Source organism: Mixophyes fleayi, chromosome 3, assembly GCF_038048845.1.
Source record: "Mixophyes fleayi isolate aMixFle1 chromosome 3, aMixFle1.hap1, whole genome shotgun sequence".
Lineage (NCBI taxonomy): Eukaryota > Metazoa > Chordata > Amphibia > Anura > Limnodynastidae > Mixophyes > Mixophyes fleayi.
Window position 1 is genome coordinate 340,763,017 of NC_134404.1, and position 115,159 is coordinate 340,878,175.

General features: G+C 42.5%; 1 protein-coding gene across 2 annotated transcripts; it reads right to left on the reverse strand.

The window, feature by feature from the left end:
* Positions 1 to 2,523: 2,523 nt before the first annotated feature.
* Positions 2,524 to 104,839, reverse strand: LOC142145000 (kinesin-like protein KIF6). Of its 2 annotated transcripts, none has more exons than XM_075204420.1 (16): positions 104,637 to 104,839; positions 102,883 to 103,026; positions 102,265 to 102,351; positions 99,795 to 99,898; positions 92,759 to 92,864; positions 90,259 to 90,400; positions 88,635 to 88,853; positions 70,218 to 70,320; positions 64,940 to 64,995; positions 23,999 to 24,049; positions 19,855 to 19,939; positions 17,911 to 18,046; positions 17,769 to 17,827; positions 9,012 to 9,077; positions 8,565 to 8,671; positions 2,524 to 3,961 (listed from the first exon to the last, which is right to left on the reverse strand). In XM_075204420.1, the coding sequence occupies exons 1-16, from the start codon at positions 104,835 to 104,837 to the stop codon at positions 3,945 to 3,947; spliced, it is 1,683 nt and encodes a 560-aa protein (XP_075060521.1). In that variant the 5' UTR covers positions 104,838 to 104,839; the 3' UTR covers positions 2,524 to 3,944. The 2 variants fall into 2 exon arrangements, with proteins under 2 accessions (XP_075060521.1, XP_075060520.1); XM_075204419.1 differs by lacking the exon at positions 2,524 to 3,961 and adding an exon at positions 7,505 to 8,319.
* Positions 104,840 to 115,159: the final 10,320 nt, after the last annotated feature.

Here is a 115,159-nt window from a genome sequence, read left to right on the forward strand (position 1 = left end):
AGACAGAGAGCGAGAGAGACTAGGGTCAATTTTGATAGCAGCCAATTAACCTACTATTATGTTTTTGGAGTGTGGGAGGAAACCGGAGCACCCGGTGGAAACACACGCAATCACGGGGAGAACATACAAACTCCACACAGATAAAGCCATGTTCGGGAATTGAACTCATGACCCCAGCGCTGTGAGGCAGAAGTGCTAACCACTTAGTCACCGTGCTGCCCATTATCATTTAGTTTATTATTTATGGAGTATAGAAAGGTTCTTCCAATTGGTAACTCTCCTTTTCCATAAAAGCCTCTCTTATCTCCAGATGGTGTTATCTAGGCTTTCAGAGCTTGATACAATTGCCCACACCGCAGTCACCACTAAGTATTATGAGGACTGCGTTTTGACACTGTACTTTGCCTAATGCAGGAGATATCAGCGATATTCCCTTTTCTTAAATTAACATTGTTTCCTGCACCAAACACCTCCCTCTTACTGTAATGATTGTCTTGCATTGATGGACTGTTTCATTCCATCACAGAAGAAGCACAGTTGGCGGGAGAACAATGCAGTCAGCAACTAATATGGTGCTTTGAGATCCCGCAGAGGAGTTCAATAAGCAAATTGATTCTATGGTCTTTGAAGCTAAAAGTAGAATTGATTGATAAAAATGTTGCAGAATATTAATAGTGGAACAGAGAAATGGAGTCAACGCTACAAGTCAGGTGTGAGTAGGAACAGAAGCAAGATGCAGATTAGTTTCAGTATGGAGAATGATCATTATCCGGGATATCTGCACTGCCAGAGGTATGGTAGGACATCAAAAGTCAATTAGATTGAATGGTGAAAGTATTGCCAAATTGAAAAACAGAAAATAATATTTTTCTTCAATTTGGCTACTATTTAATACCACAAAATAGAGGAAAAAATATATAAATCAGACTTTGCACCACTTACACTCACAGTATTGTTGGCTTGAGAATTCCGACTATACAGCTGCTGGATTTATACAATCTGACACCAGCAGCTGCATAGTTCTAATTTCAGGTCTGCTGTGTGTGATGGGTTTATTATTTTGTGGTGATAAATAGATTTTCCTTTTATTTTTTTAATGCTGCAATCAATCCTTTTTAAGGCTGTAACACAAGATCAGTTACTACCCCACAAGCTCGCTGCCTGGGTGTAATCCTTGACTCAGAACTATCCTTATTCTTCACATTGACTCCATATCTAAATCATGTTACAAACATCTAAAGAACATTTCCAGAATATGCTCATATCTTACACAAGACACTGCTAAAACTTAAATTCATGCACTCCCCTCATCTCCCGCATCAACTATTGCAATTCCATCCTTACTGGTCTTTCCAGAATCAGACTCTCAACCTTACAATCTATTTTGCATGCAGTGGCCAGATTGATTTTCCTTGCAAATCATTATTCCTCTGCTGAGTCACTCTGTCAGTCTCTACATTGGTTGCCTGTTTTTTTTTTATGGAATCCAACATAAAATTCTTCTACTAACATACAAGGCCATCAACAAAACTGCACCGAAATACATCTCCTACTTGTCTCAAAATATCTCCCAACTCGACACCTCCGTTCTGCACAAGATCTATGTCTCTCCTTCACTCTCATCACATCCTCCCATTCCCGGTTCCAGGACTTTTTTCAGGCTGCACCCACTTTGTGGAATTCCCTCCCTTGCACAATAAGACTTTAAATCTAGTCTTCAAACCTTCAAGCGTTCTCTGAAAACCCACCTCTTCAGACAAGCTTATAATATTCCTCTACCACCCTAGGGTACCCTATTGCCTCCCTTTACAGAGTTCGCACAAGATAACAACCGTCTGAACAACATTGCTGTGTGACTGGATCATATAGCATGCTAAGCACTTTTTACCTTTGCAATCTGGCTGGACCAATATGTAGCACTTCACCTCATGTATCCAACTCCCATTGTCCTATAGATTGTCTGCTTGCGAGCAGGACCCTCTTACCTCTGTCTCTCTGTATTACTCAGTATTGTTTTATTACTGTGTTTGTTCCCAATTGTAAAGTGTTACATAATATTATGGCGCTATATTAATACATGTTGATGTTGATGATGGAGATGATGATCAGTTGCACCACCTAGTGGTGAGGACGTGTATAGCTAGAGTGAAGATGCACTGATGTGAGAGAATACTGTCAGTGTGATATGCTCTGAGGCAGAGATAACACCATACAACAGGAGCTGTACCTGGAATCAATTAATGGAAACCTAGCTCAGCAAGCACATTTACCACGGCTGGAGATAAGTCACAGTGACAGTGCAGATAAGATTTTTTTCTTTTGAAAAAAAGGTAAAACAGAAAAATCAATGAATTGTTCTGATAGAGCCGAGCAAATCAGCCAAAGAGCTTCCGCTGCACCTCATCCGACGGAGGGTGATAAGACCAGACACTGTCACAGTGTATAAATATCTCTCTGCTCCAACTTAGGTGGAAAATTACAGCGATAGTCAACGAAACAAAATTCACTTTCAACAGATTTTATTAAAAGGTTTTATTAACAATAAATAACGTATCCAACAAAATAAGCAACATACAATATACATGATACAAACAGTGCAAAACAGTACACAGAGATCGGCATTGAAGGTAAGGAGCCCCCAAACTATTCCTGAGATGCAGCCCCCCATAGGTGTATCCTACAATTATACTACACAGGGGCACAGCAGATCAGTTCCCCTTTCACAGATTCTAAGTTATACAAATATAGACTAAAAATAACTATTTACAATCTCCACTCAATAGTCTTGGTGTGATTAATAAGATCTGGAAGTGACCAGACTTATCTAGGGAATGTGCTTTAATGTTTCAGCTGACCGAATATTCCGCCTATCGCGTCTCAAAGATCGATTGTCATGAATATTGATTTAGCTGACAAAATACCTGCATCCTCTATGAACAGACCTTACGGAAGCGACGTAACAGGTATAATACATTCATACAAATGCCTTTATTAAGAGATTAAGCGACATTCACAAACTGACAAACAGGGAAGCTGCAGAGCTATCGGTATGTGACGGATTTGCAGGAAAGATGACGGCGTCTGCTGGGCGCAGGAGTTTGCACCACAGATGGGAGAATTTGGTTGATCGAGGTATGGATTAGGCGGGTGAATGAGCCTACTTTTCCACCCACAAGTAAATACAAGATTTTCTTTGTGAGATGAGATGTTTTCAATGTAACAGCTGTGAAGAATGAGCAGGTACATGGGGGAGACCAGGGAACGCACAGACGCCAAACGCCTGGAGGTCAGGTCTCCTTCTATATTAGCGCATTCTAGACTCGCCTCCACCAATGTACTAAAAAACTTCACACAGTGTAAGCAACAAGACACAGTCCCAATGTCCCCTCACTCTCATGTTAAATTTAGTTTATGAACCGTAGTGGGCCGACCCCAGAGTGCAAGTAGGCGGGACTTCAATGTTATGATGTCACGTTTCCATCATGTGACCATGAAACGAGGCGTAGACTGATCTTACTGAGGGGTTTCCAAAAATCCATGAGTGGGTGGCACCTTGAAACTAGAGGACAAGTAGCGCACAGAGAAACATTGTGCATCGTGCTTCTATGGTTTTTAAGCGGCCCTTAATGCTACGATTGTTATACACTGATCTTCTAGATGGAATTCATAGCAAATATTAACACAAAATATACAATGTTTTATTCTTCTGTCAGAGTTCACTGTGTCTTCATGTGCAAAACATGATTATATATTATAAAAAGAACATTACATTTAGTCTTTGTCTGTATAATAGACCACACCTCAAACCAATCACTCTTCCAGCGCCCCCATCACGTCCCCCCCGAATCGTCCCTCACAGGTCTGAGAAATCTCACTGGTGATATAATGTGCGGCTGGTGCGGTGCTGGCAGTCAGGGTGCATCTATCAGGGTACATAATGGCAGTCACTGATACCCGGAGCCTGCGGGACAGAAAACACATCTGTCACAGAGGGATCAGAGGATGGTACCAAGGACACATTGTGCAGATCAGGTCTTACAAGGACACATTGTGCAGATCAGATCTTACAAGGACACACTGTGCAGATCAGATCTTACAAGGACACACTGTGCAGATCAGATCTTACAAGGACACACTGTGCAGATCAGATCTTACAAGGACACACTGTGCAGATCAGATCTTACAAGGACACATTGTGCAGATCAGATCTTACAGATCCCGTACAACGGTTATATCCACAAACACACTCTCCCAGACAACAGCACTTTTATTCATGCTGGGTGATACTGCCAACATGTGGATCTTCAGATGTTTGGGGACAGAGGATTGTTATACTAAATAGAAATATTGTAATTCAATGTAAAGGAGTTTTTGGCAACACCAAGTGAGCACTGAAGTATTATATTATAATACTTGGGGTATTACATGACATACTAGAGGGAAGGACTGGCATACACAGCCCAATGGCTCACATTCATATCCACCCATTGGCATCACTGCTGAGTGACGACTGAATGCAGAACACCCACCGGGGAGGAGGACTGAGCCCAGATCCCTAATACTCTCAGACACACCAATAGGGATTCAGAGGGGCTGACCCAGAGAGGGCGTGGAGTACAGGGCATGATTTCTATGGTATGTGGAGGAAGTGTTTAGGTAGATCAGAAGTTATTTTGTCCTATTTCTGATGTTCTCCACGTTGGGAGGTATAATACTGGCTATTTCCAGAGTTGTCAGCCCGGATCTGCTCCCAATCCTATTACTAATAGAAGTACACACATCATTTCTCTGGGTAAATGAAATGAAGCTTTGTGTTCAGCTGGCCATACATTGGCTGATCTGCTACTCAGCCCGACCAATGGGCTGCCGGATCTCTGTCTTTCACACGTATGTAGACGTGTGTGAAAGAGGCGGATGTAGGGCTCTCTGGCAGAATGACCATTTCTGACATTGGCCGGATAATGACCAGATACCCATTCAGGTGCATTCATCGTCTGAACGCATCTAAAATTTGTTCCATTATTTTATTTCCTGGACAAATGTAACGTTACCATATGGATCTACACTGACCTCATCTGCAAACAGCATCGCTTCACTTACAGTCCATTATTGCCCAGTAATATATACTGCAGCCAAACATCCAAATAACTGTCGTGTGTATTACTAACCCTCTCACTCCCCTGTTAAGGAAGGTGGAGCGTCTCAAACTTGCATTACTAAGAGATGGAGAATTAGAGAAGGGATATTCCACAAGATGACCGAGCACACGGCTGCCCAACTAACAGCCCCCCTGAGCCTTCTTGTGCTCCTCAGGTGTCTAGACAGCCGCACAGGCTCTGTAAGGTGCCCTCTTTTACTTATTAACAGTATTCACAATGCAAAAATAAAAGATACAATAAAAATCCAAAGCTCTTTATAAAAAACGTAGGTAACGTAAACGCTGTTTACAGATTGGTAGCAGCATGTACAACTACTGAATAACTGCGAATACTCCCCTTCACTGTATCAGCTACAGCAGAGTTACCGACGTCCTTCATTTTCAGGGATTGATTCATGTTTCTAAGATTTATTACTCTGCTAAATACAATCCTTCTTATTCTGTATAATGAATGCAATTTCCCCTATCTAGTCTTACTCTTTAGCCTTTCTAAGTTAATATTTATCGAGTCTATAAAATGCAGAAAGTGACATTATAACCACGATCAGTAAACATAGCGTGATAACGATTGCAGTACACAAAGGTCTATGTAGACAGTGCTGCGCACCGCTTCCTCAGACCCACAGTGTTCCTGGGAATTATTTTAAAACATCAGGAGCTTTGTATCTGGCCCAGCTCAATTTAACCACTTATTCCGGCTTTGGGTGTTTGATGAAAGACACAGCGGGGTTGAACAATGAAGTTTAATTTTCTGATAACTAAACATCAGTGGGTTTAGTTTTCCTTTACATGTGCCCTGTAGGTATTGCTGTATCTAGCTGCACAGTGATAAATGTCCTATAATAGTGTGGATGTGATGAGTCAGGGGCAGCGAGATCAGAGTAATGGGCTAGAAACACACATTTATAGAGTAATATTAATTACAAGGTGTCACACTGCCGACTCCTGTGCAAGATATCCCAACATATCAATTACAGCAATGGAAAAACTGAGGCAGTCGATCTACTTCTGTTATCTAGAAGCTGTTGTTAGCTTTAAAGAGCAATTTATTTACTCAATGCAAATTAGCTGTAGACACTGTCTTCCAAAGACAGATCATTAACAGGTAGCTAAACCCAAGACATGGAAAAAGTCTATGGGCCTGATTCATTAAGGCAGCAAAACGAACGCAGTTTGTGTTTTGTTATTTAGAAAAGTGCGCAAATCGGACGTACGCCCGTCCGTATTCAACTAGAAGTGGAAGAAACGTCTCTTGTTAGGGTCCAGGTAGCTCTACTTTGACACCCAATACATATTCACTTATTGTCACCTGTTAATAACATAGCAATTAATGAAAAATCATTATAAAAAAAGCATGTGTACACAGCCTCCACCACTAGTAATCAGCACTTACACCTGACCTGTAGCTGGTGCCAGTGATACGAGAGAAAATAGTTTACACCAGAGAGATGCGCAGAGCTTGAATCAGATGCTGCTGTGTGCGCTCCAGCCTGGCACACCCTTACTGTACACTGACTACGGGCATACGCCCAGTCCCCTCCCGTTACATACGCCCAGCCCCCTTACCTTACACCCATGAGATTGTAGCCTGTCAAAAATGTCCTTTGCGCACGATGAATTGCATGTACTGACATTCACTTGTGCATAGTTCATTGCAAAGCATTCGCAGAGCAATTTTAACTCAAAATACGCAGAGCAATGTAACAGGATTTACATTCCTTAATGAATCGGGCCCAATGTATCGATATGTGAGAAGTGCTTTCTGGTGATTTTCCATCAGAAGAGGGTACATAGTATAAGTTAGACCACGTGTTTGTTATCTGTACAGAAAGGCTCTAGGTAATCACGCTATGAGAGTCGAGCATAAGTAACATTTATACTATCCTGGAATAGCACTGTACCATTATTCAACATAACTTGGCCACTGGGGGGGGGGCACCGTTCAATAGAATCTATCAATTGGGGAAGCATGGTGGCTCAGTGGTTAGCACTTCTGTCTCACAGCACTGGGGTCATGAGTTCAAGTCCTGACCATGGTCTTATCTGTGTGGAGTTTGTATGTTCTCCCCGTGTCTGCGTGGGTTTCCTCCGGGTGCTCCGGTTTTCTCCCACACTCCTGCAACATACTGGTAGGTTAATTGGCTGGTAATAAATTGACCTAAGTGTCTGTGTGTGTGTATGTTAGGGGATTTAGACTGTAAGCTCCAATGAGGCAGGGACTGATGTGAGTGAGTTCTCTGTACAGCGCTGCGGAATTAGTGGCGCTATATAAATAAATGGTGATGATCAATAATATTTCCTTATACTTCATGGCTGCTCCAGATACAAGCTCAGTGTTAGAGACCCGGCAGAACATGAACAGAGCTGGGTTCAGTGAGGCTATTATTAGCCCCTGTCTTACATGGTGCTGTGGAACCATTAGGGTGATTACAGGCCTGTTTACCTTGGCTGTGTCTGTGTGTTTACATGCAGATAAGACAGTGCCTCTTAGGACAGCAGTTACGCCATATGCTGCGGCCGCTCATGGCTGATGATTAGGGCAGAAATAAAGAGACTGATAGTTTTATTTGAAGCTGTTTGATAGCTCAGTGTGTATTGTGTGAGGCCAAGACAGGTTCTTTCTAATGTAATATAATAATGTGTAAGAGAGTTTCCCCGCAGCACAGTCACAACAAATGTTCTGTATTCAGCGACTGTATAAGGGGAAGGTTCCATCGGCTCCAGGTGTATCCGGAACATCTGCGGTGTCACCTCGCTCCCATGCTGTGGCTGGAATTGCGCTAATTTTTCTAGCACCTCTATGGGGTATAAATATGAGCGGAGCACCACATCACCGCCAACTGAATCTCCCCCTATGGTAGAAATCTAGACGGTTCTTACAGTCGAGCCGTCACCTACACTCAGGCAGACATTCTTGGAGGTTGCACCAGTATTCATTCTATTAATTCACTGGTAACTCGGCATGAGGTGTTCTGTGTCTCATGCCTCAAAGATGTTACTGGTTCCTACTGTATTGATAGGACATAGCCTCATAAATATTGGATAAGCAGACACAAAATGGCCTTAGCCCTCTATAGATTCCGCCAGCCTCCGCCTGGCTCCTGCGCGGTTTGTGGCCGGCGTTACGTCCTCTGATATCGCTGTCAGTGTAGAGGATACACCTATAATACATCACAGCTGCTGTCATTATTAATCCATAATATACCCACCCCACAACATCCCTGACTGGAAAATCAGGACAATTTGGGCCATGTCGCCGATCTCCTCAAACCATGGCCAGATCAGCACATACCACACCCATTTCCATCCACATCCTGTTCTACTCTAAAAATCAGGACTGTCCCTTAAAAATCAGGACCTTCTGGGAGGTATGTCCACAAGAGACACAGTCCTGACAGCTGATTACCTTTTCTGTGCAGGAGGTTCTGTCGCGCTCTCACAAACGCCAGGATGTCGGCGTCAGTCTGGCTGTCTCCCGTGAGCGGGATCGGAGTGTCAGCTGTGCGAGAAGCCCTGCAATACAGTGTTGATGTCATGTGCAGCTCGCAATATAATAAACGTATTTATTTACATCCGTATGAACGTATTACTAAATATGTGTATTTAATCACATCATTCTCTGCCACACAGGAGCTTACAATCTAAATGGCCCTTTCAAGGGTAATGTACGATTCTCATGGGTGTATCTGGTACCATTATGATGTACGTAATACTGTAAGAGCTGCCAGTCTGTATATATACATTATGTACTGTACAGTCCGGTATCACTGTGACACCACACAGACCGGATGTGCTCTGGCCGCCAGGTTACATAGACAGATATATATAGATAGAGGGTGCAGGATAATGTTACCTTGACGTTGGATGCTGCAGGCTGCTCCTGTTGCTGCCGGTTACAGAATCCACATGGTTGTAAACACTGCAGAATAAATGCATATAACACACAAATGAGTTTTATAGATGTATAAACTCTCGTAAACAATATCTGTATTAACAGTGACCTCTTATAATGAGCGAGTTCTGATGTCATCACTTCAGGACAACTAGTCTATAATAAGGAATATTGCACCTCCTACTGAAAATCAATATGGATACTATGCAAGTATTTTTCTCCTGGGAAATCAGTGCTGGACGGGATGTTATATGTAAAAAGAAATTAAAAGAAAACAATTTGTTATTTCTCACCCAGGAGTCCTTGGGTGCTGGAGTCTATACTGGGGGCATTTATGTCTTCGCTAGTCTAGCTACAGAGAAGTGGCGATCCTGGGATACTTGGTTATCATTTCACTGGGTGACTGCTAGGTCCAGACACCCACGGGTAAATGTATCAAGTTGAGAGTTTTCTGGCAGGTTTGAAACATGGAGATGTTGCCCATAGCAACCAATCAGATTCTAGCTGTCATTTTGTAGAATGTACAAAATAAATGATAGCTAGAATCTGATTGGTTTGTCAAACCCGCTGAAAAACTCTCAGCTTGATACATTTTCTACCTGGTGTCCTTTGTGTGGGTGAACTTCTACTATTTGTAGAATGAGGTCCAATGAAATCTTGAAAGACAGTAACCGTACGCGTTTCACTGCTAAACTGCAGCCTCCTCAGTAGGTGAAGGGGTTTGGGCAGGGTAAACCTCTTATTTTTATACCCTCTGGCTTTTTCTTCCCAACCAGAAGACATCATGACGTGTTTCTTCCGATTTCAGGATTGTAGTCTGCTTGGGTTCTGCGTGGTGGTGATGGACCACGTGGTAGCTTTTTCTTCTGGCTCCTCTGCCTTACAGTTAGTAGATCTATTCCATTGTTTAGTCCACTGCTGCTCAGTGTTTTTAGTCTGTGGATCCATCATATTCAAGTGTTGTGAAGAGTTTCTACATTTCATCATTTCTTCTCAGTTCTTCTAGAATGTCAGTTGCCGTGAAGTTGATGCCATCTATCTGGATGTTGATGCCATCTATCTGGATGTTGATGACATCTATCTGGCTGTTGATGACATCTATCTGGGGAACGTCGACCAGGTTCTTTGTGTAATTATTCTTCTGTATCTAGTATGTCTAGCTGATCTTCCTATATATTGTTATCCAAAGAGGTACATGTCACATATATTACATTGTATGGTTTTCTCGAATGTGATTCCTTCTACTGTTGGTGATTTGATTTTTTACAGTTTTGTGTTTTGCCTTTACATATTTTGCAGTTCATGCAGTTGTAGTATGATTCCAAGCAGCTTGCACTAGGGTTTCTATGCATTCATCTATCTTCAATATGTTTCAATAATGTTTGATCTCTTTCTTTACTTTGTTACTAAACCAAACTGTATCTTCTTTATGTTTAATAATCTTGCCCTCTGATTTTGTAGTATGTTGTCAGTTGTTTCTACTCTATAATGTGCTTCCATCAAGGATTTTTCATTACATTCTCCATTTTCGAATCTGTGTCATCATTTCTACCTGTTCTGTGAAGATCGTGAGGTCTCTGCAGTGATTCCCCTTAGCTATTTGTATGTATATATGTATGTATGTTCTTTAGCCAGATGATGATATCATGAATATATCTTTAAAAATGTGATGTTGTTGTTGGGTTGCTCTGTAGTATGGGTTGATACATGATGTTTGCTTCCTATAAGCTCATGTACAGATCTGTATAGCTTTAAGCAAATTTTGTTCCCATCGCAGTTCCTTAGGATTGAAAAAAATACGTCTCTTGGAATAGGATAGTTGTGTTGAAATTAGATGTTAAACTGATCCCTATCCATCTTCATGATATAGATTTGTGGAAACCTGTCTACATATTCTGAATTATAGGAATATCTGTTGAGTTCACTGTGATTTGTGAATCTTGGGCAGAAAGTAGAAGGTGGTTATTTGTGGGTGTTTATATTATAGGAAGAAGTAATCAATATTATTCAGTGGGGGTGAGTCTTTACAGACTTCTAAAAATGTGTCCAGTCCAATGTTGAATGTGGATGCAGGATCTGTTTTGAGCTCTATGTATGTTGTGGTATGATAGTGGGTGTTATGATTTTTCTGCACGTCTGTCCGTAATCTCAATTCCTCCTCCTAGGACTGCTGGTATCATTTTTTTTAGTTCTTTTATTCTTTTCTAGTGTTTTAAAATATCTTCCCTTTCCTCTGCCGACCTTCTCCAGACATTTTTAATTCGTTTTTGAGATTAAAAATTCCTGCCATGTTTTCTTTTACATATAGTCCTCGTGGTCCAATTTTTCTTTTCTCCCTCTCGAGCTTCTTTGTTTCCTTCTGGTTCTATTTTTCTTTTCTGTGGTTCTGACTTTTAAGGTTATGACGTTTTCTCACAGGATTTCATTTAGTCTCATTCAGAATCTAAAAAATTCTTATGATCATTTTGGTCTTATTTACTTTGGGATATTCAGTTGTTTTCACTTAGATTTGCCTCAATCACAATGATAGTTTTTGGTATTTTGGCTAGCATGTTTTTCTTCTTTGCCCTTCTTTAGGTCTAATTCTACTGTTGACTGGTCTCTATTCTTCGTGTAGAAAGGTACGTGAAAGTATCTCGAATGTTGGTTCTTATAGTGATAGGGTCTTCTTGAAGGTGTCCAATATTTTGGTGGTCTATGCCTCCCATGTTCCTGTTATTCTTATTTGATATCCCTGTGTTTGGAATTGGTATGGTTTACAATGTTCTCTTTTGGTCCTTGTGGTAGTCCATCTTGTACCTGTGTTTAGTTCTGTTCCATCTGCCAATCTAGTATTGGCTCAGAATTCTTCTGTGCTCTCCTCTCCGATAGTCCTTAATATCCTCCTTAGTTTCCAGGATACTTTTCTTAAGCTGATGGTTTCTTCTCTGTATGTTGGTCATCTCTCTAGTGTCTGTTCTTTTAATTTTAAATTGTTGTCTTTTATCTTAACTTTCTCTGTAAATCCAATAAGTGGTGCTTTTCTGTTTCTCCACTATTAGCTTCTTTATAGTGAAGAAGATGTTTTCGAGTTCTTTGAACATGTCACCCAAGAATTCTTTGTCACTGGTGTATAAGGTGGGTATTTTCTGTAGACTAAGCCTCTGGACATCACTTTGGTCTCAATGATCTTTCTGACAGTCTTCATGTTGCACCATTTGCAAACCTAAGACCTAAACTATTGTACCAGGATCATGTCTGTGTAGCTGCTCTACTTGAATTTATCCACTTGGTGGCAGAAGAACCACATTCTCCTCCATTATACAATAAAATCATTTTCTCCGTACAGCTATTTATAAAAACTAGAAAATACTCCTGGCAGCATTTACTGTAGGAACAGACAAAACATTAACAGTGATAGGACATTCTAAATGCAACACAGATATTACACACACATACTGTATATTATTAAATATACATAGGAGAAGAAAAACGAAATTCTCAATTGGTCTTAAATACTGCTCGGTGTAGCTTCATTCATGTCTCAAATTATTCACGAGAGTGGGGGGACACCGGGACCCTATTTATCATGTATCACTATCGCAAAAGTGACTTTTCCTTGTATCATGCGAGTGGCAGGTACAGAAGGCATCTCATTAAAAGTACCCCACCTCTGGGGATGGGTAAGCTGCTGCTGGGGGGATAACAAGGCTTTGTGGGCATGCCCCAGTAAATCTGCATTCTCGCCCCCTGAATTTAATTTCAATATCTTGTTCTTAAATTCTGAGGCACACAGGTGCACCTACGCAATGAGCACTCAACCTATTCAGCTCCTCCCAAGGTGCAACGCTGACTTCCAAGCGGGAGCAGTTGTGCACAGACTCATGGCGCCACAAACCGCCATATGCGCTGCGCAGGTGCATTCTTGCAGGTTTGTAAATGATCCTTGCTGTGTTGTGGTACAAAGACGCCAAGCTGTGAGCGTCTGCCGCCTCTTTATAACGTCCCTTGTGTGCACAGGGAAGGTTGGGTTCTGGAGCGTGAGCGCGGGAGGGTGGAGGCATCATCCCCCAGCTTGTACTAGGTATAGGAGCACATATACATGACAATAATGATACAACATTTTTGTGCTTTTCCTGAAGGAACCTGTATGAAATCAAATCCAGACACAAGAGGCAGAGGATTGGTATACAATAGGAGGACGCTGGTCGGTTATAATCTGATGGATTAGTAGGATAAAGCGCAAGAACCGTATAAAATGTCAGCTAATTAACACCCCAGCAGAGAGCGAGGAGTGAGCCGTTCCTGCTGCTCCCTCGTGCTCCTGGTGGCTCATTATACTGATGCGGCTTCAGTTACACATCTGGTAAGTGCATTTGCCGTTGTAGTGCTGGGGAAGGAGACTTTACAGTGGATCAGTGAGCTGGGTCTCGCCTTTCAGATCCGCTGACCTAGTGTGAACAGACACGTTACAGTGGACGCCGTAATGGAACTAACAGATTAGTAATTCATTTAACGAACGCGCTCTTTAGTGTGGGAAGTACATGAGATAGAGGAAATGTTACAAGTAAATCTGGCCTCTCGCTGGCAGACAGCTGCCGACCATGAGACCGGCTCCCCACAGTCTGCATTTCTCTCAGTGCAGAGGAGGGAAAATCTGCAGGTCTAGTTAAAGGGATTTTCCATAATTTGGGATGGGGTTGAGTAAGGGGACGGGGCCGGGGCCGGGGCCGGGGCCGGTGACTGTACCTTATTGTACACTGATGGGGGTCTCCACTGTTGGCATCACCACCTTTTGTCTCATGTACTTACTAGTGACCCCTGCTGGAGAACTTCAGAAGCGCAGTTGGAAAGCCATGAGAGAGCAGGGAACCAGGAGCATAGTTATAATGGACAGGTACTGCACCATCCAATCAGGAGCCGCCTGTCATTAAGCCAGTGTGTTGGATCCATCTTTCGCGGCTCTGTGACAGAGCTCCTGAGGTTCTCCAGCAAGGGGGCCTCATCAGAGCCGTAACTTAGAATTCTAGCGCCTGGAGCGAGAAAGACAAATGAAGCTCCCCTAGCCCTCAATTTTAGCCAAATGAACCTAAAACATTCCTAAACTGCACCCCCATTTAGCGTTGCGCCCAAGGCGGTCGTCCATATCGCACAGCCCTAGTTACGGCCCTGGGCCTCATTACAAGCACAGGGGAACAGAGACATTGCAGAAATGGTCCTCTTAGACCACCACAAATGTACAATTCTGGCTGTATGTAGGGAAGGGTGTCTATATATGTTATAGTCTGGGGGGAGGGTATATACACCAATCAGCCACAACATTAAAACCACTGACAAGTGAAATGAATAAAATTGATTATCTCGATACAATGGCACCAGTCAAGGGGTGGGATATATTAGGCACAGAAGGGTGTCAGAACATACAATGTATTGTAGCTTGCTGCAGCCTAGTCAGAGTGCCCAGGCTGACCCCTGTCCACCACGAAAGCGCCTACAAACGGGCACACGAGTGTCAGAACTGAACCATGGAGCAATGGAAGAAGGTGGCCTGGTCTGATAAGTCATGTTTTCTTTTACATCATGAGGACGGCCGGGTGCGTGTGCGTTGTTTACCTGGGTAGGAGATGGCACCAGGATGCACTATGGGAAGAAGGCAGCTGGCGGAGGCTGTGTGATGCTCTGGGCAATGTTCTGCTGGGAAACCTTGGATCCTGGCATTCATGTGGATGTTACTGACATGTACCACCTACCTAAACATTGTTACAGACCAAGTACACCCCTTCATAACAACGGTATTCCCTGATGACAGTGGCCTCTTTCAGCAGGATAATGCGCCCTGCTACACTGCAACAATTGTTCAGGAATGGTTTTAGGAACATGACAGAGATCAAGGTGTTGATGTGGCCTCCAAATTCCCCAGACCTCAAACTCGATCGAGCATCTGTGTGATGTGCTGGAAAAACAAGTCCGAGCCATGGAGGCCCCACCTCACAACTTACAGGACTTAAAGGATCTGCTGCTAATGTCTTGGCGCCAAATACTACAGGACACCTTCAGAGCTGGAGTCCATGCCTCAACGGGTCAGAGCTGTTTTAGCAGCACAATGGGGACCTCCACAATACTAGGCAGGTGGTTTAAATGTTTTGTCTGATTAGTGTATGTATTATACTCTACGGGAGAGGGAATGTGTATGTGTCACAATGAATTCCGATCTTTAAAAGTTTATTTGTACCATGGACATATAACTCTTGTCCCATGTTCCTGCTGTCACAATATTGACATATTTCATTATCCACACTTTCTACACTAGTTAGATCACAAAGTGATTGTTATGTGATATCTGTATGGAGGACAAATATAAAGTGAACGGAGATTTGGGGATCCCTAATGGTATATGGATTACTAGTATGAACTCTATATTATATATCAGCCAAGATAATGCCTTATGTATCATGTATTGGTAACAAGGATTCTCTCTATAGCGCAATTCTAGTGTACAGGGGTTATTAGAATGCTCTCTGCATTATGTAGCAGCCACTTTCATACTTTCTATATAGTACAGTAATTACTAGCGTACTCTCTAGATTGTACAGTGATGACTAGAAAGTTATCAGTATTATGCAGCAGCCACTAGAATGTTCTCTGTATTGTAAAGTGATTACTTGAATGTTCTCTGTGTTTTACAGTGATTATTAGAATACTCTCTGTTTTGTACAGTGACTACAATGTTCGCTAAATTGTACAATGATTACTAGAATGTTCTCTATATTGTAGAGTGATTACTAGAATGCTCTCTGTATTGTAGAGTGATTACTAGAATGCTCTCTTTATTGTACTGTGACTACTAGAATGTTCTCTGTATTGTACAGTGATGAACAGAATATGGATGATGTATAGTACATTAGCATGGCTATCAACACATGCACGTGAGTCCACAGAACATGACACACGTGTAACATTATCCTGGGACACAAAGCACCTGCACGTAAGTCCACAGAACATGACACACGTGTAACATTATCCTGGGACACAAAGCACCTGCACGTGAGTCCACAGAACATGACACACGTGTAACATTATCCTGGGACACAAAGCACCTGCACGTGAGTCCACAGAACATGACACACATGTAACATTATCCTGGGACACAAAGCACCTGCACGTGAGTCCACAGAACATGATACACATGTAACATTATCCTGGGACACAAAGCACCTGCATGTGAGTCCACAGAACATGATACACATGTACCATTATCCTGGGACACAAACCACGGATGCAGCTTTGTGAAAATCTGATCATGAGACATTTGAGAGGCTTTTCCAGGCTCCCATCTATACAACATATCACATGGATGTACCGGCACCAGGACAAGCTGCCCCAGCTTCCACTGGAGGAGTTGGGACAATCCCTGTAAGTAAGATTACGTGCCAACATCAGCTGTATCAGGAGAAGTCTACACAGGCCAGACACGTCCGGGAACACGTGGAAACATCCTGTGGGACTGCTGCCTGCAACACTAACCGGGCGATACAATTACTGCTCAGAATATACCATAACCCACTGATTAATATGGACCAGGCCCCCGGGGGTAATAAAACTGATTCAGTGATTTGTTTTGTCACCATCAGGAAAGGTGAAGTCTGATTCTGCTGCTTGGGAGTGTAGTGCACCCCAAACACCACCTGAAATATCCCTCTGTCATTCTCAGGCTCCAGAGAACAGCGCAGTAACTGGAAGCCCCTCCGCAGGATGCACATTACCCCCTGTACCCCAGCTTACACACCAAGCTGTCCCAGATAGTTTACATGACACAAACACAAAGCATTAATATGAATGGGCCCATGAAAACGTAGCACATTTACCCCTAGAGAAACGTATTTACAGAATGTCTCATAATATAAGATAGATTACTGTGACCTCCTCCTCTCTGGCCTGGCCATCTTCTGCATGCCCCGTTAGTGTATTCTCAATGCTGCTGCCCGCCTTATATCTCTCTCCCGCGCTCTGTCTCTGCCAGTCTCTGCACTGTATCCCCGTGGCCTACAGAATTAAATTTAAACTTCTCACCCTCACCTTCAAAGCTCTCATCCACTCTTCCAACCTCATCAATACCCCACTCCTCGCTGCCCCCTTTGATCTACCAATGACCACCACTTCAATACCTCTCTGATCACCTCTACCAACTTCCTTCTTGGGGACTGTGCCCTGGCTGTTTCCAGTCTCTCCAAAACTTCAAGCATTCTCTTAAAACTCACTTCTTTAGTCAAACCTATCAGCCCTTCTAACTCCTTTATATCTGCTATGACCTCCACTCCCCCACTCGCTACCATCATATTCGTATCTCCCCCTTCCCTTTAGAATGTAAGCTCTCAGGACCAGACCCTCTTTCCTTGTGTTTTCCTTCTCTGTACCTCTTGGCTGCTTCCCCAGCCCTGTTGTCTTAAGCCTGAGTCTACTTCACGTTGGACTTTATATCACATTCACTCACCATCCTGTAAATAACCTGATCAGCATTATCAAGTTATCTGTGTAATCTGTTAATTAATAGATGTCTGGTCTGTATAATTATGCTTAACTTAATAATGTATTATGTAGTATATTGTGGATCATTGTTGCTGCCTCTATTTTATATACTACCATAAATTTCATGTATGGCACTGTGGACAATTTATGGATAAACAGAAGTATTATAAATATAAGATAATAATATTAGCAGGTCCTCTCTGGGCTGCGTACCTGTGAGAGGGCTGTTGGACAGATGATGAAGAGTCACTCTTGGTCTCTGCTGGACTATTCTGCAGGAAGAAGAAATCACATTATGGTGTAACTCTGGCTTCCTCGTATTCCTGGGGGGGGTCTATAGACGGGTCTATGTTACCTGGAGGGTCAAAGCTTCCTCAGACCACCACTCCTCGAAGTCCTTCTGCAGTCTGACCTTGGCCTTCTCCAGGAGAAGCTGCAAGTGTTCGATCTCAGTCTTCAGACCTTTGAGGCGACTGAAATGTGTCTTATATCTGAGATACAATGAAAAGAGATCATATAATGGATAGAGCCAGTATCGCTATAAGACTTCATAGTAATAGGCATAAATGGCAGTATTGATGGGGCATCCTTTACTGGTGCATCTTAAAAATGACATCATCATGTTCCAGTTTAATGGGGGGTCAATCCACTTCACCCCCTTTCTCTGCACTGTGTGGACCTCAGATGATATCAGGAGAAGGTGCCAGAGTGGCTGCCATTGGCCGCGGGGCTTCCATATGTCATAACATCAGTGCACAAGCGCAATAGGAGGGAACGCAAATTCGCCACGCAGCTAAGCTGCGGCCATTGTGGCTGCCTGGTCCCTCTCTGTGGGTGCCTATAACGGAGAGGAAGGGTGTTTACCCGGGGGAGCCGCTGTCACCAAACTGGAATGCGGCTTTGTAAGAATCAAATATTTACATTACATTTAAGGTTTTGTGGCTCCTTAAAAAAATAACTCCAAACACACCAGTACTTCTGTACATAAAGTGATTTGGCTAGGCCACTAGGTGGGGACACCTGGTCAACAATTAGAGAAAGGATCTCCAAGACCTCTATTTCCTCCCTTGTGAAAGAAAACGCTTATACAATATATTTCTGGTGGTATTTGGTGCCTACTAGCCTGAAAAGGATATACAAAACCACCTCTACTTGTGTTGGGGAACGGGGGTCCTTCCTTCATATCTGTTGGTCCTGCCTAAAAATTGCTCTGTTCTGGGATGTTGTGGCCTCTCTAATCAGTGCACAGCGCTGCGGAATTAGTGGCGCTGTACAAATAGATAATGATGATAATACTCAGGTCCAGATCTCTAAATGTCCCTGGTCTTCTCTCCCGGGTTCTTCGATAGATGTTCTGGACAAGCATTCTGAGAGACTGTCTGTACAGATCCTTAATGCGGCCAGATGCTTAATGGTCAAGAACTAGAAGAACCCGGACCCCCCCCCCCTCCCTTTAGAACTTTTAAATAAGATTTGGTTTCTGGCGTCCATGGAAAAAATATCTGCATATTTGAATAATAAATCCCTTAAATCTTCCCAAATCTGGTTTATTTATAATAGTTCCTCTGCTTCCAATATTTCCAGTGCTCATTCCCAGGATGTCTCGACCCTCTTCATATAAATTCACCCAGTAGAGTGATTTGATTATTGGCTAATATCGATTTCAGTCCCCTTAGAAATAGCCCATTGACTGCCGGGGGTCCCAATGCTATGTCTCAATTATTCCTCCCCCTCCCCTTCCTTTTACAATATAAAAATGTCACACTCCTGCACATCTCATAGTGGTATTGGTCTACCTATTCCTTAATTTGGCCAGCTACCTGAATGTATAACCTGCTCATTTCCTTAAATTGCATATTGCACCATTTCTGGGGGTAAATGTATTAGCTTTCGATTTTTGCAAGTCACCGCTATTTGGAGAGTTTGCAATTTAAAGCGGCAATGGCTTTAAAGGAAAAACAAAGCCTTTAAAGCCATTGCTGCTTTAAATTTTCACTACAAACTCGCTAAATAGCTGCGATTTGCACAAATCGGAGGTGAATACATTTACCCCCTGGGCGTTATATTTTCGCTGTCTGGCCCTCACGGCTCTTACTATGCTTGTGTATATTGTGTGATGGATATTATAAATTAAGTTCTTAACAAAGATAACTCCATTGATACCAAGTAGGGGTTTCATGTGAGGTTGAGTGCTGGGACATAGTCCTACACGAGGGGTTGTGATTATAGGAGCGGAGGCGGATAATCCGCACTCTATACACATATAATTACACCATTTCCCCACAATCCCTGAGCGTACCGCTTCTTCTCCTCTTCCATGTCAGCGCGCAGCTCTTCCTCCGCTGGATCATACTTGTTCAGTTCATCAGGCGAGCTGGAAACACCTAGAGGATGTTTGGAATATGATAAAATGCTTTGGCAGGGACAGGACTCAGCTCCTGGCCGCTCACTCACTAGCAGTATAATATAGTAATGTAACAGTGCAGGGAATCCAGGGAGCGGAAACATCTTGGAGCAGAGTCAGGTGAAACAAAAGAAAAAAGCATTTGGGGTCATTTACGAACAGATGACGCATCCGAAATCAGCGCACCTTGCTCTACATTGTTCTGTCCTGAACACATTTAGATTTACACCCCAATGAGGGTGACGACCACTTATGTATCTTTAAAAATGGCCACATTCGTGCAAAAGTAGGATCTTGGTGCCACAATAAAGTATTATTACTGTTGCACGTTATCAGCCTCATTGTGCTGCATCTGTGCATGGGGAACAGAAGGAGCATAAGACTGAACAGTCCTGATATCTCCTCATGCATTGCTCATTACCCCCTCACTTAGCTGAGATCAGGAAACCTTGGTACAGACCCGTCACCCTTATTATACATTGCAGTGAGCTGTGTAACAGATATATTCTGTGCTGCTATATAAACACCTCCTCCAAGGTAAGGTGAAATCACGTTACTTTCTGCCATGAGGAATGGCTGAGAGTTACCCTGTTACCCTAAGTCTTGCCCTATCTGCACCCCTTCGAGCTGATATAGATGTCCAGCTACTGTCACAGACTCCTGATTATACATAGAGAATACACTGACCAGCTACTCGCTGCCAGTCACACAGGGTAAACATATGTGACTGTGCTGTCCTACCGCACAAAGCCCTACGCGGTGTACAAAATGGGACACAGCAGCGGAACTGTGACCTGTTCCTGTATGAGAGAGGCCATGAGACTGATAGACATGTTCCTGCATGAGAGAGGCCGTGAAACTGATAGACATGTTCCTGCATGAGAAAGGCCGTGAGACTGATAGACATGTTCCTGCATGAGAGAGGCCGTGAGACTGATAGACATGTTCCTGCATGAGAGAGGCTGTGAGACTGATAGACATGTTTCTGCATGAGAGAGGCTGTGAGACTGATAGACATGTTCCTGCATGAGAGAGGCTGTGAGACTGATAGACATGTTCCTGCATGAGAGAGGCTGTGAGACTGATAGACATGTTCCTGCATGAGAGAGGCTGTGAGACTGATAGACATGTTCCTGCATGAGAGAGGCTGTGAGACTGATAGACATGTTCCTGTATGAGAGAGGCCGTGAGACTGATAGACATGTTCCTCTATGAGAGAGGTTACACGGCTGCATAACACAACTGTTTTCTGGACTCGTCACTAGCGCCATTACCTAGCTAGGTGTATTAATACTGTACACAGCCGTAGATTGTGATGTTACCCGGTGTATGTGTTACGATGTTACAAGAGGGAATCGGACATGTGTTGCAGCATCTGACAGCGCCTGTTGTCTGTTCACAAACGCTCTAGTCATCAATACGAATTGATGTCAGAGAAAACACAATGTGTGTCAGTAACATCCTCATATCAGTGGTATTATTGAATAACGGAATTCAGCAAATGTTCTACCTCTCAGGGAAGGAGGAAACTTAGTAACAAAAATCTTATTGATGGGAAAAATGTTGAAGTTTTTTAAAAGTTCTGCAAGTTATTGACAGAAAAAGGGGATGCACCTGAATTTCCCTATGGTACTTCCACCTGACTGCGGTCGATTGGGATATCGGCAGAAGAAGCTTCACCAGTGGCCACAAATATCCACAATTGCCATTGAAATACCTTCCTTCCGATGTTCTAGAGGCAATATCCTGGGATATCTCGATGTATCACAGGTGTGTCTTAGTGAAACAGTCATTCTGCCTGTTAACGCCTGACACTTAATCCAGCAATGTTTGGTAAAATCTAATGGTGTACTAAAAATCATTAACTAAAATGTAAATTAATACATGTGTTAATACATTGATATAAACTGCACACGCATCTAATAAACATACTGCTAGATATAAACCACACACGCATCTAATAAACAGACTGCTAGATATAAACCGCACACGCATCTAATAAACAGACTGCTAGATATAACCCGCACACGCATCTAATAAACAGACTGCTAGATATAACCCGCACACGCATCTAATAAACAGACTGCTAGATATAACCCGCACACGCATCTAATAAACAGACTGCTAGATATAACCCGCACACGCATCTAATAAACATACTGCTAGATATAACCCGCACACGCATCTAATAAACAGACTGCTAGATATAAACCGCACACGCATCTAATAAACATACTGCTAGATATAAACCACACACGCATCTAATAAACAGACTGCTAGATATAAACCGCACACGCATCTAATAAACAGACTGCTAGATATAACCCGCACACGCATCTAATAAACAGACTGCTAGATATAACCCGCACACGCATCTAATAAACAGACTGCTAGATATAACCCGCACACGCATCTAATAAACAGACTGCTAGATATAACCCGCACACGCATCTAATAAACAGACTGCTAGATATAACCCGCACACGCATTTAATAAACAGACTGCTTGATATAACCCGCACACGCATTTAATAAACAGACTGCTACAGCACGGACTGTTCCCCGCTGTAGTCGCATTGATTGTGATCTTCTTACCACCTACACAATATAAAGGAGTGGGGTTAGATCCAGCCAGGATCCCTCCCGGCTACACACAGAATTACAGGAACAAAGAGAGGTCTTCCAGCTAATAGATCTTGTCAGATTATAGGTTTATGCTCTCAATGCCGGATTAAAATACATTTTCCTTGGAACAAAGACTAAAAGCTGATTCTGGACAGAAAGAAGGAAAATTAGGTTACAAAAGAAAAAACAGCAATCAGAGTAAGGAATGGAAAGAGAAAAACAACAACTGTATCTCTATCTCCACTTTATATTAATGCTCATTGCTGCCAAGTCTGAGGTCTATGGTCTCTGATAGCTGGTGAGCCTCCCATAGACAGGATACACAGCAACGTTCAAACAATCAAATATGGGCAGAAATGGATTTAACATTGTGCCAAATATTTTCTTTTAACTAAAGTGCAACGCTTATGTAAAACATTCCGGATTATAACTGTACAGCCCGATTTACTCTATGCAAAGACTGGAGACAATTTATCTACATACCATTTACACAGTGTACCCTGGAAAATCTAAATATTAATTTTTTTCTAGAAAAGGAGCTTAAATGTTAGTAATTATTCAGGTCGAGTGCTCAGTTAGAATGTTCAGTAAGATCGCAGGTTGAGTGCTCAGTTAAAATGTTCAGTAAGATCGCAGGTTGAGTGCTCAGTTAGAATGTCCAGTAAGATCGCAGGTTGAGTGCTCAGTTAGAATGTTCAGTAAGATCGCAGGTTGAGTGCTCAGTTAGAATGTTCAATTCGGTTAGAGTGTTAAGTAAATGTTGAGGTGAAGTGTTCAGTTACAGTGTTCAGTATGTGTTCAGGTCAAGTGCTCAGTTAGAATGTTCAGCAAGATCGCAGGTTGAGTGCACAGTTAGATTGAGCAGCAAGTGTTTAGGTGGAGTGCTCAGTTAGAATGCTCAGAGCCTCTCCCAAAAAGGAACATGTTCAGCTACAAGTTTCATTTAGTACATATAGTGAACATTGTAAATGAATACTGAATCTGGACACATATAGAGGTATCACATGGCAGCACTGCTACAATCTAGAAACGCACAGCTTTCATAAGAGCTCAATTGCTACCATCGTGATATATTGCAGTTACTGGGGAAAACCCCGTCTTACAAGAGCAGTTAACCTTGAAAACATTGCTCCTATCACTTCAATGATAGTGTTTGTGTTGTTATGAATGACGTGCTTTTGGAGATGGAAATTTGCAGCACCTAAGTGTTCAGGTCCAGCATCCATTTAGAATGTGCAGGAAGTGTGCTGTTCGGGCACTCTATTAGAATGTTCAGTATGTAAAGGAATGCATCCTGAGAACATCATGCAGTTGAAATTGCAGCTATAACTGTCATTAGAGATGAAGCCAGCGCTGTACACGACGGGCTATTAAGCTGATAATTACTCTTTTGTCTGCACATCTGTCAGACTTACCTAAGGCCGCCCTCTGCATTCTCTGCTGTTCTACTTCTGCTTTCAGGTGGTCTTTAAGGGATAGAAACAGAAAGATATTTCATTTACAATATTTTACATTTTGCTTCCGTTAGAAATCCTTCACATATGAGTAAAACATCAATCACAGCAATATATTACTATTAACTAACATTGCTGCAACAGTGTTTCTCCGATACATGAACATTGTTACCTACAGCACTGTGTGCAGACAGAAAGCTGTCAAATTCACCCCTGTTCCCATGCAACATTAATACATAATTTGCAATCATCCATCTTCATAAAAAACAAATAAAGGAATCAGGAAACACACGTTACAATGAGGAAAACATTGTGCATGCAATGATACATACATTGTTCCTGGGAAGTGTTGTCATACATGGCTGTGTCCCACACATGTGCACTGTCACAGTGTTGTCAGTATGGATGTGTAATAAGAAATCTATTTTCCAGACAAGCTGGGTCAGCGTCATTAATAGACTTAGTTTGTACAGGTGGAGATAGCCCTCCTGATGATACTGGAAAGTCACAATATGATACTTTCCAGGATACCCCTATTGAGGGCTGTAACAGGGTAATATATTCAGTCCAGCAAACTGAACTGACCTGGAGAGTAAGTGGGACAGCCATGGGCACGTGCGAGCCCCCTGTCAGCTGCCTTCCTTAGGGGGAGGCTGTAATGAAGGGAACATATCACATATACCTGTAGTTGTTTATCTATTAACCATTATTCTGTAACAATGTAATGTATAGATTCTCTGCATATCCCCAGGAGCTCAGGCAGTCATAATATTTGTCTGTAAGAGGCTGGAGTTGTACTGTGGATCAGCTCTGATCATTCTCCCTACACAACACAGTAATAATACCTTCTGCCTCTGTATGATGATTGGGAACTAGAGGAAGAATCACAGACGCGCGGTGGAATGTTACTGTGAGAGGAGGTGGAGCCTTAACCTCAAATTGATTTTATGGGACAATTCCCTTCTCCAACTATCTTTCAACTGTGCCACAGTTATCTCCAAAGTGGCACAGTCACAGTTATCCCCAAAGTGGCGCAGCCACAGTTATCCCCAAAGTGGCACAGTCACAGTCATCCCCAAAGTGGCGCAGCCACAGTTATCCCCAAAGTGGCGCAGCCACAGTTATCCCCAAAGTGGCGCAGCCACAGTTATCCCCAAAGTGGCACAGTCACAGTCATCCCCAAAGTGGCGCAGCCACAGTTATCCCCAAAGTGGCGCAGCCAGTTATCCCCAAAGTGGCACAGCCACAGTTATCCCCAAAGTGGCGCAGCCACAGTTATCCCCAATGTGGCACAGCCACAGTTATCCCCAAAGTGGCACTGTGTATCCCCAAAGTGGCACAGCCACAGTTATCCTCAATGTGGCACAGCCACAGTTATCCCCAAAGTGGCGCAGCCACAGTTATCCCCAAAGTGGCACAGCCACAGTTATCCCCAATGTGCCACAGCCACAACTAAACCCCAAATGTCGCAGCCACAGGTAGAGGCACAGCCAAGCCCCGTTACCCTCTGGCTGCCACGTTACTTGCACTGCAGTCATACAGCTATAACCCGGGTATTTCTGCAACAGTCTTCAAATAAAACAGTAAAGAAAACACAACACAAAACTAAAAAACTGTTACAATCATGTTGTAAAGCACCAAAATAAGTATTTATCACCGACATTCTCCAAAGGGAGAACACATAGTTCTTCTAGTGATCTCTTATACTGGTTTTTGTTTTTTATGTATTTTTAATATAAATCGGGCTAATATAACGGATTCTGAGAACTCCCGGCTACCTCCTGGCTCCCTTCATATAAACACTTCCCCATACCCACTTCTAGTCAATATAAAGATATAATATATGTCCGGCTTCATCACATTTTCCCATTGTGACAAAGAATTCTGTTTGCAATTTAAATCATCCATCATATTTTTATGTTTATGGTTTTCAAACTCACAGATTTCTTTTGTTTGCTTTTCATTTGGAAATCAGAAATACATATTTATTTCTTAATTTACAAAAGCTGAAAAGGCAGATTATATATCGGGAAACAGCTGAGCCCTTTGTGATGTCTAAAACTGTTTTCATTTATACACCCCCCGGCGGTCACTGGGCAATGCCACAACTGTCTCTGTCTAGGATTGTGTTATAGGGAGAAGCAATACAATGAAATAAAATGATAAATTGTGGTACGTAAAATAAAGACATCCCCGATTTTCTTTATTGGATATAAATGAGAATTAAATGAGCAGTATTGAAGAAGAAAAAAAAGGATGATTAATCTATCAGATGACACTGTTACATATACAGACATGTACAAATCTCACACCCACATTCACAAAATGTCACACAAAGCGACATGAAAAAGTAACGCAAGAAAGTGCCCCAATGAATACAAAATAAAAGGTTCCATGCATCGTTATAAAATATCATATGTATAAAGGTTTCTTTCTGATACAATTACATACGACCCCTTAGAGATTATTAAAAAATGATAAGCGTGTTCCTTGTCACTAATTCCATATCAGATCATTAACCATCTATAAATAGCCATTAATAGAGCAGGACTTCTCCTGGCAGAGATCCTGCTGACTTCAGAGATAACACTTCCTAAGATGTGGAGTCATATGTAGCTTGTCTTGGCTAAACTGTCCACTGGGGAAACGCAGAAAGCGTTCAGCGTGCAGCTCGCTGTCAGGAAACCTTGACAGATCTGTTAGTTTTGGCAACGTGTTTGAGACTGAGGCACCAAAGAGGTAGAGAGGAGAAGATCAAGAGATACTTGTGCTTGTTCAATGAATAATGTGACACGGCGCAGGTCTGGAGGAAGAACGCTCTGAACCAACAAAACATTATCTAATCCCTTTTATGTGGCTTGTTCTGGAGCTAAAATATACAGATTATTAGTGTGATTTAATACGTGCACTTGAGGCTTCAGCAGGTGTGTGATGTCACTGTGTGTGGAAGATGTCGGCTGAGACTCACCTGAGACCAAGGAAGAAAGGTAATTTAGGGATAGCCGGCATCCTGGATCCAGTACAAATATGCTGGTGGTTATACCCATGTACCAAAGGGAATGTTTTTTGGTTTCTCACCAAGGGGTAAATTTATCAGGCTGCGGGTTTGAAAAAGTGGAGATGTTGCCTATAGCAACCAATCAGATTCTAGCTGTCATTTTGTAGAGTGTACTAAATAAATGATAACTAGAATCTGATTGGTTGCTATAGGCAACATCTCCACTCTTTCAAACCCATAGCTTGATACATTTACCCTATAGTAGATTACCCAATACAACGACTTTAAGAGGGAGATTAACTTCCCGCGATGAGGTGAGTGGACACAGCGATGTTCGGCTGTGCGCGATGCCAGCATTTACCATAGGAATATCCTTTTACTTTTCCTCGCACCCATATGGTGTTCAAGAAAAAATGAGAGGAGATTCCAGCCATAACATCAACGAGATGCGTCTCCGCGGATGTTCCAGAGACACCTCGAACCGAACTGAATCTCTCCCCTTAAATGTATAGAAGTTGCCAAATATCAATGAATGAAAATGTATTTATAAAAAGGTTGAAAAGACCAAAATCTGTAAAAAACAAAACAAAACGGGGTTTGGCGGATTTAGGGCTTCAACCAATTTTTTTTTCATAATCTGGAAACCCAAGTCCGAGATACCAGTCCCAGTGACTGGCAGATGATAGTGACATTCAGAAGTGTGCAGATGGAAGGGTTCAGGATTTTATGGAGCACCCGAACCAAATAGTACAAACTCTATGGACAGAGGATGTAGGATTCACACACACAGCTGGAGATAGTTGTACTACAATCACCAATCACACTATGCTCGCTGTAAATTAAGACCAAAGAATTCTTAATACGTTCAGAGCTTTGAATAAAGAACATTGCACAGTGCTGCTGGTCAACAGGGAAAAATAGGGACATTTCCAGAGACAAAGCTTGCAAAGTTGGGACAGTTGGCAGATGACCACTTACCACTAGGGCCATATATTGGAAGCTCTGAATGATTATGCTGCGAGCAGCGAGACAACGCTACACAGACATTGCTCTCTATTTCGTCATAATCCCATCCGCTCTATTATAATTTTACCACCTCTTATACTAATATTACTCCATAGTTCTGCTCTCTGCTCTAATCCACGGTTCCTCTCTCTGCAGACATCTATATTAGGCAAATACAATAATGTTGTCATCCTCACATTACCTGTATATAAAGTGTAATCCTCTGCATGCAGACAGCGCTGTGGATGTAATGATCACGCTGAACCAGGGCCAAGCCGAACATCATGAAATATCTCAGCCTCTACATCAACCCCATAACAATATCAGCGTCACTGAGCCAGAACGTATGTCTTAGGCCAGGCAGCTTTTATTAGCAGGATTAAGGTAAGATACGGGCCATTTGGTTCTGTCTGGAGTATACTTAAATCATTGGTGTTTTTGAATAAAACTCTCTCTCTCTAATGGATTATATGAGGGTTGCACTACAGGCTGATTAATAACATATCACAGATGTGATTTTATCTACAGAAAATAAATGACTAACTCAAGATTAAGCAGAGAGGACACTGAGCCATTCCTAGCTAGGAGGATGACACGGAGGGATAAACACACTTAGCTTACCCCACAGGACTGAAAAACCAGTATCTATTCCAAGGGAAACTCTTTCTAGACAGCAGTGATTAGATTTTCACCTTGATTAATATCCAGGAACGCAGAAAATGAGGAACAGTACCGTGGAATGGATCTAATGAAAGGATAGAGGGTTCACTGAATAAATGTTCATATACGAGGAATATATTTTAGGTAGGTAATAATATAAAGTCAATAGATGCAGACATACATTGTGGATACATGACAGATGGTGTGACGATAGCCGGCATTGATACATTCTTATTTGTGGAAGGGAGATACGCACACTTGAGGCCGCAGATATACACGGGACACTTGTAGACATGATCCACCAGATTTACACAATTGGGCAGTCTTCATTTCAACATTGAAGAATTAAGCCAGCACTTGGTTAATACGATATTATACACGGTACCAGCTGCACAGCAACAAAAATGCCCTATATGTATACAAAACAAAAAAGACAATTGTTGTCACCGCTTATCCTTAACACTGCACATCTGTGTGTTAATGAAAACATGAGGTATTGGTTCATATTTTGATCAAAACGTTTAAGCCTGCATCCCAGTGTCAAGGACACCTCATTGAGTTACCCTTGATGCTGGGATGCAGGCTTAAATGTTTTAAGGACAAGTACTGACAACAATTGTCTTTTCATTTCAACAGTGTTGAGTGAACTGTGTGTCCAGAAGCCTTGCACTGTGTTGATAATTAGGGAACACCGTCAAGTTTGCTTCATCCCAACTAGCTGTCTGGCCTTTATATAGCTCAAGTGCGGAGAATATATAACACTTTACCGTTGCCCCAGGAACAAGGCGGAATCTAGCTACACACGCAGAGTATCCAAGTGCGTGCATCATTGGTGTAAAGTCCAAGTATATTGGTACAAATGGAAAACATCTACATCCTTTCCTCAGTTGTAATGAATAGCCCAGTGGGAAAAATCATCCCTGGTATATACAAAATATTTAGTTCAGCATAAAACAAATGATATAAAAGATATATGTGTTATTATACTAATATGTGATACGGATCCGTGTATCAGTTTCAGAGATCCAGTCAGGACCCTATCCACACACTGCCAGGAATACATACCGTTCACTTACAGCCTTTAGGGGTCTATATCTCAATAGGAGAAAATTCAGATGCAGGAGCCTATTTACCAAGGACAGCGGCAGGCTAGCTCACGCATACGCGGAGGATCCCTGCTCTGGTCCGGTGATTGGTAAGTGTACTCTTACCGCTACTGCCCAGTGCCGCCGGGGAGCTTCGCTGCCCTGGAGACAATTTTTTGAAAGAAGATTTTTGATCCGAACGAAAGTCTAGCTTAATAGCAGGTCTTGTAAAATAGGCGCCATTAGTTTTAATTAGCATCACCAATGAGACCGAAAATGTGCCTATGTTTTGGGTAACTCCTGCTAATTCGGGAACCCTGACTCCAAATTATACCAGATAAGCACACTCCCTGTATTCGGTATGCTTCTCTGGCAATCAATGACACATTACTGCTCTTATCCGTCAGCGAGTCCTTAGATACATGGGGGCATATTTAATAAAGCACGATAGTGCTTTTAACGGATAATTAAGGTCCCACAGTGTCCTCCGCAAATTTATTAAGGGGGCATCGCAGCAGATATCATGGATATCTGCTGCTTTGCACTCCTCTTCGTTTTTGGGAGCAGTCACCATTCAACAGAATGGTGACTGCTCCTGGCCGCAATCTAACAAGTCCCGAAAAAACATTTTTTTCGGGAACTTGTCATGTTAATGTACCAGCTGCAGCTGGCGTACATGAGGAAATCTAATGCTGTCAGCTCTGCTCCGGAGAGCAGAGCTGGACAGCGCATGTGTGGAGGGATCACATGATCCCTCTCTGTCACTCACAGCTCTCTCTCTGCAACTATCGTTGCAGAGACAGAGAGGGGATTTGTGTGTGCATGTCCAGTTCTTGGAACTGGACATGCGCAATTGAAGAGTAAGGAGAAGACCCGAAGACAGCGCTTCCGAAGAGGCAGGCAAGTATGATTTTTTTTTCACAGAAACAGCAGATTATCGGGACTGCTGTTTCTGTACTCCGGTTTTGATAAATTTGAGAAATGAATCAATACTTATCCGTCCGATAAGGATTGATAACCATTTCTCTATTTCAACGTTAAATGATAAATGTGCCCCATGGTTTGTGTGAGCTAATTACTTTTGCCCTGTACCTCCAGATTTTTTCGCGTTTATACATGAGCCCCTTTGACTTTTAATTTCCCTGTTCATTACTTCACGTAGAGGAGAAAAGCAATACTGGCATCCTGGGTCATTATTACGCTATTGCTATTTGCTTTTCTGCTTTCAATAACTCTTTGAGTGTAATTTTATAGTAAAACAATATTTGTACAAATGTATTTTCCCTACTGCTGCAGTGTTGAACGGCTGATTGATGGGAGGGTTTGACGGGTCACTGTTAGTCTGAAGGAACGCCTCTGCCAAGCAGCGCACATGCCAGCAAGTTATTACTCGTATATAACTCAGGTTTAATACAGAGCTGGAAGGGAAAAGCTATCAGAGTTATTACTTTCTTTTTCTGCATTTGTAATTCAGCTCTTCAAAACAGATTTGTGTTATATATACAGATCCATATTATATAACAGAAAAATCCAGTGTAAATTAAAAGGATATTACAAAACTGCAAAATGTTCAGTGTATTTATAAATATATATACATATATAGGACAGAGCTTAGGGCAAACAGGGGAAAGAACTTCAACGTGACCTGTTATGCCCTTATTATCTACAGTAGAGGCTAGAATAGTCCTTATACTATACAAGTAATACTAAGTGCTCCCTCAAAACTCCTCATGTTTGCCTACTCCCCCGCAGTCTAAGAAAACTACCTCCTCCAGCCCCACCTGCTCCTTCCACCACCCCCATCGTCTCCGTCTGGTTCTTAGTCCCTCTAGATTGTTAGCTCTCTGGAGCAGTACCCTCCCTACCTCCTGTCTCCTTTCCTCACCTCCTTGTCCTATATAGGTTATAACTTGTGTCTTCTGCTAGTGTTTGTTCTCTTGGTCCAATATTTATTTGTATTATGTTCTGTTTGTATATCGCTGACTGTACCGCGCTGCGGAATCTGTTGCGTCTCATAAATAAAGAATGTAAAGTCTTCTGTAAACAGAGGCTACTGACTGGGGTGTAGCGGCCCCACTCTGTGCAACAGACGCAGTTTCGCCAATGCTATCACATGCACAGTTTAGTCAAAACTGAGACTTCGCTACACATACTCGCCAACTCTTCCGGGATGTCCGGGAGACTCCTGGATTCCGGGTGGGTCTCCCGGACTCCCGGGAGCGTATGTCATCACTTCCTAATGAAGTTGGCAGAATTAGATCAGATTGGCCAAAATGACGCGATTTTCTGAGCCGCACCCTCACACGCCCACTTCCTTCCGCAGCTCTCGGACACCGACTGCCATAATTTGGCAAGTATGCTGTAAGTTAGTAGACATGTCCTTGTATCTCTGTGTAAAAAAGTCTTTATATGGTCAAGAAACATCTGGTTAATGACATTACTGCTAATTATTGCTGATAGAACCATTTCTTCTTAATATAGTTTACATAATATTAATAATAATAATAATTATAAATCCTATACATTAAGCACTTCTACAGATAGGAAACTGAATATATCGGCAGAAGGAGAGAAGATACAGGCAGAAGGAGAGAGGATACAGACAAGGGAGAGGATATAGACAGGAGAGAGGATACCGGCAGAAGGAGAGAGGATACCGGCAGAAGGAGAGAGGATACCGGCAGAAGGAGAGAGGATACCGGCAGAAGGAGAGAGGATATCGGCAGAAGGAGAGAGGATATCGGCAGAAGGAGAGAGGATATTGACAAAAGGGGAAAGGATACAGACAGAAGGGGAGAGGATACAGATAGAAGGAGAGAGGATACCGGCAGAAGGAAAGAGGATATCGGCCGAAGGAGAGAGGATACTGACAAAAGGGGAAAGGATACAGACAGAAGGGGAGAGGATACAGATAGAAGGAGAGAGGATACCGGCAGAAGTAAAGAGGATATCGGCAGAAGGAGAGAGGATACTGACAAAAGGGGAAAGGATACAGATAGAAGGAGAGAGGATACCGGCAGAAGGAAAGAGGATACCGATAGAAGGAGAGAGGATACCGATAGAAGGAGAGAGGATATCGGCAGAAGGAGAGAGGATACAGACAGGAGAGAGGATATCGGCAGAAGGAGAGAGGATACAGACAGGAGAGAGGATATCGGCAGAAGGAGAGAGGATATCGGCAGAAGGAGAGAGGATACTGACAAAAGGAGAGAGGATATCATCAGAAGGAGAGAGGATACTGACAGAAGGGGAGAGGATACAGATAGAAGGAGAGAGGATACCGGCAGAAGGAAAGAGGATACAGACAGAAGGGGAGATGATACAGACAGAAGGAGAGAGGATATAGACAGAAGGAAAGAGGATAGCGGCAGAAGGAGAGAGGATAGCGGCAGAAGGAGAGAGGATAGCGGCAGAAGGAGAGAGGATAGAGGCAGAAGGAGAGAGGATAGCGGCAGAAGGAGAGAGGATAGCGGCGAAGGAGAGGAAACCAACAGAAGGAAAGAAGATATCGGCAAAAAGGAAAGATGGTGCTAGTAGAAGCAGAGAGGATACGCACAGATAAATACCTTTGTGTGTCTATGGTATGTGTGAATTGAATGGCTTTGAATAGAGGCAAAATTTATGAATTAGAAATATCACATCATCTGCATCTCCAAAAATTATAGATTTGATGTAGGGGATGATCAGGAATAACTGAAACATAAACTTCTGCAATCACTTTGCCAACAATAAATACTGCCACTGATATTACATGTGAGCTATATAATACAATGATCGGGTATAGTGGTATAACTACAAGTGTCACCGGGTCAGTGGATCACACCTGTAAGTGACAAATTTCACACTGACCAGGTCACCGATCGGACAAATCACCCGACACACAGATCGATGTCAGAACGTGAAACGCGGAGACACTGCTGACCAAAATAACATCATTACTTCAGGAATACGCTCAACTGGAAATGTTCAGTAGTAAAAGTAACGAGCTGATATAAAAACACCGCACACTCATAAAATGCTTGTGTCGTCGCCAGCACTTTTCCTGGACTTACTGCAGGAATGCAGAGCATTGCCACGGACATTCTCACTATTTACATTGCACAATGTCAGGCATTATCGCAGGAATACCCTGCTAAATCCAGCTCGTTAGTAGGAGAATGTTGCAGAAGGATCAGAGTAACCATGTTCTGTTCAACTGTTTGTTTTTCCACTCTTGTTGACCCTTCTTGGTTGTATCTCTAACCCAAAAATGATTTTATAAATGAATAACAATGTAAAACCAAGCCAGCGAGGGAACGGTCGGGGTGTTGACCACAGTATGGCGTTAACAATAAGATATTCTGATGGTTCTCATAAATACACAACTATTCCAAGTATGGCTTTTCTATGATAATTTAGTTACTATTTCCAGCAGCAGAGTGAAGTAAACAAGAATGTGCCTGGCGGTAGCAGCGGATATTGGTCTCTGATAAGGACATGTTTATCAGGACACAGCATAACCTTTGGAGACGAATACACCTCGGATAGAACCATTTAAATGTGTGGTACAAATATTTATAGAATTAAATATGCTGACTGCCCAAAGAATGGAACCTGCACAACACTTTTACCTTGACTGAGCCTCCAGGAAACCTGGATGTTACAACTCTAGTATATATTGTAACAAACAGACATTTACAGAAAATGTTGCTTGTCAAATAGGAAAAAAATATTTCCAGGTATGGGATCTATTATTCGGAATACTGTGATGAGACAGTGACTGTAGGATGAGACACTTGATAATGTGTATGACATACCTCCTCATTACCTCGTGGAGCAGTGCTCCTCATAGTGACCATATGAGACCCATAGGACCTGAATCATTAAGGAGAGCAAAGCCAAAAAAAATTAGTAACTTTGCACCTTGGAAAAACCAAGTTGCATTGGAGGGGGGAGATAAATTTAAAATGTGGGGGTAGATTTATATTTGAGTAGGGCATGTCCTAGATCAACTTTAAATTTCAGTGTAAAAACAAAGCTAAATTTACTCTTTATTTTGTCTTACTCTTCTTAATGACTCAGGTCCATCATGATTATCTTTGTGTGTATAATATTCTCCTCATTTACTTGTATTGCAGTGCTCCTCATAGTAAATGTAGGAGGAGATATTGCGGATTATGTCTGTGTATGACATACGATACGTCCCCTAGTCGCACAATAGTAAAATGAGGGTGAAATGAGGGTATATTTGAAGGAACAAAAGTTGTATGTAAATCGCGGGATCTAGGCTGTGACCCGGCTTTTGCGTCATTCTTACCAGCCATTTAAACATTTATGTTTTTCTCCCAATACAACGGCTTGTTTCATAAACCTGCTGTCTGTGTCAGACATTTCTATGTACTTCTTCTAACTGGTTTATACATTTACTTGGGGTGAACTTGTAGCTACATGGAGCAATGGACAGTATGAAAGTACTGATGTCTGCCACTTCCACCGTGGCATGGTTTCACGTTATTATATTCCCACCCACCAACAAGAGCATACCTGACATGTCTATCTCTGTTGATCACATGACCATAAATCCCACCCCACAAGCTCGCTGCCTAGGTGTAATCCTTGACTCACGCCTATCCTTTGTTCCCCACATTGACTCTATATCTAAATCATGTTACATACATCTAAAAAACATTTCCAGAATTAGCACATATCTCACACAAGACACTGCAAAAACCTTAATTCATGCACTTATCATCTCCCGCATTGACTATTGCAATTCCCTCCTTACTGGTCTTCCCAAAAACAGACTCAAACCCCTACAATCTATATTGCACGCTGCGGCAAGACTGATTTTCCTTGCAAATCGTTATTCCTCTGTTGAATCACTCTGTATGTCTCTACACTAGTGGCCTGTTTTCTACCGAATCCAATATAAAATACTCTTACTAACCTACAAGGCCATCAACAAAGCTGCACCAACATACACCTCCTCTATTGTCTCAAAATATCTCCCAACTCGGCAACTCCGTTCTACACAAGATCTGCGTCTCTCATCCACCCTCATTACATCCTCCCATTCCCGATTACAGGACTTTTTCCGGGCTGCACCCACTCTATGGAATTCTCTCCCTCGCACAATAAGACTACAAACTTTCAAGCGTTCTCTGAAAACCCACCTCTTCAGACAAGCTTATAATATTCCTCAACCACCCTCTTAACCTCACTACATTACCCTATTACCACCTGTTATACAACTACCCCCTGACCAACATTGTTGTGTTACAGGATCATTTAGCTTATGAGTCACTTTTACCTTTGCAGTCTGGCTGGGCCGACTGCAAATGTAGACTTAACCTCATGTGTCAAACTCCCATTGTCCCATAGATTGTAAGCTTGCGAGCAGCCTTCTCACCTCTTTGTCTGTTTTACCTAGTTTGTTTATTTAGTTTACAATGGTTGTCCCCAATTGTAAAGCGCTACGGAATATGTTGGCGCTATATAAATAAATAATGATGATGATGATGATAATTATACGTGGTGATAGCGCCTCACAGAATCAGGCATCCATCATACATGGTCCGGCTGCAGCCAATCATTTACCTTGTACATATCTTGGTTTATCATCGCACCTATCAAAGAACACTATGACAGTACTGTGCTTACAGAGCCATTATCTGCCCTGTACATTCCTGATGTGCTTAATGTGATTATTAGTGAGCTGTCTGGGTTTTTATAATACATATAATGCAGGGTCTAATATAGTCCCATAGGCAAAGTCCCTTTTTTGTCCACTGATCACAGAATAGACACATTTTAAAAAATGTAGATTTCCTTCTATACATCTCTCGTGTTTGCATCTTAAATGCTTTAGAAGTGAAGGATTTATACCCAATGGTGTTTGATCAATGCAAGTGTAACACCAGTAAACGTATGTATGTGATACCAGAGGGAATGAGGCCTTAATGTAATGCGCAAAATGAGGGGAGGATGGCTGATTATAGGAACCGCACTGGCTCCCAGCCCCGCTAGCTATAGGAACAGACACAGGACTGGTTATAGGCACACTACTAGTTATAGGCACTGGGTATAGACACAGCACTGGTTATAGGCACACTACTAGTTATAGGCACTGGGTATAGGCAGAGCACTGAGTATAATGGTGGCACTGGTTATAGGCCCACCAATCGCTATAGGCCCGGCACTGGTTAATGCTGGAGGCTGAGACCCACACAAAGAGGTGCAGGTGTTTTATTTTCTCACACGCTCACAGTGAGCAGATACGGCTGATGTCAGTGTATAATGAATGTAATCTCAGGGCCTCTGTGGGCAGAATGCAGGTGGTCCATCAAGGGTAATCTGGAGCAGGTTAGACCCTGTGGAGGCAGATGCAGACAGATACAGGCTGGAGGGCAGGGGCAGGCTGGGCTGGGGGGCATCTGCCTCCCCCCAGCCGGTCCCATAATGTGCTACCTAGGGCTGGGTCACTGGGCAACCTGCATTTTTTTCCTTTAAAATTGTCTGCTGAGTCGAGTCTTACCCCCCCGGGCCAAAATGTGCCAGCCCTCCCCTGCTGGAGGGTCTCAAGATAATCTGGGGAGTTAATCTGTTTATGCAGCATTATCTCAGTATAATGGAGATAACCCAGCAATCACTGGTGCTCTATGCGTTGGGCTTTGTATCATTCTTCTGGTATGTTCTGCATCTGCGTCATGTGTTGTGTGTAGAACATGCAGAATGACTGTCTCTGTCTATACCATGAACACAAATAGTACATTAAGTTGTGTACACTGTTACAGTCTTATACGATGCGAAAAGTGTTGATAAAAATCACAATTATAATAATGTATAATTTTGAGTTATAAATATGTAACATTCAGTCTGTGACAATATTCTCCAACATTAGGTTTTGTGAATGTTCCACCCAATATTACAACAATACGGCCTGTCTGATATAGCACGAGAACAATCATTTATTAACTGGACTTTACATACATATCAACATTTATTCTGGACAATCCACACACATTGGCTGCATACAATATTCAAGCAACAGTCAATTACCCCTGGAGTCGCTGGAGTGACACAATTGGGGAAAGTCATCCAACAGATGTATATGTGTAAGTAAAAGTCGTATAGTATAGGTCTAGGATCTACATTACGAGAGTGCCCAAGATCGAGAGCCATTAGACACTGACCCCAAATGATGAACAATGCCGAACTGTGAAGAGATGAACCCCCCAAATTATCAGAGTAGCCAAATCATGGATCCAATGTAGAACCTAAGAAATACAAAGTGTCACATTCATCTATTTTATTGCACGGTTCTATCTCAGCCCATGCGTGTCATTCACAATAATACGCTTTTATTGACAGTCTATGCAACTATTTCAAGAATAGTACACGGCTGTCCAAAACAAACACATCTGAAATCTATTTCCAACATCTGATTGCCAAATTAGCCAGCCAAGGAATTAATGGCAGAGTGGGGAAGAATTTCTTATAGTGAAGAAGCCCAGAATTCAAGGTGTTGGCCCTTTAATGCATCTCTGGTTTATTACAGAACGGGTTTGAAGCCGAACCAGTGGGTCAGATTAGGACCGGTTGGGCTCCTGGGCGGAGGGCCAGAGAGGCTATAAATTCATTGTTGCATGTAAGTTTGTCGATGGCTTGGGGTGAAGAGAGGATAGATGCAGCCTGGCTCTTCTACGTGACAGATTTGTGTTTGCAAAGAAGAAATGCACAACACACACACACAGGATAAACAGGATGTTCTGTTAGCGGATTGAGATCAGGAAAACACGCGTTGTGGGTGATTATCCTATCGTTCCCGCACGCGTATAACACATACACCCCTGTATACGGTAAACACTGTAATATATAACACAGAATTACAGCTTGCCTGAAACATGGTGAATGATAACGTGCTACAAGACCCGATGGGTAATTGGCAGCTTATATATAACCAACTGATTTGTATAGAACAAAATACAAGACTTTCTGTGGTTGCGACACAGTGAATCGGCTGTTGTGTAATTACGTGGCATCTATGTGTGTGATGATGGCGGCTTGGAAGACACGAACGTCGCCTGGACAATGGATATATTAGTGTAGTGTATTCTGCATCCAGCACAGGATCACAAATAGAAATGAGCCTGCTTACAAGTCTGTGCCCTATAACCAGTGTGTTCCAGCGTCCTCAGACCCGTCTGGTGTAAGGTTCGGCATCTAGGACCATGTGCTTTAGTTCCTGCTCCTCTTGGTGTCTTCTTGCTGCAGTATATTCCCAGCAATCTCCAGGTCTAGATAAGGCCCGCTCAATCACTGGAGATTGCTGGAGTATTTTGTGGTTTGTCCCTTGGTCCAGGCCTTCCTGTACCCTGGTCCTGTCTCAGTCCTGTGTATCCTGATGTCCCTGCTCCGGGGTCTGTCCTGACCGGCTGTTGCTGCTGTCCTTTGTGTTCCAGCCCTGGTCTTATTACCTTCTGTTCACAATACCAGGTCATGGGGACATCCTAGTACTGGAGGACAGGCTCAAGGTGAAAGGTGGCTGCTATAGGCACACCAGCAAGCTGTGACCGGGAGCTCAGTTTTCTGGTGATGGTTTGTACGACAGGTCCTTCCCTATACTATGTGTCGCTGTCTTGTCTGTTATATCCAAGTCCTGTCCTCATGTCCATTCTGACTCCTGGTCCTGACCCCAGCCTGTGTGACGACCCTTTTGTTTTCAATCCTCAGTAATATCTGTCATTCAGACGCTATATTCTGGCTTTTTTGACAGTTACCTTTTATTTGCTATGGTTTAATGATAGAGCTAAAGCTTTCCTGGGATACTCCCAACCTACCAATCCTGACAGCATACGCTGATCCCTACTGTGAAAGTCCCTTCACTATTCATTGTTCGCTTTGAACTCTACACAATGATTACATATATGGACTCTTCACAGGGATCACTCATCACTATCTGAGCTACTAGCAGAAGATACAACTTAGAACATATAGAAAACTTTACAAGAGGACGAGGAGGCGAGGACAGAACAGGAGAAGATCCTGCTCCTGAGAGTTCAAATACAGATGGAGAAATGAATGGAATGGGTAGGCGGAATGTGAGGAGGAGGTTGTTTTAGGGCACGAAGAGATGAGTTTTAGGGGTGCTTGAAAAATTGGAGGATGGGGGTAAGTCTGGTCAGACGGGACAAGGAATTCCAAATGTAGAGAGCAGCATGGGCGAAGTCCTGCAGGCGGGAGTGAGAGGAGCTGATAGTAGGTGGAGGAGGGACAGAGGTCATCAGCAGAACAAAGTGGACATGAAGGGGAGTATTTTTTGAGATGTTTGGAAATAAAGAATGTGGAGGCATTACCTGCAGGGGGGACAGACGCCTCTCAGGAAGGCCAGAGAGGAGGACATTGAAACAATCAAGGCATAGATGATAGCCTTGGAGACAACCAGGGTGATTCTTGGCAATGTTGCGCAGATGACGGCCACAGGATTGCTCAAGGGACTGAATATTGGGATAACCTACACTGTACATGTGTGCACCTTTACTGTCAGGCAGACTGCAAGCTATTCAGTGTTTACACTAGAGACTTAAAATACTTCAAAAGGCTCCATACTGTTATCTTCCATGAGTCACAAATTCTTGCCCACAAAGTCCATCCTTATAACAAACAGCACAATTTCTGAAAAGTTCCAGAAATGTTTAATATTTTGTGACTTTTACACGAAGAAAGAGACTGCTTACTCTTAACCGGTAAGGTCTAATTGCAATAACTGCTGAATAATATCCACTATGCCTATTTTATCTCAAGTTGAAATGATTCATTTTATAATCAAAATTGTACGTGTTTCATAGTAATAAAACTGTCACCACTAGAGGGCACCACTGATAAATCTGATCATATTATATAAACTAGCCCTATACAGTCCTTGTCCTGTCTTTATGAACAAAATACAACAAACTGTACACCACAGAATGAAAGCAATTACTATACTTTTATTCCTGATAATATAACTGCGGCTCCTCGTCAGACAAAACATTTTAACAAACAAACTCCCTCAGTGTTGAGGATTCAACATAAATAAAAAAAAGTGAACGGACGAATAGATGAGATGATGGTAGACGCCAGTAGATTACATCTGGGGAACATTTTCCTAAATAATTCTGGCAGGATCACTAAAGGAAGGTTTGTAGACATGGACATTTTGAGAACAACTGATGGGGGCATGCTTGTGATTAGGGGATGTAAATAACGGATTCTTCAACCAAAAAAATGTAAACCTCCGGGGGAACGTTAGGGCAAAACTCTGACTTGGAAAAATGACGAGGGGAGCGAGATCCATCACTTCTGATTGAAGCCAAATTCTAGGAACAAGGCTCTTTTGTGTCTATCAGAAATGTTGTACTCATTTCTCCGAGCTGCAAATGAATATTTTGTAATGGTGACGGTAATATAAGGAGGGCAGGAGAAAGTGGGTCACTGACACCTGTCACCATGTAATCCAAATACTGGAATACAAATAGGACCAAGAAATGGTGCTAGAAACATTGTCAATTAAAGTCAGATTTGAATGAACAGTTGTCCTCTTCTGCTCTCTGAATACTTTCTGTAAACATTCAGGGCCTGAGTCATTAAGGAAAGCAAAAAAAAAAAAGTGAGTAACTTTACACATTGGCAAAACCATGTTGCACTGGAGGGGGAGGTAAATATAAAAAGTGGGGACAGACATAGTCTGGGCAGCACGGTGGCCAAGTGGTTAGCACCTCTGCCTCACAGCACCGGGGTCATGAGTTCAATTCCCAACCATGGCCTTTATCTGTGTGGAGTTTGTATGTTCTCCCCGTGTTTGCGTGGGTTTCCTCCGGGTGCTCTGGTTTCCTCCCACACGCCAAAAACATACTAGTAGGTTAATTGGCTGCTATCAAAAATTGACCCTAGAGGATCTCTCTCTGTCTGTGGGTGTGTATGTGTGTTAGGGTATTTAGACTGTAAGCTCCAATGGGGCAGGGACTGATGTGAGTGAGTTCTCTGTACAGCGCTGCGGAATCAGTGGCGCTATATAAATAAATGGTGATGATGATGATGATGATGATGACATATAGTTGCGATAGGGCATGTCCTAAATCAACTTTATATTTCAGCGTACAAATAAAGCTATCAAGTATGTGTGTGCTACATGAAAAAACAGACAGTATTTATCTAATTTGCAAAATAATAAAGTAATTTGCACCCCTTGCATTGTAACATGGTTTTGTCCAAAAGAAAACATTTTTTGCCTTACTTTCCTTAATGACTCAGGCCCTCTGTCTCTTCATCAACAAATAAACAGGATGGAATTGTTAATATTAACTAATTCTGTAGGTGACAGCTAAAATAACACAATAGAAACAACGTTGGAGTGAGATTACTTGTGTAATCCCTCCGTTTTTCACATTATATCGATACATTTCTTTATTCCTCTCTCTATGTTGCTAATGTTTATATCAATTAGCAGTCCTTTCTTCTGTAATGTAATTTACACTGATCAGCCAAAACATTAAAACCACCTGCATAATATAGTGTCAAAGTAACATCCACATCCCAAGGTTTCCCAGCAGAACATTGCCCAGAGCATCACACTGCCTCCGCCGGCTGCCTTCCTCCCATAGTGCATCCTGGGGCAATCCCTTCCCCAGGTAAACAGCACACACGCACTCGGCCGTCCACATGATGTAAAAGGAAACATGATTCATCAGACCAGGCCACCTTCTTAAATTGCTCCATGGTCCAGTTCTGGCGCTCAGCTGCCCATTGTAGATGCTTTTGGCAGTGGACAGGGGTCAGCATGGGCACTCTCACTGGTCTGTGGCTATGTAGCCCCATACACAGAAAGCTGCGATGCACGTTGTGTTCTGACACTTTCCTATCATATAGAGTAGAGTTTGGATCACCGCACTGACTATAAGATTTTACCCAATAGTAATACACATATCCCTATAAATATCTCCTAAATAGGATCTCTTGATTGGTAATTGGGGTGCAACCTTGAAACTCCAGGTGTAATCTGAACAAAAAGGAGAAAAAAGCAAAGTTTCTGGTATAAGACGCACTAAATCTTCTAATAGATAATATCGATAATTACCATCCTATAAAACATAACTTTTATTAAGTAGTAACTTAAAAGCGAAATATACTAAAATATAGCAATTAAAATCCCATGGATTAGTAATTTTAAAAAGCTGGATACACTCAATATAGTACCTATATAATCCCACTATAAGTTATATGGTACAGAGGTATAATAGTGTGATTAATATGAATAAGTCAGATAATAAATAAATAAAGAAACATACGCCATAATAACCAGTTATGTCTCTAATATAATGTCTGTTAAATAACAGGCTATACAGGCTGGTAATGTCCAGCTAGCAGATAGAGGTTGGAGCAAAATATCCCAATTGCCTCTTATAAATCACAAACGCTGGTATGTAATTCCTTCTGACTAAATCCTGCAAATCAACAATCAGTTGAAATGGAAACTACCCTGCAGCACATTCAGTAGCGTAACATGTAAAGTATAGCAGAAACACTATTTTAGAATTATAGTTGCTAGTATGCAATCCCTTCCAACTAATTCCTGCCAATCTATAATCAGTTGTAGTGCAATCTACCCTGCAGCACACTCAATAGCGCTATATGGTAGATATCCCAGAGGCGCTATCACAAATTGTTAATAGCTGTTATGGGGAGTGTATTGCTAACTGCCTGCTAGGTTTCCCCTCTAACTCTGGGCTTATAGGGGTAGTTAAATAATCAGACTCCTCTTAGTACAAATATCAAGTGTGGCCAGCTGATACGCCGACGCGCGTTTCGCTGTTGCTTAATCAATTAATGCAAGGGGTTAATGCAAATAACAGACAGGTTATGGTCAGGAGTAGAGAAGACAACTGTCCCTATAAACATGCCAGGGTTCAGGGCAGGTATATATATGCAGATCTGTCTAACAAGCTAATAGTCAGGAGTAGAGAAGACAGCAAAATCCTTTAAACAATCTGGGTCACACACTGATAGCATAACAGTTAGGGGTACAAGGAACCCTACATCAAGCAGGAGCTATCACCAGCATTGGTATGAAACCAGAAAGTGGTTTATAAAGGCAGTAGCAGCAAATCACAAACTGCAGGATGATTAGCTGAGTGTGGTAGGTGATTGTACACCTGAGACTGAGAGCTGAATGAAGCCTGTAACTAGTTATTTAGCAATCAGCTGAATCAGTAAACTGCAGGAATGATCCTACACATAGTAGTAGCAGTAAGTGCACAGGTAACAGATCAAACACAAAGGAGAGATCCTTATTTCGTAACACTATGTCACTATAACAAGATAATAAATGCTATTCACTTCACATGTGTGAGGGTTACAGAATAGTCTTTCAATCCACCTTGGTTACTAGTTTATTAATTGCTAGGCTACATTCTCATGATATTAAGCTTAACCTGAGTAATGGCTGCCTCAGCAGTATGTAAGTGGCAACACCATAAAGAGATTTCAGTAATGTGCGAGTTTTCCAATTATTCTTAATATTAAGTTCAATGCAAACAGACACCAATACTGTATATTACCGGCTGGAATGTGGTCTACTTCGATAACTGGGTTCCTGTGCAAAATGTCACGTAAATGGTAACGCCACTCAAAAATTATTTTTAAAATCTTTAAAATAATGATGTTAATTACAGTACTTTGTTTCCATGGAGTTTCATACATTGGAGACGTGATTTCTCAGAGTATGTGGTTTGGGCAGAACAGGGGTAAGTTTGGGCAAACCGGGCAAGGGGGCGTGAGTGTCGACAGATCAAGAGATTTGAGCTGATTTTTTGCCCTGTAATGTTGGAAGGTCGCTCTAACGCCATAAGATTGGTCACAGCCTACACAGAGACGTATCATACAATCACATCTAGCATACATTTTGTGGGCTGAACGCAGCTGGAAACTAATAACATTATTAACGCACTGACAAAATTCACAGAATAACGATTCCTAACGAACTCATTACAGACATCCTCTTGCCCAGCGCACAATATGGCTGTCTCCACGGCGTGTAGGTGACAGACAGGCCTTTAAATGACTTCACGGTTGGTGACAGCGGGATTCTGTCTCCAGCGAGCGTTCCTGCCTCGGTCTATGGACGCACAGTCTGTATATCCTGCCAGGCCACAATGTAAGAGTGTTTGTGAAAAGGAAATATGTGATTTTGCATTTTCCAAACACCAAATGTTTTAAGTAAGCAGAACAGGAATATTAGGTACTTTTTAATACTTCAACATTTGACATAAAAAAGTGAAATAAACAGGGGAGCGATCCAAGAAAAAGCAGTCACGTCACTGAATGTGCTCCAAACAAGGTGTAATTACCAGAAACATTTAGTTAGTGTTGGTGGATGAGCAGGAATGTACCACTTATACACCCAGGGAAACACTTTATGCAAGTGGCTGCTGTCAGAGTGACTGTAAAGTCTATATTAGGCCTGACACTAATGGAACACAGATACTGGATTGCAGATCTTTAATTGGGGGATGTAACAATTGGGAATATGCAACTATCTCAGGTCAATCGCATCCAATCCATAGCCAAGCTGATCACCATATTAATTGCCAGCCAAGGTAGCAATTCACACACAAACACATCATCATCATCATCATTTATTTATATAGCATCACTCATCGCTGTACAAAGAACTCACTCACATCAGTCCCTGCCCCATTGGAGCTTACAATCTAAATTCTCTAATATACACAGACAGACAGACAAGGACAGACAGACAGACACACAGACTAGGGTCAATTTGCTAGCAGCCAATTAACCTACCAGTATGTTTTTGGAGTGTGTGAGGAAACTGGAGCACCCGGAGGAAACCCACGCAAACACGGGGAGAACATACAAACTCCACAGAGATAACTGAATGGTCGGGAATTTAACTCATGACCCCAGTGCTATGAGGCAGAAGTAGCAACCACTGAGCCACTGTGCTGCCCACAAACACACACTGCAACTTCACACTGCACACATGAAATATACAGCAACACACCATCTCCTCCTCCCACTGGAAACACCCGTTGGCACACAATCTATCCACAGCATAAGTTCATGTGTGTTGTGGGTATTTTTTCATGCGTACAGCTATTCTGCCATATTCTCCCGGTTGGAAGAGAAGCTACTTGTGATCCAAGCTTTTCAGTGATTGTCTCTGATGGTTCACTATTCGGATTGCCTGGTGCCAAGGCATTCTTTGTGACCCCCTCGGACTAGTAGCCTTGGCATCCTGCCCTAACTTTGCCCTCTTTACGGTCATCCTTCCACCATGGCCCTTTGACCTCAGCTACCACCACTTGAGTTCCTTCTGGGGCTGTAGTCTTGGGAGACCCACAATGCAGTCTAAGCTGCCTTATGGTGGGTGGGTCCACGAATTCTCACAGGGTGCATGAAACAGTATTAAACATTTGGTACAGTACCAGCCAAATGATGCCTATAAAAAGACAATATTTTATATTGTTTTAAATCGTTGTGCAATTGAACAGCTGCAGTATTATGCATTAGCCATATCAGGCATGCCATGAATAAAACAGATCTAAAATATATTATCCTACATTAAATCCTACTAATGTATAAAGAATATAATTGAGACATTAACCTGCCTAAAAATCCACCTACAGATCATTGGAAACATTCTCAACGGGTCTTGTCCCCGGGGCCCTAAGGGGCTTTGTAATTTGACATACGTACCTTCTGCCTCACTCATGACTCCCCCATCGGTCAGCAGGGCCACTCCCGGCATCAATTACTCAATTATTTGTTTTTTGGAGACAGTACAACGAGCAGCTGTGCATACATAGAAAACATCACATTTTGCTTTTTTTCAGGTTTTGAAATACCAGGGGTCTTGTATTTTACTCTGGAATCATCAGAATGAAAAGTGCAATAAACGTCCCAAGAAAAACAGTGTTTGCTGTGATGTTTTTGGAAAGTACGAAACATTGTGCACATAGCATCACTGACCAAAACATAGGAGTCGCGTGGTTATCTGCCCGCAAGCGGTGTGCTATTTACTGGCTGCTTCCACGTAGCTACCATGGGTAGAATAAAAAGGAGAAAATCTGATAGAAATATTTATTATCAGAGAGAATAATGAGAAGCCGGACATTCCTGAGGGGAATGCTACACATACTTGGAGATACAGCTACACTGGGAGTTATTTAATATTGCTCATGTGCAATCTAGACTAACGTGTGGAATTTTTCAATTATTTTCCTAAACTGACCACTCATTATTTTTGGCCCAGCTGAGGCGGAGAATATTTTTCAAAATCTCTCCTGAATCAGAAGTCCTCTAGGCAGCCCTGTAAACAGATTTAAAGTGGAAGAGTCATAGATAAAAGTGATTTGGAATTTCAAACTACTTACAGAGAGTTACTAAAGAACCAGAAACAATGTGGTAGTTAGTGTTGGTGGATGAGCAGGAAGGTACCACATCAGTAGTAGCGGATTTATCATGCCCAATTGTTCCATTTCTCCAGCTCAGTGCACACACTGGAGCATGTCCCCATTTCTCCATCACAGTGCACACGAGAGAACGTCCCCATTTCTCCAGCACAGTGCACACATCAGAAAATGTCCCCATTTCTCCAGCACAGTGCACACATCAGAGAACGTCCCCATTTCTCCAGCACAGTGCACACATCAGAGAATGTCCCTATTTCTCCAGCACAGTGCACACATCAGAAAATGTCCCCATTTCTCCAGCACAGTGCACACATCAGAGAACGTCCCCATTTCTCCAGCACAGTGCACACATCAGAGAATGTCCCTATTTCTCTAGCACAGTGCACACATCAGAGAATGTCCCCATTTCTCCAGCACAGTGCACACATCAGAGAATGTCCCTATTTCTCCAGCACAGTGCACACATCAGAGAATGTCCCCATTTCTCCAGCACAGTGCACACATCAGAGAATGTCCCCATTTCTCCAGCACAGTGCACACATCGGAGAACGTCCCCATTTCTCCAGCACAGTGCACACATCAGAGAATGTCCCCATTTCTCCAACACAGTGCACACATCAGAGAACGTCCCCATTTCTCCAGCACAGTGCACACATCAGAGAATGTCCCCATTTCTCCAACACAGTGCACACATCAGAGAACGTCCCCATTTCTCCAACACAGTGCACACATCAGAGAACGTCCCTATTTCTCCAGCACAGTGCACACATCAGAGAATGTCCCCATTTCTCCAACACAGTGCACACATCAGAGAACGTCCCCATTTCTCCAGCACAGTGCACACATCAGAGAATGTCCCTATTTCTCCAGCACAGTGCACACATCAGAGAATGTCCCCATTTCTCCAGCACAGTGCACACACCGGAGAACGTCCCCATTTCTCCAGCACAGTGCACACATCAGAGAATGTCCCCATTTCTCCAACACAGTGCACACATCAGAGAACGTCCCCATTTCTCCAGCACAGTGCACACATCAGAGAATGTCCCTATTTCTCCAGCACAGTGCACACATCAGAGAATGTCCCTATTTCTCCAGCACAGTGCACACATCAGAGAATGTCCCCATTTCTCCAGCACAGTGCACACATCAGAGAATGTCCCCATTTCTCCAGCACAGTGCACACATCAGAGAATGTCCCCATTTCTCCAACACAGTGCACACATCAGAGAACGTCCCCATTTCTCCAGCACAGTGCACACATCAGAGAACGTCCCCATTTCTCCAGCACAGTGCACACATCAGAGAATGTCCCCATTTCTCCAACACAGTGCACACATCAGAGAATGTCCCTATTTCTCCAGCACAGTGCACACATCAGAGAATGTCCCCATTTCTCCAGCACAGTGCACGCATCAGAGAATGTCCCTATTTCTCCAGCACAGTGCACACATCAGAGAACGTCCCCATTTCTCCAGCACAGTGCACGCATCAGAGAATGTCCCCATGTCTCCAGCACAGTGCACACATCAGAGAATGTCCCCATTTCTCCAGCACAGTGCACACATCAGAGAATGTCCCTATTTCTCCAGCACAGTGCACACATCAGAGAACGTCCCCATTTCTCCAGCACAGTGCACACATCAGAGAATGTCCCCATTTCTCCAGCACAGTGCACACATCGGAGAACGTCCCCATTTCTCCAGCACAGTGCACACATCAGAGAATGTCCCCATTTCTCCAACACAGTGCACACATCAGAGAATGTCCCTATTTCTCCAGCACAGTGCACACATCAGAGAATGTCCCCATTTCTCCAGCACAGTGCACACATCAGAGAATGTCCCCATTTCTCCAGCACAGTGCACACATCGGAGAACGTCCCCATTTCTCCAGCACAGTGCACACATCAGAGAATGTCCCCATTTCTCCAACACAGTGCACACATCAGAGAACGTCCCCATTTCTCCAGCACAGTGCACACATCAGAGAATGTCCCCATTTCTCCAACACAGTGCACACATCAGAGAACGTCCCCATTTCTCCAACACAGTGCACACATCAGAGAACGTCCCTATTTCTCCAGCACAGTGCACACATCAGAGAATGTCCCCATTTCTCCAACACAGTGCACACATCAGAGAACGTCCCCATTTCTCCAGCACAGTGCACACATCAGAGAATGTCCCTATTTCTCCAGCACAGTGCACACATCAGAGAATGTCCCCATTTCTCCAGCACAGTGCACACACCGGAGAACGTCCCCATTTCTCCAGCACAGTGCACACATCAGAGAATGTCCCCATTTCTCCAACACAGTGCACACATCAGAGAACGTCCCCATTTCTCCAGCACAGTGCACACATCAGAGAATGTCCCTATTTCTCCAGCACAGTGCACACATCAGAGAATGTCCCTATTTCTCCAGCACAGTGCACACATCAGAGAATGTCCCCATTTCTCCAGCACAGTGCACACATCAGAGAATGTCCCCATTTCTCCAGCACAGTGCACACATCAGAGAATGTCCCCATTTCTCCAACACAGTGCACACATCAGAGAACGTCCCCATTTCTCCAGCACAGTGCACACATCAGAGAACGTCCCCATTTCTCCAGCACAGTGCACACATCAGAGAATGTCCCCATTTCTCCAACACAGTGCACACATCAGAGAATGTCCCTATTTCTCCAGCACAGTGCACACATCAGAGAATGTCCCCATTTCTCCAGCACAGTGCACGCATCAGAGAATGTCCCTATTTCTCCAGCACAGTGCACACATCAGAGAACGTCCCCATTTCTCCAGCACAGTGCACGCATCAGAGAATGTCCCCATGTCTCCAGCACAGTGCACACATCAGAGAATGTCCCCATTTCTCCAGCACAGTGCACACATCAGAGAATGTCCCTATTTCTCCAGCACAGTGCACACATCAGAGAACGTCCCCATTTCTCCAGCACAGTGCACACATCAGAGAATGTCCCTATTTCTCCAGCACAGTGCACACATCAGAGAATGTCCCTATTTCTCCAGCACAGTGCACACATCAGTGAACATTCCCATTTCTCCAGCACAGTGCACACATCAGAGAATGTCCCCATGTCTCCAGCACAGTGCACACATCAGAGAACGTCCCCATGTCTCCAGCACAGTGCACACATCGGAGAATGTCCTTATTTCTCCAGCACAGTGCACACATCAGAGAATGTCCCCATTTCTCCAGCACAGTGCACACATCAGAGAATGTCCCCATTTCTCCAGCACAGTGCACACATCGGAGAATGTCCCCATGTCTCCAGCACAGTGCACACATCAGAGAACGTCCCTATGTCTCCAACACAGTGCACACATCAGAGAACGTCCCCATGTCTCCAGCACAGTGCACACATCAGAGAACGTCCCCATGTCTCCAGCACAGTGCACACATCAGAGAATGTCCCCAATTCTCCAGCACAGTGCACACATCAGAGAATGTCCCTATTTCTCCAGCACAGTGCACACATCAGAGAACGTCCCCATTTCTCCAGCACAGTGCACACATCAGAGAATGTCCCCAATTCTCCAGCACAGTGCACACATCAGAGAATGTCCCCATTTCTCCAGCACAGTGCACGCATCAGAGAATGTCCCCATGTCTCCAGCACAGTGCACACATCAGAGAACGTCCCCATGTCTCCAGCACAGTGCACACATCAGAGAATGTCCCCAATTCTCCAGCACAGTGCACACATCAGAGAACGTCCCCATTTCTCCATATTTTAGTCATTTTTAAGGTATCTCCCCAACATACTGTCCATGGTGTTCAAGGGGAACTGAGGGCTGGCAGAACATGTTTGCATGCCCCCCCCAGTGGGATAGGAGGAGAGCACAATGAATAATGCACAGGACACTGCGTTTGCAAAGATCGACCCTGCGCAGTGGTTTGGTTTCTGCAGATTGAAGAATGACGAGAGTCATGCAGTACTAATATAAGTGGGAGGGTACAATATTTTTGTATACCTCAAATCAGTCCTACTGATCTCTCAGAGGTGAAACTCTTGACATTTGTGTGTGTAAACTGATCACTCATTTGACCATTCGCTGACCAAACTGGCTGAACACCAAGAATCAGATTATTGCATGTTTTAGCATTTCTGGGTGCGGAGATCATTGCTGGTGTCAGGGACCTGACTGCAGGGATAAAATTTTGTGGAGGGCATTCCCAAGTGTAAGAATGGGTGGGACAAACACTGGGCATAATCTGGACAACTTGCCCTTCACCTTAGCACATATGCATTTAAAGACTCAAAGAAGTTAAGCAAATAATTTGTCAGACCTGGGTGAGCAGAGCTGAGTCTTCTCTGTTCCACAACACCGCATAGAAACGCACCCACCCTCTGTAAGACTGGGGGTTCATATCCTTTATACAGTGTAATCTAATATCCAATGTGTGCCGTAGTTGGTGAGTCAGGCCTGTACCAGGCTGCTCTGAGTCACATAGTCAGGCCTTTAATTAAAGTGTCATCGGGAATACTTGATGGACAATGTGTGAAGCCTTCCTAAAATTAGGAACTGCACCCTGTGTTTATATGATGGGACATGTAGCTACAATATATATATATTTATTATAAAAGCATAATGGCAACACGTCTGGGCCTGGAACAGAGATTCTATCCTGGTCATAGAGTGGGTTGTATATCTGTATATATAATATGTAGCATTTTGATACAAATTTATTTATTTCAACATTCTGCATTAAATATATGATTGATCTGTGAAGCTAAACTTGAAGAATAAAAAGAAGTATTATTTTATAGATGTCTCCAGATCCCACCATTCTGATAGCAGCTGATACAACAGAAGGAGCACATGGCAGACTCTCTAAAACACTTTTGGGTTTCGCCCCACACGGACTCAGAATTGATATTAGTTCCCAATATACAAAATAGACGTCGTGTGATTCCATCCTGCGCAGCGTCGGGGTACCGGATGATCCTCACACATTTTGGGCCTGATTCATATCTGAACACAAGTCCGTTTGCTCTTTTTTTAACCACAAGTTGAGTTGGGATAAGAATCAGACCCTTTTTTTTATCCATCTGATAATTACTGAGGTCCAGAGACCTGAACCAACAGGACAAAGTCACAGGACATGTTGTGGCTTATACCATCTATCTATATCATTATTCAATATCCTATGGTAGTGTTAGATGGCTGCTCCCCTAACATTCCGAAGGTAAATTATCATGAAGAGCAGAATGCTGTGTTGGATGCACGTCAGTCTACTAATGCGATCTATAGAACTTATACATTTTATTCATTCTTATTAATATTTTATGGGATCTAGATCTCTCATCACGACTAAGTTTAAAATTAAAAGTATCAGTGATGAAAATCTAGATTACATGTGAACAGGAATATTAAAAACCAATGTTCTCAAAGCAACCGCTGCATGGAACAGGAATAAAAATGAAATATCAGTCTCTAATGCTGTATTTTACTCTCTAGGTCACAGCTAACATACAGAGTACATTCACTAAACCAATCCTTAATGACCAGATGTCGCTAATTTTATTATCCTTTCATAGGATATATTTATTGGGATCCTAATGTCATCAATAAATGACTTAAACATTACAGACATGTATCTGTGGTTCTCCGTGTTTCAGATCTTATCCAGTATAAATGTCTATTATATTAATATACAAAGATGCGTATAATTATCATATTTTAACGTTTGATATATCAGCTTATTGCATCTTTGTTCATCCAAAGTGTAGTATGTTATAGTCACCTTATATCATTGTCCCATGGTTTGTAATTGTGGGGTCTTTGTTGGCAGTAAGTTGTTTTATTATATTTATTTAGCATATTTGGTGCATATTGTAGTCATTGTGGTGTACCACTAATATTATACATACAAATACTGCATTATCAATAATCTGCAGAGTCCTTAATTGACAGTATAGTCATTTGTTACATGTATCCCTAATATTCTATATATAAGGTAGAGGACAGTCAGGGATGACAGCAGATTTCTACAATGACTGGCTGCACATAAACACCAGTCACCAACGGTGGCCATATTTTTGGTGGGCAGCACGGTGGCTCAGTGGGTAGCACTTCTGCCTTACAGCGCTGGGGTCATAAGTTTGATTCCTAACCATGGCCTTATCTGCTTTTGTATGTTCTCCCTGTGTTTGCGTGGGCTTCCTGTGGGTGCTCCTGTTTCCTCCCAGACTCCAGAATCATTGTTATAGTACAATGTAAGTGGTCATTTATACAGCTCACTGACCCGCAGACCAGGCAGCGGCAGCATATGAGAATGGCTACCAGATACTTATTGTTCAAGACATAAAATTACTCCTAATAAAATCATTTAAAGGCCGGACTCAACGGATACCCCCACCAAGAGCAGGACATAAGGCTTAGAGGGTCTTATAGAGGACTTGCAGCTAACGCCGTCCCCTTCTCCCTGGACTGCCTATAAGCACAAGACAGCAGTATCATAGTGACTGGCACTGCTGGCTTGCTTAGGACAAGGACAGTAATACCCCTGTGTCATAGTAACAGAGGTGGGCATAATGACATAAGTACTCAGCATATAAAGAGCATTTATACTCTCTAGTGCAGACATGGCCATCCTGCGGCTCTCAAGGTGTTGTGAAACTACAAGCCCCAGCATGCTCCGCCAGCAGATAGCCAGCCGATAGCTAGCAATGTATGCTGGGACTTGTAGTTTCACAACATCTGCAGAGTCACAGTTTGGCCAGGCCTGTTGTAGGTGTTACCTGGAGACAGAGACAGATGCAAGCACACTGCCCCTGCTGGCACTTCAATCCTCTGACACTGATGTCAGCTCAGCAGATACTGGCTGCAAATCCCACCCATGGGCACATGCTACATAAACTATAATGAAGAAACTTGCTAGAAACATTGATACAATTCTATATGTGACCAGCTTTCTCAAGCTCCAGCCAATCAGAAGCAACGCGCTAGTCGGGGACACGCCTCATTCATTACACTGTGACTCCGCTGGGAGCAGGATGTTTAACAGGTTTTTCCCACTGGATTATTCTTAGATTACTTCTGGAAGACTGAAGTGAGCAAAGGATTTAGGAGCACAAAAAAAAAATTGGGAGGGAGAAATTGTGTAAGTACAGTACAAGCGGTGTGTGTTATTTTACTACTACTTACGGGCAGCACGGTGGCTCAGTAGTTAGCATTTCTGCTTTACAGCGCAACTTACTTAGAACAATTTATGCTCATGGCCTTATCTGTGAGGAGTTTGTATGTTCTCCCCGTGTTTGCGTGGGTTTCCTCCGGGTGCTCCGGTTTCCTCCCACACTCCAAAAACATACTGGTAGGTTAATTGGTTGCTATCAAAAATTGACCCTAGTGTGTGTGTGTGTGTGTGTGTGTGTGTGTGTGTGTGTGTGTGTGTGTGTGTGTTAAAGAATTTAGACTGTAAGCCCCAATGGGGCAGGGACTGATGTGAGTGAGTTCTCTGTACAGCGCTATATAAATAAATGGTGATGATGATGATGATACTACTTGTGTGTGTGGGACTAGAGGTACCAGAGAGCCCTGGCATGATGGCTCTTGCATATGTACAACATGCCCTAGCAATTAATGGCTATCAGGGCTTGCTGAACCTTGTAGTTCCTCACGCGTAAGTAATGATTATCTATATGTTAAAGTTTTCCCTGGGGGGAAGGGGGCTGCACATATTTTGCAGGCTCTGGGGTATGCAGTTACGTGCTGACCAATGACAATATCTGACCGGTGCGCAGTAGATTACAGATTACAGGACAATTGTGCTATTTCAGGACAACTCTCACCACACAAATGGCCAAAACACCTACAAAATGAGGCGAATAAATAGACATCTTTGACCCCTGTAACGTGCCAGTTGGCTCCTGAATTGCACATTATTTACACACTGTCTTCTGTTTTACTGTGAGAGCTCTGGTAGGATATTGAGTGATATTTATCCATAGACCATAATAAGCCTATTTGTATGAAATCCCTCCTCTCCCATCATGCCGACGGAGATATTACATAATCGCGGCTCACACTCCAGCTCGTTCTCTAGGGTCTCTATGTGCTGCTCATGTTGATGTAATCTACAGATGTTCTTTGTTTCTCAGATATTTTTATGTACGTTCCATTATTAGACCAGACTATTTACAGTACATAAGATGAGCGTAGTGTTATGGGAGAAGCCGTCAGTATGATTTCTGGACCGTTTTCTTTACTACGACGCACATTTGCTTAATACTATACGCTGAGGTTTCTATCTACTAAACAGAACATATTTTTACACATACAGCCATGGTGCCCCACAGAGCTTACAATCAAATTTTGCAGGTTGCTACAGGAACATATATTCATAAAGACTGGTTGGGGGTAGCACTAGTTGTGTCATTATTAGCACAAGTAATGTCTCTTATTACGACATTAGTATGGCATATGAGTGTGCCCATCCTTCCAATAGGCTGTACGTGGCGTAGTAAGGAAGGTAAATAGATGTTTCTTGTTCTGCAGAGAGAACTGATTGGTTGTCAACCACAGCCAATCAGCTTTCTGCACAAGAGGTGTCGGCAGCTGTGAAATGTTCCCGCTAGCTGTCCCTGAGCCATTGCAGAAGCCCCCATGTGCGGTATCCTCTGCTAGATGGGGGGAGGGAGGTGTATAATTAAATTGCGGGTAGACATATCCTTAAATACTACAACTCTCAATAATGGTTTTTATGAATAACCCCTTTACAAGAAGACCTTGCATTGCGTATTATCGCGTCTCATCTACCGCCACAGCTCTGGCTGATAATCTATCCAAACATTTATATCCACACCCGGACATGCATCAAAACTGTGCCATCTGGGTGCAATTACCACTTATGTGCTTTTACAGGTGTTTATATAAAAAAAAGTGCACTTTCCCTTGAAAAAGGACAAATAACTAGACCGTCAGCTAATTTATGGATGTATAAGAGTACAGGGTGAACAATTACTGTTCAAAATAAATAAGGTTATTTTTAAATCAGTAATGTGTCACCCATAAGACACAACAGAGGAGCCCACAGCTCCATAGATGAGAGGGGTACAGGACTGAGCAGACAGCTGATACAGCACCTGTCTGCAGAGCACACGATCACACTGCAGCACAGATCTGCTTACTCACTGTCTGCAAATGATGAGGGACGAGCACGTCACAGGCTGACCTTACACAAACCCCTCGTGCTCAGACTAATACAACGTTCTTATTAAATTCCTGCATACAGACACTATATACTTGTTATATACTACACTAAACTGCTCGTAAACGAGAAGACCTAGTCGTTCAGCCTGAGTGACGCCCCTCCAACAGCAGAAGCGGCCCCATCTGGATACAGGACATATCTAAGGTCTGTTTTATATACAATAGTGGTCATAAAAGTAAACGTCTGAGTACAGATCCCCTATAAGGAATCATAATATAGCGCATGTGTCCAACACACTAAAGGCCTCACTCATTAAGGAATGCAATCTTAACACAACTTGCGTTTTAAAAGAAATTGCACGCAACATGAACGCATGTCCGCTTGTATTCAAGTACAAGCGCATCTGAAGAAACGTTTCCATTTGAATCTGCGTGTAAGTACACTCTGGGTATAAGTACGCTCTGGGTATAAGTACGCTCTGGGTATAAGTACGCTCTGGGTATAAGTACGCTCTGGGTATAGGTACACTCTGGGTATAAGTACGCTCTGGGTATAAGTACGATCTGGTTATAAGTACGATCTGGGTATAAGTACACTCTAGGTATATGTACTCTTGGGTATAAGTACGCTCTGGGTATAAGTACGCTCTGGGTATAAGTACACTCTAGGTATAAGTACGCTCTGGGTATAAGTACTCTCTGGGTATAAGTACTCTGTGAGTATAAGTACGCTCTGGGTATAAGTACGCTCTGGGTATAAGTACACTCTAGGTATAAGTACGCTCTGGGTATAAGTACGCTCTGGGTATAAGTACGCTCTGGGTATAAGTACGATCTGGTTATAAGTACGATCTGGGTATAAGTACACTCTAGGTATATGTACTCTTGGGTATAAGTACGCTCTGGGTATAAGTACGCTCTGGGTATAAGTACACTCTAGGTATAAGTACTCTCTGGGTATAAGTACTCTCTGGGTATAAGTACTCTCTGGGTATAAGTACGCTCTGGGTATAAGTACGCTCTGGGTATAAGTACGCTCTGGGTATAAGTACACTCTAGGTATAAGTACGCTCTGGGTATAAGTACGCTCTGGGTATAAGTACACTCTAGGTATAAGTATGCTCTGGGTATAAGTACACTCTGGGTATAAGTACACTCTGGGTATAAGTACACTCTGGGTATAAGTACGATCTGGGTATAAGTACACTCTAGGTATAAGTACTCTTGGGTATAAGTACGCTCTGGGTATAAGTACACTCTGGGTATAAGTATGCTCTGGGTATAAGTACGTTCTGGGTATAAGTACTCTTGGGTATAAGTACGCTCTGGGTATAAGTACGCTCTGGGCATAAGTACACTCTGGGTATAAGTACGCTCTGGGTATAAGTACTCTCTGGGTATAAGTACACTCTGGGTATAAGTACGCTCTGAGTATAAGTACACTCTGGGTATAAGTACACTCTGGGTATAAGTACACTCTGGGTATAAGTACGCTCTGGGTAGAAGTACGCTCTGGGTATATGCTACTTGCCAAAAGCAGACAGAACAGACTGCATGATACACACATGTATATGTGCAATACAACGACAGAACATATGGGGGAAAAAATAGATTCACAACAGTTAATACTAATCATTAATTAAAATACAATAAAAAAAAAAAATGTTATACCAAGAAATACATATATCAGGATGTTCTTAATGTGTACTCTACATAAAATGCATTTTTACAGTTTCTCTTACTTACAAGCACATGGTTTGGTGTACATACGTGTAGTCTTCACTATCAGTCGGCACTTACACCTGTCCTGTAGTTGGAGTACGTGATACAGTTATAAAACACGTACCTGAGAGATGCTCGGAGCTTGAATTGGACGGATGTGTGTACACCCTCCCCCGGCACCCTTACTGTACATTGAGTACATTAGTCCTCCCCTTCTGTCCTTCAAATCCTAGGCAGTTAAGTGTCATTTGCGTGCGAACATGAATAGCCTGCAGTTGCGTTCATCAGCACACGCTTCATTTTCGTACATGTGCAGATCTATCTTACACAACATACGGCACATAAATGGGATTATTTTGGATAGATTTGGGTGAAGATGCTGGAACATCACAGCACTAAGTACACACTAGTGTGACCCGATGAGACACAGAGTACACGGAGACACGCACGTATCACACCGTAGATCCCTCACTCTGCTATGGGACAGGTTGGCGGTGGTTTAACCAGAGAAGACTCCTCTAATGACCTCTGTCTACACTAACAAGGCTCATGTTTTCCATTATATACACAGCGAGGCTGACAGTGATTATCCCATATGGCTCATTGTGGTTACACTGTCCTTATGTGGCATGTTAATGAGGAGGGATAAACACACATGGTTTACCTCAAGTAATGAAAGAAGAGCATATTATGGCCCTAGGTCAGGAGAGGTGGGGATAATATCACATTTCCTGGTTGTAGTCGAGGTGCGTTGTAAGATTATTGCTGTCCAATCAATCATGGCGGCTGTTGTGAGCTGTCAGATATTGATATGACCTGGATTTACCATCCATGATTCTCATTCTCTCAACTATCTCTACCGGGTACATTACACTGACAAAACAAGTGTGCTGGGTCTCACATACTATAAAGAGGTGTCACACATGCTGGGATCTGTAGTTCCATCGCGGCTGGACAGCTGCCGGGCGCCTACTGTTGCCTTTACAGACACACACATCTATGTTCACAGACTTTTTAATACAAATGCTCATAAAACACAGACATAAGACAGTGCCCTGTGAGCACGTTTATCTATACTGACAGAGGAAAGGGTCACAGGGGGTTCGGGGATCGGTAGATTAGCAGCTTTACGTTATACGAGCACAAGTTGGAAACACGAAGCTGATGTTATTTAACAAGACTGTTATTAAACTGTATCCGTCGCTTACACTATGCGTTATGTAGGCTCACTCAATGCTAATAATACTGATAAAGAGGCCTTTAATTCAGTAGGAACCAGTGACATCATTGAGGCTTAGTTTAGTTTGGCGGAGTGAAGACGTCTCTAACAAAGTACCGAGTAGACGCTTAATATTTATACAAACTGAATTTATATCTGTAGAGAAACATAATTGAAATGTGAGGGTTGGGAAGAGCACATATTTAGGGATGTTCCTTTACACTCTCAGGATGAATGTTAGCAAAAAATGAGGCTCCACTGAGCAGTATTTAAGGAGAAAATAGACACGTTTAATGTAATGAAAGGGGAGGTAGTAAAGTGGGAGGAGGATGGACTTTAATGGGATTATTTTGTACCTCCGCACACCTCTACGTTTCCTGTAGCTGCGGGTAAGCGCTCACTTTGATGTCCATTGGGCGTTATGGCATAAAAGGCGGTTTTGCTATGTGCATCGGCCGCGCTCCGTAAGTGATCTTCACTGTGTACCTCACAATGGGGCATATTTAACAAATAATGATAGTGCACTATCGTGCACTTACCATTAAAAAAACGTCCCTCTGTGTCCCCCGCATATTTAAGAAGAAGGCATTGCAGCAGATATCTGCTGCTTTGCATTCCTTTTCGTTTTTTGCGAGCAGTCACCATTCTACAGTATAGTGACTGCTCCCAACCGCAATCTAAGAAGTTGTGAAAAAATATATTTTTTTCGGTAACTTGTCAAGCTGGCGTACATTATCATAATTGAAGGATTTCAGTGCTGTCAGCTCTGCTCCGAAGAGCAGAGCTGGACAGCGCATGTGTGGAGGGATCACATGATCCCTCCCTGTCACTCACCACTCTCTATGCAACTATAGTTGCAGAGACAGAGCAGAGATGTTTTTTTGCGCATGTGCAGTTCTTCGAACTGCACATGTGCAATTCCAGATTAAAGAAAAATGAAGAGGACCTGGAGGACATCGCGTTCCAAAGAGGTGGGGTAAGTGTGATTTTTTTTCATCACAGAAACAGTAGTTTATCGTAACTGCTGTTTCTGTGATCCGTTTTTAATAAATTTGAGAAATAGTTCAATCCTTATCCATGCGATAATGATTGATAACTATTTTTCATTTTTGCCGAACATTGATAAATGTGCCCCTATGTAACTTCAATGATGTCACTATTAGCATTGTGAATCGGTAAGTGGCTTCTCATAGATATTCAGCCCACAGGACAGCCCCTTCCGCTGTGTGCAGCCAACCAGTACACTTTCCTAATTCTTTATAATTGAGTCACTGATTGTGTGGTGTGGTTGACAATCATGTCAGCCAGGAGGTCCTGTATGTACATGTAGAAACTGGAGATCTGGCAGAGAACGGTTACATTTTTGAATGGATATTTTATTAGGAAATTGTTCTCTGTCCTGATGTCTATGTGGCTAACCCAGTACTACCCTGTGCATGATAACTACACGCGGGATCACAGCGCCACGCAGCCTGCGGCTCAGCAACACACTTAAACCTTCTGGACTCAATTTTCACTAAATAAATCAACACAATTTAAATAGGGAAAAGAATGTTCAATGCTGGATCTTTTCCTGCTCCAATTGTCTTGTTGATTTTCCCAGCAATATTATTTTATTATTGACATTTGAAGTAGAGGAAAGGAATGGATAACGAGGATCTGGTCATCTGTGCAGACATCTGATTTACATTACTAGAAACAGTGGTCAGGGCTGAGAACGGACTCTGTGAATCACCAGAATAAATTAAGTCAGCACTCGTACATTACACTGTGTGTTGTTATAAACAGAGAAGAGGGTCATGGATACCATGGTGTGCTGGAGGTGATGGTGAGCAAGGGGCCCCCAACATTTGGGGTATACAGCTCTGTAAGACACCAGGGGCTCTGGCTTCTTCAATACAGTGCAAGTCTTCTCAAAACTACATCTGAAGACTTCCAGGGGTTTGTCTCTTCGTGATAAGTCTTGTACGCGGTCTCCTGGTGCTCTGGGTTATTTCAGAGCATTTCAGCCATGTATGTATATCATCCGACACAATGGGACAAGCTGTTTGGCAAAGGTGTGAATCTAAGCAGATACACTCGGCGTCAATACACCCTGCAGCGATATACCCCGCGGCATTACACCCGGCAGCGATACAAACTACAAGTTCCGCTTCTGCGTTGCGATTTCACACCGTAGTTGTACATTACGCATCTAGCGGCATTCACTGATCGTAGGCAGAACTGGGACTATGATGATGTGTCTGGTGGAGATTCTGCAATGAAAACGTAAGGCCAAGTCCTACAATACATCCATCTGAAAGTGTGAATCCCCTTGTTCTCCTCACCCCCTGTTCGCGGTATACATACGACGGGCATGACGGAGCAGCCTATATACAGATGTCGTCAGAACATGGGTCTCAGCGGTGCGGCGGTGGTAGCCTGGGTTCCAGTGATGGGGTCAGGGATTATCTATTGGAAGGTACCACAACTACAGTATGTCAGGGTACAGGATCCATGGAACAGATGCAGATGGCTGTAGGAGAGGTCAGCACCAACACTGCTTACATATGGTTGCAAAATCTGTTTTTGTACAATTGGCTCCATAACAGATGGGAGGGGGGGGGGCTGGTGTATTATCCGCTCTGAATGCCACCAGAGTAATTACATTCTGGGACACGGGATACACATCAGGCCTGGATCTCTGCTCGCACCTCCAGGAGAACCAGGGCCCAATCATTCCACTTTTCTTTCTTTTCTGATTTCTGATTTATATAATTAATGACAGTAATGTGACACTGGAGCTATTTTTATTTCAAGCATGATGATTTCTGAGTCTGACGTCATATTTTTTTTAATTTTATTTATATAATCATCATCATCAGCTATCTATATAGCGCCACTAATTCCGCAGCGCTGTACAGATAACTAACTCATATCAGTCCCTGCCCCATTGGAGCTTACAGTCTAAATTCTCTAACATACACATGTGTTTATAAATTTGCTTTCCCTAAATGATGTTTTTAAACTGAGCAAATGCAAAGTCCTGGGACAGATAATGGCCACCTCCAGGGTTGCGGCAAATTTGTAAATATGTTCTGCTAAACCAGTAACGCATCCAAATACACACAGTCTCCAGCCTCACTAAAGTACCTCAATCTTCATATATGGGCAGAACCATATAGATCCACTGCGGCAAAGCTCCACCGCGGCAAAGCTCCACCTCGACAAAGCTTCACCGCGGCAAAGCTCCACCGCGGCAAAGCTCCACCGTGACCACAGCATTTTATTTCAACAATTCCATTTATACTTAGTTTCTAAAATTGCATCAATAGACAAATCTCCGGCTCCTGTTGTACGGCCCCATCCTAGGAATCTGGGACATAATCCCACAGATTATTGGTGTATTCGGCCACCACATCTGCAGCATTAATGTGACTCTCGGGTCTACTGGAAACCTAACTCACTTGGACGGAGATCTGTCACTGCTGGTGGAACAGAAGACCTCATAGATAGATGTCTATGTAAATACGCCATTATCCCACATTATAACAAATTAGTACAACCAAAGCGAAAGAGAGAAGCAGCGACCAGAAAGTGATAGCTGTACAACACGTCTAATTTATTGAGCTCTAATTGAATAAACAATGTCAGAGCACAATCACTGGCACTAACATGTGTTGAGTAATGTAGACCGTGGCCAGCTGGCTTCACAATAGAACATTCTTCCTTTCATCAGAAGAAAAGACAAGAACTCCCAGCTTTAGCGAAATAATCGTTTCTGTCATGAAAGTAGCAAAATTATCAATCTTGATGAATTTTCCTCTAAAAGATAAATCTGGATTATCCCGTTTAAACCCCACGACTGCATACAGGTGATGCATAGGAGTCTTGCTGGTGTGATATCGGAGAGGGTAGTCACCATATAAGTATTATTCCGTGTCTGTGATGACCATTGTATACTGCAACTGCTAGATACACCCTTAACGAGAGTAGATGTAACAAACAATAAGCGCTCACACATTACAATGTGTCTAGTCAGCATTTCTATGCACTTACTGTATATGATCAGGAATTTGCCCTTGTGAGGCATTTCAGCAGTTGCTCACACTGTAAACATACATCAAATGCTGGAGCCTAAGCGTAAATCGAGTGTAAGGAGTTTAGTCGCGTTTCTTTGACTGAATGAAAATGAAATGCGTTCCAAGCGTTTGTGATGCAATTCATGGTTTTCTCACAACACACAATGAATGATCCTGGCCAAACATATCCCAGAGCTTCCATGGACTACAACGGAAATAAACATGCGCTGAACGGCAGTGAATAGGACAAGCATGAACACAGGACCATCAATACCCCCCCCCCCAACTACAGCATGAACACAGGACCATCAATACCCCCCCCCCCTTCACAGTGTTCCCAATACTGGTTATTGCTAGAGGCAGTGACAGAAAGTCCTCGGTTCCTATAGCTAAAATTTGTACTTTAGACTCAGCAGATTAGTAGCTAGAAATAACTGGGCATTAGGTGGTGGATGATTGGATACAAGACACATGTACATGATACAACCCCTGCAATGCCCCATAGATCGGCCAAGCCGGCTGTATAGAGTCCAGCAGAACATTGCACTCTCCAAAGCTAGTCGAATAAGCACCAACTTACAGCACTGACTCCACTAGACAGAAGTAATCACACACAAAATGTAACTGATCAGACACACAAGGGATCAAGAAGATCAAGATCTGGAGTGGATCAGACGGACAGTAATGGAAAGACATTAATCTGGCTGTACGGCACAATGTAAAGAGATCTGGCATTAAGATGGAAGAACGTGGTGTAAGCAGTAACAGTGACAATGCTCAGGATAGCAGTTATACAAGTTGTTCATCTGTCTTACCAATAGATCCGTAAACACGCGGCTCATTAATCTAACAGGAAGCCCTGAAAACAGAGCGCTCAATTCATTGTTCCTCATATAAATATTCAGGACCAATAGGAGGAAGATATCAGATGAATGGGGCACAAGAAGGAGGCCTCCTGTTGGGGTCCTCTGGAGGCATTAGGTGATCACCAGATTGGAGGATCACACGAGCACAACAAAGTTAAAAAAAGAAAAGAAAATTACGTTTCTAGTGTTGAGTGAAATTACCTGGCAACAGAGAACAATAGCATGCTGTGATTACACCCAACTCCTGTCACTGTATGGAAACTGTTACATATATAGAATATTACTGAATGTTACAAGAGGCCTCTTCATATTGGATCACTATAAGGTCTAGTAACCAATAAAAACCAATATCCCATAACAAAAACACAGTAAATAGGGGCTGAATTGCTTCCATCCACTTATATACAAAGATGTAATGGAGCTGTATTCACAAAATAATCCCCCTCTTCCCACTTACACAATGAAAGCAACAGCAGTGATCACATTCATTCCCAGGGCGGGCCACAGGTTATTATAGTTGCCTGGTGCTCAGAACACCGGGTTCAGATATTGTATTGTAAACAGTGACACACCAATATGTCTGGAGCTGTATAAAGTGTTAAACTATGGGGCGCACACTCTGTACCCCATTATCCACTGATATGCAATGTACTCACTGATTCTGTTCCTCACGTTATTCACTTCTTCTCCCAGAGATTTGGCTTCAGCGAATCTGACAATAAAATATTCCATGTGAGTAAATGAGGTAGGTGAGACCAAAGAAATGTTTCCAATATATCCTGATAGCAATTTGTTTTAGTTTTGAGATTTTCAGGCCTCGGAATAAATTATAATACACTAGGTTGAGATAGATAATTTCAGGAAAACAACATTAATCTATCACTTCTATATGTTGTACATTAATTAAGAGTTAGCTAGTGATCATGGATATTAGTAGGTAATGGATCCGGTGAAGTTTATAATGGGTTAGGATAATTATTGGTACTAGAGGGAAACAAAATATATTTTCGCAAAAAGATAGCACATCTGTGGAAAATTGAAAACGTAAAATAGGATATACAAAATAAAAACACAGCTGTTGTCTGTGCTTGTCCTGCAGATCTGTGTGTATCCAGCAAAATGTAAACATAGGTATTGGTTCATATTTTGATCAAAACTTGTAAGCCTGCATCCCAGCATCAAGGGCACCTCATTATTTTCAGGTCGTACGCAGACCAGTAAAATGCAGCTACAATCAGATGCACTCACCTCCCAGACATAGGGGCTGACATCTAGCAAGGGCTGGCTTGTATGCTACAACAAAAAACGCCTTATATAGGCCTGATAGACAGCTGCTAAGACAACGCAAGGCAATATTTTGAAATAAAACCAGATTAGAAATAAATTAGCATTCGGATAATCCCATATTATACATCGTACCAGCTGTATGGCAATATAAATGCCCTATATGTATATAAAACATAGAGACAGTTGTCGGCTTCTTCGGAAGCCCCGATCTAATGATATTTTTACATATGGATTTGTATTACAAATGAATGGGTTAAGTAAGTGTAAGAGGAAGCGGAGAAGTGCCTGTAAGTGACTGGTATCAGTGGGACACATGAATCATTCTTTCAGAATAACACATCAAAATAAACACTGTGGCTCTCGGTATGACCATCCACTACAATTACTCAAACTACCGTAACCGCAGACAGTATAAGACGCCCCCGCGCTGTCAGGGGATGTTTAATATCACTATAACCGGTTATAGGATGTGCCCTATAGCTCTGGTTCCTGCATATATCTGGGTCCTAGGATGAATGACATTGTGTGTGTGTGAGTGACTGTCAGTTCTCAGCCTCCTTCCACGGTGACCAGTTAATCACGTCTCATATCTGCAACCTGGCAAATTCTCTGCTAGAAATCAGTCGCTCCAGAGCATTAGGATGTAACACATTTACATGGCTCCAGGACTGGTGTAATCTGTAATATCTCCCAAAATATGCCCCCTTCCCTTACTCCTCACCTTTTGTTGTTCAGCGCTAGATGGAGTAGACGTTATTGTACATTCTGTGGCTTAGATAATTTAGGGGCATATTTAATAATTAACAGGGTTTTGCCTTGTTAATTATCATTTGTCATCGCAACAATTACAGATGCTTTTTCAGGCCCATTTAACAAAAAATCCTCCCCAGAGAGCACATCTGATACCTTAAAACTCCTGTTACTATCACAAAGGCGTCTTTGCTCATGCGTGACCTAAGATGAGTATTGTAAAGAAGATGTTCAGTAACGAAATATCTTTGCAGTAATCTTCCTTCTTTTTCCTCTCTAATTCACAGTTACCCCCTAATTATAATCATTTTGCCAAAACACAGATCTGTCAAATTCACCGTCATTCTTCAAAGATATGGCAAAATATTTGTCTTTCCTATCACCAAATTCAAGTTTGAGTCGAATATGTCGTTTCTTTCCGTCAGAATTTACCACAAAATAAACATTTGTTTATATCAGTCTTCAGTGGATTCTGCATTCCCTCTATTTCATATTAAATGTGATCCCATAATTACCCCTACAGAAAGGCAACATGTATTTTTTTGGATAGTTAGATCACAGTGTTGTTTTTAGCTTTCTGACATCTGGTAAGTTAATAAACAGTAATTTATTAAACATTCAGTATAAAATCTTATATAAAATGACGTAATGCTGAACTCTTCAATGGATGAAATGCTCAGCGCTTAAAAATAGATGAAACTCCAGTAATAGACCAAACCTAACAGCTGGGCTAACACTTAGGGGCAAAATAAGTGCAGAATTGGAGGAGAGCTCTGTACTCACACTTATCACAGCTCCATAAGTCCTGGATTCTGGACCCGGACCTGGAGGAGGCTACCGGCAAAACGCTTCTTATTTACTAGACTTTAGAATCCAAACTGGAGGAGGCTACGGGGTAATAAGCTTTGCATTTATTAGACATGTAAGATGACTCATTTTACAATACCAGACTAGGCCCTGGCTAAGCAGTTACTCACCCTGGCCACAGCCCTGGGGTTTTATTAGAATGGGTGAACAAAGAGGTTGTAAAGAAATAAGAATATTGAGGCTTATCCACCAACTGTGGACTCTGGTACTGCAGGGACAGACTTAGCAGATACATGAGCAGTAGGTTCATGAGATGACCAGAATCAATAAATGATGGCCTACCTATAGGCAGTACATAAAGCACTACATCCTTCTACTGCTAATACCCAGACACAAGCAGTGAAGGACTCCGCCAGCTGTACCGGCTTTGCGTGCTGCGCATATAAAACGTGCGGACAGATTTAAATTTGGGAGGTGCGTCCTTGCTCTATTCTAATGTGCAGTGTAACACTAACTCTGCCCAGTATGAGCAGACTACATGTAGAAGCAGACATGTTTTACCTGCATGAAGACACATGTATCCCCCCCTTACATCACAAAATGGTACGTCCAGCTACACGTTTTCACTCTTTAGTTAGATTTGCTCCTAACTGTAAATGAAGCCCTCAATGCTTCATTATTTAATGACTTATCCTGGAATGCTCACAACCGGTCCTAGGTAAATAGTATCAAAATTCTATTTTGGGTAAAAGAAACCTCAGATTGCATTTTGTCCAAGGTGAAGTCATGAGTCACCGGTTTCCCGAGTCACAGTTACCTTCTGCCCCCCCGTAGCCTACCCCGGGGAGCAGCGTGTGGATTTCCTGTGTGGTTCACTCAAGGAATTCTCTTCTGAATAAGCATGGCGACCATGAGTCAACAATTCTCCCATAGCCAGGCCTTTTATGTCCAACCAAGACAGACAAACACAGTACGCCTGAGCTCTGTGTGATCAGCAGACTGAACATTAACCCTTTCATCCATGGGAGGCAGTATCTACGAATATCATGGGACAGAGGAAGGAACTGCTAGGTGGACACATTATCGCAACGCTGCGATTCTTATCGGATGGAACCTGGACATAGCCAGTAGGGGTGTAAAACCTGCAACTAGCCCTTATCCTTGAACAGTATTGCAGAGTAACTTATGGTAGAAAGAGGTAACACAAAGCAACATTGAGCATCAGGGAGCAGTATAACATTGCAGCATCAAAAGGCGATACATCCGAGAGCTCACATAGACAGCACAATGCAAAACTGTGTGAGTGATCTATACATCTGTACAGTCATGGCCACAAGTTTTGAGAATGACACAAGTATTGGTTTTCACACAGTTTGCTGCTTCAGTGTTTTTAGACCTTTTTGTCAGATGTTGCTATGGTATACTGATGTAACATTACAAGCATTTTATAAGTGTCAAAGGTTTTTATTGACAATTACATTAAGTTTATGCAAAGAGTCAATATTTGCAGTGTTGACCCTTCTTGCTGAAGACCTCTGTAATTCGCCCTGGCATGCTGTCAATCAACTTCTGGGCTACATACTGACTGATGGCCGCCCATACTTGTCTAATCAATGCTTGGAGTTTGTCAGAATTTGTGGGTTTTTGTTTGTCCACCCTCCTCTTAAGGATTGACCACTAGTTCTCAATGGGATTAGGGTCTGTGGAGTTTCCTGGCCATGGACCCAAAATTTCAATGTTTTGATCCCTGAGCCACTTAGTTATCATTTTTGCCTTATGGCAAGGTGCTCCATCATGCTGGAAAAGGCATTGTTCATCACCAAACTGTTCTTGGATGGTTGGGAGAAGATGTTCTTGGAGGATGTTTTGGTACCATTCTTTATTCATGGCTGTGTTCTTAGGAAAAATTATGAGTGAGCCCACTCCTTGGCTGAGTAGCACCCCACACATGAATGGTCTCAGGATGCTTTACTGTTGGCATAACACAGGACTGATGTTAGCGCTCACCTTTCCTTCTCTGGACGTTACCCCAGTCCTCAGAAGCCCAATCCCTGTACCTTTTGTAGAATATCAGCCTGTCTCTGATGTACTCAGACCTGCCTGCTGCCATTCCTGAGCAAGCTCTGCACTGCTGGTCCCCTAATTACGCAGCTGAATCAACTTTAGAAAACGGTCCTTGATGGATGTTCTTGGGAGCCCTAAAGCCTTCTTCACAACTATTGAACTTCTCTCCTTGAAGTTCCTGATGATCCAATAAATGGTTGATTTAGGTGCAATCTTACTAGCAGCAATATCCTTGCCTGTGAAGCCCTTTTTGTGCATAGCAATGATGACTGTACATGTTTCATTTCAGGTAACCATGGTTAACAGAAGAAGAACAATGATTTCATGCAATACCCTCCTTTTAAAGCTTCCAGTCTGCTATTCTAAGTCAATCAGCATGACAGAGTGATCTCCAGCCTTGTCCTTGGCAAAACTCTCACCTATGTTAACGAGAGAATTACTAACCTGATGTCAGCTGGTCCTTTTGTGGCAGGGCTGAAATGCAGTGGAAATGCTGCTTTGAGGATAAAGTTCATTATCATGGCAAAAGGGGAATTTTCAAATTAATTGTAATTCATCTGATCACTTCATGACATTCTGGATTATATGCAAATTGTCATCATAAAAACTGAGGCAGCAGACTGAAAAATAATATTTATGTTTCGACTGTAGTCACTAGTTATTAGCATCTAAAGCAAAACTATTCCTAACAATTACATTTATACTGCAAATAGTTACATATGGTCACATATTAGATATTGGAATGATCTTATTACAGGCTCTCCCTTCTCCATGTCCAGGAAGCTGCATGTATCAATGTAAATAAATAGAAATATAATATAAGCAAAGGGAAGAAGAAAAAGAGCAGTGTGCTGATGTACGCGAATATGCTAATTACCCTAATTACATGTCAGACAGTTATTCTGTTCATAAACTGTGACATAAACGTTTAGAAAGAGGCATCTACACATAAATACTCCCTGATAGGTCACTAGCCATTCACATGCATTACCGCAGCCCTGCAGAGTCACAGCTAATGAAACCTACCTCTGTTTAAGCAGGACTTTGTTGTCTTCAATGCTGACTCTGTCCGGATAATCCCGCTTGAAAATTTCAAACGCTTCCTGGCGACCGAGAGACATTTTTTCTCCTATGAAGAGATTCATTAGATGATACTCAGCATTTTATTAAGACTGCAGACACAGACATGTATTTAAGACAGATAAAACAAAATACATACTCCCGACCATGGCCTTATCTGTGTGGAGTTTGTATGTTCTCCCCGTGTATGCGTGGGTTTCCTCCGGGTGCTCCGGTTTCCTCCCACACTCCAAAAACATACTGGTAGGTTAATTGGCTGCTACCAAATTGACCCTAGTGTGTGTGTGTGTGTGTGTGTATGTGTGTGTGTGTGTGTGTGTGTTAGGGAATTTAGACTGTAAGCTCCAATGGGGCAGGGACTGATGTGAGTTCTCTGTACAGCGCTGTGGAATTAGTAGCGCTATATAAATAGCTGTCGATGATGATGATACATACGTACATATAAATGGAAGGTATCCCACAAAGTAAGCTTGATCAATATGTGGTTCGCCAACTGTTGTGGAACTACAAGTCCCAGCATGGCCTATATAGTCGAGCATGCAGTATATGTATGTATCTCTCTCTCTATATCTATGTATATTATACCTGCCTAGCATGTGTATCTGGAGATTATAACCAAATACCAACAAGTATGAAGCCGAAAGATACTGTGATTGTGGGGGGAGCATTTTATTCTAGGTATACCATAGTACCTGTCTAAAAGCCACCAAACATAGCTCTCTAATTACAGAGGACAGTAGGTGATACTCATTCAGATAACAGAGGAGCATAAAAGGTGAAAACACAGTTTGGGTACATTTATATACAAATCTGTGAATTTCTTTCATCAAACATCATTTTGTATTCTATGGTTTGTAGCGGTTTTGCTTAAAAATGTGACATTATGGTGTTGAGAAAGGAAGGTATAGTAATTGAATTTTGGTGAATGTCAGGAGAAGGGTCTACTGAGAGGTTCATGAATTCATTATACGTTCATGATCAGATGACCACCATTCTGCAGAAGTAATAAGAACGCAAGAGGGAGCGTTGGTCGTACCCGATATTCCTCCAACCAGCTGACATTTACAAGGCGTCTGATTTAAGTCAAGGTCCGATATAAACCATATGTGACTGGGAGTGAAAAACACTTATTAGCCATATACAGGTATATCTGGTGACCAATATAGGACTGGATAGGAGAAGCCTCTGTTGTGTGTTGTCATCACCTCTGAGATCGAGCCACGAATCCTGTCCAATAGGTGGCTCACTGCTACAATTCTATATGAGTGGTCCCCCTGTTCAACTCTTTAAAACACAGACTAATGCATTGAACGCAGGGAGGATTGAAGTAGGCTATGTTAAGGTGACTAGGATGCATTATTGTACCATACAACACTGACTAACATTCATCATTTTTCTTGAATGAGGCACAAAAACATAGCCCAGTTGTAAACTATAAGGTAATAGACTGAAAATGCAGAAAATATATACCTTTAGCAGTAGCGCCCATAATGGAGACCAGTATATAAAGCAGAGCCAACTCTGATAACCTGTATAAAACACAGAGCCTGTTCTGGTGACTGGTATAACAAGCAGAGCCAACTCTGATAACCTGTATAAAACACAGAGCCTGTTCTGGTGACTGGTATAACAAGCAGAGCCAACTCCGATGACCAGTATAAAACACAGAGCCTGTTCTGGTGACTGGTATAACAAGCAGAGCCAACTCCGATGACCAGTATAAAACACAGAGCCTGTTCTGGTGACTGGTATAACATGCAGAGCCAACTCCGATGACCAGTATAAAACACAGACCCTGTTCTGGTGTCTTGTACACAAAGCAGAGCCAATTCCGATGACCAGTATAAAACACAGAGCCTGTTCTGGTGTCTGGAATAACAAGCAGAGTCAACTCCGATGACCAGTATAAAACACAGAGCCTGTTCTGGTGTCTGGTATAACAAACAGAGCCAATTCCGATGACCAGTATAAAACACAGAGCCTGTTCTGGTGAATGGTATAACAAGCAGAGTCAACTCCGATGACCAGTATAAAACACAGAGCCTGTTCTGGTGTCTGGTATAACAAACAGAGCCAATTCCGATGACCAGTATAAAACACAGAGCCTGTTCTGGTGAATGGTATAACAAGCAGAGCCAACTCCGATGACCAGTATAAAACACAGAGCCTGTTCTGGTGTCTGGTATAACAAACAGAGCCAATTCCGATGGCCAGTATAAAACACAGAGTCTGTTCTGGTGAATGGTATAACAAGCAGAGCCAACTCCGATGACCAGTATAAAACACAGAGCCTGTTCTGGTGACTGGTATAACAAGCAGAGCCAACTCCGATGACCAGTATAAAACACAGAGCCTGTTCTGGTGTCTTGTACACAAAGCAGAGCCAATTCCGATGACCAGTATAAAACACAGAGCCTGTTCTGGTGTCTGGAATAACAAGCAGAGCCAACTCCGATGACCAGTATAAAACACAGAGCCTGTTCTGGTGTCTGGTATAACAAACAGAGCCAATTCCGATGACCAGTATAAAACACAGAGCCTGTTCTGGTGACTGGTATAACATGCAGAGCCAACTCCGATGACCAGTATAAAACACAGAGCCTGTTCTGGTGAATGGTATAACAAGCAGAGCCAACTCCGATGACCAGTATAAAACACAGAGCCTGTTCTGGTGACTGGTATAACAAGCAGAGCCAACTCCGATGACCAGTATAAAACACAGAGCCTGTTCTGGTGTCTGGTATAACAAGCAGAGCCAACTCCGATGACCAGTATAAAACACAGAGCCTGTTCTGGTGACTGGTATAACAAGCAGAGCCAACTCCGATGACCAGTATAAAACACAGAGCCTGTTCTGGTGACTGGTATAACAAGCAGAGCCAACTCCGATGACCAGTATAAAACACAGAGCCTGTTCTGGTGACTGGTATAACAAGCAGAGCCAACTCCGATGACCAGTATAAAACACAGAGCCTGTTCTGGTGTCTGGTATAACAAGCAGAGCCAACTCCGATGACCAGTATAAAACACAGAGCCTGTTCTGGTGTCTTGTACACAAAGCAGAGCCAACTCCGATGACCAGTATAAAACACAGAGCCTGTTCTGGTGACTGGTATAACAAGCAGAGCCAACTCCGATGACCAGTATAAAACACAGAGCCTGTTCTGATGACTGGTATAACAAGCAGAGCCAACTCCGATGACCAGTATAAAACACAGAGCCTGTCCTGGTGACTGGTATAACAAGCAGAGCCAACTCCGATGACCAGTATAAAACACAGACCCTGTTCTGGTGTCTTGTACACAAAGCAGAGCCAATTCCGATGACCAGTATAAAACACAGAGCCTGTTCTGGTGTCTGGAATAACAAGCAGAGTCAACTCCGATGACCAGTATAAAACACAGAGCCTGTTCTGGTGTCTGGTATAACAAACAGAGCCAATTCCGATGACCAGTATAAAACACAGAGCCTGTTCTGGTGAATGGTATAACAAGCAGAGTCAACTCCGATGACCAGTATAAAACACAGAGCCTGTTCTGGTGTCTGGTATAACAAACAGAGCCAATTCCGATGACCAGTATAAAACACAGAGCCTGTTCTGGTGACTGGTATAACAAGCAGAGCCAACTCCGATGACCAGTATAAAACACAGAGCCTGTTCTGATGACTGGTATAACAAGCAGAGCCAACTCCGATGACCAGTATAAAACACAGAGCCTGTTCTGATGACTGGTATAACAAGCAGAGCCAACTCCGATGACCAGTATAAAACACAGAGCCTGTCCTGGTGACTGGTATAACATGCAGAGCCAACTCTGATGACCAGTATAAAGAAGCAGAAGCCATTCTAAGGACTAGTGTGACAATGTGTAAAGGTGACCTGTATATAAAGTACATGCCATAACAACAGTCAATATACTAAGGAGAACACGCTCTGCTGACCAGTATAACAAACAGAGTTCATTCTGGCGACCAGTATATAAGGCAAACGCATTCTCGTGGCAAGTAACAAAATGTGTCCCTTGACTTCTGGTCACCCCTGGCATGTCCATAGTTCCAGTTCATAAAAAACCCAAAAGACTATTTAGAAATCCAGGATTTATAGGTCATTAATTATGAACTGGTGCAATTATGTAATAGGGAATATATTTATGTAATAGGGTAGTAAAAAGAGGTGCAGAGCCGGGTGGGCGCCCATCACCCGCAGACCTGACGGAACTAGAACTAGAACTAGTAGAACTCATAGAGCCAGCTGCATCCTTCCCATACAAGTGAGGAACACACTGTACGTCCAGGTGATGAAATGAACAGGACTCGGGAGCAGGGTATTCATGGCACAGCGAAGCCCCGGTGATTATATACAGGGCTGTTACCTCAGAGGACCTAGGTGAAGCTTCCAGGAGAAATAAACAGGACGGGTCGCCCCCATCACACAGAGCTGGCATACGGTAATGTACATAGAGAGAGCTGCAGTGACTTGGCTCCAGTCTGATAGGAAACCTGCTCAGTGTCTCTCTGCACACAGCGGCTGCTACGGGATTCCTGTTGTCAAAGCTTCACTTAAGTAGGTTCTCACTCCGCAGAAGGGTTTATTAACCTGCGTCACAAGGAGGGATGTATCCCGGCTCCAATTACCTCATATAGCAGATTGATGCTTTATAAAATGCACACAAAGATATTAATAAGAGGGTTTGTTAAAGGGGAACATGTCTATATCTTATAGGGATGTTCACTGACCCCTGTGCCTTGGCTTTGGTTCTGGTATTGGATCTGTATTAACCTCGTGTTTTGGTTTTTGTTTTGACAAAACCGCACTCACGTGTTCTGGTTTTGGTTCTGTATTTAAAAAAAAATAACAAAATAAAAATTGCTAAAATCACTAAAATTTGGCTCTTTTTATGTTCCTACATTATTATTAACCTCAATAACATTACTTTCCAGTCAATTTTTGCCAAGTGACAAGAATACTGCTACCCCTTCTATTTCTGTATTAACAATGGCACTGAGCAATGTTACCGGAGACTGGAGAGTGACAAGAACACTGCTACCCCTCCTGTTTCTGTGTGAGCAATGGCACTGAGCAATGTCACTGGAGACTGGAGAGTGACAAGAACACTGCTACCCCTGTTTCTGTGTGAGCAATGGCACTGAGCAATGTCACTGGAGACTGGAGAGTGACAAGATCACTGCTACACCTGTTTCTGTATGAGCAATGGCACTGGAGAATGGAGAGTGACAAGAACACTGCTACCCCTCCTGTTTCTGTGTGAGCAATGGCAGTGAGCAATGTCACTGGAGACTGGAGAGTGACAAGAACACTGCTACCCCTGTTTCTGTGTGATTAATGGCACTGAGCAATGTCACTGGAGACTGGAGAGTGACAAGAACACTGCTACCCCTGTTTCTGTGTGAGCAATGGCGCTGAGCAATGTCACTGGAGACTGGAGAGTGACAAGAACACTGCTACCCCTGTTTCTGTGTGAGCAATTGCTCTGGATCTCCTGGGGAGGGAGGTACTTATGGAATCCAAAACCTGCGAGATCCGACAAGGCAACAATGATGTTTTGCCTCGATTCAGTTCCGAGGAAGCAGGAAAGTATTGAACTGGCTCGGCTTGGGGAGGTTCGGTTTTCGGGAAAACCGAGCCTTAGCATTTCTAATATTATATAACTACAGTATATCATCACAGCATAATGCTGCAACCACTGATACAAAGGTTTAATGTAGAGGCAGGCAGCGTCTGGTTCTCTGGCTGTTGTGGAACCATAATTCCCAGAATGTCCTGCCAGCAATGCCGTGCTGGGAATGTAGTCATTCCCAATTACCGAACGATGGTAAAGTTTCAGTGAAGGAGCTGGGAAGCAGGCACTGATAGGTGTGACATACTGAGTTGATATAAATGTGTTGTACTGTGTAAGACTTGCTCTTCGGAGGAGACCTTCTACATAACTTGTGATAGACAAGTGGCCATGAAAATACACCAAGTTTGCACTGGACTTAGGACCGAAAATTATAAAGCAGAGGATAAGAGCAGACTCTTCTACCAGACACGCAGCTTAATCCATCTGTCTGTATTTAGATCAGGGTATAGTCACGGTATTTCCATATCTCCTGGAGAAAGTGAGCATAGCTGTAATAACTGGGTTGACACAGACACAGAGCTCAGCTGAAGCATGGCAGGCTTGGCAAGGACTGCAAGAAATGGATACAAGTCAAAGCCACAAGAGCTTTTACCGACCCACCCAGCGCAGCCACCACACCTAAATAAATAAAGAAGGAGCCATGTCTCGTGGTGCCAGAGATCACACATTCTGCACACTGTAACTCTGGGCAAACAGGACGTAGATCGCAGACCGCATTGCCCTGTTTGCTCCCAGAGATGGACGGGTCACGTGGCACAAGAAGCTTGCTTAAAGGTATAAAGAGAGATGCTGCTCCAGATACGTATAGTTACAGCATGCACATACGATGTTGGCATAGTGTGCTGGTTCCTGGCTGCTGTGCTGGCTTACCACCACAACGGTGACAATCAGAGGCATTTTCCAGCATTCAGGGGAATGAGAGAGAGGGATAAGATTGCTTGGAGCAGGAACGGTACTTTCCTCCTGGCTGATGGGTACAAGTTAATATTACGGATCGCTGGCAGCAGATAATGTACACAGTGACTCTCCTACAGCTACAGGTCCAGCACAGAGATCACAGCCATCCATGCTCCTCAATATCTATGCTGCAGAGCAACTATTCATAATTTGCTTGCACAATCACAATGTTTACTTGTAAACAACACTTGCACACTGATTGCCAGCATAGTTCCATCCTCTATCACATCCTCCCTCTTCAATGTTCCTGCATTGTTTAATATTTCCCTTAATTGCAGTGTGTTATTTTGTTCATGTAGAGGAAACCCACAGTGGGTGGTACTGATGTCTCCCAGTGCAGGAGCCTTGGGATCGGAGGCTACCAGTGTGTACTTTGTATGTGCGTGCCGTGTTCTCGGATGCACAGTCCAGAAACACACGGCTAGCGTATGGCCATGTTAGATGTTAGGGAGTTAGACTGTAACATCCATCAGGGCAGGCATTCATCTGAAGAATAAACAATGGTCTGTAGCATGTTGACGTTATATAAATAAATAACCTGTGCATCTTGACCTGCTGAATGAAACAGACGAGGACGCAGACACACTGCTTCGGCACAATCAGATACAAGAATGAGAGATTTATATCAGAAACAGTAAACAAAACGTACTGTCCTTCAGCAACGGAGAAATCACACACTGCGATGTATAAGCGGCTGATGTATAAAGTATATGAGGCGTAAGTGGACAACGAATAATCAGGTGATGAAAAAGTAAGTGAGCGACATATAAGGGAGTCATGTATGATCAGGTGATACATAAAATGGGTGACAGGGTATTATTAAAGGTTTCTTCAAGTGTCAAGTGTTGCAAACTCTTACTTACAGAATCAGCCCTTTATTGTAGACGGTATTGTGGCTCTAGAGATAGACCACAGGCATCACTTCATGTATTAGTAGAGATGCACAGGCTCAGTTTTTTGAAAACCGAACCAACCCGAACTTTGGGGAACCGAGTAGGCTCGCGAGCCGGCTCTGTACTTTTGCGCGTCCTCGGATATGAAGTGAGGCAAAATGTAATTGTTGCCTTGGCGGAACTCGCGGGTTTTGGATTCCATAAGGACCTCCCTCCCCAGGAAATCCAGCACCATTGCTCACACAGGGGTAGCAGTGTTCTTGGAACTCTCCAGTCTCCAGGGACATTGCTCAGTGCCATTGCTCACACAGAAACAGGGGTAGCAGTGTTCTTGTCACTCTCCAGTCTCCAGTGACATTGCTCAGTGCCATTGCTCACACAGAAACAGGAGGGGTAGCAGTGTTCTTGTCACTCTCCAGTCTCCAGTGACATTGCTCAGTGCCATTGCTCACACAGAAACAGGAGGGGTAGCAGTGTTCTTGTCACTCTCCAGTCTCCGGTGACATTGCTCAGTGCCATTGCTCACACAGAAACAGGGGTAGCAGTGTTCTTGTCATTCTCCAGTCTCCGGTGACATTGCTCAGTGCCATTGCTCACACAGAAACAGGAGGGGTAGCAGTGTTCTTGTCACTCTCCAGTCTCCAGTGACATTGCTCAGTGCCATTGCTCATACAGAAACAGGAGGGGTAGCAGTGTTCTTGTCACTTGACAATAATTTGTCTACAAATGACTGGTAAGTAATGTTATTGAGGTTAATAATAACGTAGGAACAAAAAGAAGAGCCAAATTATGTGATTTTAGCAAAAAAAAAATAGGGATCTAACACCAAAACCAAAACATGCGAGGGCAGTTTTGCCAGAATCAAAGCCAAAACACAAAGTTAATCCAGATCCAAAATCAAAACCAGTCAGTGAACATCTCTATGTATTAGGAGAAAATCACACAACAATTTGATCTATCTCTAGAGACCTTACAGAAATATTTATACACTCACTTCCAATCTGCTCAATAATTTTTACCAATAATTAAAGTTATCTATTTATCAATGTCCACAACAAGTGTCAGTAAAAGATTCATGACAGTTCTCCCTTACTGTAGTCAGGTCACACATATAAGCAGAGGGCGCTCCCCACCCTCACCGTACAGCTCTCCTGCCAATGGGTTGGCACAGACAGCGGCCACAACGGTTATGCCATAACCCACAATAAGGCGTGTGCTCTCTGAGGGAAGCGCTCGGTCCAGGAAAGGGATTAGCTGAAATAGGAATTGGTTTTAAAGTATCACTCAAAATCATAAATAATTTTCATTCTGCTTTTTTGGTGATTCTGAATAATAGAAAGACAAATACATACAGAGATAGATAGATAGATAGATAGATAGATAGATAGATAGATAGATCAGTGGCTCAGTGGTTAGCACTTCTGCCTCACAGCACTGGAGTTATGAGTTCAAATCCCGACCATGGCCTTATCTGTGTTGATTTTGTATGTTCTCCCAGTGTTTGTGTGGGTTTCCTCCGGGTGCTCCGGTTTCCTCCTACACTCCAAAAACATCCCACAGATCGTAAGCTTACAAGCAGGGTTCTCTTACCTCTCTGTCTGTATGTATTACCCAGTATTATTTTATTAATGTTTGTTTTCAATTGTAAAGTGCTGGCGCTATATAAATAAATGTTGATGATGATACTGATAGATTAATTGGCTGCTATTAAATTGCCCTTAGTGTCTCTCGGTCTGTGTGTGTGTGTGTTAGGGGATTTAAATTGTGAGCTCAAATGGGGCAGGGACTGATGTGAATGAGTTCTCTGTACAGCGCTGCGGAATTAGTGGCGCCATATAAATAAATAGATGATGATGATAGATAGATATGAGATATATATTATTATTATTCTTTATTTATATGGCGCCACAAGGATTCTGCAGCGCCAAACAAAATACAAAAACAATACACACAGTAGACTATAAGGAGTACAAAAGTACAGAACAAAATGAGTAAAATCAACACTCCAATAGTTCCAGGCACAGCAAGTACAGTGAGGTTGGAGAAGAAGAGATGGTATAGAGACAGAAGGGAAGAGGACCCTGGTCATAAGAGCTTACATACTAAGGGGAAGGGAAACAGACAGCAGACACAAGAGGAGACAGTGGAGGGGAACAGGCACGAGAGGAGAGCGAGCAGGGAGTATGAGGTGAGGAGAAGAAGGATGGAGAAGGTTAAGTGGATGGCTGGTAGGTTCTGAGGAACAGATGGGTTTTGAGAGCCCGTGTGAAGGTGCTCAGATTAGGGGACAGATGGATGGAGCGAGGGAGGTCGTTCCAGTGGAGGGGAGCAGCACGGGGGAAGTCTTGAATTCTGGCGTGGGATAAGGTGATCAGTGCAGAGGAGAGGTGACGGTCATTGGCTGAGCACAGGGAATGGGCGGGAGTGTGGACGGATAGATAGATAGATAGATACCCATTAGTGAGCTGACAGGCTGATAGATATCTGCCCCCACCCTGCACAGGAAGCAGACAGAGTTATTTATTGCAAACACAACTAAGAAAGGAACCTCTGAGGAGAGACAAGATGGGGGCGATGTGGAGACCAGAGCTTGGCACCCCCTTCCAGATAAATATTCAACCTCTCTGCTAAATTAATTAGATTGGAAGAGAAAGAAAAGAAACGCTTCCAGCTCGGCTTTAGCTCATTTTAATTTCACTTTGGAAGAGCAGAAAAAAACTAAATCTACATTTAAAGTCCAATTATAGATTTTGTGCTGTATTTTTAGAGTCCGGAGCAGGCGGCAGAGGAATGCTCAGCTGTGTAATTTGTGTGTTTACTAGTAAAGGAATTTATAGATGTACAGCCAATCAGAGAGTGTGGCTGGGATACAGATACACTGTGTCAATAAGTGCGGAATAACTTCTGGTTCTATATCTTCAGTAACTAATGACGTCTGGAATAAGAGGTGTATGGTGTTATAAGTCAAATCGATTCTTTGTAAATCCTATGTTATGTTCCTGGACCAGCAGCTACACCAAATAATGCCATAGGATGGTATATGTTACATATTATATAACAATAATAATAATAATCAGTTCTACTGATGACCCACAGGCCAGAGACATCCGTACTGGGCTTTCTTTGTGGTTTCTGCTCTCTGACACCTCTATAGACTGTTCTGTATGACATCACTACCAGCGCTCTCCCCGCCAGCGTTATACCGAATACCCAATAGCCTCTTCATGTAAGGACTGGGACAGCACAATGCAGCAATGAGGGGCAACGTGAAAGGGGGGGCTGCAATGTCTACAAAGGGGCACAGTGCACCCCCCCTCCTTCGGGTACGCCATCTGACCTTCCTGCACGGTGCAGCGGAGGTCACGTGATACGAAAATCGGCTGCCCCGTTATAAAAAGATTGTGAGCAGCTGGCTGGGGGGCCGCGGGTGAAGGCTCAGCGGGCCGTCTGATGCCCACCGCTGTTCTACAGAGTCACGAGAATAATGCTGTATAACCCATGATATAAATATATACAGATTTTTTTAAAACTATTATGCAGATATTACGCAGCTCATTACAGAGAATATATAATCATTCACATCGGTCTCTGCCCCAGTGGAGCTTACAATCTATATTCCCTACCACACAGACACACACACTAGGATCAATTTTGCCACATGCAAATTAACCTACCAGTATGTTTTTGTAGTGTGGGAGGAAACCGGAGCACCCGGAGGAAACCCACGCAAACACGGGGAGAACATTCAAACTCCTCACAGATAAAGCCATGGCCGAAATCGAAACCATGACCCCAGTGCTGTGAGACAGCAATACTAACTACTGTGCTGCCTATAATGGGTTACTTGCACATCTCCTGGCACAGATCTGTAAAATACTCTTTATGCTTTGTTAGAGGACTCATATTCTGATCAGGTCACTATTTTCACCCCTTCTGCTTTAATCTAGTCCGTCCCTCACCCTTACTCTGCAGATACGAGTGTACGCTCCGTGAGTCCAATCTCCCTATGATCATGATACAGAGCAGTAACCGGCTACTGACAACCAGGGAACTTGGATTGTGCCTACAGTTCCCCATTGTAACCTCAGATTCCCTGTATACATCTCTAGAACCTGGCTTCACTATAGATGTGTTTTCCAAACTACCAGAACCAGCCGTTCGCTCTCTCGATCCGTTTGTCTTTGAAAAGCTCTCAAAAAAACTGGCCCCACCCACTTAGTCATGTGTGATAAAAATGATCTGTGATACATTAAAAATATTTCTGAACTAATGCCCGGCTGTCTTAGTGTTTATGTAAAATCAGCTACCAACAGGGTATCAATCACTTCCCCATGGAGCCACTATTCGTGACATTTCATGTTCATCATGACCTGATATTCCAGTGGAAACCCCTTGATGGTACATATCCAAATAGTAAGTCCTCGTGCCGCTACTTTTGGGTATTAGGATACCATGAATAAGGAACATGATCACATGGGAAGAAAAACAACGTCAGAGCATGAATAAGTACGTGAAGTATGATGTAGCGTTAAGCAATCATATGATGTATGATGTAGCGCTGAATAATTACATGACGGTGCACAAGTCTAATTCAGCTGAACCAACAACAAACAGTCACCTCCTGAGGGAGCAGATCCCAATCAGTGCTCATAACACCCAAACAATCTGACTGTGACGATATCTAGACATAATCCTGCTGGAAACACAAACACACGTAACGGACCACAAGGGTTCTTCACAATCCCATTTATACAGGTAAGGAAACGGGGCAAAGCATCAATGTGGTGTAGACTGTGGGGGTGCCACATTGTAGGTGGTTCCTTGCTGATTTCATGTACAAGGAGGAGTAGAGAGTACATTTTAGGGTGTGTTCCAGATTAAGCAGGTGGCCACAGTACCTTTTCCCCCACAACACGACCTGAATCCAGGACCTCATCCAGAGTATTGGCCATGGACTTTTAATGACCTTTCCCAGCACACACTTTATAAAACACATTTTTATGCTCAAATATACAGAACCAAAAATAATAATATTAAAATTCCTAAAGACAGCCCAGAGATCTCATTATTTTCGTGATTAATTAAACAAATAAATGAGGCTCGACAAGCAGAGTTTTAGGAGAAAATGTATAAGTTGAAATGAATCTACTGGCTGCTCCTATAGTGACAGCAGGCGGGACTAGGAAGTAGTGAATGGTTGGGATGACCAAACCCACAACGGTCAGTGGAAGTATCTGCATGTAGACACAAAGCGTGAGAGACTGGGAGCGCACCAGTGCATCCAATGGCTGCAAACTCTATGTACTGCACAAATGTAGCTCTTCAGTTGTTTACATGACCCTTGGGGGTAGATTTATCAATCCTTCTAAAAGGAAAGTGAAGGTGTTGCCCATAGCAACCAGATTCTCACTATCATCTATCCATTACATTCTAGAAAATGATAGCTAGAATCTGATTGGTTGCTATGGGCAACACCTCCACTTTTCCTTTGTAGGTGGTTTGATAAATCTAACCCTTAATGTCTTCTACAAGAAGACCCCTTCGTTCTTACAGAGGAACTAATGAACGTTGCAGGCTGCACATCTGCTATCCCAGAAAAACCTGAACTGGTCTCTGTCTCCTCTCCTGATCTTTGCCAAATTGTTGCGTTTGGATGAAGAGCGATTACAGCAGCTCTGATACATCCAAAGCATCTGCTTCATGAATGATAAACACTGGGCTATAGAGGTGTCATGTGGGACAGTTTAGGGAAACTCACGCTGTACTTTCGGTATAGTAGGTCATTTGTTTGAATTTGGGTGTTCGTGTTGCAAATTACTCTTTTTGAGCAAAAAGCTGCTCTCTATGATGTAACATCAATGGCTCCAAATACAAGGGGCAGTGAGGTAATTGTGTGCGGGCGTCCAAGACAAGTCCCTACACCTGTTTGTGTTGGATGGCACAATAAAGGCCAGAACAGAAACAGTACAGGACTAAACCAATTCAGCTCAGACCTATGGAGAGTCCAACATCTGAAAGCACAAATGGAAGCTGGGGTGGGATGGGGAGGGAGGCCTACCCTATGTATCCTAGTGATCCTAGTGACTGGATAGGCTGCACTCTCAGTGATGTCACTGGTTCCTAGTGAATGGATAGGCTGCATTCTCAGTGATGTCACTGGTTCCTAGTGACTGGATAGGCTGCATTTTCAGTGATGTCACTGGTTCCTAGTGACTGGATAGGCTGCACTCTCAGTGATGTTACTGGTTCCTAGTGACTGGATAGGCTGCACTCTCAGTGATGTTACTGGTTCCTAGTGACTGGATAGGCTGCACTCTCAGTGATGTTACTGGTTCCTAGTGACTGGATAGGCTGCACTCTCAGTGATGTCACTGGTTCCTAGTGACTGGATAGGCTGTACTCTCAGTGATGTCACTGGTTCCTAGTGACTGGATAGGCTGCATTCTCAGTGATGTCACTGGTTCCTATTGACTGGATAGGCTGTACTCTCAGTGATGTCACTGGTTCCTAGTGACTGGATAGGCTGCACTCTCAGTGATGTCACTGGTTCCTATTGACTGGATAGGCTGTACTCTCAGTGATGTCACTGGTTCCTAGTGACTGGATAGGCTGCATTCTCAGTGATGTCACTGGTTCCTAGTGACTGGATAGGCTCCATTCTCAGTGATGTTACTGGTTCCTAGTGAATGGATAGGCTGCATTCCCAGTGATGTCACTGGATCCTAGTGAATGTATAGGCTGCATTCTCAGTGATGTCACTGGTTCCTAGTGAATGTATAGGCTGCATTCTCAGTGATGTCACTGGTTCCTAGTGAATGGATAGGCTGCATTCTCAGTGATGTCACTGGTTTCTAGTGAATGGATAGGCTGCATTCTCAGTGATGTCACTGGATCCTAGTTACCGGATAGGCTGCATTTTCAGTGATGTAACTCTGAATTTGTTCAAATACTTCCATATTTTCTAAAATTACTGCAAAAATCACCAATCATTAAGGTAAAACTATGTTCCCTGTCTAGATAAGGATATTCTGAAAAGTACTCTCCTCTTGAACCTTGCTGAGGCCTGTACCTATAACTATACTAGAACCTATAACTCCAAAAGTCCTGATTTTTTTTCAGTAGTCCAGATATGCAGCATGGGACGGGGACAAGGGCTCAGTCATAGCTGGATGGATCGCCTTGGGTGGGCTTACCGTGGACGTGGCTGCACTGTTGGGAGGTAAGAGACAGTAGTATTCCTCTGTATTATATATCAGAGCACTGAACCTGCATGTACTTAGTCTCATTCTTGTATTTGTTAGTCTGAGTACAATGATGCACTGCCCATCTACATTACTTACACTATGCTTTGGAAAGTGGGATAAACGATCCCATTTATATGTTTGTATTACATGTTGTATTTGCTGCTCTGTAGGATTATGAATGTACAGACTGAGAAGTATTTTGGATATTGTATTTCTGCACAAGGAACAGTATTTGTGTTAGATATACACATCTATACTGACTCACTTGTCTGTACTGTATGTACTTTGTGTGTACGACTGTGGTGAGACAAATAGTAGTGTAAAGAATGTGAATCTCCTCTTTATCCATCCGCTGCCATAAAACTGATCAAATAAAAGCTTGAAACAAATTTATGGGTTTTATCTGTGGAGCCAAATGTTGAAATTGACATTATCAGAATTTTAGTAACAAGGGGAAAAGTTCATTGTGTACATTTCTGACATATCCCGTAAATCTAATCCTATCTGTGCTGCGGTTATCCAGCAAATTAACCTAAGGGTGTTATTTATTGCACATAATTATTAAAGTGTCCGTTTCAGCAAAACCAGAAACTTATATTATAAGAATGTGATAAAACAATGAGGTTCTGGCTCCAGGGACGAGCGGCTGCTCATTACAGACCCTCCAGTTGTATCCTTAAGAGGACTGAAACAATGAAGAGGGTTGGGGAACATTTTAAGATTCTCCCTAGGGTCAAAATCCAAACAATCATCTTCTACTCAGGATATAGGATTTCTATGACATGCCATTTACAATGAAGACCGCTGAGTCAATGCTTTACCCTTGTGGCATACTGTTTCGGTCTTATCAGGGGTCTTTAGTGTAGGCTAGTGGGTTTCTGTGAAAGTTCTTAGAGGCAGTTCCCCAGAAACAATGAAAAGGGCTTAGGGACAGTAATAGAGAAGTGACTTATTTTTGGAATTCAATTTATACAGCATCCCTTTTAGATGAAGAGCAGGAGAAAGACTAGGTCATACCCTGATGAGTATCAAAAAGGGTGAAACAGTCTGTCTGTAGGTGGGATTCTGCCTTGACACTGGCCCATGTCATAATCTGTATAACAAAACATATTAGTTCTCCTGGCGGTGATTATTTGCAAGGCGGTGATTATTTGCAACTAATAGGCGAGCCATAAACATTAAACTATTCCATTTGGGAAACAAACCTGCAATGTATACTTCTGGCTGGCCAGTGAGATAAGCGGTGTTCCGGCATTAATGTACACTGTCCCGGGCTCATCTGATATGCTATGTCCACTGATCGGGTGCCAGGGAAGGAACCCAGCACACACAGATTATAGGAGGTGCAGTAAAACTGATACCAAGGGACAGAAGTATTCAGCCACTACGATCTTCAAGTCTCTCTCTCTTTTGTACATTTTCATTTTAAAATAAAATGTGGGAAATGGGAATTTAAGGGCTTCTTAAAAATTAAATAAAAATGGCATTTAACTATTTCTTGCATATATGACCTGCAGATAAAAAGAGATCTACATCTGAGATCTGTGGCCCATTTCAGCATCATGACATATCTCCCACGTGTCCTAGATAAAGCTCAGAGAGCTGCCGCTTCTAGATAACGTTACTTGTGGAAGTGATGACCTAATTATAGCACAGGGGCGACCAAACAAAAGATCCCAGCGTCATCTTACGTGAGTGTACGATAAATCAATAAAGTAATTGTTTATCACATTATACTGTATAATTTTGTACAAACGACTAATGAGATAACGTTTATATTTTCACAAACATTAATATACTGTGAGGAGTTTGTATGTTCTCCCCGTGTTTGGGTGGGTTCCTCCGAGTGCTCCGGTTTCCTCCCACACTCCAAAAACATACTAGTAGGTTAATTGGCGGCTATCATATTGACCCTTGTCTGTGTGTCTGTCTGTATGTGTGTGTTAGAGGATTCAGACCCCAATGGGGAAGATATTGATGTGAGTGAGTTCTCTGTACAGCGCTGCGGAATTAGCCGCAGCTGATGATGATGATATACTTAACTTGCAACCTACAGAAACTGCTTCCTGGGCCGGCCCCTACCATAGCAAATAGCAGCATAAAATGTCACCTCTAAATGTATTTTGTTCCCCCCCGTACAAGAAGCAAATGCACTTTACATTATAAGTTATTGTAAAATATGTTTTTCAAGAGTTCAGCAAACTTGAATAAAACTCTCCCCTGACTCATAAAACTACTCCAGGAATATAGTGTTAGATATGCTCGTATGTCCGGTAAATGTCAGTAATCGCAGTTTACGAGTGACAAGATTCCCGGAAGCACATTCCTTGTACAAAGCACTTGGCTGGGTGCATCTGTCCTCTCTCTACGCCTTTAAACATCTCGGCCGGAGAAGAGCGACTGAGCGGCTCAAACAGTTAAAGGATGCAGTGAGTCATGGGGGGATTTTAGTGCTGCTGAATGTTTCCAGGTGAGGATTTGGAACACCCATACAACTAACGTGGAGAAAAAGCCTGAGTACGCTGCTATTTTAAAGAGAACAATATGGCCATTTTCTTAGGCTCGGAGTCGAACAAGCAAAGCTTTTCATTATATCGATAAAATAAAAACAGACGGTGGAGAACGAGGTGGGGGGGGGGGTGGGTTGGCTTCAGCAAGTGTTTTTAGGACTGTACAAACTACATAAACTCCCTGGTGAGTCATGAATTTAGTTTCATTTCAAATTACAACAGATTCAGGTGCTAGCCGTATTTTATTATATTTAGGAATCCAAGAAAAGCATCCGACAAGATAGCATCAACGTCAGGCTTCATGGAAAATATAAGCAGCGCAATTGTAGAAATTCTCTCAGCAAATCTCTATTGAACATTTTGAACCTGTGTTTTTATCTTAATTTAGTTCATTTTCCTCTTTCTGAGTTTGAGCCACAATTATTTTTTTTTAAAGCAGATCATTAAAGCTCGTTTGGTGGAATGTTGTCGTCTAAGGAAAAACGTGTGATTTACTCAAGAGCAAAGTGAATTTCATGCTGGGATTAATACAAATGGCGAACCCCTCAGGAATATATAACCGCAACCAAGCATTATAAATAATATAGTAATGTCACGTCTGGGTTCACGAAGAAGAGGCGCTACATGTAAAGTGGTGTAGCTCCCACCATTGCATCCTAAATATGTAACCGTGTTTGTAACATTTTATAACGTAGAATGCCCCCTTTTCCACATGCTAACAAGAGTTCCCAGTACAATAAACTGCTTGGGTAAAAGCATAATGCACAAAGAAAAACGCGTTAAAAGAGCATCACTGAAATGCGTCTACAGTCTGCTATCCATTTTCCCAGCTCCTATATGCGAACAAGTCCTGAAGTACACTTTAAAGATAGATTACTGTCCAAATCTCTCTCTCACCGTGCAGATCCATACTAGATATTGCTGGCAATGACGGCGCATACATCTGGATCCAAGCTCACATATCTTACCGTATATGTAGTTGGCTGCGGCTTTAAGTCTGTTTCCATGGATTGAACAGTGAAATTCTTGAGGAGAAGGTTGTTTTACAGACTTGTATGTCAGGTTTTGCTTTATGGCTGCCATGAGACTACATAGAGAAACGGTTTATCTTACGCACCTGTCTTCCTGTGGGGAACCCTGGACCGGTATTCTGGAGAAGAGCCGTCGCTCAGGAGTTGCACACCAGAAGACGTGGATAACCGAGGCCAGCCCGAGGCTGGGTGTCCTCTCAGGCTCGACGTACTGGAGGACTGAACCTTGGCGCCAGAGACGTTCGTTTCGTACATGGCGTCCTGAGTCCTTTTCTTCTCTTTCTTTAACATACTGACTAATATATCTGAAGGTCGTCAATAGGAAATGAAAAACAAATCTTTTCCAACCAACATAAAAAGAACGAAAAACAAAAAAAAATATTAAATGAGGACCTGTTGCCTAAACACAATGTGTCCAATGTGTTTTAGTCCGACAACTATTTATATATTGGATTTAGCCACCAAAACCCTAAGAAGATCTGCAGCAGAAGAACATAGTTTCAATTAATGATTCTCCGAACACGTCAGACTATTGACACAAATGTGGAACGCAGCTTGTCCGCTCGGCTTCAATGATATCCGTTCTACGCTAACTGGTTACCCTCGTTATAGTGCGTCCGGGTGTAATTCTATATCCATACCAGGAAGGGGGCTCACTGCAAAAATGAAAACATTTTCCCTGGATGTATTAAATATGCCTTTAATTTTGTATACATACTAAGTTTAGCTACAAGTTGTATTGCCAGTTACTAAATATAATCTGTGGCGTTCAGAGAATCAGTCATTGGATGGATTCCAAGGGACTTATAGCGACACTCATTTGTTTATATGTAACAGGATCTGAGCTATCCCAAGCTATATAAAGAGTTTAGTCACAATTACAACATCAACAATGACAGATTAGTCATTACTAATGAACCGTTGCTGTGATTTAATTGTAAGAGGCTGAATGACACTTTATAATATGAGCAGCTATGGAATAGTGCAGCTACATCATTGGTTTCTGAGGCTGGACTTGGATTTCGTCCTGAAGAATTGGGACCTGTCTCCAACACAGTTAAACACAGGGGCCCCCAATCTGCTGTGCGCTTCTCCAGTTGGGTCTGCTCATAATACCAATATTTCTTATATTTCCCAAGATAAGTCATTGTCATCAATCACATGGAGATTTATAATCTCTATCTCTGGGGCTGATTTATGAACTGCAAAACAATGCAGACCGCACTGTCCACTGAGCACTTTCCAAGGTCACTCCCAAGGTCCTTGGAACTGGTCCTGCTAAATCAGCTTTTCGGAGACACCAGACAAATGGCACGGTGGAAAGAACAAAACGTCACTTCAAGGTCATTAGTAGACTGTGACATCACAAAAGAGCGTTTGCCCCTCAGTTTTACACTTAAATAATCCTGAGATTCAGATTTGTTAAATAATTCCACCAGTTTAATGGACATGGTGAGAGTGTGGTTTGGAAAAAGTTTTTAACTGAGCTAAAAAAGTAAAATACAACTCACCCCTCTATTGCCAGTGACATGAAACTGGCGTGAAACCCAAAGGGTAATAAACTATTAGTGAAGATGACAAACGTAGCTGCTTATAGGAGATGTCGTGCATTATTCTTATTTCACATATCTCAGAATAAGTTCTAAGGATGTCCTAAGAGTCTAAAGAACAATTAAACTTGTACATTAGCGTTAGACAGCACAAGGATACTGATTTCGTTGTCTCTTTGCTGTAGAAGATCTCGGAGCCTCTTCATCTCCTCTGAACGAGCAGCTGAAGTCCCAGGTCCTTCAGTGGACATTTCAGGAGATGACATTCTGCTGCCAGATGTCTTCTTGTCATGGAGATGTCTCTGCGAGACAGAAAAGATACAGGCGTCTAGAAAACACACTTTACTGAATTCACAAACGTTCTTCAACAACATTGTGCCAAGAAACAGCTGATTGACAGTAAATTATTGATCGATTCAGCTTCTTCTGCCGTCTAATTGTCCTCTGACCAAGCCACACACTCTCTGCTTATCTCATTATCATTACTACGCTCCGGTGTCAGCCGAGCTGAAGAACCAAATTGTCTTCCAAGTATATCTATTAGGAGAAAGTGAGATGGGAGCTTGTGCCAATGGTAACAAAGTTTTATTTCCAGACGGACCATCTTACAGTCATTAGACGTTTGTTTATATCTCGCCCCGTAGGTGATGAATCACTCTGTTCTGTTCAGTCTACGCTTCATACACGACTGCTCAGATTGAAGAAGACAGCACTGGGAATGGAGGCTCTGATCACATTTCACAACAATTATGTTTGAAACTTACACTATACGAGCAGTACGAGGAAACACTATGGTTTGTGTGAGAAATAGATTACAGGGAGTCTCTTGTGGAGACTGCCGGCTCACAGCAATGTTATAGTAGAGGTAATCTAACGATGGATGGACATTTCCTCCTGGTAAGGAACTGGCGAGTGACACCAAGACGTTGGTAATATTGGGAAACCGCTATTGTTGAGTAACACATTTCCAGCACCTAATTGTACATCCCGTCCTCTTCAATCCTGCTGTAAAGGGGATCGAAACACAACACAAATGTTGATTCACTAGGACAGGGCATTCTGAAACATCTGTGAGCAATTGTGTAAACGTTCCATAACTGCATGTGAGCTCTTGGGCCCGATGCTGAGTTGGACATACGAGCGTGAATTCTGATAATGTGCAGTGCGTGTGCCCACAAGGAGAAGACACACGTATGGGCGAATAGAGTTGATAACTGAAGAGGTGGAGCGGAGGAGGGAAGGGGCGATCTAACGTAGGCAGAGTGCAGTGAGGGCGTGTTCACACAAATACGGCAGAGGCAGACTGGTACGTAGACACATATATGTCTCTTAGGAGCCGAATTTATCACACCATCTAGAGAGAGATGCAAATACACTTTGATAATAATGACGATGGTAGCTAGCACTAGCTAGCCGCTTCTGATTGGTTTATTGAGAATTCACCTCTAAAGCTGATAGGTGCTTTCTGCATTGATGGTGCATACATTATAGACATTTTTGGCTGTATGTTAAAACGGACTGTCAGCTATTGTTATCAGCCATCTCAGGTTCTTAACACACCCTGTAGTGAAATATATATATATAGAACGAAAGTATGGGAAGTATAAAAAATGTGGTTCCCTGTGATTAAAACAATTCTCAAACACCTCCTCTTCTGACTAGTTCCTAAACTTTGTCATATATTATTGTTACTTATATCTTAACATATATTAAACAAAAGAGTGGATGTATGCATGTATGTATGTATGTATGTATGTATGTATGTATGTATGTATGTGTGCATGTATGTATGTGTGCATGTATGTATGTATGTATGTATGTATGTATGTAGGTAGGTATGTATGTCTGAACAGTTTTAACTCACTTCCAGAAGATCTATAAAGGTGAAATTTGGCACATTAGTTGCTTTAAGGTCACAATTGACAGCATAAATCAGATAGACCTGGATTGGAGCCTAGGATTGAGTCTATGGAGTATTGATTGTGTCCCAGTCAGGAAGCCCGTGCTCCCTACATTCATGGTGAAGTGCCGGCTAAGATGTGACTGACTGTACAGTGCCGTTGCGCTGAGGGTGCCGACGTAGATGCAGATGATTCAAGTCCTGTTATTCTTTAAGTACATTTGGTTTCAGCCGTATCGCCAGCTACAGGGCAGATGACTGACACGGCATAGTCTTTGTATTATAAACTACATGTATGTGTGCCACTAGATAGCACAGAACATGACTATAAAAATGCATTGTATGTACAGTATGCATTAGGAACATCTTGATTTATGTATTTAATGTAAAAATACTTTTTTTAAAACTAACCATATTTTTATTAATGATTATACTGTTTAGAGATGTTCATTTATTTTATAATATACATTTTTTGCATATGTTCTGATGGGACTTTATATTGCACATATGTTTGTGCGGATCCTGCAGTGCGTTTAGTCTACATACAGCAACTACTGTTTAGGCAGAGCGCACTGACACTCTGATTCAAACCGAAACGCATCTTGATATCCGCTTGGATTTGTATAAGGATGGAAATACACTCGTGTTTCGTGCTCCTTTTAAACCATAACTTGCACCCAAGTTGCGCTCTAAATTGAATCAGGTATTTAACTGTTGTTTCAACTGCTGGAAACCAGAGAACAATATCAAGTTTTCTTACCTTAAATAAGCTGAAGCAGTACTGAATTTTCCGCATGTCGGCCCCTATGTCTAGGGTTCTTTCTGGATCTCGATCATCAAGAAAATTGTTCAATTGCTCCTCGAGTCTACAAACATAAAGAACACAAATAAATCTGACAATTATCCATCATTCTCTCTTGTATCTCTGTACATTCACCAGCTTTCCTGTATTGGTCTAATGGACTTTAAGTGGATATCTAAATTTATAGCGCTCAAATTGATGGCTCTAAGGATCTTTACCTACGCTCCTCACACCCTCCCTCCAACACAAAACATTTACAGCAAACTTACAACAAATTTAATTACAGCACCAATTACCGAAGCGTCGACCCGGTCAAAGTATTTTCCTTATAATATCAGAGCCATTAAGTCAGATTACTGATTGAAATACCATCCTCATAAAAACATGAAATACTGCATAAAATAGGCTACCGGAGCAGAAATAAGCCGTAGCAAAATTTATGCTACAAGGGACTGCATGAGCCAAAGTCAGCAACACAAGTAACGGCTGCTTATCAGGCCCTCTGGGAGATGGACGTATTGCTGGATGCACAGATAAAGGGGTGCAGCTGCTTGCTGGACTCTGAGCCCAGAGGTGTGGACATATCTATTGATTGATCGTTTGAAAGAGCAGCCCTTTAAAAGACCATGTGGAGATTTTGGATACGGATCCTTCTTTCCGAATGCCAAACTATAAAAAGGGCGCGCTGAGGCCAACAACAGGAATAAAATATGTATTACTAAACAAACTTTTTATGAGCAGAAAAACACATTCTTGCTTTGTGATGTTAAGCATTATACTGCATGTTTTACAGAGTGCTAGTAATTAGGGTGACCTATCTCATATTTATCCTGTCAGACTGACCCAGAAAGGCACAAAACTAAGAAACGCAAAAAAAAGAAGGAGTTGGGGAGAAACATTTAAAGGGTACTTGTCGCCTACATACAGTGATGGCAGCCATTACGTAGGCGGAGCCAATATTCCTCCCGTCAATTCCCCAGCAGTGACATCCCTGAGGTTGCTGCAGTTTACCCCACATGCTCAGCGATGCCTCAGTGATGTCACTTGTTCCAATGCAGTATTTTAATAAACCCGGTGAGGAGTGACAGTCAATCACGGTTCATTGTAGTCTGTTCTATTTGCATTTAATCACAAAGTGATAAAGTCCAAGACATTCAGTTCTCCTGGAGAGGCCGTACAGCAATCTCCTATCAGCACTGGCCTGAAAGGGGAAGAATATTTGTATAAAATAATCATTCCAGGGGGTATATTTATTAAACTGCGGGTTTAAAAAAGCGGAGATGCTGCCTATATCAACCAATCAGATTCTAGTTATCATTTATTTAGTACATTCTACAAAATGACAGCTAGAATCTGATTGGTTGCTATAGGCAACATCTCCACTTTTTCAAATCCACAGTTTAGTAAATATACCCCTAGTGTTCATTGTGACGTTCACTTGAGACAGCGGCCAGCGCCCTCTGATGATGATGAATTTGGACTGTCTGTCTTGAAACTCTCTGCAAGCCAGTCCGACTGCGCAGAGGAGACTGCTCTACCACTCCTATCCGGAAACTGAACTTCAGCTCCAGCATTCTATCTGGTAATGGTTCCTTTAGAAGGATTGCCCATTTAATGAGATTAAGTGGTTATTGTAGAGATCTATCAAATCCTCTTACCTTTTGCAGAGGTTCTTCTACTATAGAATTGTCCTCTTTTCTTTTCTAAAACTGCTTATTTTTATTAGTAGGACTTTTTCAATATTTTTTTGTTCAGTACAGTCCTGTTTTGATTTCCAGAACTGTCCGTACAGTATAACAATCGCCACTAGTAATTGGCTAATATGTAACTGTTGCTGCAATCTACAGGTTTGTGAATTTTTTTAGTTTTTATACAGTTATCCACAATAAATATAGAACTATCAAGAAACTGGATTTCACTTTAATTATAAATCATAGTAAATTATAAATTGTTATTAAGATAAATTATGCTCTATATCATGTGTCTCTGTTCTAAATGAATTTATTGTCTATAAATCTTTTGCATAGAACCAATATGTCTCTGTTTTTCTAATGACCCATTAGATATAAGCTAATTTTGGGGCAAACATAGGGCCCATGACTGTTCCTTAAAGTTGTTTAAAAAAAATGCAATTTTACCTGAAATAATTGTACATATTTGTTACATAAAAGGTACTAGAAATTAGAAGTTTGTTCACTGAAAAGGGTTTTTAATATGAAAACTCAGGACAGCTTGACAACCATGTTTTTTCTTTATATCAGAATGCAGGAATGTGACATCGAAGGTACACAGAAAACATCCTTCTTCCCATTTGATCGTTTGTAGGTTATTTAGAATAGGAGTGGTGTCTTTTAGGAACATTGGTCCATTATTCACCAAAGGTTGAAGATATCCATCTAGAGATTGGGATAGGTGGAATGTCAAAGAACTTATCCCTGAAAATTGGTTTACCACTGGGACTTTTGTGAACCTTAAGAAATTTTGGAAGAAATTAGGATATGAGTAGCCTGATATTGGCATAAAGAAAACAGTTTTATTTCAGTTCATTAAGTATATTTTTATTCTTTCCACTTTCTACAAGTTTTTGGGGGGAAAAAAGAGCTAGATTAGACTCAAGTGTGATTAAGTAAAATTAGAGTCACTTGTGAAAAAGGGCAATTATTCACTAGTGCCCTGCATGTCAGATTTATAACCAATGTTAATGTGGATTTTATTTAATTATAGCATTTGTGCACTTGGCCTTCAATTGTTCAGCAAGACTCTGTAGAAAACCTTTTTTATTTCTTCATATGTTGTAAGCCTATTGTAGCGCACAATTATGAGACCTGAAGTAGCTAATGACAGAGAACAATTGCCTGCACTCTGCAGTAAATGTGAAATATCTCAAGTTCTGTCAATGTCAGAAGATTTACATATAGATTTGTCGAAGTTAATAGAAGCTCTTTTATACAATGTATGTCAACTTCTATAATACTTTAGGCTTAAATGCTTAAATACAGACAGTATATCAGGCATCTGTATGAAGACAGACAGTAAAGGTGGACTAGTGCAAAAGTAAAAAAAAGTTATTTGTGACTCCCACAAATTCTCTTACATTGCCACATGTGGTTTTGAGTGACTAGATGGTGAATACTAGAACCTCTATGTGGGTTAGAAAGCACCAGTGCGTTCCTCATGTATTTCTGGATGCTCACAATTTAAATTACATTTTTTGTGGACTATTATTTAAATGAAGTGATATGGGGGCAGCATCCCACAAATTCGGAGTTGTTGCAGAGCAACAACCCCTCCAAAGCTCTTTACTTAACAACATTATTTTCACTTGGACTCTGCCTGTCCAGTGCTTAATATAAAACCTCTGTAAAAGTATGCACCAATTTATCCACATAATTAGAGTAAAAAAATATATGACACATGCATTAGAGGGAGCCCAGATGTCCCTTTACTGATTTATATATAAGCTAAATTATCAGAGGTGCAGCACAATGCAAAGATCCTCACAAAAGTTGCCACAAGGATCCCCACAAGAGTCGCCACAAGGGTCACCGAGAGGCCGTCACAGGGGTCACCGAGAGGCCGTCACGAGGGTCGTCCCAGTCTGGGAGAACTGGTTTTGAGGGTGATAAAAGCTAGGTCGCTTAGTTATAATGCTATACTGTGCATCTGCATTTTGTTAGCCACAAATGAAATGAAAACTCAGCAGATAAGGGCCCCCATAGCTCTTCCATTATGCAGCAATTATAACATTTGAAAATCCAATATGGAAAAGGGCGACCAAAGACCAAATAAAACTTTTCAAATATAAACCATGAAGGTAAAATATACTCTTCTTTATTATCCTCACCTTTCAGTACAACTCTTATTATAACAAAGTATTACCTTCCCCCTAAAGCCTCTCCCACATCTTTAGGACACCATCCTAGTGGTAGCTGATAAAGGTGAAAAGCAGAAACTGCAGTCTGTTCAGCTGCTGTGACATCACGGTCCCTGCCCATGTATGAATCCACCAATCTACACTGTGCAGTTCTGCAGAACAAGACTGCTAGCCTACAGCGTTCACAAGCATTAACGCTCAGTAAAAACCTGAGAGCGAGGGGGTCGCTCATTAAGTAAAACAGTGGACTATGCTGCAGGGAAGCTTAATGAAGGCGCTTCCAACGCTCTGTTAAGGTGAAGCTAAACTACAAGGTTTTCTCCTCGCTCTAACTAGATTTGTTATTCAGCACCCTTGTGTATGAGCTCTAGTGACAGGGGGAACCTGGATGTGTATCTGTCAGGGAAATAGGTTGGGATTAGGAGCACTTAGAGTCCTGAGCTAGGAGCAGCCAGCCAATAATAGATTACACACAGGCTTTCCATAGACATGTAGGATGCTCAATAAAACATGTGCTCAGAAAGACTTAATGACAAATCCAGGGGCTAAATAAGCAGGAGGAGAAGCCGTCGATAGCGAAGTAATGTAGAAAAGGACAAAGCTGCCATAGTCTGTGTACCTGAAAACACAAGGTGAACGGAGTAATAAAACCAAACGCTAAGCTCACAGCTCCAGCCAGGCGGCTCTGGGGGGAACTAGGTGCTAGGAGACTAACATCTGATGTGAAATCATGATTCAGGGCCTAAGACGCCAGTGACCTCATACCAGAAGAAACAAAGGAATGAGCTAAGGAGTAAGTACAAGGACACTCGGAGATAATCTATTTGTAAGACTTCTAGTTCTCAGTGTCTGATTCAGTTTCATGTAAATGGCACTTTTTAGTCTAAACCAAAACAAAACTAGGTAAAAAACAAAGTGAATTAGAAATAGTGAATTTACTTTTGTCTAGACTGAAAGAACTCTAGAAAGAGGGCAGAAATTGTACCCTGACTCTTCCCAGCATGCACGTGTGATGAGGGAAAGCACAAGGACAATTGGGGAAGATTCTGAAACTTAGCGCACAATAAAAACACTGGGGGTCATCGACAAAGGGGCACATCGAACGATCTGCAGGACAAAGACGGCTGTTAACACGCTGTGCGCCTCCATGTGGCCACAGACTGTCACTGGGCACAAGGGGTGACAGAGGGGCAGCAGTTTGCACAGGCGGAGTGAAGGCGTTTCCTTCGGTCTACCTCAATTATCAGAACAGAAACAAGATTTATTTTCCCTCAGTGAACAGATAGCGGAGACACATTTTTGGCTATTTCTACTCCAGGAAATAAAAATCATTTTTTCCCTGTCTTTCTTGATATTCAAAATAATAAAAAAGAAAAGAAAGTTGTGTTTCCCGCATGGACAATGACGGATCAAGAAGAAAATCCATTTTTATTCTTTTTAGAAAGTGGTGACTGATGGGTTTGAGGAAACATTACTTTGTTTATTTGAAAATCATGTAAATGGGTTTAATTAATATTGTTTTTGAGGGGCACAGTTTTTTGCTCCCAGCTAGCACCTCATAAAGGCACCAGCCCTGCGTTGACCAGTGCCCACTAAGACAGGGCGATCCCATGCTCACGGTCTTCATATTGTAGCAGAAACCAGCCCAGACTATCTACAAAATATGGCACGCTGAGGATTTGGGGGAGTGGATTGGGGGCCCTTTAATTACAAATGGTAAGTGCAGTTTTCCGCCACATGGATTCCATTAAAAGCTTCCAACTGGAGATACATTTACTAAACTGTGGGTTTGAAAAAGTGGAGATGTTGCCTATAGCAACCAATCATATTCTAGCTGTCATTTATTTAGTACATTCTACCAAATGACAGCTAGAATCTGATTGATTGCTATAGGCAACATCTCCACTTTTTCAAACCCACAGTTTAGTAAATATACCCCGATGTCAAAATTAACTGGTATTTTATCACAGAAATGGAAACTTTTATTTAAAAATAAATATTGAAGGTGTAGGAGGTTGGACCGTGATTTCCAGCGTACATCCTCAAGATCTGCCTGCTTCTCTGCCCATCGAGGCACACTTTTTGTTTGCGAAGACAGCTTCCAAAGTGTAGAGAAGGTGAGCGCCTGAATGGGCACAGGGCGGACTAAGGCGGGGACACCTGAATGGGCACAGGGCAGACTACGGCAGGGGCACCTGAATGGGCACAGGGCGGACTACGGCAGGGGCACCTGAATGGGCACAGGGCGGACTAAGGCGGGGGCACCTGAATGGGCACAGGGCGGACTAAGGCGGGGGCACCTGAATGGGCACAGGGCGGACTACGGCAGGGGCACCTGAATGGGCACAGGGCGGACTATGGCGGGGGCACCTGAATGGGCACAGGGCGGTCTACGGCAGGGGCACCTGAACAGGCACAGGGCGGATTACAGCAGGGGCACCTGAACAAGCACAGGGCGGACTACGGCGGGGGCACCTGAATGGGCACAGGGCGGACTTCATTTTCTACACTAATGACTGGTAGAATTTGGTTGGTTGCTACATGAAACACCACCTTTTTCTCTGCACCAATTTGCATAAAAGGTCCCTCAGTATTTATATCAGCAATAAGCAGCTAAGGGGCCACATGGGCAGCCTTCAAAGGGCTGCACAATGCATTAATCTCAGTAATAAGATAAAACAATACATTTAAACAAATAAAGAGCCCCCTATATGTAATAACAGCAGGCATTATACACACTATAACAAACACATCTGACAATAAAGCAGGAAGGAGCTGGGGGGCCACAAGTGAAGGCTCAGGAGCCCACAGGTGCAGGCTCAGAGGGCCGCTTGTTGCACATCATTGATGTGCAGTCACTGACAGCGGCCAGTTCTGTTAGATCCCCACAGATTGAAGGGTCTGGCACAGAAGACTTGTGTCTAGGAATTCCTCATACAAACCTATAATGTCCCTCACACAGGTTATGACGCTGTTCTCCAATCTGTTATTTAACTCAAACCGTTTCCAAAATTAAAAAAAAAAATCTATTTCACTAGGTGTAAAGCCAAGAGAACTACAGGAGAATTATCTTGGGGACCTTGGAGTTAAATCTGGCCCTGGTTATAACGCCACTGTTACCTCTGGATCTCTTCTGGTGTCAGATCTGTTGTCCTTTGCTCTCCGGTAATGAGAGCTAACTCATCCTTCAGGGCCTGGATCTCTTTCTTGAGACGTACAATCACCTGAGAATTGCAAGAAGACAGTTAATGACAAATACAGGTATAGAGCTGTAATGACAAACACAGGTGTAACGCTGTAATGACAGACACAGATGTAGCTCTGTAATAACAGACACAGATGTAACGCTGTAATGACAGGCACAGGTGTAGCGCTGTAATGACAGGCACAGATGTAACGCTGTAATGACAGACACAGGTGGAGAGCTGTAATGACAGGCACAGGTGTAGCGCTGTAATGACAGACACAGGTGTAACGCTGTAATGACAGGCACAGGTGTAGCGCTGTAATGACAGGCACAGGTGTAGCTCTGTAATAACAGACACAGATGTAACGCTGTAATGACAGACACAGGTGGAGAGCTGTAATGACAGGCACAGGTGTAGCGCTGTAATGACAGACACAGGTGTAACGCTGTAATGACAGGCACAGGTGTAGCGCTGTAATGACAGGCACAGGTGTAACGCTGTAATGACAGGCACAGGTGTAACGCTGTAATGACAAGCACAGGTGAAACGCTGTAATGACAGACACAGGTGTAGAGCTGTAATGACAAACACAGGTGTAGCGCTGTAATGACAGACACAGGTGTAACGCTGTAATGACAGACACAGGTGTAGCGCTGTAATGACAGGCACAGGTGGAGCGCTGTAATGACAGACACAGGTGTAACGCTGTAATGACAGGCACAGGTGTAGCGCTGTAATGACAGGCACAGGTGTAACGCTGTAATGACAGGCACAGGTGTAACGCTGTAATGACAAGCACAGGTGAAACGCTGTAATGACAGACACAGGTGTAGAGCTGTAATGACAAACACAGGTGTAGCGCTGTAATGACAGACACAGGTGTAACGCTGTAATGACAGACACAGGTGTAGAGCTGTAATGACAAACACAGGTGTAGCGCTGTAATGACAGACACAGGTGGAGAGCTGTAATGACAGACACAGGTGTAATGCTGTAATGACAAGCACAGGTGTAGCGCTGTAATGACAGACACAGGTGGAGCGCTGTAAAGACAGACACAGGTGGAGCGCTGTAAAGACAGACACAGGTGTAGCGCTGTAATGACAGACACAGGTGTAGCGCTGTAATGACAGACACAGGTGTAGCGCTGTAATGACAGACACAGGTTTAACGCTGTAATGACAGACAGAGTTGGAGCGCTGTAATGACAGACACAGGTGTAACGCTGTAATGACAGGCACAGGTGTAGCGCTGTAATGACAGGCACAGGTGTAACGCTGTAATGACAGGCACAGGTGTAACGCTGTAATGACAAGCACAGGTGAAACGCTGTAATGACAGACACAGGTGTAGAGCTGTAATGACAAACACAGGTGTAGCGCTGTAATGACAGACACAGGTGTAACGCTGTAATGACAGACACAGGTGTAGAGCTGTAATGACAAACACAGGTGTAGCGCTGTAATGACAGACACAGGTGTAACGCTGTAATGACAGACACAGGTGTAGAGCTGTAATGACAAACACAGGTGTAGTGCTGTAATGACAGACACAGGTGGAGAGCTGTAATGACAGACACAGGTGTAATGCTGTAATGACAAGCACAGGTGTAGCGCTGTAATGACAGACACAGGTGGAGCGCTGTAAAGACAGACACAGGTGTAGCGCTGTAATGACAGACACAGGTGTAGCGCTGTAATGACAGACACAGGTGTAGCGCTGTAATGACAGACACAGGTGGAGCGCTGTAAAGACAGACACAGGTGTAGCGCTGTAATGACAGACACAGGTGTAGCGCTGTAATGACAGACACAGGTGTAGCGCTGTAATGACAGACACAGGTGTAACGCTGTAATGACAGACACAGGTTTAACGCTGTAATGACAGACAGAGTTGGAGCGCTGTAATGACAGACACAGGTGTAGCGCTGTAATGACAGACACAGGTGTAGCGCTGTAATGACAGACACAGGTGGAGCGCTGTAAAGACAGACACAGGTGTAGCGCTGTAATGACAGACACAGGTGTAGCGCTGTAATGACAGACACAGGTGTAGCGCTGTAATGACAGACACAGGTGTAATGCTGTAATGACAGACACAGGTTTAACGCTGTAAAGACAGACACAGGTGTAGCGCTGTAATGACAGACACAGGTGTAGCGCTGTAATGACAGACACAGGTGTAGCGCTGTAATGACAGACACAGGTTTAACGCTGTAATGACAGACACAGGTGTAACGCTGTAATGACAGACACAGGTGTAACGCTGTAATGACAGACACAGGTGTAGCGCTGTAATGACAGACAGAGTTGGAGCGCTGTAATGACAGACACAGGTGTAACGCTGTAATGACAGATCGAGGTAACGCTGTATTTTTGCGATCAGTAGACAAATCTACTTACCAGTTGAGGGTCTATTTCCTCGTTGAGAACAGCTTCGTTCTTTATCAGTGCGACTCTTTGTGCGAAGCGACAGGTAGAGATGGATTCCTATAAAGTAGATCAGAAAAATGCTTGTATTTTATTATATGTTAAACCTGTTTAAAATATAATGTAATAATCTATACCTTGTAATTAACCGGGAGAATATAGAGAAGAAAAAGCAGACTGTTATGGAACTACAATCCCCAGGATGCCCTGCCAGCCAAATCATGCTGGGACTTGCAGTACCACAACAGCTGGTGAACCACAGCTTCTCTAATAGTAGTATAAAGTCAATGATCTTACATTCCTCCACAACTGCCGGAGTCTACAGCTGTCAGTGCACAAAATATATAAACATGAATGAATGAGATCAGTGGGAGTTTTGTACATTACATTCATTTATCTATTAGTAGACATTGTCTCATGTTAGAACATAGTACAGAGCCAAACTAGATAAATCCAGCAGACAGTGAGATAAGATTCAGGGTTTATAAAAATCTATAAAGATAAAGAGAGAATAATGATGGAGAACTAGGACCTCTCATTGTATTGTGCAGAGGCGTTGTATATTACTAGGAGTACACACTGTATACTTACATCAATGTTTCGTTTGTCTAAGGAGAGAGTGGCAATCATAGTGGTCATACAGTTCCCCCCGAGGCTGTCTCGGAGCACAGAGGTCATCATGGAGTTTCGGTACGGTATATGGGAACGATTCTTTTCTGCCAGCGCAATGATGACCTAGAAATGATTGGTGACAAAACCATGAATACGGAGACATGGAGCAATGACAGCATATAAACACAACTGGCCTGCCCTCCGTACGTCTGAGGAGGTGATTCTACGGAGTGACCAGTGACTAGCTCCAATGCCTCCACCCAGGCCCCAGCTTGTGTACGACACATACGGCGGTGTTGTGATATAAAGACATTAGCATGTTTACAGTAGCCGTGTATAATTATGAATAAAGATATGTACGTGGAATATGATGGAGTGGACATAACACAGGGACTGTGAGACGTCTCATCCAACCTGGGTCATACACAATCCTAGAAAGGGAGATCCCGCAGACCCTGGGCAGCCTGCGACTCATTCGCAGTTGAGGAACTACTACTCTCAGCCACAGGTTTCCTAAGGTTGCTGTAGACCAAGGGTCATTGGAGCTTGCCCCTGCTCTGTAGACTAACACAACAGCAACTTCTATTAACAATCACATAAATGAGAAATACATCTTGTCTATCAGTAGATTTATTATTGACTTAATGTATTACACACCACAGAAAATACAGGTTCTGTCTAACCTATACATGTAGAGTTAGGGCCATGGAGATTGCTCCTAATAATAAGGAGCCTACTACAGACCCAAGATCTGTAAGCCAAGCATGTCGGTAATGAGAAGAAAGCTTGCGAGCAGGACCTTCTCACCTTTTTGTCTGTTTTACCCAGTTTGTTTATTAGTTTACCGTGTTTGTCCTCTACTGTAAAGCGCTACAGAATATGTTGGTGCTATATAAATAAATGATGATGATGATGTACCATCCATGTGCAGTAGAGAGTGACAACCATTTTCTCGTTTGGCGGTCAAACCTAAGAAAATTGTTATAGTAGATTTTTCAGAGAAGAGCCAAAGGGATCATCTCAGTTCAAGAACTCGCCCACATCGATATGAAACTCCAAAACCTCCAAGAGCTTTGGTGATAATTCATTATATAATGGATTATTTGACAAAGGCTTATAGTTTACTAGGGGGACAACAAGTTTTATAAAAGTTTATTATGTACCGGGAGGCTCTATAATATCCACTGGTGGGTCACTCACCTCTAATTAATCACATTTTAGTGATTTTTATTTAGCCCCCCTTTTACTCAAATCTTTTTCTACTACTATTACTTGGGACGCTCAGAATCTCTGGATTACTTGTGACATTGTATCGAAAAATATTCCTCAATCTAGGAACACAATGCTGTCATATTACCTACCTCATAATGACATTTCAGTGACAACAGGACTTTAATAAGTTTATATTAACACACAGCATATTCATGTGTGATTTACATTATTTCCAGGGTCAGGGGACGGCCATGGGCACAATATTCGCCCCCCAGTTACACTATATAATTAAATACAACACTTTCCATACTAATTCTTATATCTCAAATGTAATCATGAATCTTATGTTATTAACTGTTTTAATATCACCCTAAATGCTGCCTCTATGGGGGAACATATTTGCGTTCGCAAATGTTACCATCTTGCTACCAAGCCTATGCTCTTTGGCGGAAATCTAGGTACATTTGCCCCAACAGTTTTGTGCTTGGTAAGATAGCCTACACTGTAGGCTGGGTACTCACCTGCTCCAGGTAGTGCAGAGATAAATTAATATATTTGGCCTCAGTTAGCAACTGTCCCCCGACTCCAGTCTTTGCCACCCGTTCCGATCCGGCCAGGTCAACGAGATGCAGCTTAGAGCGTCGGACAGTTGCTGACCCGGGCTCTTTGCTGGAAATGTGAATGGTGAAGATGCAATGGGAACGGGTAGAAGCTTGATTCATGGGAGTCTATACAGATACACAAAAAAAATAAAAATTTTATAACAGACAGCAGTGATTATTGTAATAAATACATGAAAAAAACAATTAGCAATATATATTTCTCTTGAAAAACAATGTTTTCAAGTAAGACATGTTTTAAGGATTTCCCTGTAGACTCAGAGGGATAATTGGCAATTGAAGTAGAAGCATTCTGCTGTGTAAGACCATTAAAACTACACTCTGCTCACATGTGCATGAAATCTTCATGCAAACACATAAAGATTAAGTACTCGGCATGGAATCGAACACATGGAAAGAACAAGACGAGCCAAACATTCATTGCAGTTAACCTGAGACAACAATAACTGATAACTGAGGACAATCACTTGCAGAGATAGATATCAATTCTCAAAATCCCTTAACTCCTGTTAATGTCTGAAAATTCTGTATTTATACAGCGTTCACAGAAATGTCACAGCCGTGACAACTATAACAACAACAAAAAAAGTGTTCTCCTGGTGCTAAAATTCAACAGAGAAAAAAAATATACACCTTTGATATGGCGCCTAAAAAATATAATTGATTACAAAAGGTCAAGCTGATGCAATAATCAAGGTGACTGCAAACCACATATGAACACACTAACACACCAAAAAAAAAATTTGACCCATCAACATAGAAAGTCAAATCCAAAAAATCCATGGAGATTTTATTAAACCGGTGTGTAAATTTCAAATGATAAGTATTGGAATTTAACCGTGAAACAAAATCAATAGCCAACTGTTCATCTGTTTCTGGATGAGGTCACGAATCGCCAGCTATGTTAAATTAAGCAATTGATTGATTTATTAAACAAGTATTTATGTGTATATGACTCCTATGAGCCTAAAGTTACCATGTCATTTTCCCTCTGATGAAGTTACTCTGTAATGAAACGCGTTAGCAGACTTGGATGTTGGTAATCGACTTTTAATTAATTTGTCCAGCTATTCTCTATATCAAGATTTTACGTGACATGTGGAGAATACATTTACAGCCTATTGTTTTCCATCTTCCGCTAGTCGTCAAAGGAGTGGTATTATTGCAGTGAACATCTAGCTCTTGGGTTAATTGACGGTGTCTCTTTGGTGCCTGGAACCCGAACATTGAGTTTCATTGTGCGGGCTATCAACCATAGCGGTATTAAGGTCGGGTGAGCTCATTTGGATATCCTAGTTAGTTAACATTAAGCGGCACAACTACGTGTCATCTGCTATATTTATACAGCTAAAGAGTGTCAAGCTACTAAGGATACCGAGCCATCACGAGATCAGACTTTGCGAGGAAGTCCATAAACATAATGGATGGAGGTAAGATCTCTCAGGAGACCCGTGGACTGAGTCTGATTATATGCTCACACATTTCTGTGTATAGTGCACCAAGACAAACAGGCTGACTACATGACATTGATTCACGGCTATATGCTTTGACATAGTTGCCTATATCTTCATCCACGATAATTGCGGTTACTGGATCGGATTTCTCAAGATCAGACGAGTGACACTTATATATTTTTTCATTGTTTCCTTTTTATTAACACTAAATGTGTTAGAGCCAGGGCCAGATTAACCATAGGGCTAACTGGGCTACAGCCCAGGGGCCTATGGCATCCAGGGGGCCCTTGAAAGTGCTCAGCAGCAGTATTGATCGGTCGGGGGCGCCCCAGGCCCGATCAGTGCTGCTGAGCACTTTCACTGCGGTCCTTCCCCGGCGCGCTGTAGTCTCCTTACTGAGGAGATCTCGTGAGTCTCACTCTCACGAGATCTCCTCAGTAAAGAGCGTACAGAGCGCCGGAGAAGGGGGTAAGTGCCGGGGGGTGGGGGGCAGGCAGCTCCGATCACAGGGGGGAGGGGGGGCAGCTCGGATCACGAGGGGCCCCTTAGCCGAGGGGCCTCCATTCCCTTAATCCAGCACTGGTTAGAGCTGGTTCTTTACCTGTGTATCAACATTCACTTTTATTTTTTATGTATATGTTATTATTAAACATTTTTATATGGTGATTCGTGAACATCTTTTATGCTTCATTTACAGCATTGAGTAGTTTATATGATTAGCCGGTGAGATTTTTAGCGCTGCAATTTGTTTGTTTTGTGCATTGGTGGATCTCCTGGTGCTAGCAGTACGAGCCTCCAGTAAAAGGATCGTTTTATAATCCCTGAAAGTAAGTGTCGCCCCAAAGTGACGGATTTGTAACACAGAATTCTGCTCAAACTAATTTACTGTATTAGTATACAAAACAATAAAGATGAGGTATTAACCATTCACATATTAAATAGTGCACCTAATAAACACTTAAAGATGTAAAGGCTCATTTGTCATCCTTAAATTTAGGTGCAATATTTGCACTGAGCCCCAGCAACTGACCCTCTTTTACCGTTCTAGTGTATGTTAAGCATCTGGTTGGTGGGTATGGTTTATACGCCAAAGCAATGTTAGTAAATTGTCCCTACAAAGGTACATTTCACACAATAGAAGGTAGTTTGAAAACATGCAACGCCAGAAGCCGGCATTTGGTAAATATTTTTGGCAATAAAGAGGTACTTGGTAAATATTTACAGACAGAAGGATCGTCTTTGTAAACGTTTACAGACAGGAGGGGACAGCAGAATATATAAATCTTTAGGAGGACTGGAAAGAGTCCAAGTACATTCTCTGTCAGCGTTCTGTGTACCATACAGTAGTAACTAATGTCATTAATTACAAGGGATGTTCTGTAACCCGGGGACATTAGAACAACGGCACAGCCTACATAAATCACCCAGACGGTAAAACATTATATAATTAGCAGACAATTAGAAAGAGACATAATTTATTCTCTCGCGGATGGTGGAAGACATTAAACTTCAGTATGTTGTGGGGAGAAGTCAGGATATGACTGGTAGGAAATAACCTACATTTCACACCGAAACTCGGCATTCGGCCAACAACGCTGTTCAGCTTTTGCGGAACTATAGGTGGCTGATGAGACACACAAGGTAAAATGCATTATTATAGTTTCTCTTACTTGCAAACACATGTTCTGGCATGTATACGTGTAATCATCACTATCAGTGGGCATCTACACCCGCCCTGTAGCTGATACAGCTAAAAAAAACATATATGTAGAAGATGCCCTAAACTTGCATCAGCTACATCTGGGTAGCCATGCCCTACTGTACGTTGCCTTCGTGCATCCCCCCTTCCCACCCCGGTTCCACCTGTCAAATCGTAGGCAGTCCTAAGTCTCAGTTGCCTTTAGGCATGAACTGCATGTTTGTGTTCTCTGCCCTAAGTCCCATTCTGGATCATGTGCAGAACTTTTTCACACAAGATACAGCAAACAAATGGACAACTTGCGTCCAGAGATGAATCACGTCCTGTATGTATAGAGCTGTGGATAACGCTGTGTGGTAAATGTATCAAGCTGCGAGTTTCTGGCGGGTCTGAAAAGTGGAGATGTTGCCTATAGCAACCAATCAGATTCTAGCTATCCTTTTGCAGAATATACTAAATATATGATAACTAGAATCTGATTGGTTGCTATAGGCAACATCTCCACTTTTCAAACCCGCCGGAATCTCCCAGCTTGATACAGTTAACCCCATGGGTTTATAATTTTATTAATAATTACATTTAGCCTCCATAGTGGATGATAGATCTCTTAGCAGAGTTTGATTCTCATCCCCTCATTTAAGATTACCCTCCATTTTTGTTAATGTGTATAGCACTTTGTGGTTTTGTGTTTTACATAAACTTTGTATATATTTATTTATATTTATATTCTGTTGTCTTGTCATTTAAAAATAGCATATGCTAAAGTCTATGGATAGATGAGACATTCTGATATATATTGCAGGGATTTCTACTTCTTGACAACATCTATAACCTGCAGTCAATCAGTTTGGAAACAGGAGTTTTGATATTATCGGTAATATCATTGTTATTGTAATAATGTCTGGGTTAGCGCCAGGGGTAGCTTGCAAATATTAGCCAAAGGCGGGGGGCACAACTCGGTTCAACAGCCTATTAGTGCAGCCCAGGAAGTTAATGGTTGTGGAACAATTTATGTCCCCAAGAAGATTCCAGTGAATGCAGGAAACTTCTTGCAGGGGTCTCTATTATAAGATGTATTGATCTAGGAGTTGATGACAAAGGAAGCGGTAGAGATCATTGACGCAGTAGATCATACTGAAGCTTGAGGTCGCTCTACATGTTGGTTCCAATGCTTTATCTACAAGTAATGTTGGAAGAGATCAGAGAGCTTTTAGACAGTTAGGGAAGGAGTGGTCGTGTCCCTAACAGTCCTTGTTGGAAGTGTTCCCTGTTCATAGAATGCATCAGACACTGAACACTTGGTTATATATATGGTGCTCGGAGGAGCGGTTTGGATTTGTCAGTCATGACAGTGGGAATTTAGAAGTAGAAGATATTGTTGTAAATAGTCTGCTGCATCTGGATAGCGAGGAAGCAGTGTGAGATCAGATGGCTCATTAGTATATGGCTGTAGATCACACACATCCTATAGTGTTGCACAGCGCCAATAAACTAACTTTGACCAATCACAGAAAACACACAGAACTCCAGATGAAAATGGTTCCACTACACAACAAGGCATCAGGGAATAATGTGAAGGCTATAGACCTGTAAGTCTCCCTTCAATAGCAGGGAATCAATGGAATCACCTTAGAAAAAAGAATTGTTGACTATTTAGAGTTAAACATGTTACAGACCCAAGACAGCGAGGATTTGCGGTTGGAAGATCATATCAATTAAATCTAGTAAATTCTTTTGGACCGTGCAATTAAAGTGATAGAGCAGGGTGAATACAGCTTACTTAGATAGTAACTAGACATTTAATACAGTATGTTTCAATAAATTATTTCAGACACTGAAAATCCTTGGATTTGACTGAAAGATAGTGGAATGGATAAAGGTTTGGCTAAAGGACAAAAGTTTTATAGTCAATGGTGTGAGCTCAGATGAAGGGTTGATAACCAGCAGTAAAAATAGGGACTCTAGTAATATCATTCAAAGTAGAAACATATGTCTACTGTTATGGCTTAGATCTAAAACATTACAACAACAGCAAAAAATAACCAAAATAAGTTGGTGGTAGTCATCATTCCGATGACTACAAAGCCGACAACAACGTCACCGTTGTAAGTGACGTCAATCCAGACTGCCGGGATTTTCTGCTGTCAGGGTTTATAGTACGGATGTCGGAGATGTGGCCTGTCACATTTTTTAAGGAAGTGTGTATTTTGTACATGTCGCTATTACACGGTTTGTATTTTTCTTTTCTGAATAACTGTTGTCGGATTTGTACTCACCGGAATCACGTACCCCACCCAAATAAGTAACAACCCAAAACAAATCCACACAAAATGGGCAAACTATATAAAACGGTTTGTTCTTTTTTGCCATCTAATTCTGTGTTTCCAAGTTGGGACACTGCTGCATGTGACAGGGGCAGGGACATGATGTGAGGAGGGGAATGGAGGCAGCAGGAAGCCACAGACTGAGAGTTATATAGTGGAAGGAGCAGGGTCCTCCAGCAGCACAGAGTATATCAGGAGATGAGTGATGTGTTAGTTACAACACTGCTGCATGTGACAGAGGCAGTGACATGATGTGAGGAGGAGAAAGGAGGCAGCAGGACGCCACAGACTGAGAGTTATATAGTGGAAGGAGCAGTGTTCCACAGCAGCACAGATTATATCAGGAGATGAGTGATGTGTTAGTGAGGACAGAATTTTATAGTATATAACTTATATATGTAGTTATAATACAAACATTTTCATAACACATTCCACTATAAAAGCACATATAGTGCAGACATGCAAAAAACTATCACCGGGCCTTTCCAATGAAACAATAAGAACCTTTGCATGTTCCATCAGACATCACACTATAGATGGAAACTCCGGGCGAGTCCATTGTATCCGTGTATACATGAGGTCATTCACAAAGAATACTGCTGCAGCATTTCTGTGGCTTGTGAGTTTGCCAGTATTTAATATTAGGGTCCGATTCATCTTTGGAAGTCAGTCCATTTGCGTTCCGTATCTTGCGTGAATTCACTTTGCGCATGAGCCAGAACAGGACTTACACCAGTGAACGCAACTGCACGCAATTCATGCCGGAAAGCAGCTGACACTTATAACTGCCTACGATTTGAAGGGCGAGACGGGGGTTGGAAGGGGTGGATGGAGGCAGGCAATGTACAGTAAGGGCCAGTAAGGGTGTTCCCACGCAGACGCAGCTGATTCAAGTTCAGGGCATCTTGTTCATAAGTGTTTTTGTAGCCGTATCATTTGCTCTACCTACAGGGCAGGCGTAGGTGCCGACTGATAGTGAGGACTACACGTATGTGCCACAACATGTGCTAGCAAGTTAGAGACACTTTAAAAACACATTTTATATACATCACGCATTAAGAACAGCCTGATTTATGTAAAACACATTTACTTAATAATTATAGTATTAAGAGTTGTAAATTTATTTTAGAAAGTAAAAAGAAAACATAATAATAATGGTAAAGGCTGAGGATACGCGAGTAGGTGTCAAGGTCAAGGATGGCAACAGAAACAAAACACAGGAACAAAAAGTCTACTGCGTATTAGTTGGGGGTGGAAGACGAGAGGTGCTACAACCACCTTAAGGACTAAATCTTGGCCAGGCCCTGTGCGTAACCTCTGCCCTTCTGTTATTTGGGAGTCGCTGGAGGAATTTTAAAGTAAATGGTGATGGATTTTCTTTACATAAAGATGTGTTTTATTACTGAAGAAGCTGAAAACATGAGAGGAAGGGAATAAAGTCATTAGATAAAGCGTAGTTCTTCTGTTCAGCTGATCCCAGCTCATTAATCGTACGTGGGAACATCTCAGATGTGGAGGTTGAACATTTGGTAGACATTCTGGTCGTTCAAATACTTTGTTGTAATGGACAAAGATTAACTACGGCTCTAATGTAATTTAAATAAGCAACGCTACAGTAAGCAAGTCCAACAAGTAATGAAAAATGTGCTTTAGTCACCAACAAGGGCTCTCCCGCTGCCAGGGAAATTCCGAGATGTCCCCGTTCCGATCATTCTCACCAACATGGAAAACTGTATTCAAGCTGACGAGCAGCAGTCATTACACATGTTCATTATTAAGAAGCAGAACTAGAGTAACCACTTCAAATACGGACCCGTATGTCTGCAAGGAGCCTGGGAATGTCATAATAAAATAGTGACTGCTGTGATCTTTTTATATGGCTACATGTGCTGCACATACACTGTCTTCCTGAGAACCACTGTCCTAGTGTTCAGGGGATTAATCATCCCAAACTGTGACCTCATCGCTAACCAATGACAGTCACTGGGGTAGGGGGCAAACTCCTTTTATTATATATATATATATATCAACATATATTATATATATTGATGGGAACTATGCAATGGTGTTCTCTTTGTGATGTAGTCGGTTCTCCGTCTGTGTCAGTAACTGGAATTTCTTTAAATTACTGCACATTGTTGGGTCACAGGGCGGACTTTAGATCCCCCCACGTACATTCACAGCCTCAGCGTTGTCATGAAGGGGTGTACTTTGTCGGAAACAATGTTTAGGTAGGTGGTACGTGTCAAAGTAACATCCACATGAATGCCAGGACCCAAGGTTTCGAGCAGAACATTACCTAGAACATCTCACTGCACCGCCGGCTCGTCTTCTTCCCATAGTGCATCCTGGTTCTATCGCTTTCCAAGGGAAATGACGCGCACGAACCTGACCGTCCACATGATGTAAACAAAATGTGATTCACTAGTCCAGGCCACCTTCTTCCATTGCTCCATGGTCCAGTTCTGGCACTCACTTGCCCTCACATGTTGGCACTTTCGGTGGTGGACAGGGGTCAGGATGGGCACTCTGAATGGTCTGTGGCTATGCAGCAAGCTGCGATGCTCTGTGTGTTCTGACACCTTATTATCACAGCCAGCATTACATTTTTAAGCAATTTGTGCTACAGTAGGTCTTCTCTGGGATTGGACCATCTTCTAGCCTTTGTTCCCCACGCGCATCAATAAGCCTTGGGCGCCCATGACCCTGTCGCTGGTTCACCGTTTGTCTTTCCTTGGACCACTTTTTGTAGGTATTAACCACTGCATACTGGGAATACCCCACAAGACCTGCCGATTTGGAGATGCTCCCACCAGTCGTCTACCCATCACAATTTGGCTATGATCGCTCAGATCCTTACGTTTGTCCTTCTTGTCACCCTGACAAAGCATAAAAGTTTCTTGACCTCACTAAATCATAAAACCCACAATATTTTCTTAACTAGGTCAGGCACAAACCTAAATTCCCCCGGCCTCACCCTCTCCGCGCCTGACAGTAGTTTAGGGAGAAGTCACAATACCTCATACAGGTAAAACATATCATCCCCATCCCCACACCTGCTCAGGTACAACACAATCATTTCCACATATATAAAATAATTAGTATATCAGTATTCCCCTTATACATATTAGATATTGGATCAAAGCCCAACGATGTCACGTGTCTCTGCCCTCTTGTCATTTGCTTTCAATCCTTAGTCATCCTCCGTTCTGATTTGTTGCAGTGATAATGTCTTTATAAAGTGATCAGGAAATGCCTTGATATTAAGTGCTGTCAAAATCCCATAACTCCTATTTTCCCAGATAATATCATGTACTTTGCTCTTTCCATTTGGTTTAGAAATTGTTGCCTTATGTCTGTGATAACACAGGTTCCTAGTGAATCGATTGGCTGCGTTCTCATGAATATTAGTACCGCCCACCGAATGGCTCCCTCCAGGCTGCATAGACACGGGTACACTTTAAGGACAGAGCTGACACATCAGTACATGACTCCTTTAACCGACGTTACACACAGATGGTACACAGATTATATCCCAGCCGGAGCACATTTTGCCACATGATGCTTTTTCCAACTAAAAAAGATGTTTTATTGTATGGATAAAAAAAAAAAACATCTTCAAAGAATAATAATTGAAACACGATTTGTAATATTCCAGCTAAGGATTACCACACTGCTCCGATAATTCACAAACAAGAGTTTCAGCATTAGATACAAACATTTTCTCTAACACGAATCTAGATAAACAATGATACTAGGAGGTTCAGAGGGGAAACCCGAACACCACAGAGGATTCCGTATGTAGGTTCAACAAGATAAACAACAGAAATGACTGAAAAACCCCCTACACTGTCTCTCGCGTGGAAAGGTCAATACACCTCTTACTCTTACACTGGACCTTCCAAAACCCACATGTGCTAATGATAAAACGTTCCTGCTCACGGTCACCTGGGGAATTTTTATGTGAAGGAATAAGTAGGGTTGGGCTGTAACATGTCCTGTTCTAGGCTAAAAAGCAAATTATTCCCAAAGAATAACCATCCATGCAGAAAGGACAGTTATTATTACCACCATCACTGAGAAGGCAGCAGACTGTAGCTGGAGTGGGTAATTCCACCAAATTCAAAAAAAGAGTTTCTTTAATGTTCTCAGGCTGCCCGATTAGGAGGGGTGCAACAACTACTGAGAGGTAGAAGAGCAGGACCATTACTAATTACTGGGGTAAGAAGAGTAGCAGCATTACTAATTACTGGGGTAAGAAGAGTACGATCATTACTAAGTACTTGGAAGAAGAGTAGGACCATTACTAATTACTAGGAGGAAGAAGATTAGGACCATTACTAATTACTAGAAGGAAGAAGAGTAGGACCATTACTAATTACTGGGGGAAGAAGAGTAGGACTATTACTAATTACTAGGAGGAAGAAGAGTAGGACCATTACTAATTACTAGGAGGAAGAAGATTAGGACCATTACTAATTACTAGAAGGAAGAAGAGTAGGACCATTACTAATTACTAGGGGAAGAAGAGTAGGACTATTACTAATTACTAGGAGGAAGAAGAGTAGGACCATTACTAATTACTAGGAGGAAGAAGAGTAGGAACATTACTAATTACTGGGGTAAGAAGAGAAGGGCCATTACTAATTACTGGGGTAAGAAGAGTAGGACTATTACTAATTACTGGGGTAAGAAGAGCAGGACCATTACTAATGACTAGGAGGAAGAAGAGGAGGATCATTGTCAATTATTGGGAGGAAGAAGAGTAGGACCAATACTAATTACTAGAAGGAAGAAGAGTAGGACCATTACTAATTACTGGGGTAAGAAGAGCAGGACCATTACTAATGACTAGGAGGAAGAAGAGGAGGATCATTGTCAATTATTGGGAGGAAGAAGAGTAGCAGCATTACTAATTACTGGGGTAAGAAGAGTACGATCATTACA

Bases quoted from the DNA above. Each gene is read 5' to 3' on its own strand.
- LOC142145000 (XM_075204419.1), bottom strand. From the start codon at position 104,837: ATGAATCAAGCTTCTACCCGTTCCCATTGCATCTTCACCATTCACATT. The intron at 19,940-23,998 runs GTAAGTCTGACA...AACATCCTCTAG, and splicing joins AATGCAGAGGGCGGCCTTAG to GTGTTTCCAGCTCGCCTGAT. The intron at 8,320-8,564 runs GTAATCAGCTGT...GATGTATTATAG, and splicing joins GAACCTCCTGCACAGAAAAG to GTGTATCCTCTACACTGACA.